Raw genomic sequence first — 130629 nt, 5'->3', positions numbered from 1 at the left:
ATATATATATATATATATATATATATATATATATATATATATATATACACATATATTTAAACATTTGATTTTAAAACTTTGAATTCCCAATTCTTTTCCTTCATCCATCGTCACCCACCCTTACTAAGAATATAAGCAAGTCAATATAGGCCGTACATGTGTAGCCATGCAAAACATTTCCATAGAGGATATATTGTGAAAGACTGACTATATTTCCCTCCATCCTATCCTGCCCCCTACTTGCTCTAGTCTCTACTTTGACCCTGTCCCTTTTCAAAAGTGTGTGCTTCCAACTTCCCTTCCCCCATAACCTGCCCTCCCCTCCATCATCTCCCTCTCATCCCCTTTCCCCTTACTCTCCTGTAGGCTGAGATACCCTATTTAGTGTGTATATCATTCTCTCCCTAAGTCAAATTCAATGAGACCAAGTTTGACTCATTCCCTTTTGCCTTCCTGTTCTTCCCCTCCATTGTAACAGTTTTCCCTTGCCTCTTCTATATGAAATAATTTACCCCATTCTGTCTCTCCCCATCTCCTCTCATTATATTCCTCGCTCACCTCTCAATTTCACCTTTCAAGTATCATCCCTTCCTATGAAATTGTTCCTATGCCCTCTGTCTATGTATACCTGTACATATATGTACACACACTCATATATGTATTCATATGCCCATATACCCTCTATATAGACATATATATGTATGTATACATTACTATTCCCTTCAATTATTCTCATATTGAGAAAAGTTTCATGAGTTACAATTATCATTTTTCCATGTAGGAATGTAAGTAGTTCAACTTTGATAAGTTTCTTATGATTTCTTCTCCCTGTTTACCTTCTCATGCTTCTCTTGCTTCTTGTATCTGAATGTCAAATTTTCTCTTCAATTATGGTTTTTTCATCAAGAATGTTTGAAAGTCCTCTATTTCATCAAATGACCATATTTTCCCCTGAAACATAATACTCAGTTTTGCTGGGTAGGTGACTCTTGGTTTTAATCCCAGCTCCTTTGACCTCTGGAATATCATATTCCAAGTCCTTCAATCCCTCAGTGTAGAAGCTTCCAGATCCTGTGTTATCCTTATTATGTTTCCACAATATTCAAACTGTTTCTTCTTGGCTGCTTGTAATATTTTCTCCTTGATCTGGGAACTCCAGAACCTGGCTATAATCTTCCTAGGAGTTTTCTTTTTGGAATCTTTTTCAGGAGGTGATCAGTGGATTCTTTCAACCTCTATTTTGCCCTCTGGTTCTAAAATATCAGGGCAATTTTCCTTGAGAATTTCTCGAAGGATGATTTCTAGGTTCTTTTTTTGATCACGGCTTTCAGGTAGTCCAATAATTTTTAAATTCTCTCTCCTGGATCTATTTTCCAGGTCAGTGTTTTTCCATTGAGATATTTCACGTTGCCTTCTATTTTTTCATTTGTTTGGATCTGTTTAATAGTATCTTTATTTCTCATAAAGTCACTAGCTTCCATTTGCTCCAATCTAATTCTGAATGAATCATTCTCTTCAGTGAGCTTTTGAGATTCTTTTTTCCATCTGGCAACTTTGGCTTTTTCAGGCATTCTTCTCCTCATTGGCTTTTTGAGCCTCCTTTGCCATTTGAGTTAGTCTATTTTTTAAGATGTTATTTTCTTCAGTCAGGTTGTTGCCTCTATTTTCATGATTTTCTTGCATCATTCTCATTTCTCTTCCCAATTTTTCCTCCACTTTTCTTATTTGGATTTCAAAATCCTTCTTAAGTTCCTCTATAAGCCTGTAACTAGTTCATATTTTTCTTGGAATCTTTTGGTGCAGGAGTTCTGACTTTGTTGTCTTCCTCCTGTTTCATGCTTTGATCCTTTTTGTCCCCAAAATAAGAGTATAAAGTCAGATTGCTGAGCTTGCTTTGCTTCCTTTGCTTGCTTATGTTGTCACTAAATTACTTGACTTTTGCACTTTTTGCAACAGTAGAACTCTGCTTGCAGTGAGGAGAGCTTTTTCCCAAATCACTGGAGTTTTCTCAGCTGCCAGAGCTTTTAGTTGGCTGTCCTCTCTGAAGCCTCCTCATGCTCTGGCTCACTGGTCACATACTCCAGGAACTCCACTCTAGACAGCAATCTAGATCCAAGCAAGAGTGATTACCCCTTAAACTGGTTGCTTGGTCCCCCTACAATTTTCAGGCCAGGAGCTCTGAAGCAGCCACACAGTGGTGGCCACTGTGCCTCAGCCACTTCTCTCTCTGGGGGGCAGATGCTGGACCACACTCCCAGACCCCCTATTCCCAAAGTCCACTGACCTCTCATTTTGTCTTTGGCATTTATGTTGATAATTCTGGAAAGTGCCACAGCTGCTGGTGATGTACTCTCCCAAAGTCCCTCCAACCAGAGCTGGTTGGGGTGCCCTGAGACTAAAACCTTAGGCTCATGCAGAGCTGGGTTCAGCTCCCAAAGTGCTGTGGTGGCCCCTTCCTGCTAGCCTGCTGGGCTGTCTTCAGTGGGAGGTTGGTTTCTCTCTGTCACTTTGTGGATTCTGTAGCTCTAAAGTTTGTTTAGAATATTTTTTACATGTATTGGAGGAGGTGGAAGCGGGAGCTTCTCAGAAGTCCTGTTTCTATTCCTCCACCTTGGCTCCACCCTCAAGGTTTCTGATCAAGGTGTACTTTCTTTAATTTGAGCTGGCCTGGTCAATTTCCTATTCCTCCTGAAGATGTGATGAACTTAAATAGAATGTTTCAGGAGGGTCTGTAGGGGCAGTCCTTACTTTCTTGCTCAGTCTCATAATAAGACCCTTCTCTTGGTGCATTTTGTATAGTTCATTAGTTGGAATACCATCTATTCTTCCAAAATCTACCCCTGCTCTCAATAGAGCAGTAAGCAATTCTTTTCTTGTCAGTCTCTTCTGACTTTGAATCTGCTGGCTATTTGCTCTTTTCTCTTGAGGAAATTTATCTTTTTCCCATTTTCCCAAGTCACTTGGCTGTTAAATCTTATCCAGCACCTCCAAAAGAGGGTGCCTTATTTCCCCAATTAGTTGAGTCAGAATTAGGTGCTTATAAGCAGGAGGAGCTATTTTCACTATGATATGTTTAATTTTCCATTCTTCTTACACTTGTTACCATGGCATCTAGCCTGTGCAAAGGCTGCATGCACATGCCTTTTACTAGTTTTTCACTTCTTTTTGAGAGCTAAACACTCAGCAACCTTCTCTTCTACCACCTGAAACCCTGAGCTTGCTCTTCTAAAGGAGAGCCCAAACACTGCCACACAGAAAGTTTCTCTTGCAAATCAGCTATGTCCCTTTCCATCTGAGCTTCCTCTTCCAGCAGCTTGTCTCAGCTTTTACATATAATACAGTAACCTGTTAGTAAACCCAGCCTCTTCTACACACTCCTTCCAGTTCTTTCCCTGGCTTTATTGGTATTCCTTCCAAACATCTTTCTAAATCTCTAGGCTCTCCCTTCTTTAGTCTCAGTTCCCAGTTTTCACAGAGTACTGTACTTTTAGCCCATTCCCTTGCTAGGGAAGGAATAAGGTAAATTCTCCCATCCTGGGATATCCATTTCTTTTTCTAAAGACCTTCTGCCTCCAAGTAGAATTCTGATATTTTGTGATCCTGTGCATGTCACACCAGTCTTAGCTTTCCTCTCCTTTTTTATCATAAACTATGGGATATAGTAATAACTTGCTCCTAAAATCTGCATAATTTCTACCTCAGTAACCATGTTCTTCCTGTTAGTGAGATTCAGTCTTTTCTTCTTCAGGCTAAAGATCCCCAGTTCCTTAAATTAATCTTCATGTATCTTGGATTTAAGGCCCTCCAAAATCCTCACTGCCCCCTCTGAACAATCTCTAACTTATCTTTGCATTTATTAAACATATCTACTGAACTCCTCTTAAGTTTGTGGGGGAGGGGGTGTATGTGTGTTTAGCTATCTACTAAGATCCAGCCATATTGATATTTTTATTCCTAAAACAAAGATGCCACTTGTAGTTTCAAAAATCTTATGTGACAAAAGTCTCCTTATACATGATGGGATGAACAATAATAATAATAATAATAACTAGAAGTTATATAGCACTTTAAGGTTTACAAAGTGTTTTATATATGTTACTTCATTTGATCCTCATAACAACTTTGTTAGGTAGGTCCTAAAACAAATTATTCTGTGTGATTAAGGATCAATTTTGCCTAATTAGGATCGGATTCGCTCCCATAAAATGACACGTGTTCACCAAAACTGATAATTAAAAGGAGTTTATTATAGGAAAAAGAATGGTAAAGAACATTTCTTACATATGCAATATAGTCAACACAGAAATGCTAATAAGCTTTGTAAGATTAAAAGTATTACTATAAGCATAGAAGAAAATGAAAGAGAAAACATCATTAATCAGGGGAGCACCAACTCTTCACTTTTTCACAATGGCTGGGGAATCCCGGGTTTCAGCCTATGAGTCCCAACTGGGGGGTCCCAGGCAGAGTGTCCTCTCCATGGGTGAGATCCCGAATTGGGTTTCTCACTAACCAACTTTTAAGGAGTTTAGACAAAGAAGGCTTTGTGCCAGTGAGTTGGAAAAGAGACAGTAAACTCAAAAGAAAAAGATAAGGACTCAAGGATTGCTGACTGAATATAGGATAAGCAGGGGAAGCAAGCTAAATCAGCAAGGATGTAAAACTGTCTGGTAGACATTCCAGTATCTGCAGCCAAGGTCTTTACTTACTTAATAAACTCTGGATGGATAGCCAGTCCTCCCAAAGTTTAAAGGAATTCAGGAATGGCTGGTTCCTGGGGTCTACAAGCACGTACAGATAGTGGGGTCATAACACGGCAGGGTCATAAAGGAAAAATGTATAGGCCATGGACAATATCATTAAAAGGGGTAGAAATTAACCCTTTATATCCCCATTTTACAAATGAAGAAGCTGAGGCTGAAGGATTAAGTGACTTGCCCAGGGTCACAAAACTAAAAATCATCTGAGGCAAGACTTCAACTCAAGTCTTTCTGATTCTAAATCCCATACTCGAATGACCTAGCTGCCTCTGCATAAGTCATAGCCATTATAAACTAGCTGACTAAAAAAGTTTTTTAATAGGACCTATTTATTTTAACTCTTGATTTGTTCAGAATTTAGCATTACAACTACAAAAAGTTTTTTTAATGAAAACATCCTGTTCAGAGTATTATAATAATTTCTCAGGGAAATAATATTGAAGAGTTTTGCATTAGGATTATAGACTAAATATTTGAAATTATCTTTTGTTCTATGAAAAGGAAATCCTTCATTTTAAACCAAGGAAGCTTGGCCAAGTCATTTAACCTCTTTTGGCCTATTTTCTTATCTGTAGGAAATTTAAACTAGATGAGCTCTAAAGGTCTAAATTGATCTCCTGCAATGTTTTATGTATGATAAAGCTGTGAGAGGTTTTAGCAAGGAGAATTCAAAAACTTTCCAGTAGGACATATCTCAGTCCAAAGATACTCTTTAATGCTGCTCCTCCTCTTCATATTTTTCAGCTTTATCTATTCTAGCAAGTCATCTTGGCCCCCACTGATGGTGTTCCCTTAACTGTAGGGGATGATCCCTTGTACCGCAGTTCTGTATGGTGAGATTAGCTTTTATACAGAAATATTTACTTCAAAAGGTACCATCATAAATATACAGTCATCCTCCTCCAACACATCAGACATAATCCTCCTCCTTGCCCCTGAACCACCCCAATCTCTGGGGAGGGAAAGGGGATTTGGCTTAGCTTGGTTTTGTATGGTCTCAAGTCCAAGTCATAACCTCATAAGAAAGATTGGGGGTAAACCTGAGTATGATGTGCATTTAAAAAGTAAAACCATTTAGGAACAGCTAAAAAGAGTAATTATTTTATACAAATGAGGTGCAAAAGAAAGAATAGATACAGAGGAATTAGATGGTAGTTCTGGTAACCTACTTTCATCAGGAATGGGTTAATTTTAATGACTGAGTCACCTGAACTACTTGGTCATTCTATTTGTTTGTAGTTTGTCACAGCCCTGAACAAAAATAAGGATGCTTTGTAATTTAATTTTAATGGTTGTCTTGGTAATATAGAAAACTATAGGGCAACTAGGTAGTACAGTGAATAGAGCACTGGGTCAGAAGCCAGGAAGACTTGAGTTCAAATCTGGCCTTACTGTGTGACCCTGGGCAAGTCACTTAGCCTCTGTTTGTTTCAGTTTCTTCATCTGCAAAATGGTGCTAGCACCAACCTTGCAGGGTTGTTATTCCACATTGTAAGAGTTAAGGGTGTGGGGCCCCTGCAATCTGGAAAATCTGCATAAAAAATTTTAACCTTCCAGAGAAGGTCTGAATTATTATGATGTTAAATGATAAAATATGTTGATATTATATAATACTACATATATTTGATATATTTCTGAGTTTCTAAACTTTTTTTTTGTTTTTTTTGTTTTTGCTTTTCTGGAGGACAATTGGGGATAAGTGACTTGTCCAAGGTCACATGGCTAGTAAGTGTTAAGTGTCTGAGGCTGGATTTAAACTCAATTCCTCCTGACTTCAGGGCCAGTGCTCTGTTCACTGCACCATCCAGCCACCCCTGAGTTTCTAAATATTTTCTGTGTCATCTGCTGGCCTTCAGCTTTTCCATTTAATGTTACTTGTCACAATACCAGGACCCATGTCCCCTCCACAGAACTATACCTGAATCCACTATCTAAATGCAAATAAACTTCATAGTTAAGCCAAATAGTTTTTACATTTTTGTTTTTACATCATCTACAATTCCCAATATATTTCCTCTTCCCCATGCTAGATAGCCACTGTCTATAATAGGCATAGTAACTAGACTTTTACTTTCATTGGTATAGGGAACTTCCAGGTAAGGACACACTCTCTCCCAATCCAAGTTGACAACTTCTTTTCAACTTAGTCTTAGAGATTTGCCTAGGGCCCATGGAGGTAAACTGATAATACCCCTTGGTTATATTCCTAGCAATGGAATCTCTGGATCAAAGGAATAAACATTTTAGTCATTTCACCTATACAATTCTAAATTATTTCCAAAATGGTTGTACAAAATTACAATTCCACTAACAATGTATTAGTGTCCCTACTTCCCATGACCATAAAACCATCCACTATTCCAATCTTTTGTCATTTTCCAAGTGTGAGCTAAAACCTCAGAGACTTGTCATTTGTATTTCTCTTTTTGTTAATGACTTGGGGGCACTCTTTCATAGTAATAGTTTGTAATCCTTCATTTGAAGAGAGTTTATTCATTTATCTCTCTTGTAGTAGTTTTTGTTCATATGTTTCTGTTCATTATTTATGTTTCTTGAATATCAGACCCATAGCAGGGATATTTGGTGAAAAGATTTTACCCAATCAACCATTTTCCTTCCTTTATCTGGTTGCATTAATTTTATTCATGCAATAGATTCTTATATGCAATAGGCTTCAGAAATCTCATTTTTCAGGTCTTCATGACTGCAAGCCCAGTGCTTCATCCACTAAGTCACCTAACTGCTCAAAATCCATAATATTATATTTGGAGTTTGCTGAGGTGAAAATTCTCTCCCCTTCCTATCTCTCTTCATCATTTTTCACCTCAGTGTTACTCCTCCACAGTTCATATTGTATTCTAGTCATCTGTTTCATTGATACCTATAGAGTACTCACTTTATCGTTAATAAACTCCCCTTTATTTTAGATCTCTTCACATCTTCTTGTACTAAGAATTATTAATACAGTACATGTTATAGTAAGTATATTAATATCAATAAGATCATAAACTCTTATACAATAAGAGTTAACAATAACTAACATTTATATGGCACTTTTAAAGTTTGAGAAGCACTCAATCAATAGAAATAGGGATTATAAAGCTTTTGTATTTTTCTACTAAATATAGCGGTCAATAAATACTTGTTGAGTTATATTCAGAAAACAGCAGAATGCTATGGAGTATATACTTTTCAAATTCATCTTTCTCAGTGATAATATAGTTAAAGTAGAGAGAGCACAACGAAGAAGATCTCTAGCAATTCACAAAACTGAATTATACTTTTGGTTCTGGTTTAGATTTGTAACCTAAAATGTGACATTAATAGGTCATGAAAACCCTATAATGTCGTTTCTCTCTTTTTAGTTTTCAACATTCACTTCTACAAGATTTTGAGTTCTAAATTTTCTCCCCTTCCCTCCCCAAGACAACAATGCAATATGATATAGGCTATATGCATACATTCATATTAAAGATAGCTTCACCTTAGTCATGTTGTGAAAAAGAATTAGAACCAATGGGAGAAATCACAAGAAAGGAGAAAAAAACAATAAAAAAACAAAGAGAGCAAATAGTATGTATTGATCTACATTCAGACTCCATAGTTCTCTTTGGATAGCATTTTCTGGATGTGCATAGCAATGAGTCTTTTGGAGTTGTCTTAGATCCTTACAATGCTGAGAAGAGTTAAGTCTATCAAAGTTAATTATCATACAATGTTGCTGTTACTACGTACAATACTCATGTTCCCTGTATTTAGAAAGAACACATGAAAGCTGTCTCTAAATAATAGAGGTTGTGCAGTGTTCAGACCATCATGACATATCCCAGCATTGGAACAGTGGCTAAATAAACTGGGAAACCCTAAGAGCTGTGGTTCAGTAACAAGAAGGAATCACCAAGGGAGCCCATTTCAAAGAGGGACTTTGAAGAGGAATCTGCAACCTTGGGACATTTGCTGCTACTGCTGTCAGTTAGAGCTACTTACCATTTCTTGGACTTTAAGGAAATAGACTTTGAGAAAAGAATTGTATTTCTGTAGTTCAATATGTTTTGTTGACACATATATTCTATTATTTTGGGGAATTGTTGAGTATGTGAAAAAGAGACTCTTGGAGAAGTCCTAATTGCTTAGGTTAGGAAATGAGTCTGAGATTTTTATTTTTAAAAAACAAGCTAATAAATGGATCAATTGAACAAAATCAAATTTTAGAACTATTCAGATCCTAAGCACAGATTGGAGAGTTTTAAATCTTGATCAGAAATATTTTCAATCAACTCTCAACCATCAGGCTAATGTATGAGTTTTGATTTGTGAAAAAGACTGAGGGAAAAGATTAAACTATAAGAAAAAAAATTCCTTATGAAAGATCTCAGGATTTCTGTTACTCATCAGCAAACACTGAGGATAAATGAGCTCAACAATTAGAAGTTGAAGAAAGAAAAGAGCAGGAAGCAATAAGAGACAAATGCACCTTCACTTCAGGTGAAGCAGTCCCTGGCTATGTTAATATTCATATGCTAGGTCCTGAAAGTTTACTGATTTAATTTCTCTCCCCAAAAAGTTAAGGAAAAATAATAGATTTTATTCCACCTACTCTGTATTTTGTAGGTACATAGTTGTTTGTGAGTTGTCTCCCCTGTTAGAATGTGAACTCCTTAAGGTTAGGGATCATTTTTTGCCTTTCTTTCCCCAATGCTTAGCATAATACCTTGTTCATGGTAAGTATTTAATAAATGCTTATTGACCAATTTACTATTCAGAATTGTAGAAGTCAATGATACAACAGTGAAATAGAAAATTTCATTTGCAAAATTATTGCTTGAAAAAACTATTTTACTTTTCTAACCAATAAACTTATATTATTGTGTGTGTGTGTGTATATATATATAGTATGTTTTAATATATAAGCCTGTGTATAATATTTATATGCAGTAAGACCAAGTCCAAGAAAGACAGATAACTTTTTTTTTTGCTTTTTGGAGGGCAATTGGGGTTAAGTTACTTGCCCAAGGTCACACAGCTAGGGGTTTTTTTGTTGTTGTTGTGTGTGTGTTAAGTATATGAGGCCTGATCCGAACCCAGGTCCTCCTGACTCCAGGGCCAGTGCTCTACTCCACTGCGCCACCTCACCGCCCCAAGACAGATAACTTAAACAAAGTTTTTTTAAGAATTAAATTAAGAAAATTTGGATGATAGATGATTTTAAATTAAAGAATAACGAAAAAGTTCTTTGTTGTATAGAACAGCTCTCAGTGATGAGAGAATAAGAAGGATACAGGGGAAAATGTAGATGATGCATAAACAAAATATGTCAATAAAAATTTCTTTTAAAAGTTAATAAAGAAATCATCCAGTTGGGAACTAGAGCTATTCTGAATTACAAACCTTTAAAAATAATTTGTATTCATATGAATTTACAACATAGAGTACAACATCAGAAAAAGAGACCAAAGACAGAGAGATGCAAAAGCAAAGGGGAAAAAAAGGAAATGATTCTGTTTTTATCTTGGACATTCACCCCTACCCTACAATAATACTTCACATTAATCTAGCATGCTTTATAGTTTTCAAAAGCACTTTCCTTCCAACAATATTATCATCCCTATTTTTTTAAATGAAGAAGCCAGTTTCAGGGCAGTTAATAACTCCTATGTGTACAGGTCAAAATATTTTCTTCACAACAGATTTGTAAGGCAGCTCCAGATGTGGAAACTGAGGCTCATGAAGTTGTGACTTTCCTAAAGTCACTTTAACGTCAAAGTGGCAAAAGCAAAATCACAATGCAGGCCTTCAGATTACAAGTCCAGTTCTCTTTCCAAACACTACACTGCCTCTCAATTCCTGCCTTGCAGAATTTGGTACCATCAAGTTTCTTTGTTTTTAACCTTTACTTTAACCCTGCAGACCTAAGTTGAGGTATCTATGGATCAACTCATCAGTCTGGGCCTGCCAGGTCAGAACAGGTTATGACCAGTAGATTCTGTCCACAACTCAATCACTCAATCACCTCACCACAGGTGAACTGTTCCCTTGGTTTACTGGATGGGGAAGATGTTATCTCAGTAGTTCAGCAGCAGGGCCCTGTGGCCTACGATGAACCAAAGTCCTGGGACAAGCAAAGTCGGAGAGAAATTACTGCTACTCCTTTCTCCCAGCCCAGATAAAACAACACCACAGCCTGGGAAACAACTGGATGTATTTTTACCCATACCATCTCCTCAGGTTCATAACTTTAGGCCAAGCAGATTTCATATTTATGGACAGTGGTGCCATATTCATTAATAGAGGCTGTCTGTCCTTATCCAATGAGACCCCAGACTCATGCTGCCAGATCCTAGACTAAGAGGCTAAGGCCATCTTGTGGTGCTGGCATTGCATTAGACTGACTGGGACTTTTTCCTCCATAAAAACCAGAAAGGAACACCAAGATGCAGAGAAAGGGGAAGATGAGCTGGAGCTGGTTGCTGGGATTGAGGGCAGAGCCCCTGGCATTCCTCTTTAAGCTGCTTCGTCGATGACAGGAAGGGGGTATCCCACCCCTCAAGCAACTGGATCTCTTGAGCTTCACCCACCCAATTTCCCTGGGCCTCCTCCTCATCCGCCCTCAACTTTTTCCTGACAGGTGTAACATTCGTACCAAAACTAGACAAATGTGGTTGCATTTGTCTGTCTTCCCAGTGTTATTTCATGAAGCTGTAGGCGCTGGGTTTGGAAGGGGTGGCTTTTGGTGGAGGAGGGTGTATTGAATCGCCATAAGATTTATTTGTCAACCTTTGGTATCCCTGCTGACTGCCAGATAGGGTGGGGAGAGGTGAAGAGTGAGAAATCCCCATTTAAGCAGTGTTGGCATCTGTGTGTCTGACAGTATAAGTCCCAGAGCTGCCTTTCTATTGATCATGTTTTCCCTGAAATGATTTACAACCAAGTAACTTCTTCCCTTCCTCCATCCCTCCACAAACTGACACAAGGACACACCCTAATCCAAAAACAATTAGGGCGTTGTTCCTGTTAAAAGTGAACTGTCAGAGCCTCCCACTTGACTCTCACTTCGTTTGCATCCTGACCCAGACAGTTGCCTTTGGGGATTAGAACAAAAAATTAGGCTTTCGCCGAGGGACTATATTTCCTTGGGTCACCTTTGCATTTGGACTACTTCCTGGAGCAGGGACAACTAATCTTGTAGACTGTAAGTTCGTTTTGAAGTGAAATTTGTAGTAGATTGAGGCAGATAGAACTTATCTGGATGTGCCTGGGGTAGGTCCCGGGACAAATGATGCCAAAGCTCCAGAATTGACTGCTTGGTCGGGCCTTCCAGATGTCTTTCAGCCCCGATAAAATGGGCGGTCCGGTAAACCTTGGGGAAGGCGAAATTGTGCTTGTAAACTTGCCCTCCCTTTCTGCTAATCCTTTCCAGTGACAAGGGTGTCGGGATGGGGTGAAGGTATGAAAAGGTGGGAGAACAACATTTATTTTTCGGGATAACAGGTTTTATCCGCATAAGTTCTCCGATTCCTACTAAGGAAAACCACCAGAGAGAAGAATTATCTTTACCTTATTTCCATTAATTCCACATTCTTCTTACATGTTCTTGGAATCCTTTCCCTAGCTCCTTTGGTGCTAGTCAGATAAAATTAACTAACAACTTAAGAGGTTTTGTTGAATTTTCTCCCTCTTCTACCCTGGGATTTTCTTGAGGAAAGAAGGAAGTTAGGGAAGTGGTATATGAAAGGGAGAGGGTATAAATTATTTTTTAGTAATTCCATTGGAATGTGCAGTTCCCTTGGGATCAGGTTTCTAAAGACATTTAAATGTTTAGAGACCTAAGGTCATCCTCTTCCAGGCCCAATTCATCATTTATTCCTTTCCCCTCCCAAAATAAAACCCCACCAGTTTTCTCTCCTGCTCCATCATTAGCACTACTGCATTCTAGATCCCACAGGTCTGAGGATCACTTTGCCTTGCTCACACCCTGAGTCTGGCCTGCAATTGGCAAGAGGCTAGATTAGAGCACTCTGTTGCAATGGAAATAAACAGTGCAACTTGAAGGTTAAGCCAGGACTGGTCTAGAAAAATCTGTGAACACCCAGGTCATGGAGAAAGAAAGGGAAAGTGTATTGTAGAAACCTAGGATATGAAAAGTAGCCAGTTTCAACCCACTAGAGAGACGTATAAACTAAGAAGCAGGAGGATTGACCAAATATTATCTATTCTTTCCTCCCCAAACTTGCCTATAAATGTTTAATTCATGGAAGAATGCACAGAGATCCAAGAGCTCTAGAGAGTTCCTTTCTGGGTTGCAAGGCAGAGTCTGCATGAATTCTTTCCCTCCCCTTAAAATCCCTCCTTGGAAACTTATACATTTAATGGGTTTTTTACATTACTTTCTTTCTATTCAAAACTAGAAATTTTACATTAAGTGGGGAGAGAGAGAAGGAGAATGGAAGAGTAAAATAACTCTTCAGCTACAGTTTCTTTGTCATATGTTTGGCACATTTTAAGGAATTAATAATTCTTTCTAGGTCATTTTTTCTCTCCCAGGAATCTATGCAGAGCCCCAGCTTCCCCCCTTCCCTTTACATCCCTGATGTAGAAAAGATTCTTGTCACAGCAGGGTCTCAAAGCCTACAAGTTTCTTCTAGAACTTTCTCTCTGGCCTCTAAGAATAAAGGCTCAGATTTGGGTAAGGTCTGAAGAGCACTTTTGGGGTGTGAGTGGCTGTTTCTTATGTTAGAAATGTCTTTACTCTCCTTGCCTTCCAGATTTGCTTGCTTCTCTAACCAAGTGTTTTGTTTTAAGGTGAAGGGGGGGGGGGGGGGAGGAAGAGGCCGGGATTGGGTGGAGTGGGGCGAGTGGGAAGAAAGCACTGTTTTCAGTAAGGGGCCCCAGGCCAAGGGAGAAAAGTGCTCTCTCCTGGCAGCCTGTTGCTGCCCCCTCCAGGATGAGGTCAGTCCAGCCCATTGGTCGACCCGCCCAGCTTCAGAGAGATTCCAACTCAATCTGAGACACAAATACAGCAGGCGCGCAGGCCTCCTGACCAAGCCTTCTCTGGAACAGCCAGTTGGAGAGTTCTTTGCACTATATCCCTGATTTCTCTCCCATTGCAGATCAGACGCAGATTTTTTTCGCCAAAATGCTGCTGTTGCTCCTGGGAATCATTGCGCTCCACGTAGCAGTGCTGGTACTCCTTTTCATCTCTACTATTGTTAGTGTGAGTACTGGCTCCCCAACCCCCACCTCTAAAGACAGGGCTCAGACTTGACAGATACTTCCTGTCAGAATTTGGAGACACCAGGAAAAAAGCTAATCCCCTCCAGTATTCCACTATTTAAGCTTAGCCCCTCTTGCCAATATTCTCCTCCCTGATAAGTACTAAGTTGTCATTTGGACATATTTTCAAAATGAAAAATCCTAGGATATTTTACAGGTCCTGTCTCCCTGCCTCCTTTCAGTCATAGAGAATAAATGAGCAATTTCAACTATGTATAAAAAATCTGAAATATGAAAGTTTGGTGACTTTTCAGACTTAAATTCAGTGCAGATCTGGAAGATCTTTTTTATATGGAAGATGAAGAAGGAAATGAGGCATTTGTGAAAGACTATTTTGATATTTTTCAAATGCTGGAGATTATTACTAGGTCACTTAAGACTTATAAAATGTTTTTTGCACAATTCTATGAGTTAGGTAGTACAAATACTACTACTCTTAATTTACAGATGAAAATGGTAGTTTCTAAATCTTCTTTCAGGATTTTGGTTTGAACTTGAAAGGAAAATTAGCTTTGCTAGGCTCAGTTCAAGGGCTACCAAGTTTGACTTCTATTAAACAAAGATAAAACCTTTGAAAGAAGTTTCCATTAATAAGAAACACAACAGCATTGATTCTTAGGAATTAAACACATTAGATTTTTTATTTTTAACTATGTAGAAAAATCTGAGCATGGCAAAATCCCTAAGCATTTTTTTTTATCTTTAATTCTGTAACTTCAAGTTATGACCAAGTAATTGTATTATTAATTCCTTCTAGGTCTTTTTTCCTCTCCTAGGAATCTGTGCAGGACCCCAGTTTTCCAGCTTCTGGGATTTAGGGGATGGAACAAACCGGGAAGAAGTAAAAGATAGGATGATGTTTTGTCCTCCAAAAAAGGAATGGTTTATATTTGATAACTGCCCTACTGTCCCTAATCTGCTAAAAAAAAATGTCTGCTTATTGAAACATAACAGTAGTTAGTATTTATTTTTCCAGCCAGGCTGACTTTCTCATATTTCTTTATCTCTTCTTCTTCAGTATCATATTTATTCATACAAGTTTTTGTTTGTTTGTTTGGGTTTTTTTTATTTGTTTTGTTTTGTTTTTTAGCAATGGATCATAGGACCTGGGCATGCAACTGATCTCTGGCAGAACTGTACCATTCAGTCTTCAGGCAATGTTCAGCACTGTTTCTCATCCTCTACAAATGGTAAGAATTTCTGATTTTTTTCATGGGCTTCTTCTAATGTGTCTTAACTTTTTTGAACCAAGCCTGTAAATACTTTTCTGAACTGAAACCAGTGCAAACTTCAGGTCAGGAGACTGTTTCTGGCATCTGAGAGACTGTACAAATGAGATTTAAAAGTGAAAGGATGATACTTAGCACCCACACAAAATAACTGGCCGTGTAACCTTGAGCAAGTTACTTAACCCCAATTGCTTTAAAAAAAAAAAAAAAGTGAAAGGACGAGAGGGCAGCAAAGAAGAAAGAGATGTCCCAAGTATCTTTGAAGCTTTTTATCCAGGAGGTGGGCAAACTACAGCCTGATGCTTTTAGCTTTTGGCTAAGAATGATTTTTTACATTTTTAAATACAATAAAACTTTAGCTCATGGACAGTACAAAAACAGTTTATGGCTTTAGTTTACTGACCCCTGCAATATGCAATTACTATTTAAGAGTCCTAACCACCTAAAAAATTTATTTTTTAATAAAATAAAGAGGATAGGGAATGGTTTTCATGTGCCTACAGAAGCAAGAAAATATAGAGAACCAAGGTTAACCTTCCCAGGAGTGACTGTTTGACACATTCTGGCCAAGGTAGATGCCAACCTGGACTGAGGTTTCCTCCCTGATTTTCATAGCTCTTAGAATCTTTGTCCATAGTGTGTAAGGAATCATAGAATCTCAGAGTTAGAAGTCTAAAACTTCCCAGGAAATTCTGCTAAGTTTTAGTCTTCCTGCTAAGTGGCTGGGGCATACCACCTTTGAAGTGAGAAAATAGTGTCAGGCTGTGGTTTGCCATCATCTTGCAATTTACACAACTACATTACACTTTAGTTCCTTAAGGTATTCTCCAACAAACATCTGAATGGTAAAATCAGCTCATTTTGACATGTTTTGTCGTGGTGGGGTAAAGTCTTTTTTGTGCTTACTTTGAAAAGCTGCATTTGCTTTCATATTCATGACCATATTTATAAGTACCAAACTATAGACAGCTTAGGGTTCTTGCTCAGGCCTGCTTCAGTGAAGGCAAGGCTTTCCTCATGGATGATTGGTAAAGGAATATGGTGTGACAAAACCTTTGTGGGCGCTCCATGCTACTGTAGGTGAGAAGAAATGTGAGTATGATGAGATTATTGCATTCCTGCCTAGGTTGAAATAAAGTATTCTGTAGTACATGTATTTTGTATTGAAAAGAAGAAAATACTGGTTCAAGGCAAATCTTGAAATTTATTGAGAAGAATAAATAGTTTTAAGAGACCCCAAAATGCTGCCTTTAAAGCTGTTGCATATTCTATTCTATATAGAAGTTATGGTTCAAGATACCTTTGGTTGTAGAGGGAGAGTTTTTAATATTTAGCTCAATAAGCCCCAAACTAACCAGTTAGTTAGTGCTAGGTTCCAATCTGTTACAACATTGTTCTGTTTATTTTATTTGTGAATTGCTTAATTTCACTGTGCCTCTCATGTACTTAAGATTTACTTCAAAGAATGATGAATAAAATTGACTTGAAATCCCTTGTAATCATAAAGTGCCAAAACAGTTATCTGGTGGTTCGCAAGAGTAATAGTGAGCTGAAATGGAATGAACAGACAAGAACTCAGGTGGGCAAGGAACACTTATCTGTCCTTCATCAAAGGAGAACCCCCTGCCAAAAAAGAAGAAACAAATCCCAGGAATCTCACCCTCTTTTTTTTTTTTTTTTGGCAGTCAAGGTTAAGTGACTTGCCCAAGGTCACATAGTAAGTATCTGAGGCCAGATTTAAACTCAGGTCCTGCTTACTCAAGGGCCAGTCCTTTATCCGCTGTGCCACCTAGCTGCCCCAATTTCCTTTTTTTTTTTTTTTAAAAAAAAGCTCCTATTGGCAGGAGCAGCCCTTGTCTTTACTCTTAGTATTGAGGGAATGTTAAGTTTAAAATGTCTTCAGTGTTATCCAACTGATTGGTCTTGAAGAAATGAAACACTTGTGAATAACTCAAGATTAGAAATGCCACCCTCTATAAATGGAAGCTGCTAAAAAAAATCAGCAAAGATGCTTCTCATTCTTCTGGGCTTGATACTGGCAAAATAGGTAAGTTTGGGTTCTTTAAAGACTAGAAGCTGCAAGCAGGACTTACCTTAGAAAAGGCATAGATTTTTCTGGAGCAAAGGCTGTGACTGACTGCTAAAATACTACCCTGTTTTTCATTAAAGACTAGGAGTGACCTTTGGTTGCTGGTCATTCTACTTGGATGCAAACTCTGGCAGATTCTACCATCCTAGAGCAGAAAGAGAATTTACAGGTCATCTTATTCATCCTCATTATTTTACAGATGAATAAACTAAGGCATAACGAGGTTAGGAAACTCACCCAAGGTCACAAAGATAGTAAGGGGCAAAACTGAGATTTAAACATAGGTTCTCTGACTCGAAATCCAATACTTTTTCTGTTATACCACATTGTTTTGCCTCCTGTGTATGTCTCCCAAGGCTCTGTCTTGGGCCTAGTTCTCTTTTCTTTCTATATTCCTTGGCAATGGAATCAACTTCTATAGGTTTAGTTATAGATGCAGGTAGTATTCTTCCTTAGTCTGTTTCTTGAGGTACTTGTCTGTGCCCTTTAGATATCTCAAACTGTATTATTTGATAGACATCTCAGACTCAACATGTCTAAAATAGCACTTATTGTCATTTCTCCAAAACTATACTCTCTTCCATATTTTCCTGCTACACTATTGAGGACATCATCACCCTCTTAGTATACTAGGTTTGCAACCTCAAGATCATCGTCAACTTTTTATTCCCACTGACTCCACATTTCCAATCAGTTGTCAAATCTTGTCATTTCTACTTGAACGTGCCTCCACTCACACAGCCACCACACTAGTTCAGGCCCTCATAACCTTTTGCCATGACTGTTCCAACAGCTTTCTAATTGGTTTCCCTGCCTTGTATCTCCTCACTCCTATGTATGTTCCACATAAATGCCAAAATGATTTTCTTAAAGCCCAGTTCTGATCATGTAACCCTCTCCCCTACTCAGCTAACCACAGTCATTCCCTATTAATTTCCAGGATCAAACATAAAATCTCTATATGACTTTAAAGTTCTTCAGAACTTTCCTATTGTCCTCACATTTTAATTTCCCTCTGTGTACACTATGATCCAGCAATACAAACTTATTTGATATTCCTTGCCTTCCCCTACTATATCAATTTCATCTACTCTGCATGTGTCTTATATGTACCTATTTACATACTGTCTCCTCCATTAGTATGTAAGCTCCTTGAGGGCAGGAACTGTTTTTGTTTTATCTTTCATTATATCCCTAGTGATAAGAACAGTGCCTGGCATTTAGAAAGAACTTAATAAATTTTTGTTGATGGATTGGTTGATTCATGGACCTGCCTATCCATTGTCTAAGAACCAACCTAGAGACGTTCAGAAAGGTTCATCACTAGGCTGCCGACCCGGGGGATGGAGAGAGGAAGAGAGGCAGAGATGGGAGCGGGTTTCATCCATAGGAATTTCTTGAACACCATCTACTAATTTAGTATCAGCTAATACATCAGCTGTATTGGTAGAGGGTGCATCCCCATCTAAACAATGACAAATACTTAAAAGTTATTGAATCTCATTTTTCTCTCAAATGTAATTTAAAATTGTAGAATGTGCAGGCTAGAAGGGAATTCATTTGGCATCTTGCTATTGTCAAGCTTGCTTATAAAATTCATTAAAGGAATTGAAATTGGGATCTATTTTAATTTAAAAAGGGACATAATTATTGTTCAGTGATTTCAGTCATGTCCAACTCTTTATAACCCCCTTTGGGGTTTTCTTGGCAAAGATACAAGAGAGATACAAAGATACAAGCCATTTCCTTCTTCAGCTCATTTCACAGATGAGGAAATGGAAGCAAACAGCGTTAAGTGACTTGTTTAGGGTCTGAGGCCAGGTTTGAACTCAGAAAGATGGAGTCCTCCTGACTCCAAGCTCAGCACTTTTTCTACTATACCACCTACCTGCCTAAGGGACATAATTACAGTTGCCAAATTGGGGCAGAAAATTTCAGCAATGAAAGTAATCATGATTATTTTCTGTCAGTTGACCTAAATTCTGTTTATCTGTTTATAAACACAAATCTTCTTCAGAGGGGAAGATGGTATAAAGGCAGTGGTATTTTGTTAATTGGTAAGTTACTTACCTATACTTTTATTCCACTATAAGGGCACTCTTATTTTCTTTATGTCATTAATTAATTTATAATAAGTGTTAAGGGCTTTGAAGTAGGCTCTAAATTAATTTTCTGGCTTCATTGGGAATTTGTGAATATGTTTTTTTTTTTCCCCACAGAATGTCAGAGTTAGAAGGGACCTGAAGGGCCCCTTCAAACTATCTAAACAGAAAATTTCTCTATAGCCTCTGTTACATGTAGTCATCAAGTCTCCACTTGATTTCCTCCAGGGAGAGGGATTCAGCTTCCTCCTGAGGCAGCCTATTTTAATTTTGGACAATTAAACTTGTTAGAAAGCTTTTTTCTTCCATCAAACCTAGATCTGCCTACTTCCTTATCTGTCTTTCTTATTGGGGACAAGCAGAAGATCATTTCCTCATCCATATGACTGCCCTTCCATATGAATGCCTATTTTGAATTTAATATGTTTATCTCTATTAAATACTCATATTATTTTGTTTGACCCATTATTTTCTCCTGTTAAGAAATCAATCAAAAATCATTTAATTGAGTTCTACTCTGCCAGATGTTATATTAGTTACTAGAGATACAAAAACAAAAAAGACTCTTTCTTCAAAAAGTTACTTTCTACCTCAGGGGATCAAACATATCAAAGAATGTTACATTTTAGCTGAACCTCGAAGAAGCTAGGGGTTCCAAGAGACAAAGGAGAGGAGTAAGAATTCCAGGTATGAGGAAAAGCTTTAAGTATACAAAGGCATGGAGGTGGGAGATAGGATGTTGTATACAGATGTCCAAGACACCTCAGTGGAAGGATTTGGAAAATGATGCTGCAAAGGAGACTGAGAAGGACCAAACAGGTAGGAAGAGTTCCATGATAGTATTTTTACATAAGCACAGAGAAAGGGAGCATCTATAAAGATATCAGTGTCAAACATTGTAGAGAAATCTAGAAGGATGTGAGCCAAAAGAATGGTCATTGAATTTGGCAAGAAAGTGATCATTTCTGGAAGAAAAAAAAAAGCAGCTTCACTTGAGAAGAATGAATGGAAGTTAGATTGCAAGAGGTTTAGAAGTAAGTGGAAGATCATTTTGAAACCCAAGTTATTTTTATTGTTCAGAAACTAAAGTGATGCTCACTGACATATAGTTTGCAGAATCTACTCTTTCCTTTTTTAAAAAATTCAGAGTTTTGTCCTTCTTTACTCCTCTAGCATTTCTGTTGTTCTGTATAATCTTTCCAAGGTTATTGGTGGTCGTTCGTGGTGCTTCAGAAATACCTTCTACCAATTCATTTAGTGTTCTAGGATGTTGTTCATATGGGCTCAATGACTTGAACTCATTATTTTGTTGTATTCTTACCAGCTCTCATTTGTTCTATGTCCCAGCTTTCTGTTAGCCATTTTTAATCTACCTTCCCAGTCTGAAGAGTATTTATTGGCAGTAAAAACAAACAATTAAAGGTTGAATAATTTCGCTTTCAAACAAAAGAAAATCATCTATTATCACCTTATCTACCCCCCCCAAGATCAGTCCTATTCCTTCTTTGATTTTCTGTTGCCCCAACATAGCTTTAAAAATTCTTTTTGCCATTGTGTATGTACAGGATTTGTTATTGTTATTAAGTGTATGTGTGTGTGTATGAGGGGATATGTGGACTGCATCACTTCTCATGTATCTGAAAATTCATACTTTGGCACCATGGGAAGGGCCCTCAAAAAGTATACATGACCAAAGGCTCCTGGTTCATCATTTGGTCCCACATTCTTGTGGTCTTATCCTTGACTTGGATGGATTTCTGAGAAAAAGGAGGAAAGCAGAATGGGTAACTTTGGGGTAGTTGTTATGTGGAGCTGTTGGAAGATCCAAATAGGGTCTGCAAACAAAGAAAAGAATTACAGGCATGAGGAGAGAATGATGGAAATGTTCAGATTGTAAGCTATAGAACATCTGGAACTATATTGTTAACCCATATTTCTTCAGGAAGAAGCCAGATTTCCTGGTTTGCTAGTCAATTCTTTCATTTCCTGTTTTCCATTGACCCTTCCCATATACTTAAACCAGCACTGAAAATTTCAATTTCCTCATTTAATTTTATGCTTATGCTTTTTAACTGGCTATTTGGTGTATGTATATGTACAATCATATATATATATGTATATATATATATATGCACACACACACACATAGAGACATATGTGTGTGTGGATGTGTGTATAACCAGTGAAAACTGTTTTAGTGTATTGACCAGTATGTATAAATTTGCTATATATTATAATATAAAATAGGTAATATTTCATTATATAACATAGAAAATATTTTCATATATGTGTGTGTGTGTATTGCGTAGAGAGAGGAAAACACCATATTCCTTTAAAGAAAGAGAAAATATGTTCCCCTCAGCTCAAGCTGGGAAAAATAGGGTGAGCTTGATATTTCTCAACTTATATGAGTTACAATTCAAACCGTCGACTCATTTTCTTTCCCTTTTTTATAGAAACAAAAACCAAGAGCCAGAAAGTTATGATGTGCAATCAAGTAACCATATTTTCTATTAGTCTGAGATGGAGGGCTCAACTACCATGTGTGTCATTTCTAATGAGGCTATCAGCCCTGAAGTGCTTGAAGTGCTTGGAGATTTGGTTCTGAGCATTCATGATCAAAGCTCATTCTGAGCACTCCAGATAAAATTTTTATAGGATGGGGCCAACCTTTTGTATTCATATTTCATTACCTTCCCTTTTCCATCTTCTGTACATCTCTTTTAAAAAGCAAGTTGGTTAATGACTTCCATGATGCAGTCTCACTGTTCTCTTTACATAGTTCCCTACTTTCTTTGTCCTTTGAGTTGTTTCTGTAGAGGTCTTCAGCATTTCATTCTTGAGAGCATTCTATCCATCTTGAACTCATTTCCTCTGAAGAACTTAAGACTGCCTCCATACTATGATGAGGCATAAAACAGAACTTTAGTGGAGGATCTCACAGTATTGATCTTCTTTTATGTATATGTCCTATCTTTCCCAATTAAACTATAAACTCCCTGACAACGGGATTTGGGTCTTATAAATGTTTTTTTAAGCTAATGGTGTTATTTTGAGTGCTGAACTCAGTCATGTGCAACTCTAGTAGAGGATTGATTAGCAGGATTTACAGGTAGTTTTGTTTCTTCAGTTGTAAAACAGTGAACTGAACTTTTTCTGCATTTCACATTGGATCACAAGTAAGTGAGTCTCAGAGAGATTAAACGATTTGCAGGGGTCACACAGCTAGTATTTGAACCATACCACAGACAACAAATTTAATATTATCCATTGGGGGGCAGCCAGGTAGCACAGCGAGTAAGAGCACCGGCTCCAGTGTCAGGATGACCTGGGGATCGAATCTGGGCTCAGACACTTAGCACCTACCCAGAAATAACTGGCTGTGTAACCTTGAGCAAGTTACTTAACCCCAATTGCTTAAAAAAAAACATTATCCACTGGGTTCTCTCTCCCTTGTATTGTATCAGTTCTTTTCAGCATTAAAATCTATAACAATAATAATATAGCACTTTAAGTTTTGCAAATTATTTAAAAACATTATCTCATTTTAATCTCACAACAACCCTGGAAATTAAGTGATATTATTGTCCCCCTTTACAGATATGGAAACTAAGGCACAGAGAGATTAAGTGACTTGCCTAGGCTCGTACACCTGGGAGGCCAGTTTTCTTGACTCCAGGTCAAGCACTGTATCCACCGAGTCACCTAGTTGCCTTGGTTTTAGTCTGTGCTTAATTTTATTAACGGTGACTGTGAAAATTTGAACCTAGTTGTCTCCTTTAAGAGAAAGAGTTCACAGCCTGAGAGAAAACAATCTTATAATTGATTTTAAACCTGCTAGTATAATCGTGGCTATTTTCCCATTCTGGGATTTTATTTACTATGTATACATGTGAAAACAGCAGGACTATGCATAATCAACTATGTGTCCCCACACACTGACCAAATAATAGAGAGCAGAGCTCTAGTTAATAACTGTATTCTTATCCTTTTATCTTCTCCATATTTCATCACAGTAGATTAAACCCAGTGCACTAAATTGTAAAAATTTTCTTGAATCCTAACAATCTTCCATTGTGTTAGCTAACTCTCCCAGTTTGGTGTCATCTGTAAATTTAATGAGCATACTGATAATGTCTTCATCCATGTCATTGATAAAAATGTTTAAAGCATAAGGTCAAAGTATACAGATCCATGGGGCACTCCAATGGAAGCCTGTCAGATTAACACTAGACCATTAAGAAGTCTGGGCATTCAATCAGTATCTGAATCCATCTAATTGTAGAAATGTTGACTATCATTTAATCCACATCTCTTCATCCTTTCTACAAGAGTAATAGGAGATACTTTATCAAATGCTTTGCTAATATTAGGGAGACCATATCTAGACCATTGCCTCAATATACCAATTTAGTTACTCTGTCACAAAAGGAAATAAGGTTAATGGAACATGACCTGTTTGCCCTTTTCTGATATTATGATGTCCCTCCCACTCTTCATGATCATTTTATATTTAATTTTTTTATCCTGAACTTTAACACCAGAAAAAGAACATGTGCACAGAACACAAAAAGAGAATTGTATGTGAAACTAACTTTTTGTTTCATACCACTTGCTTTTTTAGAAAATTAAAAGCATGTGATAATTTCTTCACATTACTTCCAGAACTGCCCTACTTATCTGTGCTTTCTTCTGACATTTGTTTGGTTCTCTTCTGTACATTTTTTTGGGTCTTTTTGGGGGGAGGAGGAGGGAAGGTAGAGAAATTGGGGTTAAGTGACTTGTCCAACATCACAGCTTGTAACAGCTAGTAAGTGTTAAGTGTCTGAAGCCAGATTTGAACTCAGGTCCTCCTAACTCCAGGACCAGTGGCTCTATTCACTGTGCCACCTGGCTGCCCTTCTTCTGTATATTTTTATAATATTTTAGAGGTCTTTTATGTTTTTAGCATCAGTATTATCCTCCAATTAAAACACAAGAAAAATACAAAAACTTGATAATAAATAAGCAGAGTTAAGGAAAACAAATTTACACAGTGACCATGTCCAAAAATTTAGGTTTTCCTTCACCTTGAGTCTATTGTCTTTCCATCTAACATGCTTCTAGGTCTTCTGGAAATGTGGTTAGTTGTTGCTTTTGAGTCTTTCAAAGTTGTTTTTCTTTACAGTGTTATTATCCTTGTATAAATTGCCCTCCTGGTTCTGCTACCTTCATTTTTCACCAGTTCAGAAATGCTGTCTTTCATTATATCTTCCAGCACATTGCATTCCATCGCATTTCTATGCTGCATTTTGGTCAGCCATTCCACCATTTGATGTGCAGCCCCTTAGATTCTAATTCTTTTACTTTCTTACTTTTTTCCTTTCAATCCCTTCTTTAGGATCAGGAAATTTGTTTTGCTTATCCTCTTTGATATTCTCTCTTTATCATCCTCTTAACATTCCTCCTCATCCTCCCCTGCTTGTTTCCTGTTGAATTTGATATATTTCTACCATACCCCTTATGTGTTTGTATGTTCACCTGACCTTTGTTTCAGGTAAGAGTAAGGTTTATCTGATGGTCACTCCTTCTACCCTATCCTCAGTGTTTGTATACTTTTCTTCTCAAGGACCCAAATTATGAAAAATTAATTCTACCCTTTTCTTACTCCTTTCTATGTCAGTATATTCTTTTCCTTTGCATCTTTTTCCTGTAACCATTTTCTTCTTTCTCTACTTCTAACCCTCAGAACAGAACCAGTTCACTCCCAGATCCTCTGTTTTTGTTAAGTCCCTCAATATACTTTGTATACATTAAGGTTCTGAAAGGAACACTTTTTTTTTTCTCTCCCTGTTAGAATGTTGGCACAGTATCATCATATAGCCCCTTCCAATTGCTCAAATAAATTTACCTTTCTAGATTTCTCTTTGTGAGTGTATTTTAAAGTTCCTACTCAGCTGTGGTTTTTTCATAAAAAATGGTTGAAAGTTCTTTTTTCCACTAGTCAGTTCCCCTACCTCTCCATTCCATAAGAGTATACTCATTTTTACATGGTAATTTATTATTGGCTGTTAGGCTGCATTTTTTGCCTATTGGAATATTATACTTAATGATTTATTCTCAATTTTAGTAGAAGTTGCCAGGTCTTGTATGATACTAATTACTTCTTTCTGTATGCTTACAGTATTTTTTTCTTTGATGTGGAAATTTGAATTTTAATTATATTAATCTTGTAATTTTTTCTTTGGATTTTTTTACATGATATTATCAGTATATTCTTTTGGTCTTCACTTTGCCCTGAAGAGACTGAGGCATTTTTCAGTTTTGATTCATTGAAATAGTGTCCAGGCTTTTTTATATCACATTTTCATTGGGTACAATGATTCCTAAATTATCTTTCCTTGAACTGTTTTCTACATCAGTTGATTTTTATGTCAGGTATCTTAATTTTCTTTTAGTTTTTGTTTTAATATTTCATGCTATTTTGTGGAGTTATTGATTTCTATTTGGTCTCGGTCTTTTCTAATTTTTAGTGAGTCTACTATTTGGGCAAGGTAATTTCTCTGCTAAGTTAATTATTCTTCCAGTTCTTTCTGTCAGAGCTTTCATTTCATTTTTTCCCCAGTTTTACATAGTCCTTGTAAACAATAATTGTTTTAAGTCATTATTTCCAGATACCCTCTCATTGTGGGGGATCTTTAGGCAATATGTTTTTATACTAGTTAGTATTTTCTTTGATTTACTTATCTCTCCAAATTTAGTTTCTGAATTAGGGTTTTGTGCCAGGGCCAGTCTTTGCATTCTACTGCATTTTGGGGTAGGGTGCTCAGCCCTGGTTGGTCTCACCCTGGGTTCCTACACTGACCTCAACCTTCCAGAGTTGTGTCACTCTTAATCTTTATGGTACAGAGCATTGTATTTTCACTGCCTTCTATGGCATCTCAAGACAGAGTGCAGGGGATCTTGAAGTCCTGGGTACCTGGGATATCTCAGTTTGAATGCTTCTGTGCCTTTCTGGCTACTGCCACTCCCTCTGACTTCCAGTATCGCCATTCTGTGTTTTGTTGACCACTCTAAGACTTTCTGACTCTTTCTACCTCTGGACATAGAGCTTTGCAGGTACATATGTCAGTCACTCATCACACGGGAAGTGTGCCTGAGCTAGTGCTGGTTTTGCTGGAAAATCCCTTTTCTATTACCCATAAGTAAAATGAAAGCCATGGGTTTGGCTTTATGTGCAGTTCTGGAGTGAAAGAAATCACTTATTGGAATTTTCTGTTGGATTTCTTGATCATTATTTAGTATGATACAAATTTTAGGGCTTGCTGCTGTGAGTTTATGGAAAACAGGAAGAATAATATTATTTAGATATCTGTCCTGGCTGGAAGTCCCTGATCTTTCACATATCACTGACAGTGACTCAACAATAATATCTACCAGTTTTTCTGCCCTTAAAGATATATTTCTTCTGGTTCCAATAACAAATTCATCAAGGGCAGCCAAGTTTTGTCTTTACTATCTCAGTAATGATTTGGGATGTCCACTCCCTATTAGCCATTTTTGTTCTTTTGATTCCAATGCAAAGGTGCAGAGAACAGAAGCAAAAAAGCAAGTGCAGATGCATACTCTCTGTCAGTTTTAACCATGTGTTCTACCACTATTCAGAGTGATACTCCTTCTTTGATCCTCCTTTTTCTTCTTGTATAATATCCCCCACTTCATCTTTGTTGTCATTGGCTTTTTTCACAAGCCTCAGCTTATTTTGACCTTTAGGACTCCTGACATTATTTTTATAGGATCATGTCACTCTTTTATATTCATTTTTTTAAAACAAGTTTTGATATCTTCTATTTTTATATTGCCTGAATACTCTCTAATAATCTCTATTCTTCTATTCCCCCTCTCTCATGGATAGCAAACTATTTTTTAAAGAGTGTATAGTTAACAAACAAAAAGAAGCAGAAGCAGTAACAACAGAAGGAAGAAGAAGGAGAAGGAAGGGAAATATGGTCAATCAATATAGCTAAAATTATGAAAATATATGCAGTGTTAACTCACTTTTTGATCCTATCCAAAAGACTTGGGGGTGCAATTTCTCCTATCGCTTTAGGGCTATTGCTTCTTTATAATTTTGCAATATTCACTATAATATTATTATGCTATTTATGACATGTTGCTATATATTTTATGTATATATGACCAAAAGTCATTCCCTTGTATATAAAAAATCAAAAGATACAAACATCTCAAAAGAATAATGGCAAACTGTTAATGACTATATAAAAGAATATTCCAAAATCACTAAAAGAAATGCAAATCAAAATAATTCTGAGTTTTCACCTCACACCCTTCATATTAGCAAAGATAACATAAGATTGTAATAGTTAATATTGGAAGGGTTGAGGAAAGATAGGTGCATTTGAGCTGTGAATTAGTACAATCATTTAGAAGGCAATTTAGATTATACAAATAAAGTGAATAAAATGCTCCTATCCTTTGTCCTAGAAATTTCAGTAGTAACGCAAGGAAGCCATTGATAAGAAATCTATGTATACCAAAATATTTATAAACAACATTTTAATGATAGTTTTATGATATGCTATCATAAACTGGAAACAGATGCCCATTGATTAGAGAATGGCAAAAACAAATTGTGCATATAATGGCATATTGCTGTTATGAGAAATGACAAATATGATGAATATGGAGAAACGTGAAAAAACGTACAAGAACCTTTTTAAAGTTTAAAGTAAGCACAGCTGAGAAAGCAATATACACAATTATCACAGTAATCAAAATAAAAAGAATAACAGCCACAAGATAATCAAAAGTAAATGCTTCAAAATCACAAAGAACAAGTATGGCTCTGAAGAATAGATATGAGAAGACACCCCAGCCCTTTGCAGAGGGGAGAGGTACACAAGTGTGGTACGTTGCACATATTTTCATACTTGTTTGATGCATTGATCAGTTTTACTAGGGGAAGGAATGTTCCTCTTTTTTTTTTTCATTTTTTCAATTAGAATATTATTTGTTATATAGGATGGCTCTTTGTGAAAGGTTAGGGAGTGATACTGGAGAAGTTTGGTGATATTAAAAAAAATAGCAATTTAAACAAATAATTTCCTAGATAAAGCCTTTTAAAATTGTCCCTTCATTTTTTAAAAAAAACTTTATTGATTTTGAATTTTAATACAAAAAGACAAAAAAAAAGAACATTTCCACATACACGGCACAACATAAAAAGATTTGATATAAAACCATGAATTTCCATTTCATACTTTTTTAAAACTATGTATTAAATACTACACATCATTTTCAAAACTACCCTACTTTTTTGTGCTTCCTTCTAAGTTTTCTTTTGTTCTTTGCTGTGCACTTATTTTTTTCCTCCCTTCCTTCCCATCCCACCCTAGAGAAAGCTACTATTAGACACAAAAAACATGTGTATATTCTTCTACTTATCAGTTCTTTCTCTAGATGTGGATAGCATCTTTCTTCTTAAGTCCTTTATATTTGATTTGAATATTTATAGTACTCAAAATGACTTAGCCATTCAAAGTTGTTAGAACAATATTGTTACCATGTACAATGTTTTCATGGTTTTCTGATCATGTCACTCTTCATTATTTCATGAAAAATTTTCCATATTTTTCTAAAATCAACCAGCTAATCATTTCTTATATCACAGCAGAATTCCACCACAGTCATATACCACAACTTGTTTAGCCATTCCCCAATTAACAGGAGTTTCCTCAATTTCCAGTTCTTTGTCACAACAAAGAGAGCTGCTATAAATATTTTAGAACATATAAATTCTTCTTTTTCCCTAATCACTTTGGGAAACAGACCTAATAGTGGTATTTCTGTGTATGCAGTTTTATAACACTCTGGAGATAATTCCAGATTGCTCTCCAAAGTGATTAGATCAATTTACAATTCTATCAGCAGTGAATTAGTGTCCCAATTTTTCTATATTCCCTCCAACAATTTGTTGTTTTCCCTTCTATCATTTTAGTCAATTTGATAGATATAAGATATCTCAATGTTGTATTAATTTGTATGTCTCTAATCAATAGGGATTTAGAACATTTTTTCACATAACTATATATAGTTTTGATTTCTTCATCAAAAAACTCCCTTTTCATGTTCTTTAACTATTTATCAATTTGGGAATAACTTGTAATCTTGTAAATTTTATAATGCCCTAATATATGATCAATTTTTGTAAAGATACCATGTACCACCAAGAAAAAGGCATATTAATTTCTATTCCCATTCAATTCTCTCCAGCTATGTGTGTGTGTGTATATATATACATATATATATAATTTCTAGCTTATCTAAGATTCTAATCACCTCCTTATTTATTTTTTGTTTAGATCTATCTAAATTATCTAATACTATTATAGTATTACTATTAATTTCCTCCCGTTATTCATCTAATGTTTCCTTTAAAAATTTAGATGCTATAGCATTTGGTGCCTGGCTATAGCTTTGAAAGGCATTTGATCTGTTTTTCTTTTATGGCATTTCTTTAATGTTAAGGTCATTTTTAATTTATTGTGAAATATGATGTAAAGTATTGGTTTAAATCTAAGTTCTTCCATACTGCTTTCCAGTTTACCCTAAGTTATTCACATTTTTATATTTGATTTTTAGAATTCTAATTCACATTAGAACGTGAAATCTGAGGGAAAGGGGCATGTCTTCACCTTTCTTTGAAGTCCCAGCCCTCTTAATTGATTTGCTTTGATTTTATAGTTCTATCAGTCAGATACCAATATCAGCTTCACATAGCCACATTTAGCCCAGTTTTTCTTCCTGCTGGTTCCCTAGTATATCCTGTTTATTCTTATAGCAATATTTATATTTTATAAACAGCAATAGGTCTTTCCCCTTTTCTTTTATCCACTGTTCCACCATATATTCAACATTACAAAACAAACAGGGGCCCACCTTTCCAGCAGAGTGTGCAGGTGCAGTCAGAGCTGGTAAATTCAAGAAGCTTAAGGTTGAGATAGGAATAAACAGGAGACACCAACAATAAAGAAATTTTATGAATCCAGAGATGTCCATGATCCAAGTCTAAGGAAAGAGACTACCAGCAAAATTGCAGATTAAGGTATGGCTTGTCCATAAGATAACATTCCTGGAAGGTAATTGTCCAAAGATATTTCCTGAAAAAGATGAAACACGTAATTAAAAAGGACATTATAAATGAAATGATAACTCTAGCAGAAAGGATTTGGATTGCAAATACGCAGCATAGTACAAAAGGTGAAGAATCTTGCATAAGTAACAAATTGAAAATTAGAATGAATCAAAGAGAAATCAGTGACTCTGTAAGACAGCAATAAACATTGAAATAAAATCCAAAGTGTGAATGAATAGAAGAAAAGGTATCTCCTGTCAAAAACTACTATCCTAGAAAACAGGTAAAGGAGAGACACTCTAATGATCATTATACTTTGTGAAAACCAAAACAACAAATCCTAGATGTCGTATTCCACAAAAACAAAAATGAAAACTATACAGAACTATTAGAAGCAGAGAACAAAGTGAAAATAGGGAAAAAAATCTACATATCGCTTTCCAAAAGAAACCTTAAAATCCAGAGCTTCCAAATGAAAGAAAAAATATTGCCAAAACAAAGTGCTTAAACAAGTAACAACAGTCAGAATCACACAAAGCTGGGAAGAATAAATTGGAGATGATCAAAAGAGAAAAGGTACTAGAATTATGAAAGACTGGGAAAAGCTTCCTATAGAAGATGAAATTTTATCTGGGACTTAAAAGAAGCCAGGAGGCAAAGATGAAGAGGGAGAGAATTCCAGGCCCATGAAAATGTAAAATGTCTGGGACATTTCAGTTCAAGTTGTAGAATAAGCACTCTGAGATGTGAAACTGGAGTTCAGCAGAAGGGTATTATCCGTCATCACCACAGAGATAATTATTGAATTCATGGGAATGAAATAATATAGAAGGAGAAAAGATAAGGATCCAAGACAGAAACCTGTGGGATATATATGGGTAAGAGGCGTAACCTGGATCCAGCAAAGGAGACTCACAGGTAGGAGAAGAACCAGAAGAGAATAGTATCATGAAAACCTAGAGAGAAGAGACTATCAATGAGAAAAGGGTGATTAATGGTGCCAAGGGCTGCAGAAAGGTAAAAAAAGTTGAAGACTGGGAAAAGGTCATTAGATCTGGCAATTAAGAGATCATTAGTAACTCTGGAAAGAACCATTTCAGTTGAATGATGAGGTCAGAAGTCAGACTGTAGAAAGTTAAGGGGGTGAAGTGGAAAGAGAAGTGGCAACACCTGTTGTATTCAGCCTTCTCAAGAGTTTAGCCACAAAAGAGAAGAGAGATTTGGGGTGATGGCCTACAGGGATGAATGGATCAGATGAGAGATTTTTGAGAATTAGGTGATATGAACATATTTGTAGGCAGTTAGGAAGCAGCCAGTTGACAACGAAAGAGTGAAGGTAAGTGAGAGATGATAGAAGGAGCAATCTATTGAAGAAGATGGTATCATTTGCTTATGTAGAAAGGTTTGCCCAGACAACAAGAAGGACTACATCATCATTTGAGATGAGGTAAAGGAGGAAATTATGATAAAGTGCATTTGGGAGTTGTGAGCTAAGGAGGAGTGGAAAAGATGAAACCCTTAATGGATAACCTCATTTTTTTTTCAGTGAAACATGAGACAAGGTTCTTAGCTGAGGGTAAGGGAAAGGGATCTATGTGAGGATTGAGGAGGGACAAAAAGGTTTAGAGAAGCCACATTAGTAAATAAATTAGGGAGGTATAAAATGATTATTTTATTGCAGTGAGGGCCAAGGTGAGATAACATGATAAAAACTGTAGTGAATTCAGTCACCATGGATATCTGCTTTTCTCTACCTTTCTTTAGCAACATATGAGTAGCAGCGATGGCAAAGTAATCCAGGGCTGAGGTTTGGCAGGGCCAGATTGCAAAAAGATAGGGGAGAAATGGATTCAACAGAAGAAGGTAGTATAAAATTGAACTGATTCACTAAGGGGTCCAGATGGGGAAGGGAAGAAAGTATATTCAGGGGTGATAATCTGGAAAGGAACTAAGGGAGTAGGGGATTTATAGTTCCAGGTTGTAAGGAAGAAGGAGAGGTCAAATGATAATAGGTTGTGATCAGATGAGAGAATTTCATTGTTCAAAATGGTCTAACTGAAGTGGAGTGAAGAAGATCATCAGAAATTAGCAAATTGAGAAACTAGGTGGTTAATATGTTTGAGGGTGTACTATTATGTATATTAAATCTCCTAGTATGGCAGCAGGAATTGGAAAAGAGGGATTACTGAGTGATGGAAGTAAAAGAAAAGCGTAGAAGTAACTAATGGGGAACAAGGAATATTGCAACTCCTCCGTGTTTAGTTGAGGGGAATGAAACCTGTGGTAGAAAGGGTAGAGCAACCAGTGTTGAAGATTGTGTCATCAGGAAGAAAACAAGTCTCAGTGAGAGCCAGAAGATGACAGGAGTGGGAAAGGAAAAGATTTAAGATGAAAGCAAGTTTATTACCTACCAAGCAAGTATTCTAGAGAGCACAGTGGAAGGGTGTGGCATTTGGGGGCCTGGGGGAGTTTGGGTTGAGAATGGGAATAAGGGTAGTATGATAGGAGTTGGAGAATGGAACAGTACCTGAAGTTTCAGGATCACTGGGATGGAAAGGGCATGACTATATGGGACTTAATTAATCATTGATGAATGAGTTCAGGTGAGTTATTAATATCATTAGGGGTTCATCATCAGGATAGAGTCCTCAGGGTGTTAATAGACAGTTCAGGTGAGGGGCCCAGAGAGGTTGAGGAGCTGATGGAATGACATCCTTCTTATGCATATAAGCAAGCCAGTCCAAGAGATAGACAGAAGGACCAATAAGACATGGCATCTCTCTGTCCATTGCAGACAGGAAGGGCTCACTGAAAGAGGGAAGAGACTAGCTTAGGAGTCCATCGCAGGATAGAATGGTGATTTTCTGATTCCCCTACTGGCAGGAAGAGGACAGGTCAGGATACTGACACACTATGGAATAGCATCCCTTTGTTCCCTGAAATCAAGAAGAGGCTAGCCTAGGGAACTGACATGTGAAGGAATCGCATCCCTCTCATCTCCTGCTGGCAAGAGTAGGCTAGCCCAGGAGACCTGAGTAGGATGGACAGGCATCTCTATGATGCCTTACTGTCAAGAAGAGACCAGCCCAAGATATTTCATGTAATGGATTCGTATTGCTCTGATCTGTCTCTGGCAGAAAGAGGCTGACCCAAAAGACTGACCCAAGATGGTGGAGGGTGTGTATGAGTGTGTGTGTGTGTGTGTGTGTGTGTGTGTGTGTGTGAATGTGTGGATCCCTACTGGCAGGATGAGGCTAGCCCAGGAGACAAGCACAGGAAGAATTGGTGTCTTTGATATCCTGCAGGCAAAAAGAGTTCCCTACAAGTGGGAAGAGGCAAGCCCAGGGGACCAGTGCCAGGTGAACTGGTATTTCTCTTATCCCCTGCTAACAGGAAGAAACTAACTCATGAGATAAGTATGAATGCATAAAAAACTCACTAACAAAAAGGCAGAAAAACATAAATATTAAATGCATCCTTTATTGACTATAATGTAATAGAAAGTATGTTCAATAAAGAGATGCTAAATGAAAGATTAAAAGCAATTAGATATTAAATAATTTTATTCTAAAGAATCCATGGGCTAAAGGACAAATCATAGAAACAACAGAAAATTTCATCCAATGATAGCAATGGGACAATATGACAGAATTTTGGGGATTCAATCAAAGTATATCTTTTGGGGAAATATTGTATCCAAGAAATTTCATCAAAAAAGAGAAAGAATAGATAAGTAATTGGTCATACTACTACAACAAACAACATAGAAAGCCAAAAAAAATTTTAAAACTCCAGAATAGCTATTCTTAACCTGAAAGTTTAAAAAAATGAAAGGGAAAAAAGCATTGAATTGATAAATAAAATGGAGGGGGGGACAATAATGAAGTAGTTGAACCATTTATTAAGCTGATTTTAAGAAGAGAGAAAAACCACTATCAAAAAATGGAGGGGGAGGAAGGATCATAACAAGTGAAGAAATAAAGAAAATTATAAATTATTTTCCCTAATTATATGCTAACAAAACTGACAGTTTAATGAAATGAATGAATCTCTACAAAATATAAGTACTGAGATTAACAGAACAAATAGAAAAATTTTAAAATCTACCTCCAAAAACTCCATTTTGAACAAGCTATAAAAAACTCCTACAGAATAAAAACCCCCAGAACAAGATGGATTCACAATATTTAATAATCATAATGACAGTAAGTGCTTTATAGCTAAGCAAAGGAAGGGAGCCACAAAACTTGCATTTATGTAGGAGTTTCAGATAAGAAAGGCAGGTTATAGTGGAATGGAAAGCTTTATGCAACCAAGAGGTACAAAGTAGGAAGACAATGGGTATGCTGTAGGACATGAGTTCAGATATGGAGGTTGGAGGATAACAATTCTTTCCTACTTTGTTGCTTAGTTTGAAAATAAGTCAAACTACAAGTATTTTTAAGCACCTACTATGAGCTAGGCACCATGCAAAGTACTAGGTATTGGAGTTATAAACACAATAAGTGAAATAATCCCTACTCACAAGGAGCTTACGTGGGGTTTATATGGCAAATACATATAAAAATGTATGTAGCATAAAAATATATATGCTATATGTGTGTGTATATACATATATAGTAGTTAAATGCAAGGTAGTTTGGAAGTCAGGACACTAGCAGTTGGGGGATCAGAGGAAGTTTCATTCAGAAGATGGTCCCTGCAGAATATCAGTTTATAGCCTCCCCAAGTTCACCTCTTGATTATGAATATATGGGGAGGAGAGCCCCAGAATAATGTTGAAGTTATTGGAAATTGGAATAATAGTGCCTTCCACAGAAATTGGGAAGTTTGGAAAAGCAAATGATCCAGCATGAAAGATGAGTTCAGTTTTAGACATGTTGAGTTTAAGATATCTTCAAGACAGGGGCAGCTAGGTAGTGCAATGAGTAAAGCGCTGGCCCCAGAGTCAGGAGGACCCAAGTTCAGTTCCAGCCTCAGACACTTAACACCCACACACACACACACACACACACACAAAAACTAGCCATGTAACCTTGGGCGAGTTACTTAACCCCAACTGCCCTCCAAAATGCAAAAAAAAAAAAGTCTTTAAAATATAAATTTTGAAATGTCCAATAGGTAATTGGGACTGAATATATAAATCTGAGAGATATCTGTGTAGAAATGACAGATAAACCCAAAGGAGTTGATGGTGCTACCAAGAAAAAGAGAAAAAGCAGTCAAAGAGGTAGCAGCTGAAAAAGGAAAGAATAATGTCAAGAAAACCCGGAGAGAAGAGAATACCCAAAAGAGAGGGTGACCAAATACAGCACAGGTCAAGAAATATTAAGATTGAGAAAATACTAATATTAGGTGATTAATAAATCATTGGGGGGCGGCCAGGTAGCACAGCAAGTAAGAGCATCAGCCCCAGTGTTGGGATGACCTGGGGATCGAATCCAGGCTCAGACACTTAGCACCCACCCAGAAACACCTGGCCGTGTAACCTTGAGCAAGTTACTTAACCCCAATTGCTTTAAAAAATAATAATAATTGGTAAATTTGGAAAGAGCACTTTCAGTTGAGTAATAAGTTTGGAAATCAGATTAAAGTGAGTAACAGTCAAAGAAATAGAGGCAGTGAATATATATAGACAGCTTTTTCAAGGAATTTGGCTAAGAAAGAGAAATATAGGGCGACACCTTGAGGGTCTAGTGAAGGTTGGTTTGTTTTAGGATAGGAGAGACTTAGGCATGTTTAAAGGTAGTAGAGAAGGAGTAGATTGGGAGAGGTTGAATATTTGAGAGAATGAAGAGATGATTGAGGATGCAGTCTGCTGGAGAAGACTAGAGAGGATGGGGTCAAGTGTACATGTAGAAGCATTGTTCTTGGTAAAGAGAAGAGCTGTCTCTTTTTCAGAGTTGGGGGGAAAGGAGAAACTGTCTTGGGCAGTAAGTGCTGAATTAAGATCATAAATGAAAAACTGGAAGTAAACTTAAAAACTAACTGGTTCAGCTACTTCTCAGATTTCCAGTGCAACCCATTCAATCCTTGCCCTTCCTTATTCTGCAAGGAAGATAGAGGAAAGGAGGAGAAATAGGGAAAGAAGATATACATGTTGCCACCCCTGACACAACTTCCTCTCCTTTGTTATTATGGTTTTCCATATTCTTATTTGAGGGAGCTCAACTCAAGTAAGCAGTCAGTTAATCTAGAAGCTTTTGTTAAATGTTTACCATGTGCCAGAGACTGCATAGCTCTGAGATTACAAAAAAGGCAAAAACAAATCCTGCCCTTGAAGAGCTCATGAAGGAGCATCACTTAAAAAATAGCTACCTACATGCTACATAGAGTATACAAAGAAGATAGTCTTAGAGGAAAGACTCAAGTGGCTGAGGGGATTGAGGAGAGGATTCCTGGGAAAAGTAGCATTTGAGCTTTGTCTTGAAGGAAGCAAGTGATGTCAGGAGGTGATGATTTTTAAGCATGGGGAGCAACTGACAGCCAGTACAAAGGCATGGAGATAGGAGTGTTGGGTGGAAAAACAGCAAATAAGATTGATTGTATGATTTCTGGAGAGGAGTGAAGTATGACAAGGTGGAAAGGTAGGAAGGTTCCAGGTTTGAAAAGCCCTTTCATGTCAGAGGACTTTATGTTTGTTCCTGGAGATAAAAGGGAGCCATTAGAATTTATTCAGTAGGGGTCTGGCACGTTCAGACTTACTTTTTAAGGAAAATCACTTTGATAACCATGTGGAGGATATATTGGAGTAGAGAAAGAACTGAAGCAAAGGAGACCAATTAGAAGGCTGTTTTAGTAGCCTACACAAAACATGATAGGGGCCTAAACTAGGGCGGTGGCTGTATGAGTAAAGAGAATGGACTGATATAGGAAAAATGTTGTATACTATGAGAGTGAAGAGTGGAGAATAAGACCAAGGTTGATATGATACAAGAATGATACAGGGTGCCTGGGAGAATGGTGGTGTCCATCGTAATAATAGGGAAATTCAAAAGAAGGGATAGTTTAGGGGAAAAAGAATGAGTTCTATTTTGGACATGTCAAGTTAGAGATTCTTGACATCCAGTTTTAAATAACCAATAAGCATTCCCCTTAAATGAAAGTGGCTTGCTGTATTACATTCTTGTATGTACATGTTGCCCATGACATAAATTTCCATGTTTTACCCATGGGATGTTCAGTTGTCTATACAATGGAATTAACATTAAGTTTCTGGATTCTTTAATATGAAAGTCTTTCCTATATTTTTATGTAAGCAAAGGAAACAAAATGGGGAACAGGAAAGGTTGCGTTAGCAAATGTTTAACATCTAGTTCCCAAGAAAAGGATACATTTTTAAATTTAATCTACGTTATTTTTTCTCTTTCACTTTCTTAAGCCTAGACAATTAACAACAAAAAATAAATAAATAAATAAAACTCCAATTTGTAGCATTACTGATTTCCAAAGTATAAATACTGACCCTAAAAGTTTAACAACCGTCTCTCCAAATTGATTCAAACTGGCTCCATCACACCTCTAAGGATAAATAACCTCCTATTTTCCTTCTCTTCTTCTCCTTTTTTCCTTCTTCCTTTTTTTCTTGCATTCTTTTCTTCCTTCCTTTCCTCCTTCCCCTTCTCCTATACTATACAAGGTACTTTGAGGGAAAAGGTAAGAATGCATTAACACCAGGACTTGGATGTTAGGTTGAAATAAGGCACTTGTAAGTCAATGAACATTTTAAGAAAGGAGTTTATTTTATCCTAACACAAGAATAATAATCAACAAAAACACTGTGGCATTTAGCTTCTCTGGGCACATACCCCTTTGCTCTATCTGGAAACATGTCTGGTCCAACATGTCTGGCAACTAGCTTGGTCAATAGGCATCTACCAACTCTGAGAGGCCTAGACCCTAAGAGACTAAAATTTTTATGCCCCTGTATCAGGGGTTGGGAACCTGTGGCCTCGAGGCCACATGTAGCCCTCTAGGTCTTCAAGTGTGGCCCTTTGAAGCCAAACTTCACAAACAAATCTACTTAATAAAAGGATTTGTTCTGTAAAATTTATATTCAGTGAAAAGGCCATACCTGAGGACCTAGAAAACCACATGTGACCTCAAGGCCACAGGTTCCCCACCCCTGCCCTAGAATATCAGGAAACTGTGTTAGGAGAGCTGAGACAAATTAGGCCCCAACAGTGGCTTTGTCTTCTTTCAACATAAAATCTTTTTGTGGGAGCAAAAAAGCTGTGCCAAGCAAATTCTGGTCCTCTCACACTATTTTGAGTTTCCTTTTTTAAACCCTTGCCTTGCAGATCTTGCCCCTTGGCCTTCTTTTTCTGTTTTCCTTCACTCTTAGACATACCAATTCTTGCAGGTAATAGAGAATATAGATTATTGCCCCATGGTATTGTCTCTTTGCATCCTCCTTTTTTCATATGTATAAGTTTTTCTATTTTACCAATTATTTCTATTGTTATGGGCCACAAAATCTGCTTTTACAATTTTTATTTTAGGAATCCACAGGGTCCTTTGCCTCATCAGGAATTAATTCATTTCCTTTTGTCTTATAGTATTTATTCGTAAATTATCAAATGAGGTAACATTTGAGGTAAAGCTTTTAGCACAATGCCTGGCACATAATGGGCTATGAATAAATGCTTGTTCTCTCCCCCCTTCCCTAGATATCTGAATTCATTAAAAGATCTATAGGTCATTTCCTTTTTGTTACTATTATCTTCCCTGTTGCTTTATCTGCTTGTGCTTAAGGTCTTTAACTTCCTCTGTGATATTTGGTAATGTCAGCCTTTTTACATATATTCTACTTTCATGCTCTTTATGCTGTGATGATGTTTCTCTGGGGGCTGGATCTCAAAACTGTCTCTGCCTCCTCCCGTGTTTAGCAATTCACATTTCACCAGCCTTAATCTCTGCCCCAAGTGACTTCTGGGGGACAGAATTAGCCATAACTACATATCAGTCCCCATTTTTTCCATGCCTAATGGATCCATACACATGTCAGCACCTTGCCCCAGGTCCCTACATTCTTCATTCTGTGAGTGAGCACCATTGCATCATAGAACACTGCCACACTGTCATCCCAGCCAGGACGGGCTTCTGACTTTTGGCTGTCAGTAGTCTAGAAGGAGGCAGGGGTAGAGTTGAATCCTGTTGACAGTCCTTGGCTTGTATAGCTTTGCCAGAACATAGTGAGCCCTGATGGAGTGGGTGCTAAGTGAGCCTGTTAGGGATTACAAATTGGCCTTCTTTGCTGTTAGTTCATGAGGTTATCTTGTTCAGTTTCTTGATGTTTCAGACCCAGAGATAACTGTAATTGCTTATCTCTTGCTTATTCTATTTTGGAGAGGTTCAAGAGTTCAAGATGATTGGAAAAATTGTCTAGTCCTCCATCTTGTTGGTCACATCACTAGAAAGACATTGAATGTGGTCCCATTTGTAAATTGCTTTTTTGATGACAAGCTTACCTAAATACAGAGAGAAGTACTACAATTAAGATTCACTATGTAGTGAATTTGGCCATGGCAATCAAAGAAAAATACAAAAATGGTCCTCAGTTTCCCCCTCCCCCCTTTCACCTTATCCTTTTGCAGTGATATTAGAAGATTGGCAAAATAGTAGTGATAAGAATAGTTAAGAATCATACAGATTTTAGTCTACATATAAACATTAATTTAACTATTGATGCTCTAAATGTGTGATACTTGTCCAGTGACCAATGGATGACTATATTGTTGGAACAATTGAAACTTATTAATCTTGGCATTCACACTAGAAATGGAAGCAAAACACAAAAGGAAGTTGAAGCTAAAAGAGAGGTTAGCTAATAGGTTACTTGGAGATGAAAATTGGCAGAATGGGTTAAGCAGCAAGAAATATATTATGGGGTTGCCATACTTGCATGGTGCTGTAAACATGAACGACCTTCAGAAAGAAGCAGGATCGACTGAGCAAGGCTTAAGCCACCCCCAACAAGCACAACAAGGCAGAAATCCCATGGCAGGGGCAGAGCCCTTCGAGGCTGAGACTGAAGCAGCCAGGGCAGAGACAGAGGAAGAAGTCTATGAGACAGAGGCTGCGGAACAAACCAAAGCCGCCAAGGGCACCGAAGCCTCCGAGGCAGCCGAGGTAACCAAAGACGATGCCTACTGGGGGAGCAGAGCGTCTGGCAGCAGTGCCTACGGGAGCGGTGCAAACAAGCCTGAAGACTTAGAGCCTGGAGGCGTCGATCCTGACGAGGAACTCTTAGTGGTCTTAAGGGCTCTAAGTTACTTTTTTTTTTTTTTAAGCAATTGGGGTTAAGTAACTTGCTCAAGGTTACACGGCCAGGTGTTTCTGGGTGGGTGCTAAGTGTCTGAGCCCGGGATTCGATCTCCAAGTCTTCTCAACACTGGAGCCGGTGTTCTTTACTCGCTGTTCTACCTGGCCGCCCCTGCTCTAAGTTACTTTTGATGGAATTGATGCAGTATTAGAGATCAATTACCATTCCGGTAAATGAAGACAGTGTTGGTGATGAGAGATGATGTGATGAAAAAGTCTTCAGTAGTAAGTGACTACTGCTATTGCTGCTTCCAACACCATCTCTCCGTAGGAGACTTCTCTTGAATGCTGTGGATAATTTACTTAGTTCACTTACCTAGGTGGTAGTACTCTCCAGGAATTTACACATTGAAAATGAGGCACTAGAGGCACCAGAGCTAAATCACTGTTTGGGAGGCTCTGAAGGAAAATAGTTCCTTTCAGAGAAGAGACTGAGCTCATTTTGGTCCTCTACTTCTATGGAATCTACAAAACTTTCAGAAGAGGGTGGAATTGTGGTGGAATTTGTGCTCAGTTGGTACTAGCCCAACACACAAAAAGGATTTAATCTGAGCTCTAAAAGAGAATACGGCTGCCCCCAGACAAATGAAAGACATCTCACATTTTGTTCCTGGAGTTCCATCCCAGTAAAGCCTTTCTATTTCTAATCCTTATTCAATTTTAAGAAATATCTCTTAATGACCTACTCTTAGCTGAGTAGGACTGGGCATTCAAAGATGGACTTCTCAAAGACTCTGCTCCTAGTCAATGACATTACCAACCTTCATCCCAGAGGACTATATTGCCTACCTTCTGACAAGAGGTAGGGCTCAATATGAATTATGAGACATTTTGACCAAGAGACCAAAGTGGACATTTTGCTCAATTAGGTATATTGGTTTTCAGGGATTTGTTTTTTTTCTTTTCAGAGGTAGAAAGGGGGAAATGGGTCAGAAAAGAATTTTTGTTCATTGATAAAAATAAAATAAAACTGTCAAAATTTAAAAAAAAAGAAATATATTATGGGATACTTTATCATCCCAAATTGCAGTGCTTATGATTAGTGTTTATTTTAAAAAGTTTCCACATTGACATTATAGCTTATGTAAATCAATATATATTTTAAAGTTTGAAGATGTAGAATAATTCTATAAGGAACTCAATAAGATCCTCCAAATTAAATAAACATATATATATATATATATATAATCCGTTCTATGCAAATGTGGGGATAGAGGAAGATGGTAAAATGTATATTATAATGTATAATCATTTCATATTATAATACATGTGTGTATATCTACACATATATTTGTATGTATATACACACACACATATATATATATACATACATATCTATATCTATAGGTTTAGGATAAAGAAATGAAAGAGACCAAAAGCTCTACATAGTGACCTCAGACCTATATGTTATAAATAACCAATATAACCAATGTGCCTGAATCAGCTGTCAGTGTACATTCAGACCATCAACAAAGAGGAGAGAGAAAAATAAAAACAAGTTAGACAGCCCAAAATAGGAAGATATTATTTGCAATTAAAATAAATCCAATCTGACCTGTTTAAACAAGCTATTGCATTAAACAAGCAAAATAGGGAAATAGATAAAAGAACAGATATTGATATTGACAACTACTATTTGCTAATGATATTTAAGTAATATAAAGCAAATATAACATCACAGAATGTCTGAAAGCCACCTTAGAAAACCTTGAAATTTGTACTAAATGGAGAGATGTAGCAGCTAAGAGCAACAAGAATATAAATTAGCTTAGCACTTCTCTCCAAAAAAAGTGTTTTCCATATAAGTGTGAAGATAGTTTAAGTTTTCTTGAAAAATGTAACAGAAGATATACTTTTATTTGACAACTCTGCTTATACATAAAGTGAGGCATAGGAAGAATAGGAAGACTATACTCCATGTATGTAGGGATTTATTCTTTGAAATTGTATCCACAGAGCCTAGCACAGTACCTGGCACATAGTGGGCACTTAATTGATTTATTGATTTGTCATACTAAGGAGTATGTACAGCACATAGTAAAAACAGAAGAGGAATTCTCTAAAGATAGTGAGCTTCTCTAGATACTCTAGATTAGCTGTAGATGATATTGTATTGATTGTATCAAGCCCCAAACCATGGAGAGCCTCCTAAATGAGCTCCATATCACTCAGAAGAGTATAACCATCCAAAGATTAATGTTATATTTTTGTATGTTACTTATTTTAATTTTTTCAATTAACAAGCATTTTCTCTCATACCCTCCTTACCTGCCCCTACCTTTAAAAAAAGGCATTTACTCAAGTGGCATAGCAAGAACAGTAGTTACAAAGCATTTCCCCCCCAAAAAAAACTTTACTTTCTTCCAAAAGAATATGTAAAGATTCATAGAATCAGGAGAGAAATTGGGTGCAAACTTAAAGATAATAGTAGTGAGAAACGTGTTTAGGGAACAGATGTGACCAAATCACCTTACAAGTCTGGAATACTCAATATTCTATCTTTCTCTGGAGAATCCTCATGAAGTTCACTGAAGAACATAGCATTTCCACTGGATGAGTGACTCACCTACCCAGTCAAATCACTTAGTCATTAGGCTCTTCACAGGGCCTGGAATTTCTGCTGGACAGGTTGGTGTTGCTCATAGATGAATTTTTGCAATTTTCTAACCCCTGTAGTGTTCCTGTGCTGCTGTATGCATTATATTGCACTTTCTGGAGCTCTTTCTTTTTGTATTCCTCTTTCAGCCTAGGACAGCAAACCTTAACCTAAAATTAGCATAATTCTTTCCAATTTGACTTCCTTAGACCTTGACTCTGGTGTTTATCAACTCTATATAAGAGGTAAGAGAAGTCTAGAGAACAAAGATCTCCTGTTTGACAATTTTTACCAGGGCTGAGCAATTTTCTTTTATGAAGGACCCTACGCTTACTTATGGTGAAGAGCCATTACCTTTCCAATATTCTAGGTGACTGAGAACAAAGGTGTGGAGTCTTTGCCCCAGAACACATTGTTTTTGTTGTTCTTTTCAGATGGAGTTGAGGTACTCAACTTGAAGACCCCTTACTAGACATGTAATATACTAACTTTTAAAAGATTTTATGTTTCTGTCTTTGCCCCTCCCAACTTTCAGTCTGAAGGGAGCACACCTTTACTTTCAAATCTACAAAATTTGGCAATTTTGCCCATACTTGCAATTATTTTTCTGTTGAACTTTTTTCCCTTTGTCTTAACGTGATTTTCAGAACAATTGATTGGTCTTCCTATAGAATAACTCAAATCTGGTCTCAAAGATGTCTGAAAAAATTCTGGATATGTACTTCACTACCATTTGAATTCAAAGCTTGAGACAATTATATAAATAGGTTATATATTTGTGGGACAGCGTGTCCCAGGTTTATGGGGGAAATATTTTATGCTTACTATTTTTACTATGCCATCTTAGCAACTACCTTTGTTAAGAGTTTACTGACTGCCTATTTAGTGGAAAGTATTGTGGTATGGGCTTGTGAACTAATGAGTAAGGAATACAGACCCACAGAGTTTGTAGCAAACATCCTATGTAAATAAGGACAAGTTAGAGAAGTAGTCCAGAGGGGGTGCTATGTAATATATGTAATAATTTATACAATATAGCACTTTAAGGTTTACAAAGTGCTTTACTCTTACTTGATCTTCACAACAACCCTCTAGAACAACTATTATGTTTATGTTATAGATAAGGGAAACTGAGGCTAAAAGATGTTTAATGACATCTAGAAAGTGTCTGAGGCAGGATTTGAACTCAGCGACCCCATACATATATAAAATAGCTGTTAATAATGAACACTGATTCATTAGATATCCTCCAAAGGCTGTATCTCTGACAAGTGTATTAAGAATTTTTATTTTAAAAATTCATTAGCAAAATTATGACCTAAGAAGAATAAGCATATCATATTGCTATATGGGGTCATAAAATTTAGACCTAGGACCTTAGAGATCATCTAACCCAGTGCCATCATTTCACAGTTAAGAAAAATGAAGCAAAGAGATAATTTTCTCTAGTGAAGAAAACTATTGTATCCCCCAAATCTCTTCCTGGTTGAATGAATTATCTTCAGTGATTTCTTTGGCTACCAAGAAAAAACTAATCTAGGGTGCAAATGTGTAGTTCAGGACCAATGTAACCTTTTAAGGCTGATAGAACAAGCTGATGTTTACACAGTTAATTTTTTTTTTCTGTGTACCCTTCTACCCAGGATGAAATTGGGGAAACTATAAGCTGATTTTCCTCACCTTATAGCTTCAGTGGAAAGCTTAAGGATTTTATTCAAAATAACAAGAATACAAATAAAATGTAGAAATTCTGTCCTTACTACTATCTGTGCCTTTTGAAACTGAAAACCCACTATAAGAGCTGTGACACACACTTAGACATGACTAAGCCATTGTCTCTCTGCCTCATTTTTCTTAACTGTAAAATGATGGGATTGGACTTATATGGTCTTTAAGGTCCCAGCTCTAAATTCTGTGACCCTAAGACATAGTCTATCTCTGACTTTTTTTTAGAAAACAGTGATATCCAACATCAACGATAAATATTACCCTCCAGATTCCCTTTATATGGAAGATTATCATTGACTTCAAATATATTTTTTCATATTACCACCACTCCCCCATAACCATTCCTATACCTTAATATACACACATATTTTACATACATAGAAATGTATACATTTACATATGTATATGTGTGTATATAAATTTTCCTTGGCATAATAGTGAGTTCCTCTTTACTAAAGTTTTCAAGTAGAGACCAGATGACCCCCTTGTTGTAGATGAATATTATAGAAGGAATTCAGGTATCCATTGACCTTGACTTGATTGACCTTGATTCTATAAAACTGCTCACCTATCTGTAGCATGTAGAGATGTAGTATATACATTTTTAAATTCCCTCAAAAATGCAGAATCCCATAAAATGCAAACATTAAGAGAAAAAGAAAGAATAGTATACAATGTTACAATGTCTAAGTTATTCTTAATTGTTCTTATGTATTCTAACTAGAACCAACCTTTTGTTTATAACCAACAGCACATTTCTTTGTAGACTTTGTAGACATTATTACAGTAACTACAGATACAATAACTACTGTATCCTTTCTTAAAATGCTCTATATGTTAGCTGTAATGATTTATTTGAAAAAAGGGTATTTTAATTACATCATACAATCTCATCTGGTAAATATAGAATTATAGTCTTCCAGAGCAAAAAGAGACTATGGGGATTAGCTTTCTAAATATTCTTTACAAATAGGAACTGAGATCCAGAAGGTGAAGAGAGTAGTTTGCTAAGGTCATAATAGCTAATAAAATCAGGATTAGAACCCAAGGCTCCTGATTTCTAGTCAACTATGCTTTTCATTTACACATATAATCTCAAACTATGACTCTAGTTTGGAATTTTCATTCAATGAACTGGAAAAGACTAATTGCTTTCCCTCTTTTTTTTTTTTTACTGTTCTCAGGATTTTTTTTTTTTACTATCTTAAAGCACCACTGTGGGGAAGGGGAAGGAGAGTATACCTCGACTCTGAAGGAAAAGAGGTTGTGGCATAAAGACACTTTTCATAATAAATTAAGAAGATACACTGCTGGGGGCGGCCAGGTAGCACAGCGAGTAAGAGCACCGGCTCCAGTGTTGAGAAGACCTGGAGATCGAATCCTGGGCTCAGACACTTAGCACCCACCCAGAAACACCTGGCTGTGTAACCTTGAGCAAGTTACTTAACCCCAATGGCTTAGGGGCGGCCAGGTGGCTCAGCGAGTAAGAGCACCGGCTCCAGTGTCGGGATGACCTGGATCAAATCTGGGCTCAGATACTCAGCACCACACCCAGAAATAACTGGCCGTGTAACCTTGAGCAAGTCACTTAACCCTGATTGCTTTAAAAAAAAAAAAGATACACTGTTTATTCCATTAATTGGCAAACCTTCTTCATTTATTTAAAAGTCCATAAATCAGGAACAAAAATACAGCTAAATTGTAGTCATATTCTACCTAAACACTTTAAGTCTTATTTGAAAACTAAACAATTTTTTCAAAATGTTTTAGTTATGATAACTCTATTTTTGTTTTCTATTAGAGAAAATTCTAGCAAATTTTCTTTGGGAAAGGGACTAATAATGGAGTGGCTTTCCCCACATGCTGCTGCTGTTTGTATTTTTTTCCCTCCATTAAGAAGAAACCAGATTTGTCTCTTTTGTTCCCCTTCAACTTTTAACAAATTAATGCATCCAAACTAATTATTTATATGTTTAAATATACATAAATTAAATATAGTAATAGCCAAAAGATGTTTGCCTATTTTGTTCACTGTCCTTCATTCAGGAAGAGAACCATGACATCAGAAATGTGATGCCATGTCTTGAAAATGAATTAGTTTAAAAAAAAATAAAATAAAGAAATACCTTGAGCAAGTTACTTAACCCCAATTGCTTTTAAATAAAAAAAAATGAATTAGATTGAAGTGAGGGATGGCTGTGCAAAGTCACCAGCCTCACTCTCTGCTCTTTAGCCATCTGGATCCAGTGGCAAGATCAGGATGACTGGAGATGGCCCTGGATGCAGTGGGAGGCCTTGGCCTTTTTAAGATAAGGTCTTTCCCATCTCTCAGTTTATCTGAGGCAATGCCTATTTAGTGATTAAGGCTAGCTAAGAAATGAGGCAAAGAATGTCCTCTTTAGTAAAAAAAAAAAAAAAAGTAATAAATCTGGGGGGGGGGGGGGGGAGAGGTGAGACTCTCAGGGTTTCTGGCCAGAACAGAAGCAATTGTTATTTACGTTCACTCTGAGCCATCAGAGACCAAACAATGACCAAGTGAGGCTTGACCTGGGAACTATTTTGACCAAGCATTGAGAACCAGAGTGATTTGGGTTTAAGGCATGATCCTTAAAAGAAATCTAGACCCTAGACCACAAGGTATCTTGCAAGGTTTCAGCAATGAAAATGTATATTCCTTTGGGCAGAGCACCCACCCTTGCTGTCCCTTATCCCAATGTAGAACCATATATTGGAGTCAGAAGATCTGGGGTCAAATCTTGGCCCTGCTTCATCCTTTCTGTATGACACTAAGTAGGTCATTTTATTTCTTTGGACCTCATCTGAGATCTTTTGAAAAGCTAAGAGAAGAATGCATATCTTATCAGGACAAATATGAGAAATAGGTCATGTTGATCTCTCCCTATTCTTTTCAGAAAAGTGCTGCATTTTAATTCAACAAACAGCTATTAAGTACCTGTGTAAGACACCAACCTAGGCACTCTGCTAGGATTTTGTTTTAATGGGCTGCATATTAAATATTAACTTTTAATTTTTATGACTTCTGAAGACATTTCAGAAGTTGGTGTTGGATTTCTTTTTTCATCTATATCCATTTTAGGACTACCTGATCAAATAAATATTTATTAAGCATCTACTGTATACAAAGTTCTGTGTTAGGTTAAAAATAGAAATCATTGAAATTTAACAAACATTTACAAAGCATATACTGTGTAAAGGTGCTTGTGCTAGTCTCTGAGGGAGGTAGAATTTAAATAAGGCAATGGTCCCTATTCTAATCAAATTTATAGCCTAAGAGGGCAGTATGATACATAACCAAACAACTCTTATATATATATATATATCTTTACATGATAAGTGAATACTAGGGATATATAGACAAAATATCTTGTGAGGAGGAATTCATTACCTGCTACAAGAAATCAGGAAATGCCCCCTTGTGCAAGGTAGCATTTGAATTAGGCTTTAGAGATGAGTAGGAAATCAATAGGTAGAGGAAGGTGAAGACATTACAGGCAGACAAAATGAGCAAAACAAATACAAAGCTAATGTTAGATTCAATTGAGACTTGATTCCAGACCTCAACGAGTTTACTGTTTAATTGGGCAGACAAGAAATAAGCACTTGAAAAATAAGATAAAGAATTTAAATAAAAGTTTAAGAAAAACCATAAAAAAGAAAGACATAAGGCAATTATATATAACACCTGACTGTCATAGAACAAACTTCATCTGTCCTTTCCCTCATTTTCATTCCCCTTGACTTCCCCTTTATCCAATGTGTTCTGTTCAGTATCTGCCCATTTCTTCTATTGTGCATTCAGGAATGACTGCTCCATAAACTTTCTTTGATCTTTAGCCTCTGCCTTTCTCACTCCTTCCATCTTCTGACAGTCACTGAAACATATCTCCCTGATAATACTGCTGCACGATCATTCATATCTGTTCTCATTGCTGAGGGAGTTCAATTCCCTTTGCTTCTCACTTCCACTTCCAGTCTCTTTTACTACCACCATCACTCAGCAATTTCTTCTCCTGAGTTTCTTTCAGTCCAAATTTAACACACTGTCTAAATTCTGATAGCTGTTATTTATCAACCCTCAAAATATTTTCTCCCAAAAAGTTCAGTGCCTAGTTTATAGTCTTCCTCCCCACCCCAGCTCCTTTTCTCATTCTGTGAGACAACATACGTAATGGTATTCTCTCAAATATTCTAACTTCCCAGTTCACCATTCTTCTCAACTCTTATGACCTGTTCATCCATTCTGCCTCACCTAAGGGTAGGAATGATCATACCAATGACCTTGCCATCACCATAAGTGTTACACTTTCATGTTCAAGAACTCTAAATTTTCATGATCATAATTTTATCTTTCTAACTAACCCTATGTCTCTCTTCCCCTAAGCATTCTCTTTATTCTTACTGTTTAATCACTCCATCTCTCAATACTATTAAGAGCTCTGGCTCTCTCCTTCTTTTTCAGTGTTCACTCCTTAGTGCACTAGTTCAATTCTGCAGTATTCTCTAATCTTGAATCCCTTGATTCCTTGTCCTGTCACCACACCTGACTAGACAAACCCCAATCCTGGATTATTCCTGTTATTTTGCTTCCTTACTCTTACTTATTAGCTACTGAATGGTACTGGAGGGAATCATGAAACTGTGCTGACTGGATCCATTACAATTTAAGTTAGCTAATCTCAAATGGGCCTTCACTATAGCAAAATAATCCTGCTACTTCTCCCTAAGAGATTCCCTATTACATTCTTCTTTCAAACTTTTTCTTGTCTCTTCAAGCTTTCCATGCCACTCCATGCCTTACCCACTTGACTGTCTCATCTATCTCACCTCATCCTTCACCAGAAAAATTGAAACCATGTGCTGGAAGCTCCTTCTCTGTCTTAGTTTCTTACCTTGGTTCTTCTCAGTCTCTTTTGTTGAATCTTATAAATGTAACTCCCACGAACAGTGAGTGTAACCTAAGGTTATATCCTAGACCTTCTCTTTTCTCTATATTTTCTCTTAGTGATCTCATGGGCTCAACTATCATATCTATGCAAATGATTCCTAGATATATTTGTCCAATCTTCTTTTCTCTCCAGAGCTCCAAATCCAGAATCACCAACTGCATATCCCACAGGAGTCTTAAACTCAACCTAACCAAAACATAACTTTTTTATCTTTTTCTTCCATCTTTTCCCCCTTCTAAACTTGCCTGTTTCTCAGAGGCACCAACTTGATAGGTAAAGTGAATCACCGAATCACTAGGTCAACCTCACCCAGGTTCACAAGGTCAGTATGATGTCTACCTTCCTCAACTCCTATCATGCACCCCATATATCCAGTCAGTTGCCAAATGTTCTAATTTATTTCTCTATGGCATCTTTCCTAAAAGTCTCCTTCTCTCTATTCACACAGCCACCATCCTCTTTGTAGTAGCCTTCTAAATGGAGCCCTGTTTCTCTCTCCCCAGTCCAATACAAAAGCCAAAATTGGTTTTTCTAAGGTATAAATCACACTCTACTCTGTAAACCCAGTCACACCCTATTGCTTCCAGGATTAAATATAAAGACCTTTGTTTGGCCTTCAAAGCTTTTTATAACCTGGCACCTTCTAGTCATCTCATATTCTAACTTCCTACATCCAGTCATGCTGGCCCACGTGCTGTTGCTTGCACTCAGCACCCCATATCTGTGCCTTTGTACTGGCTGTTCTCTTTTCCTGAAATACTCTCCTTCCCAACCTCTAAGTCTTAGCATCCCTGGCTTCTTTTAATATCCATCTTTTCTAAGACTTTGCTGCTTTTCGTCCCTATAAGGTTACTTTCCATCTACTCTATATTTATCATACGTGTACTGATTTATGTATTTTGTCTCCCCTATTAGACTAGAGCTCCTTTATGGTAGGGACTGGTTTTTTTTTCTTTTTTTTGTATTCCTAGAACTTAGCTATGTGTTTATTTTATTCTGGCACATGGTAAGCACTTAATAAATGCTTGTTAACTGATTATGTTTTCTATGTTCTGACAAGAGAGTGTGTAATAAATTTTAGGATTATTTCTCTTAAAAGTAGCTAAAATATAAAAAATGTATAGCAGTTACAGAGCTAAGATAGTTTTCTGAAGAATTTTATTTGTAACCTTATCAGGTTCTCAACAGGTAACCTCAACAGGTTTTCCTGTTGGAAATAAGATTTCTTACCAAAAAATTTTCTAAGACAGCTTATTTCTTGAGCTGTTTGTGTCAGTGTTTGTGACTACCCTGCTAGTTTCTGTTTTATTTCTCTTATGGTGTGTACAATTACCTCCTTCAAATCCCTTTGGTCCTTTTTCAATCAGAAAGTCAAAGTATGAACTATTTTCCCAATTGTTTCTACCCTTTCTTTTCCTCCAGAATGGCTGCAATCCGTTCAAGCCACCATGATCCTTTCCATTATATTCAGTGTCCTTTCCTTGTTCCTGTTCTTCTGCCAGCTTTTTACTCTTACCAAAGGTGGACGCTTTTACATCACTGGAATCTTCCAGATCTTCTCTGGTAAGTCATTTCCATAGCAAGATGGGTGGAATAGTAGGAAGAAGGTTGAAGGGTCAGAAGAGAAGACATAGGACATACAGACACCCATTGATTTTTGGAATGTGTTGAATATCATTGATACAATGATCTTTGGAATGTGAGAGTGGAGGAATGCCCTGTTTATTTCGTCAGAAAGTGAAAACAGAATCTGGGGAGGAGGTTCTAAGACAGGCAGACTTAGAAAAAGTAGCTCTTTTAAGCCTGGGCATTATAGTACTTCATTGATCACTGCCCTATTCTAAGTAATTAGCTGCTTACTCCTTAGAACTGAGGAAACTGAAGATTTATTTGTATTTACCTCAACTGGCCCTTATTTCATAGAATCTGTTCTTGTGTAAAATCTGATCTGTGGAGCCAGGCATGACATATTAATTGTATTAATCCTAGGTATCCTCCAGGCATGACATATTAATTGTATTAATCCTAGGTATCCTTGCATAATATTGTACATTATTATACATATTATACATAATATTATGCAAGGACACCTAGGGAACTGGGATCACTTCTGCATAGAATAAGGAATACCCCCCACACACCCCAAAATGGACTCTGGAGTGGAACAGAAGTGGTAGGTATCCAGAGAAAAGTAATTAGGATAGTGAGTCAACTGGAGACCATGCCATCAAATGAAAAAAACTAGTATTTTTATTCTATAGAAAAAAAGAACTGAGAAGGAACATGATAACTATCTTTTTAAAAAAAACTTTGAATAACTTTCATGTAGAAGAGTTATTTGACTTAAAACAATCATATTCATTCACCAGTTAGATAACAAGCATTTATTAAACACTATGTGTTAGACACTGTGCTAAGCTTGAAGAATACCAGAAAAAGAGCAAAAGATAGTCCCTGCTCTCAGGAAGTTCACCTTCCTATACAAGCAAGATACATACTTAATAATAATAATAATAATGATAATGACAATAATAGCTAGCATTTATGTAGTTATTAATGTTTGTAAAGCACTTTATAAAAATAATCTTATTTTGTCCTCACATAAGGTAGGTGCTATGTTTTGCCCCAGTCTTACATATGAATAAACTGAGTCACCCAGGTTAAGTGGTTTGCTCAGGCTCACACAACTAATAAGTGACTGAGACAGAATTTGAACCTATATTCAATTCCATAAATATTTATTAAGCACCTACTATGTGCCAGGCATTGTGCCAAACACAGGGGATACAAAAAGATACTGGGGCATACAAAAGACAATCTCTATTCTCAAGGAGCTTAGAATCTAATGGAGAAGATAACATGCAAACAAATATATACAAAGCAAGCTATGAACTGAATAAACAGAAAATAATTAAAAGAGACACTGGAATTAAGAGATGTTAAAGGAGTCTTCATGTAGAAAGTGGGACTTTGGTTGGGACTTAAAAGAAGCCAGGGAAGTCAGTAGTCATATTGGAGGAAGAAGAGAATTTCAGGCATAGGGTACAACCAGAGAAAATGCTAAACTGATAAATGAAGTGTCTTGTTCGTGGAACAGCCAGGAGGCCAGTGTCACTGGATGAAAGAGTATGCCAGGGGGTAAAAAACATAGGAGGGGAATAGGTCCTGAAGGGCTTTGGATGCCAAACAGAGCGTTTTGTATTTGCTCCTGAAAGCGAAAGAAGCCACTGGAGTTTGGGGGGTGAGGGAACAGTGACGTGATCAGATCTGCATTTTAGGAAAAAAACTTACTGTCTGAATGGAGGATGGATTGAAATAGACAGTAGGAACAGACTTGAAGCAATCAGACCCACCAGCCATCTATTGCAGTAATATAGGTGTAAGGTAATAAGGACCTACACTAGAGTGGTGGCAGTGTCAAAGGAGAGAAAGAGGTGTTGTAAAGGCGAAATCAATAGTTTGGATAATAGGGAGGATCATAAGAGAGAGTAAGGAGTCCAGGATGATTATTAGGTTGGGGTCCTGAGTGACTGGGAGGATGCTGTTGCCCTTTACAGTAATAGGGAAGGGGAGGAGAAGGGTGGAGAAGGTTTCAGAGGAAAAATAATAAATTCTGTTTTGGACATATTAAGTTTACGTTGTCTACTAGACATCCAATTTAAGATGTCTGAAAGACAGTTGGAGATATGACATTGGAGGTCAGCAGAGATAATGGGACAGGAAAGGTAGGTTTAAGCTTAAAGATGTTAATTAAATCTATGGAAGCTAATGAGATCACCAAGTGAAGTAATATAGGGAAGAAGAGGACCCAGTATAGAGCCCTGAGGGACACCTCTGGTTAGAGGGAATAATCTAGAGGAGGATCCAGAAAAGGAGACGGAGAAGGAGCAGTCAGATAGGTAAGAGGAAAACCAGGAAGGAGCGGTGTCCCAAAAACCTGGAAAGAAGAGAGTACAAAGGAGAAAAGAGATCAACACTGGCAGTTACGATAAAGAAGTCAGGGAGAATGAGGACTGACAAAACACCATTGGCTTTATTAACTAAGAGATAATGAGTCACTTTGAAGAGAACAGTTTCGGTGAAATGGCAAGGTCAGAAGCTAGATTGTAAAAAGATTAAGAAGAGAGTGAGAAGAGAAAAGTGGAGGAACCGATTGTGGACAGACTTTTCTAGGAATTTAGCTACAAAAGGAAGAAGAGAAATAGGATGATATCAGGGATGGAAGGATCAAGTAAGGGTTTATTTTTTGGTTTTATTTTTTTTTCAGGATAAGAGATATAGATATTGGAATATTTCTAGGCAGTAGGAAATGAGACAGTAGAGAAGGAGAGATTGAAACTGAGAGAGTAGGGATAACAGAGGAAGCCGTCTGTTGGAGGAGATGAGATGAAATGCAATTGCTTGAACAAGTAGAAAGGTTAGCCTTGGTAAAGAGTAAGGCCACTTAATAATGTGAAAAAGGTGAAGGAGGAAAAAGTGGCAAAAGGCACCTGAGTGATAGAAGATAAGAAAGAGGGGAGAAGAAGGAACTCAATATGAATGGCCTCAATTTTTCCTGTAAAATATGAGGGAAGGCTCTCAGCTGAGAGAGTAGGAGGAAGGAGAACCATGGGAGATTTGAGGAGGGATGAAAAGGTTGAAAAGATAGCTTAAGGAATGAAGAGCTGCTGTGGAAAGTAGGATAGCGTGTTGATAAAGGGAGGTATAGTATGTTTGCTGAGCAGCAACAAGGGTCCATTTGAGGTTATCTAACATGAATTTGTAGTGGACCCAGTCAAAATGATTGAATGATTTTCTCTACCTTTATTCAGCAGCACAGGTATAGGCAAAAAGTCAACAAATAGTGGGAGTGATCTGAGGCTTAGCTGAGTATAATCAGCAATATAATAAAGAGACGAGGGGTTCAAGAAAAGAGGACAGTGTCAAGTTGAATTGGTTCATCAAGAAGTTAAGATGGGAAAAAGAGGGGAGAGTGACAAGGGAGATGGCCTGGGAGAGATCAAGAAGGATGAAGGATGAAAAAAAAAGCCAGTAACTTAGAATATATATGTAAATATTCTACTATATAATATATACTTATATTCTGAAGTAGTAACATTAGAATAATAGATTTAGAGCCAGAAAGGACCTTAGAGGCAATTCAATGCCCTGCTTTTACAGGTGAGGAAACTAAGGCTCTGTTAGAATAAGTGACTTGCCCAAATTCACTGTTAAATGACACTGTCTGAGTATCATTTGGAATTTGAGCCTAGGCCCTATACATCCAAACCTAGTGCCCATTCCACTGTATCATAGCTTGCTCTTCCTAGCCCCGAAGGCAAAACTCGAAACAATGCATAGAACTTAGCTAACATTAAAAGTAGAATTATCCTATGATAGTCAGGCAAATAAGTGTTAGAATAAACAGATTTCATTCATTCATTCACTCAATACAGAGACCAAGAGATAGAAACTGAATACACAAAAACTAAATAGTCCCTGACCTCAAGAAATTTATATTCTACTAGGGTGAAAAAACATGTCCCAGATAACAAATATAAAATATGTATAAACCATGATCCAGGGCTTAAGGCCCTTAGTTCAAGTAGACATAATCAGATCTTGCAGGCTACCCCAAGAAGGTCATCTTCTCTATGCCTTCTCTTGAAGTTTATACTAGGAAATCTCCAAACACAAGCTTAGGGATAGCTTGTGTTTAGCTTTCCTCAAATGTTTGTAACAAAGGATACCCATCTTTTCTGCAAGCACTCAAGCTACTTGAGTTTAAATATATGCTCAGAAAATCCTGTTTGAAAAGATGATGCCTCATAATTGCCTATTAGATGATATTCAGTACAGAAGACTATTAACTATTACTGTTAATCATTCCATTACATATTTAATTGTTTTTCTCATATTTAGGATATTAGAATGCTAAGTGTAACTATCAGCTTCCATTCTCACTCCCCAATAACCATGTTGTACATTTCCTAATAGAATATAAGCTCCTTAAGGGAAGAGATTGTTTTGTTTTTAACTTTCTAACCCCACTACCTAGTATACTGAGTGATCAGACAGTCTATCCAGGTCATTATTCTAGTATTTGGCCAGTAGGCTCCTAGTGGCATTTAACAAATAGTCCAGAGATTACAAACCTTGCTTACATAGTCTGAATTGTAGTGACCTTATTTGTTCTAGTTCTGGCTCAATGTCAAGCATTTATACCAACTGCAATCTTACAGAACATGACAGCAGAAAAGCTTTATTTGGCAGCAGAGAGACAAATATTAAGGTAGTAGATCATCAAGAATCGGACTTTGTCACATTCCTAGGCAACAATGTGTTGACTAGGGATTTGTGCTCTTTATAACTTTGTTATAGATTCAAGAAGTGTGTTAATTCTAAAGGGATTGCTATTTCAAGCCCCAGAGAGTAAATTCCTGTGGTTCTCAGGCTTGCTTTAAGAGACCAATAAGAACTTATAATCAAGAGAAAAAAATTTTAAATGAAATAAAATGTCTGAGGAAGCAAATTGAAAAGAGAATAACTTAGAAGAGAAAATGGTAACATTTACCCAAGTAACAAACTCCCTGAAAACTAGAATAAACCAAACAAAAATTGGTGACTATGAGACATCAAGAAATAGTCGAGCAGGGGGCGGCCAGGTAGCACAGCGAGTAAGAGCACTGGCTCCAGTGTCAGAATGACCTGGAGATCGAATCCCGGGCTCAGACACTTAGCACCCACCCAGAAACACCTGGCCGTGTAACCTTGAGCAAGTTACATAACCCCAATTGCTTAGGGGCGGCCAGGTGGCTCAGCAAGTAAGAGCACTGGCTCCAGTGTTGGGACGACCTGGAGATCGAATCCTGGGCTCAGACACTCAGCACCACACCCAGAAATAACTGGCCATGTAACCTTGAGCAAGTTACTTAACCCTGATTGCTTAATTTAAAAAAAAAATAGTCAAGCAAAATCCAAGGATTGAAAAGATAGAAGAAAATGTAAGATATCTGATATAAAAAACAGCTGACCTAGGAAACAGTTTGGGAGATAATTTGAACTCCCTGAAAACCATTGTTAAAGAAAACCAGGACACTGTATTTCAAGATAATACAAATAAAAACTGCCCAGGTCTATTCAAAATAGGAGACAGAATTGCTTGGTTGATTGTTGTCCTTTGTTCTCAAAGAGAATCAAAATGATATCACTGTGTTAGAGTCAGGTCTGACTGTGATTGATTAGACCAATACAAGTTCAGAATGCTCTACCACAGGTCAGGTACAAATAGCCCATGTGAACATTTGGGGTGGGTTCTCTAAAATTTCACATCTCACATTTCTTTTGAGCTTCTTCAGTTCTGCTTTGCTCATAGAGATGAGGGTATGTCTTGTTGAGCAGCCCTGTGCCAGTGTCTCCCATGTGACACAAACTATCCCAAAGTTCTTGAGAGACCTTGAGAGTATACAAGGGTATCACTTTTTCTGACCACCATATGAATGCTTGCACTATGTGAGTTCTCCATAAAATAGTCTTTTTGGCATTTGAACAACATGGTCAGCCCATCAGAATTGCACTCTCTGCAGTAGAGTTTGAATGCTTGGCAGTTTAGTTCAAGAAAGGACCTGGCATCTTATCCTGCCAGGCGATCTTCAGAATCTTCCTAAGACGATTCAAATGGGTGTCATGATGACTGAGTGGTCTAAGGCACCAGACTCAAGATTGCTCCTTTCCTAACGGAAGGCAAAATAAAGATTAAAGACTCCATCCAATCACCTCCTAAAACAGACCCCAAAAGGAAATGCCTTAGGATTGTTAAAAACTGCAAACATCCAAAATGGGTTCAAATACCAAACATCCACAATCAGGATCATAGAAGACCTCATAGCTTCTACTTTAAATATGAGGAGATCTTGGAATACAATATTCCAAAAGATAAAAGATACAGGTTTACAATCGAAAAAAAATTACCCTGCAAAGATGAGTATAGTCCCAGTGGATTTGAGGGAAGTATAGAACTTTAATGGAATAGAGAACTTTCAAGCATTTCTTAAGAAAAGACCAGAACTGAATAGAAACTTTGAGATGCAAACAAGACTCCAGAGAAAATTTATTCACTGTACTAGGAAAAAAGAAACACGTGTCCCTTGAAACCTTAATATCCTAAAGGTATATTATTTAGCACCTAAGGGAACTAAAGTATAGGACCAGAGTGTGAAGTGGTTTGTTCTGAAGGTTTCAATAGGGAACATAAAAAGAAATGTAAAAGCAATACATTAGTGTAGAAAGTAAGGAGAAAGATGTAGAAGTTGCTATTTCTTATAATTGGGGTATATGAAAAGAGGATACAAATATGAGGAGGGTGGCAATGGGTATCAGATGAAACTCACTCTTAACTGAAATGGATAAAGGAGGGTTGTACACACACATACACATAAAACGTTTCTTTAGAATACATCAAACTCAGGGGCGGCCAGGTAGCACAGCGAGTAAGAGCACCGGCTCCAGTGTCAGGATGACCTGGGGATCCTGGCTCAGACACTTAGCATCCACCCAGAAACACCTGGCCGTGTAACCTTAAGCAAGTTACTTAACCCCAATTGCTTAGGGGCGGCCAGGTGGCTCAGCAAGTAAGAGCACCAGCTCCAGTGTCGGGATGACCTGGGAATCAAATCTGGGCTAGATACTTAGCACAACACCCAGAAATAACTGGCTGTGTAACCTTGAGCAAGTTACTTAACCCCGATTGCTTTAAAAAAAATAATACATCAAACTCCACAGGGAAATAATTGAGGATGAGAGAGAGGGAAGGATAGTACTGGAGAAGCAGTAGCCACAAGCAAAACAAATTTCCTGATCTTGAAAGGAGGATTAAAAGAGAAAAGAGATAGAATCCAAGGGGATGCCCATCAACCTGGCCATGGTTAAATAAATTTTGGTATATCTATGAATCTATCTTCTGTCTACCTACCTACCTACTTATTTATATCTTGGAAATGTAAATAGACAATTTGGGAATAGAATTAAACAAGAGGAAAACAGCCTCGGTTACCTTTCAGAAGTTGCAGAACTTCATTAATGTCCACAAACTTCTCCTAGAAGCAAAGGCCCATCTTTTTAATTTCAGTATTACACTAGTATTGTTATTTGCCTGTGAGTTATGGAGCAACATACTTCCAAATAATTATTTCAAATAAAGCTCTTACTGGGCATAAGCTTGCTTTAAAATCTAACAAGAAAATGTGAAGAAATAAAATAAAATTCTTTTTTTTCCCAAAGAAATGTGTTATCAAAAAAGATGGGTCAGTCACGTGGTGAGAGCAAGGGATAATCTGTGTATTCTACTGGCATCATTAGGATGATCGTAGCAGAAAGTGAGAAAAGCTCCCAGGACAATTGTCAGGCATGGATGGGTCATGATCTGCATTATTGGAGAAAACATCCACAGTGATGATGTCATAGATCCTTCTGAATAGATAAACACTTATGAAACTCACTTAACTCCTTCTTCTGGTCTTAAAACTATCCAAGCTGACTATTATAATTAAATTGAGTTTTCTTCATTTGTGAAGTTCTGCCAGCTCCAGAAACTAGACATAAATAGAAGATGGCTTTTCTAAACTTACGCATATTCACCAAAAAATTTCTATTTCTATATGTGTTGCCTGGGGATTCAATCTGGTGTTTCCCATAGACTAATACAGCTAGGATATGTAGATGCCGTCATATTTTTCAAAAGGAACTGATTGGTAGGAGCGACTAGGTAGTGCAGTGAGTAAAAGCACCAGCCCCAGAGTTGGGAGGACCCGGGATTGGTTCCGGCCTCAGATACACAAAATAACTGGCCAGCTGTGTAACCTTGGGCAAGTTACTTAACCCCAATTGCTTTAAAAAAAAAAAGGAACTGATTGGGGTGCAATGAATAGAACACTAGCCATAGGGTCAGGAGGACCTGAGTTCAAATCTGGCCTCAAAACACTTGACACTTACTAGCTTTGTGACCTTGGGCAAGTCACTTAACCCTAATTGCCTTGCCTTCCCCCCCACCAAAAAAAGGAACTGATTGATATATTTCTTCCTAACTTAAACCCTGTCTGTATTATCAGCTTTCAACCTAGCTTTAGCTTATTATAATTATTATTACCTAGATTTATCCCTTATTATCACATCCTTTCGGTCACTTCCCCTACTCCTTTCTGTAAGTAGATCATTGTTCAGGTGACAAATTCACATTTTCTTAAAGAGAAGATCCCCTCTCAATAGAAGGAATTTCGTTTTTCTGGGAGTGGTAACTTGAGAGTAAGGAGGCTAACAGGATAAAAATACTTGAGGACCAGTGGTCTTAATAATAGTCAGTATGGTCCCAGCAGATTAGAACTATGGCTCCTTTGAACTACATTACATCATTAGTAGTTGTTTCAAGTTGTATCAAGGCTTAGTCAACTTTCAGTAGGTAAGAAGTACAGTAGCAGCTTGTGATTCTAATTCTAGATTTCTAAGAGAGTTGCCTAGCCATCTCAAAGGGGGCCAATGGAGTAGGAGTTTTCCTCCCTAACTAGAAAAAGAAAACTGTCTGGACCTTATTAATTCAGCATATTCCAACTTCTGCACTTTGCTTAAACAAAGTGGCAGTGTACAAATAGCTCAAATAGTATTGAGGTTAAATGTAGGTGGTCCTAGGAGCCATCTGGGAAATTTAGAATGAAAGTAATCTCAGTGGCATGTTGAATATATAATGGGATCTCTGGTAGAAACTCAAAGACCTTGTTTTCAGCAGTGAACAGAGTAGACTTTGTGCAGGCATAAGTGAGGGCTGTTGACATCAGTGGATTTTTTACCCTCTACTTCAGCAGAGATGTGACTGACATGATTGGGATTCTGGTCTGGAGAGGCTGCTATACTAGGACTCAAAGTGGAGTCTTCTCTCCCTTCACTAGAGAATGCTTATGCTGAGAGAGGAGAGGATCCTTCACCTTCTAGTTTGTCATGCATCCATTCATCCTTATCTAAGTTTCAGAGAATCACCTCAGTCCTTTAGACATCAGTGGAAGACAAGTGGACAATGCTGCTACTGATTAGAAAATTTACTCATGCATTTATTGCATAGACATTTCAGACTCTTTCATTTCCTTTGAATACTCAGTTCTATTTTTCTTTCTCTGCCTTCTTTCTCATTCCTTTTTCCTCTAGTTCACTCATTTATTTTCTTTCTTCTCCCCTTTCTTCATTACCATAGGTATTGGAATCTTTGAGTCTCAGAATTGGAAGGGATCTCAAAGGTCATCTGGTACAACTTGGCTGTGCTGTAATTCCCTCTACGACATTTCAACTGTGATCATTAGAAAGATATTGCTTATATTGAGCAAAATTTGCCTCTGCAACTTCCAACCTTTGCTCCTAGTTTACTCCTTCAAAGCCAAGAAAGACAAATTTAATCTTCTTCCACGTGGTAGCATTTGAAATACTTGAGATAGCTATCATCTGCTCCTCTGCCCTTTCTTTTCCCAGGGTAACCATCCCTAGGTTTCTTTAAATTATCCTAGTATGCCATGATTTCTCTTCAATTGTTATTCTCCTTGGGGAAAATTTTGTCACTGCCCTTCCCAAAGTGTGATCCCTATAACTAAACTCAGTAATCCAGATGTGAATTGATCAGGATATTAACAATGAGATTACCACATCAGTCTTTCTGGACACTTTTCTTGGAGTCAGGACCTGTGATTTCATCAATTAATATTGAAAATATGACAAGGGACTCTAATAAGGATAAAGGACATTTTCTTTATGTTAGGACATTTTCTTCATCTGGTGTTGATTTGATATGGATAAAAGAGAGAGGTTGGTTGTTTTGTTTTGGTTTGGTTTTTTTTCTGAATTTCATTTCTTATAGACTCTGTAGGGCCATGAACTCTGCTTCAAAGGAATGTGTGGCAATGACTTATATTGGCAAACAACTGTAAATGTGTATGCAATATCTTCTGATGATAAAACTCTAAATCTTTTTTGCTTTTCTGATTTTATACAACTTTGTTGACTAAAATACATTGAAATAAGTATTAGAATAACTCATTGATATTTTGCTTTTTTTTTTTCTTTTTGGAGGGCAATTGGGGTTAAGTGACTTGCCCAAAGTCACACAGCAAGTAAGTGTGTCAAGTGTCTGAGGCTGGATTTGAACTTAGGTCCTCCTCATGCCAGGGTCGGTGCTCTATTCACTGCACTACCTAGCCACCCCTTGATATTTTACTTTTTTTATTGGAGTTAGAAAAGATAGTGGATAATAAAGATAGCTCTCCTGGTCACAATATCGTCTTTCTAAGAATTTAATAGAAGGCACTCTTTACATTATTTTTGTCACTGGCTTTCCCTAAAATTAGAGAAATCTAAAGGCTGAATGTACAAAAGGAAGAGAGAGAATAATTATGGGATATATATTGAAAGCACTTAGAGAATAGGAGCTATGTTTTCTTTAATTTTTGTAGTTTTGTGTTAATTTTGTGGAGTAGACCTGCAGATTTCACTGCTATTGGGAACTACCAATGAGGAAACTATAAATCAGCATCTATTCTGAAACTTATGTCTTAAAGAGTTGTCTGGAACACTGAGGGGTTAAGTGACTTATGCAGAATTGCACGACTAATGGATATCAGAGATCGCACTTGAACTCAGATCTTTCCAACTTCTATTTCTCATTTTACTTAGTATCTTCCATGATATTTGATAGATGCTCAATGAGTATTTAAGGACTTAACTCAGTCCATCTTTCCCTAAGGTTAGTGTGTACTCTTAAGTTGACTCTTTTTCATATCATGTGACTCTACCTTTTGCAGGCCTGTGTGTGATGAGTGCAGCATCAATCTACACAGTGAAACACACGGAGTGGCAACACAACATGGATTATGCTTTTGGCTTTGCTTATATCTTGGCCTGGATCTCTCTTCCCTTGGCTCTCACCAGTGGAGTAATCTATGTCATCTTGCGAAAACGTGAATGAAGCTTCACCCAAGCTGCTTGTAGGAAGTTCTGGATATCCCTGTGGAAGGGAAAAGGAAAACAATGAAACAAAGAGAAATAACAAAAAAATCCAAACCAAACCACAAAAATGGAGGGAGGTTACTATGTTGATATGTATATAATATCTATGGTTTTTTTAAAAACCTATTTATAACACTTTCTAGATGTATGTACATAGCATTGTTTGCTTTTGTCTTGACAGTATGCCTTGAGTTAAACCCTAAAGAAGTGCCTAAGAAAGTTCAAATACTAACAGTGTAATCAAAATTCTATTTTGTCTCAGTTTTCCTTGAAAAACTGATCATCTGATCAGAAAAAAATATCACCTGATATTTTTCCTTCTGCCTTTCACTCCATCCCCTATTGCCTTCACCTGAAACTGAATACATCCCACACATCTGTACCACTTTCCCTCATTTAGAAAATGATATATGCCCATCTAATCCCAAATGGGCATAAACCACAAGTTCCTTTATGCTGTATGATTTAAATATACACTGGTTAAATCTCCAGTGTATGCATTTCCAGGGACATGTTGTCTCCTTCAAAACTAGAACCCATGCAGAAAGACAGCTAGCAACTTTGAAGTATTTCTTCCTTTCATGTTGGCAAATCAGTGATCAACTAAGCCACATCTATAAAATGGTGCTATGTATTTACCATTCCTTTACCATTGCTAGTCATTTAACCTACTCACTGGAAAACTCAGTTAACAGTTTTACAAAATAAGGTAAAATAGAGAATTGAATAATTCTGTGTAATATAAATTGCTTTTGTACTAGGGCTGCTATTCTTTCTTCTTTTTAAATAAAATCTTCATAATACTCCCTCCTCCTTTTTCTTATGACAAGCCTCTAGACTCTCCGGGGCCATGAACACTCAGGGCTCATTTGGGTGCAGCCTCTTTTCTCTGCTTCAAAGGAATGTCTGGCAATGACTTGTATTGGCAAACAACTGTAAATGTGTATGCAGTGCCTTCTGATGCTCAGACGCCAAACTTTTTTGCCTTTCTGATTTTATACATTTGTTGACTAAAATGCATTGAAATAAACATCAGAATAACTCATTGATATTTCTTTTTTTTAGCAAAGATAGTAGATAAAAACACATTGTGAAGAGGGAGGTGGGCTGGAGGGGGGTGTTATTGGAGTTATGGAGTATTCTGAAAGGTAGGTCTGTTTCTGTCATGTTAGAACATGCCTCAGAGGGCCAGAGTCAGACTGTGGTTCTATACCTTTCTACTCCTCAGAGAGACCACTAAAGACATCTAATAATTTGCTATTCTTTGGAAAGGGCTGAGATCTAGAGCTAAAAATTCATTATGCAAGGCTAAATGAATGTAATCCATTCTCACGAATTATAGGACCTATACATCCTAAATTATGTCAACAATGAGTTCATCTGTAGGTAATTTCAAAATATAAATTGCATTATTATTTAGAAGGAATTGTAAGATTTCATGAAAATATAAATTAAAAGCATCTGAGACTAAATTTCTGTGGGTTGCAACACATTAATTGGGGTGACCCAGATATAATTCCAAGAAGCTTCCAGGGGTGAAAGAAAAGAGTTGTTAATCTCTTTCTAGTTTTGGTTCTTCCCTTTTGACCTAGGGATCAGGGAAAATGAGAAGAAACCCCTTCCCAGGCCACAGCAGTACCCCACACTTTTTTCATTCCTTTTGTTTTGTCAAATCTTCATGAAGGAGTCCTACTGCATATGGTCTATACTACTTCTGCTACAATCTCTATTCCTAGGAAGGATTATAAATAGAAGTTTTTAAGATCTTAAAAAGCAATCCAGGAAGAGTTGAATGAGCAAACAACTGATTTATCATTGAAGACAAAACAAGACATTTACCTGCAGCCAGAGTAATTGAAAGGGTGCTTTGAGTCTTCTATATTTAGGTTCAGTTCCAAGTTCTGCTTTTTTATAAGCAATCCCCTCTCTACCCTTTACATAACTTCTTTTCCACCTGTGTCCACAGTCTTCTGTGAAAATACTCACATTTAAGCATTTTTATTATTTAAATGATTAATAGATCTCTCTCTTTCTCAACTAAATGGCAAATTTCTCAAAGAAAGGTACTAGATCTTATATTTCATATTTCCTATTCTACACCTGACATGGTACTGAGAACATTAAAGCTTGTCAATAAATTGAGTTCTATAGTAGTTGAGAATTTCACTGACATGGTGACATATTACTCTTGTATTTAAAGGTAGGACTAGATGACCTCTAAGACCCCTTCCAAACAAAAGACTTCACACAGTAAAAACCCTTGAGAATTCATGCACAGGAAGCAGTCAGAGGATATATGAGTGCTATTGGCTCTCTAGAATATATGCAGATCTGAACAACTGGCTCAGCTGATGCAATGTCTCCATGCAGAGCATATGGAAAATTTGTTTCTAGGAGAATCATGGTAACGTGATTTAGATCTTAAGAAAAATTGTACAGTATATATAGATGATCCATAACTAGTTCTGATTGACTAACAATGTGATGAAGGGGAGGAGTTCTAACTGGCTTCAGAAACATTCAGAAAGTCCTATCAGTTTCTGCTTCCTTCCTCTTTGCCTCTTTTTAGTTGGTTTCATGATTCTATTGCTCACAGAGTCTAGTGAGGTGGTATCCTATAGCCGGGGTGAGGGGTGGAAGAGTCATTGGGATCTTTTCTGCTCCAAGGCTATATGGCCCCTGAGAGGTATGCCTGGGTCTTTGGCCTTTTCTTTGTTCTTTTTTCATTCTGGGTAGAGAAAGTGGAACTTCATAGCCCAGTGATTGTGGAGTGTCATTATGAGGGTTCACCAGCATCTCATTCTTCCAGAGCTTGAGCTCCACTGTAGGCATTGCAGTAAGCCCAGCATTGATAACCCAAGGAGCAATCTTCAGGCGTGACCTTCAGGATTCTGACCCAACAGGACTCATCCAGTGGTCATGCTGTATCTGGACATGAATTTGGTGGGCTATGTAGGGAAAGGAAAAGGAATATTCATTTATATAGCACCTACTATATGCCGGGCACTTTGCTAAGCACTTTTTTACAAATATTATCTCATTTGATCTTCACAACAACTTTGTGAGGAAGGTGCTGCTATTATCCGCATTTTATAGTTAGGAAAACAGGCAAACAGAGGTTAAACGACTTGCCCATGATCACACAGCTAATAAGTATAGGAACCAAACTAAGTTTTGATCCTGCTTCCCTAGAGACCAAGATGTTATGGAGGAGAGTATATCCTAGAAGTGTTGAGGGAAAGTATATGTTGGTTTTGCTATAATTTTGAAGTAAATATACCTTTGTAAAAGTTACTTGATGTTCTGCAGTTAAATGGAACTAGGTCGCTAGTCATTATACCCCTAACAATGGGGCAACATAGTCAATGAGGACTTGGGTCAATGGCATAAAAGAAGAGAGACATCCCCAAGGTACTTGAAAACCCCAAGGGAGGAGATGTAGCAGGCCTGACCCTGAGAAAGTGGGGTTAGTATATACACAATACAGGTACATGCTCTGAAGGGTGATGGAGGAGAAGGTAAGCCCCCAAAAAGCAGGCCTACCCTAATATTCCATTCACTTGACTGAGTCATTCACAATGCTGAGTATTCCCCAAGTTATTGCTTTGACAGTATCTAGCTTGTGTCTTCTCTTTATGATAAGCATTGGCTCAGTCACTTACTGGGAAATGGGTCAGGAAAACTCAGCACATAAATCTTATAATAGGCCCTTCTCTCTTAAATGCTAACACTCCTGTCACTTTAAGTAGGATTTTAGGACTAATACTGGAGAGGCTTTTGTTCTTCCCTATTACTCTGATTTTATCTCAGGTGACTGTCAGCCACTAGTTAGTAATACCTTATTCAGTTAAATCAAGTACATAATGGAGAACCATGAAACCAGAGAATGTCAGAGTTGGAAGGATCCTTAGAGATCTAGTGCAAGCATTTCATCTTACACATGAGGAAACTGAGAACCACAGAGAGATAACTTTCCTATTGTCCTTCCTATGGATCATCAATGACAGATCCAAAGCTCTATCCCAGATGTTTTTATTCCTACTAAGATGCTCCACCACCAGGGGTGTTCCAGTTAATATTTAATATGTTAATATGAATATATGCTTAAAAGTGTTTTTAATAAAGATAAAAATATAATTTTTAAAACATTAACACAGTTTAACTTCTTATATGTAAATCTTAAGACATGGCAGTCCTTAAAAATGACCTCAAAAAATCTAAGTATGTTTTATATTGTATATGCAATATACAATTTCCTTTAGATATTAGCTCTTTAAAAAGAAGCACCATAGGTAGTCTTGCCTCTGACCCATAATGAGTGACTCTTGACTATAGCCAACCAACCTATCTGAACTTCAGATAAAATCAGAATAGTAAAACCTTTAATACCCACTTCATCAAGTTGATCAAATGATATAATATATATCCTGTAAATCTAAAAAGCCCTATATAAATGTTATTTATCATGTATTGTGTGTAAAATATAATAACATGATATAATATATGCTATTGCATAGTATATGATATTAATAAATATTGTTACAAAATATATTTATATTATATTGATATATAATATGTATTATACATAATATATAATATTTTTCTATTTTATTATCAAGTCTTTATCCATGGCTACTATAGACCATTTTCACCATTTTTAGACTTCTTGAGCTATTTCAACTTATACTCAGAGTTAAGATCTCGTTAAGACCTTTCAGTTATACTTCAGTACTGTTTTCAAATATCTCACAACTTCTCTTAGTCATCTTTTTCTAATATATACTGCTTTGTTCTCAACTCTCTGGCCTCTAGAATCTAAGCCTTATATTCTACAGTCAACTATCTTTCCTCTAATGCTATTTTTATTTTTTTAGTTTAATATTTTATTTTCCCCCAGTTACATAACATTCATTTTTAAAACTTTGAGTTCCAAATTCTCTCTTTTTCTCCCTCCCCACCTCTCCTCATTGAGAGGACAAGCAATTCGATGTAGATTATACATGTGTAGTCATGTAAAACACTTCCATAATAGTCATGTTGTGAAAAACTATATTTCCTTCCATCCTATTCCCCTCACCCCATTTACTCTATTCTCTCTCTCTTTTCACTCTGTCCCTCCTCAAAACTGTTTTGCTTTTGGGGCAGTGAGGTAGCGCAGTGAATAGAGAGCACTGACCTGAGTGCTCTGACTCTCTGACAGGAGAACTGACAGGAGAACCCGAGTTCAAATCTGGCCTCAGACATTTTGACACACTTACTACTTACTTAATGTGTGTTTGTATGGTTCTATCTGCATTCTGAATTCACTTCTCTATCTGCAGGTAGGTAGCATGCTTCTTATAAGTCTTCTGTAATTGTAACTGGTCATTTTGTTGATCAGAGTTTCCAAGTCTTTCAGATTTGATTGTCATTATTGTTATTGTGTAAATTGTTCTCCTGGTTCTGCTCTCTTCATTTTTCATCAGTTCATCTCCTTCATCATTTTTTACAGCACAAAAGTACTCCATCACATACATATACCAAACCTTTCATCAAATGATGGGCCCTTAGTTTCTCATTTTTTTGCCACCATAAAAAAGTAGCTATCCATATTCTTGTACATATGGGTTCCTTTTCCTCCTCCTTTGATGTCTTTGGGGTATATACCTAGTAAATTGTACTAGATCAAAGTGTATGCATAGTTTAATAGCTTTGGGGGAATAGTTATAAAATTGCTTTCCAGAATGACTCCATACTGCTTTTCTACACTCCACAATGCATTATTGTACTTGATTTTCCACAAGCCCTCCAGCATTTATCATTTTCCTTTTTGGTTAGCTTTGTCAATGAGGTAGAGGTACGGTTTTAATTTGCATTTCTCTAATAATTAGTGATGTGTAGCATTTTCCATATAGCTATCAATAGTTTAAATTTCTTCCTCTGAAAACTGCCTATTCATATTCTTTGACCATTTATCAATTGGGAAATGGCTCTCATTTTTATAAAATTTGAGACCTTCATCAGAGATACTAATTGCAAAAGTTTCCCCCCTAAATTCCTGCTTCTAATTAAATTTGACCTGAATTGGTTTTATTTAGGCAAAAACTTTTAAATTTTATGTATTCAAAATTGTTTATTTTACCTTCTGTGAATCTCTCTACGTCTTTTTTGGTCATAAATTCTGCCCTACTAGTTCCAAATTGCTTTACTTAGGGCTGCCTCCTTCCATAGAAAGCATATATTCCCTTGCTTTTTTTTAAGGGAATATTCTTATTCCCTCTGAACAAGTCAGAAACAAAATAAAATGGTTTTAATTAAACACATTTCTTCCAGTAGAATAATCTTAAACCATCACAAGTGCCTCCTAAAGATGCCCCTTTTGCACCCCTTACTCAAATCACTTCACTCCTCTGAGCCTCAGTTTCTTCATCTGTAGAAAAAGTATACTTCAATGAGAGAATCTTTAATCCTTCCTGTTCCAGTATTTTATAATTCTTTGAGTTACCTTCTCATCAATATTCTTTTTTTTTCATTTGTTTTAGTCTTTTTCTATAATTCTCTGGCAAATAGCATCTACTCCCTGACAATTTCACTGCTATAAAATTTAAAATCTTAATTGCTTCTATGATATTTGTTTTTCTTTCTGAAAATATTTAAGGAATGGTTAAATATTAGGAATAAGCAAAAGTGACATTTTCAAAGAGAAATTCTCAACTATGTTGGAGAGGGTGTTTGGCATCTACCAACTACAGAGGTCAGGGATAGGCAAGAGCATGGAAGGAGAACAAGTAAGCTTTGCTTTGTTTCTCCTCTTCCTCCTACTCTACCCACTGCTCTGCTGACTCTTAGGAAAAAGAAGAGTGCTTTTGTCTAAGACTTGGATTTCAATATGTGACTCATGGTGCAAATGCTACTTGCTTAAGATTTTTAGCAAAAACAACTTTTTTTCTAATTAGCTAAAAGGCATAAACAAGTAAGCCAATAGGCTTTAACCACCTGCTCAATGTTATGCTTGTATATAACTGACTCCTGCTGTATGAATAGGCTAATATTAATAATTATAATTGAAGCAGAATGTATTTAATACTATAACTATGAAATGGAGTTTATTAATAATAATTATAGAATGCAACCCCCAAATGCTGATTTTTAATTATTGAAAAATTAGAAATATTTTCCAAGTTTTTTTAGAAAGTCCAGGACAGGGGCGGCCAGGTAGCACAGCGAGTAAGAGCACTGGCTCCAGTGTTGAGAAGACCTCAAGATCGAATCCCGGGCTCAGACACTTAGCACCCACCCAGAAACACCTGGCCGTGTAACCTTGAGCAAGTTACTTAACCCCAATTGCTTAGGGGCAGCCAGGTGGCTCAGCGAGTAAGAGCACTGACTCCAGTGTTGGGATGACCTGGATCAAATCCGGGCTCAGATACTCAGCACCACACCCAGAAATAACTGGCCGTGTAACCTTGAGCAAGTTACTTAACCCTGATTGCTTAAAAAAAAAAAAAAAAAAGAAAGAAAGAAAGAAAGTCCAGGACTGAAAAGGAGTAATGTTAGATGAAGATTTTCCTTAAAGAATCACCTATGTTGATTTATGATACTGATTACTGGCACTATGCTGATGGGTCATGATGCTATGGCCATAACAACTCATTACTTTATGCACTTTGTGCACTAAATACGGGGGGTGGGGGGGGAGGATGATATTCTTTGTTTTTTCTTTTTTTAAGTTAATTTATTTATTTTTAGTTTTCAGCATCCACTTCCATAAGTTTTCAATTTTCTTCCCCTTCCTCCCATCCTTCCTTCCTAAGATAGCCTGCAATCTGATATAGACTCCACATATACATTCCTATTAAACATATTTTCTCATTAGTCATGTTATATAGAAGAATCAGAATGACTAGGAGGAGAAAGAAAAAAAAAGAGAAAATAGTCTGCTTTGCTCTGTATTCAGACTCTATAGTTCTTTCTCGGGATGTGGATGACATTTTCCATCATGAGTCCTTTGAAACTGTTTTAGATGCTTGCATTGCTGAGAAGGGCTAGGTCTATCAAAGTCAATCTTTGCACACTGTGGCTGTTACTGTATACAATGTTCTCCTGATTCTGCTCACTTCACTCAGCATCAGTTCATATAAGTCTTTCCAGGTTTTTCTGAAGTTCACCTGTTCATCATATCTTTTTTTAAAATTTTTTGGTCCCTATTAATTTGTTTACTTTTGGTTAACAAGATTCATTTCCACAATTCCTTGAGTTTCAAACTTTCTCTCCCTCCCCCCCATTCCCCTGCCATGGTGGCATACAATCAAGTGTAGTATCTGCAAATACTTTCACATTAGGCATTAGTCAGGTTATAAGGAAGGATTGAATCAGATGGAATGAACAATGGGAAAGAGGAAACAAAACCAGACAAGAAAAAGAAAAAGAGCAGGTAGTTTGCTTCAATCTGGGTTAAAACTCTGTTCTTTCTCTGGATGTAGACATCTCTCTCCATCATGAGTCTTTTGGGATTGACTTATAACCCTGGATTGCTGAGAAGAGTCCAGCCTATCAAAGCTGGTCATCACAAATACATTGTGTCTGTAATTGTGTACAAATTTCTCCTTGCTCTACTCTTCTCACTCAGCATCAGTTCATATAAGCCTCTCCAGGTAAATATGAAGTCTATCTGTTCCTCGTTTCTTATAGCACAATAGTATTCCATAACATGCATATACCACAACTTGTTCAGCCATTCCAAATTAATGGGCACCCCTTTAATTTCCAATTCTTTGCCACCACAAAAAGAGCTGCTATAAATATTTTTGTACATATGGGTCTTCTTCCCACTTCTATGATCACTTTGGGATACAACCCTAGAAGTGGTATTGCTGGGTCAAAACGTATGAAATTATTTACAGCCTTTTGGGCATAATTCCAGACTGATTTCCAAAATGGTTGGATCAGTTCACAACTCCACCAGCAATGCATTAGTGATCCAATTTGTCCACATCTTCTCCAGCATTTGTCATTTTTCTGTTTTGTCATCTTAGCCAATCTGACTGGTGAGATGTGGTACACCAGAGTTGTTTTGATTTGCACTTCTCTAACCAATAGTGATTTCAAGTATTTTTCTATGTTTATAAATATCTTTAATTTCTTCCTCTGAAAACTGCCTGTTCATTTCCTTTGACCATTTATCAATTGGGGATTCAAATCACTTGTATTCTTATAGATTTGACTCAATTCTCTGTATATTTTAGAAATGAGTCCTTTATCAGTGACATAGGTTGTAAAAATTCTTTCCCAATTTTCCACTTCCCTCCTAATCCTAGTTACATTGGCTTTGTTTGTACAGAAGCTTTTCAATTTAATGTAATCAAAATTATCCATTTTGCTTTTTATAATGCTCTCTAATTTTTGTTTGGTCATAAAGCCTTCCCCTCTCTACAAATCTGACAGCTAAACTATTCCTTGCTTTCCCAGATTGCTTAGAGTATCAGCCTTTATAGCTAGATCATGCACCCATTTAGACTTGACTTTGGTATATGGTGTTAGATAATGGTCTATGCCCAGTTTCTGCCATACTATATTCCAGTTTCCCCAGCAGTTTTTGTCAAATAGTGAGTTCTTATCCCAAAAGCTGAGGTCTTTGAGTTTATCAAACAGTGATTACTATAGTCATTGACTGCTGAGTCTCGAGTTCCCGATCTATTCCACTGATCCACTACTCTATTTCTCATCCAGTACCAAGTAGTTTTGAGGACTGCTGCTTTATACTACAGATTAAAATCTGTTATAGGTAGTCCACCATCCTTAACATTTCTTTTCATTAATTCCCTTGATATTCTGGACCTTTTGTTCTTCCAAATGAATTTTGTTACTATTTTTTCTAGCTCTATAAGGTAGATTTTTGGTACATTGATTGGTATGGCACTAAATATATAATTTAATTTAGGTAAAATTATCATTTTTATTATATTAGCTTGACCCAGTCACGAGCAATTGATGTCTTTCCAATTAGTTAGATCTGACTTTATTTGTGTGATATGTGTTTTGTAGTTGTGTTTATATAGGTCTTGGGTTTGTTTTGGCAGGTAGATCCCCAAATATTTTGTAACGTCTACAGTAATGTTAAATGAGATTTCTCTTTCTATCTCTTGCTTTTGATTTTCATTAGAAATATACAGGAATGCTGAGGATTTATGTGGGTTTGTCTCAAGTAGTTTTTTACTTGATCCTCTAGGATTCTCTAAGTATATCATCGTATCATCTGCAAAGAGTGATTGTTTTGTCTCTTCTTTGCCTAATTTGTATCTTTGATTTTTTTTTCTTCTCTAATTGCTACTGCTAACATTTCTAGTACCAGATTTAATAAGAGGAGTGATAGTGGACATCCTTGTTTCACCCCTGATCTTATTGGAAATGCCTCTAGCTTCTCCCCATTACATGTAATACTTGCTGATGACTTTAAATAGATGCTACTATTATTTTAAGGAAGGCTCCATTTATTCCTTTACTTTCTAGTGTTTTTAATAGGAATGGATGTTGTATTTTGTCAAAAGCCTTTTCTACATCTATTGAGATAATCACATGGTTTTTGCTAGTTTTATTTTTAATATGATCAATTATACTGATGGTTTTCCTAATATTAAACCATCCTTGCATTTCTTGAATAAATCCTACCTGATCAAAGTGTATTATTCTTGTGATAAGTTGCTGTAGTCTTTTTGCTAACATTTTATTTAAAATTTTTGCATCTATATTCGTCAGGGAAATTGGTCTATAATTTTCTTTCTCTGTTTTATCTCTTCCTGATTTAAGTATCAGTACCATATTTGTGTCATAAAAATAATTTGGTAGGACTCCTTCTTCACTAATTTTCCCAAATAGTTTCTAGAGTGTGGGAATCAATTGTTCTTTAAATGTTTGATGGAATTCACTAGTAAATCCATCTGGCCCTGGAGATTTTTTCCTAGGGAGTTCAGAAGATTTGTTTGATTTCTTTTACTGAGATGGGGTTATTTAAGTAATTTACTTCCTCTTCAGTTAATCTGGGTAACTTATATTTTTGTAAATATTCATCCATTTCATGAAGATTGTCAAATTTATGTCCATATAATTTGGCAAAATAATTCCTAATTATTGTTTTAATTTCCTCTTCATTGGTGGTAGATTCACCCTTTTCATTTTTGATACTCATAAATTGGTTTCCTTCTTTCTTTTTTTATCATATTGACTAAGGGTCTATCAATTTTATTGATTTTTTCATAAAAGCAGCTCTTAGTTTTATTTATTAATTCAATACTTTTCTTGATTTCAATTTTACTAATCTCTCCTTTGGTTTTCAGTATTTCTAATTTAGTATTTAATTGGGGATTTTCAATTTGTTCTTTTCCTAGCTTTTTCAATTGCATGCCCATTTCATTGACCTCCCTTTTCTCGAATTTATTCATGTATGCACTCAGTGATATAAAACTTTTCCTAAGAATGGCCGTTGCTGCATCCCACAAATTTTGGCATGTCTTCTCATTGTTGTCATTCTCTTGAATGAAGTTATTGATTGTTTCTATGATTTCTTGTTTGATCCATTCATTCTTTAGGATTAAATTGTTTAGTTTCCAATTAGTTTTTAGTCTGTCTTTCCATGTCCCTTTATTGCATATGATTTTTATTGCATCATGATCTGAGAATGATGCATTTACTATTTCTGCCTTTCTGCACTGAATTGTGAGGTTTTTATGTCCTAATACATGGTCGATTTTTGTGTATGTGCCATGTACCACTGAGAAGAAGGTATATTCCTTTTAATCCCCATTCAGTTTTCTCCAGAGATCATTCATACCTACCCTCTCTAAAATTCTATTCACCTCCTTAACTTCTTTCTTGTTTATTTTGAGGTTGGATTTATCAAGTTCAGAGAGGGGGAGATTAAGGTCCCCCACTAGTATAGCTTTGCTATCCATTTCTTCCTCTAATTCCCTTACCTTCTCCTTTAGGAATTTGTATTCTATACCACTTGGAGCATATATGTTAAGTAATGCTATTGCTTCATTCTCAGTGGTGCCTTTTAGCAGGATATAATTTCCTTCCTTATCTCTTTTAATTAATCAATTTTTGCTTTTGCTTTATCTGAGATAAGGATTGCTACCCCTGCTTTTTTTTTTTACGTTAGCTGAGGCATGATATATTTTACTCCAGCCTTTTACCTTTACCCTGTGTGTATCCCTCAGTTTCAGATGTGTTTCTTGTAAACAGCATATTGTAGTATTATGATTTTTAATCCATTCTGCTATCTCCCTCCATTTTATGGGACAGTTCATTCCATTCACATTCACAGTTATGATTATTATCTGTTTCTTTCCCTCCATCCTATTCTCTCCCCTGTTTATGCTTTTATTTTTCCTCCCCTTCTCCTTTCCCCTCCTTAATAGATTTTCTTTTGACCACCGCCCCCTCAGTATTCCCTTATCAGTCCCCCTCCCTTTTCCTCCCCTTCCCCCTTACTTCTTCCTTCCCTTCTAACCAACCCCCCTCTTTAGTATCTTTTCCCCCCACCTACAGCCTGTAGGATATTTTTATAATTAACGAAGTATGTTATTTCTTCTTCGCACCAAGAGTTATGGGAACAGATCTCATGCCAAGCTCCTCTCCCTCCCCTCTTTCCCTCTATTATGATACGCTTTGCATCTCTTCTCCACAGAGTCCTATGCTTAACTGGTTGTGTTATTCCCTCCTTGCACCAGAACCAATGGGGGAAAAGCTCATATAATACTCATATCCCTCCCTCCTTTCCCTCTGCTATATTGTTTTTATGCTTCTTTGTGTGGCATAATTTACCCTTTTCCACTTCATTCATTCCTCTTCTTCCATTGCAGTCCCTTTGTAGCCCTTAATAAGTTTTTTTTTATCACCATTTTGTGTAATTTATACTCATACCCTCTACTTGTCTATAAACAGTTTTCTCTTATTAAATAACAGGGTGTGTGTGTGTGTGTGTGTGTGTGTGTGTGTATGTTTTCCTTGTTTACCTTTCTATGTCTCTCTTGTGTCTCATATTTGGAGTTTTAATTTTCTATTGAGTTCTGGCTTTTTCATCAGGAAGGTCTGGAAGTGAGTTATATCATTGAATGACCATCTCTGCCTGGAAGAATATTTTCAGTCTCACTGGGTAGGTGATCCTTGGTTGTAACCCGAGCTCTTTTGCCTTGTGAAAAATTATATTATAGAGCACCGGCCCTGGAGTCAGGAGGATGTGAGTTCAAATCTGACCTCAAACACTTAACACAAAAAAAAAACTAGCCATGTGACCTTGGACAAGTCACTTAACCCCAATTGCCCTAACTTCCCCCCTCCAAAAAGCAAAAAAAATAAAAAGAATACTATTCAATATACTAATACAATAATACTATCGATTAAAATACAACATTTTAATAAGTCATGATTTCTACACTCATGACATTTAATTCTAATCAACCCTCTCAAACTCTATCTGACCCCTGATCTGTGGTTCTTCTCCCATGATATCCCACCTAGAGATTATTGAGTTCCTACTTCAGTTTTGTCTTCTCTCCCTAATAGGCTACACCCTTCAGAAGACCCTTTAAACTTTTCTTCCCTTTGAATGGCAGAGGTCACTTTATTTGGTTAAGGTAGAAGATCTAGGGATTAGAGACAATTCACAATTCCCTAAGATTGCTGCCTCGGGCCTCTCCCACAGTGAGATGTAGATGATGAGAATTTGTCCTTCAACTGGAAAACTATATCTTATGGCTAAGGTCTATGCCTTAGTTTTAGTAAAAGGAATTTAGTAAAAGGGACTGCAGCCCCAGGAATGGTTGGATCTGCATGTGCCAAAAATATTTTATGCCAAATTATAGCTGTTGTGAGCATCATTTTTTCTGTAGTCTGTTAATAGTGATGCCAAACTGTAATGGAAATGGGAATTTGATGATCTCTTCTGCCCCTTAATAGACCTAGAGGAGTTTGAAGAACTCCTCTGCTTTGAAAGTAAACTCTGCCCCCTAATAGGCTAAATATAGTCACATGGAGCCTTTGGTGGGAGGAGTTTGCTTAAGGGAAGCAGAACCCACAGGAAGCTGGTAGCCAGAGCCAGAGAGATGGTGGGCGAGAGAGGTGCTCAGGCAAAGAGAGAGAGAGAGATTTGTGAGTAAATATTGATTTTGTATTGGTTTGTGGGAAGGCTGAAGGATGCTGTGGCTCTCAGCATTATTATCACGGTCTTGATTGTGATCATGGGTGCTGCAAATATTATATTGGTGCTACATAAACATAGAAAAAGAATTGTGGTCAGACATGAAAAATACATTTGACTCAATGCCTCAATAATACCATCTAGTTGGCACTGAAATAGGCTAGCTTGAATGATGAGGGCAATAATTTCATTCAGAGATCCTATCTGGGGAATAATATCCATTCTAAGATACTTTCACCAAATATAGACATAGGCAAGGTTAACACCCAAATCCAACAGTTTTTAAATTAATACTGGAACTGATAACCTACACATTAGTATAGGTTTGAGCTATCAACTATATGGTAAGAAAACAAATATCCTGGCACATGGCAAAAATCCAGCCATAGTAAGCTGCTCTAGCCATTCTTTTTAAAATTCTGAATGATGTGAATGAAGTTGCCACATGAGTATGGTTACATTTTAACATAAGAAAATGTGTCCTTATTTACTGAGATGCATGAAGAGAATACTCCCTACTCAGTTCCAGGTTGAAAATCAAAGGATTTTTGTGATGACAGAGAACTACTTTTATCTAGGTATTCCTATGGTTCATACAGCAGGTCTTGAGGAAATACTGAATATGACATCTTATTTGGACCTAAGTAGATTTGTGGAATCTAGAACCCTACATTAGATGCAGTGAACACCATTAAGATTTTTAAGCCCTGTATCTCTATTCATTTTAGAATGATGTGGTCCCCAAGAGCACCCTCAGACTCTTGGATAAAACAATTTTAAAGAACAGTAAGAGATGGCAATACCTCCTTCAAAAACCCAAAATCAAACCCCTACCTCACCTACTGTAGGGATAGGGGTAGGGGAGCAAGTTTGCTGTAGGTGGTTGTAACTATTAATGTTAGACAGGTGGTTCATGGAGTGAGGTTACTTGCTTCAGTGGACCTGGGTCAACTTTCTCACCATTTTCTCAAGTAATACAATGAAAAATAGAATTAAGCAGGACTCTGACCAGAGGACCTTGTCACTTATTTGAAGAGCTCTATTGAGGAGGGATTTGGAAATGAGAGGGCATGTGAATCACACATCTGGTCTTAATAGCAGGTCCTGTCAGTCGGCCTCAAAGATCCAAATTGAGTGGAGGAAAGGCCACAGTATTTTAACTCTAGCAGATAGATAGTCCTATTGACTCCAAATTGGAGCAAAGTTAGGTTTAAAATATATCCTTAGGCAAATTTTACAAACTATGGCTAATAGATAAGCCAGATGAGAATAAGGTGTATTCTGTCATTTCTGTGACCTCAGTCTCAAATTTTTCTTTTTATATAAAGAGGATTCTTTACCTGGTTTGCAGACTAGTGTTTTATCCATAGAGCCAGGTTTTATGGTATTCCCTTGAATGCAGACAGGAAATCTGATCCTAAAAACAGTCACTGTTGTGGGAGCTTGAGACCTAATGAAATGCTCTCCCATGTTCTTTGCCACTGTAAGCATCATTGGAGTAAGGTTATTACCCAAAGGTATCAGTCATCCTAAACATATTAGTCAAAAGCTATGAAAGTTCCAGAGACTACAGGTTAGTGTTCTAAGACTAAAGAAGACACTTCAAATTGGCCTGGTAATTCTAGACAGAAAGAATCTTACTAATGTGAGGGTTTTTTTTAAAGAATATCTGTTCTTTTAAGAAGAAATATACTACTTCAGAATTAGCTAGAGTGGCAAAATTGTGAAATATCCAATAGTGTGCCAGCATCTAGCCCAGTAAGACTATCAGGGTATTACAGCAATGCAGTGTTTTTTGGGTCTGGGGTCCCAGGCAAAGAGTCTATATTATAAAAGTTAAATATCAGCCAGAGGTATGGCAATCTCACGAGAAAACTAATGGTATGGGATGCAATCAGATGGAATATCAACATTCACTGAGCACATTATCAGAGTGCTTTATGTAACCTCACTGCTCAGTTTAGAAAAAGACCCGGATTCAAGGATTTACTGAAAACTGGTACTTAGGAAGCTAGTCCAAACAAGAAATTTTTATTACTGTGCAGTGCAACAAGTAGATTTTTTTAAAAAGCATACAAATGCACTATATGGCAACACAAACAAGCATATGGACACACACACAGGATCACTCATGTGAGGAAGGAAGATATAAACCATAGCAATTATTTCAGTGAGATCTGCACAGAGAAATTTTGTACCTTAAAGACAGACTTCATTAAGAATAGGTAATCAGGGGCGGCCAGGTGGCTCAGTGAGTAAGAGCACTGGCTCCAGTGTCGGGATGACCTGGGGATCAAATCCAGGCGCAGATACTTAGCACCACACCCAGAAATAACTGGCCGTGTAACCTTGAGCAAGTTACTTAACCCCAATTTCTTAAAAAAAAAAAAAAAAGAATAGGTAATCAAGGGGAGGCTAGGTGGCACAGCGAATAGAGCACTGGCCCTGGAGTTAGGAGGACCTGAGTTCAAATCAAGCCTCAGACACTTGACACACTTACTAGCCATGTGACCTTGGGCAAGTCACTTAACCCCAATTGCCCTCCAAAAAGCCAAAAAAAAAAAAAAGAATAGGTAATCAATGCCAGATATGGACAGAGGGGCATTCCTATCAGAACCAGAAGTAGTGGGGAAATTCTCAGAGTCACTTATCAATACAGGACTTAGATAAGGGAACTTCCTAATTGAAACCAGAAATTGGATGATATTTGAGTTAGTAACTAAAGAAATCCCAGAGCTAGGTATTGGTGTATAGCCCTGTTATGGCAAGCAAAGAAGTACTTAGCACCTTGTTTCAGATATTTAATTATTTAGCACCTTGTTTCAGTTCAAGTTTCTTTTGAGCCCTGCCATTTTGAGCCTTATATCAAGTCTTTGTTAAGAAACAGAACTTGTGAAACCCCACAGTGGGAGGAACTTGCTGATGCAACAGGAAGGGGCAGAACGGGGAGGAGCTAATAAGGAGAAGCCCAAGCTGGGAAAGGGAAGAATTGAGAAGGGGAAATTTGTGGTGGCCAGGCACTCTGTCTGTTCTGTCTGTGTTGATACTTTGTACAGAAGCCCTGGGACCTTACTGGAAGCCCTGAAAGAGGATTTTCTTATTGTCTGTTTACAGAAGTCCTGGAGGAGGGTTTCATAAGTCCTGGGACCATGTTGATGATTTGTGTTGAGTTCTCAGACCTTGTATGTGGGTCTGTGCTGATTTCATAGGCAGATAGTGAATAGTGCCAGCACTGTTCATGAATGTTATTGTCGTTCTGTTAAGCGTTGTCTTCTCAGAAACAAAAACTGTGAAGGGCTTGAGGTGGACTAGACACTGTGAGCTTCAATATGGAACTGGACGAGGAGCTGAGAGCTGTCTACATGTGAATCCAGGTGATGATTGGGTAGATTCAGGCAGGAGCTGGACCCATGGAAGAGGAGCCATGGAATTTGGGAACCAGCCTAGAGTCAAGATGAAAAGACCTCTCCTTGGTACTTAATGCTGACTGAGAAGATTATGATTTACTGTGGCCTAGGGTGGGAGAACTTTGTACTCCAGAAATTAAGATAATGTGACCTAGGGGTGGAGAACTTTGACCTTTGTACTTTGTGTCCCTTAAGGAGGCTTGCTCCTTAAGGATTATTAAGTTAAGGACTAACTGAATGATCTCTTTTGCTTAAAACTACGTGGCCCTTTGGTGAAAACCACATAACACTTCAGTGATAAATTAGTGATAAATTGTTATGTTATAACATTGTGAATGCTGTAATTTGGTTTCCATGAATGTTTTGTCTTAGTTTATTGCTGAATAAATAGAGGGTTCACCACACTATGTGATCAGAACCTTAAAGCTGTTCATAGCAGCAGTCCTACAGAAAGCTGCTTGTGCTTGGCTTTACAAGCCCTTTCAGGCAGGAAGGAGCCTCATCCAATCAAGAGACATGCATGTTTACATTTGTCACAAGATCAGAATGAGTCAGGGCAATGAAAAAATAATAGGATGTCTGTCGTTACTTATATGTTTATGGTCATTAGGGCCACTTAGATTAAGTGACTCTATATTGGAGTCCTATCATTTATAATCACAATATCAATATATTTCAAAAAAAACAGTTATCACAAGAAATAAGACAAGGGGACAGCTAGGTGGCTCAGTGGATAAAGCACAAGCTCTGGACTCAGGAGAACCTGAGTTCAAATGTGACCTCAGGTACTTACTAGGTTTTGTGATCCTGGGCAAGTCATTTAACCCAGTTTGCCTCCAAAACATTTTTTAGGGGCAACTAGGTGATGCAGTGAATAAAGCACCAGCCTGGGAGTCAAGAGGACCTGAGTTCAAATCCAGGCCTAAGACATTTACTAGCTCTGTGACCATGACCAAATCACTTAACCCCAATTACTTTGCCTTCCCCCCTCTAAAATAAAAAAAAAAAAATTTTTTTAAATGTGTAAGACTGCACACTAAATGCATATAAATGAAAGATGATACATTTCTTTTTTACTGCTTTAGCAAGGCATAATTATTTTTTAATCTTTTAATGGAGAAACAAGTTTCCTTTTTACAGGGTCATCAATACTTAATTCTTCCTATTGTCTTTATATCAGATATTGATTGTATATATGTAGATGGATTCTAAATTTATGTTGTCTATTATTTTCCTTATTACTGTTATTAATTCAGAAGAAAATTTATGATTGGAATCATTGTAATGTAGTGACATGGGGTATTTTTTTAAATTAGCTGAATAAATTCAAAGTATGTAAACTGTACTAATCATAATAAAGCAGGTCTATGAAGCTTCCATAATTCTATAGACAATGAATAAAATGTCCACTGGCAAAAGTACTGTGTTTTAATGTAAAGATTACTTCCTCTGGAGTCAGAGGACCTGACAACTATGCAGATGTATTTCCAGGGTAAATTCACAAAATATAATAAATGCTCTTCATTAAATGCAAAATCAAAGTATTTATTTGGATTAGAATACCAGGAGGTAATATTTAACAAGATATTGATCATCATCACTCCAGGGAGCACCAACAACTTAGGTATTCTTATTTATTAGACCTCCATACAAACAAGTTTCTTTAGACTAGTTCCTCCCTCTATCCACTCAAGATACTACTGAGCACTGTGTTTCACTCCCTGCTCTGCCTCTCACACACTGCACTGTCTCTCCCCCCCCCCAACATTCTATTTCAATTAAAAGTCCATTGGGCAAACTTCCCACTCTTAACTCCTCCATGTGACCCAGATTCCATGTGACTCAGGGCCCATGTGACTTAGGCTGTATCACAGCCCCAGAGCCCAAAGCAGTTCACACAGCCCTATTAATGGACAGGGAAGAAGATCTTTATATTCCATTAAGATTACATTTGATGGGGCGGCCAGGTAGCGCAACAAGTAAGAGCACCGTCCCCAGAGTCGTGATAACCTGGGATCGAATCCGGGCTCAGACATTTAGCACCCACCCAGAAACACCTGGCTGTATAACCTTGAGCAAGTTACTTAACCCCAATTGCTTTAAAAAAAAAAAAAAAGATTACGTTTGACCCCAAGATCTTTCATGTCCATTACATAAATCAATGGGACTTTAGGGGTAACTTGCATCAACATAACTTCCATAACAATATAGAAAGATAGCACAAAATAAACATATAAAACAATATGGTTGGGTAGGGCTTAAGCTCAAGCACCCCATCATTCCTCCCTCAAACAAATGGGACCCAAAATCCCCCCAGGGTAAGGGGTGAAGGTCTAATCTTCTAAAACTACTTCCTCTTGAGATTGGACATAGAGCTGTCCCAGTCTCTAGAGGTCCTGTTCAAAGGGTCAGTTCCTTAACTGGTATCAGGAGGTTGGTCAATGTCAGGTCCAGGAGTGACATATCATAGTCTCAGACAGTGTGTGACATTTAGTTTAAGCAGTCAGTCTTTTGCAAGTGGAGGGCACTAAAGCTGGAAGAGACAAATCTGACAAATAGGTGTTATAGGAATGTAAATTTTTAAGATCTTCTCTGCCCCTATGTTAAGTGCATCTGGAGCCTGTTGTGGGAAGCTTATTTTTCAGGAATGCCCACACCTTGGTCCTTTGTGATTAGGCAGTGGGTCAAGAGGGTTGTTTCATTCTCTGAGCCAGGAGAAGACTATATAAGCCCTGATGTGAGACTTTGTTTTGGGGCTCACTTTGAGAAGTGTTGTGTGATTACTCTGGGTTTGAAAAAACCTAGATGTTGATGCTTCCCTCTCTGGTAACTGTGATTTGGTATGGATGTAATGGTTGGACAGTTTGGAAGCCTGTCTGCTTGATCTCTTTCTCTGTCTTGTAACTTCTGTCTGTATACTCTGAAGTTCGGGGTGCTGACCTTTTCCCCCTAAACTAGGTAAATGATATATGTTTGATTGATTAAAGTAAGCTTGTTAACCCATTTTGAGTTGCTTTCCTTTAAAAAACAGATCTAAGGACCTGTGTTGGCAGCCACCCTGGGAATGCTGGGGTGCTTGCCGCTACAACAGGTTAAGTGAACAAAACAAAAACCAAAAAGAATAAGGAGACAATAACCAGAAGCAGTGTTTCTGGTGTCCATGAACCCACTATCATAGTCTATTCATAGTAAAATATATGAGTTAAGGACACAATTTGGTAATCATCTTCTCCTCAATAAACAACAATTACAGTATTATCTTTCTCATGTGCTATAATCTCCACAGCCTTAGGAACATCATCTGGCTTCTGTTTTACACATACTTTAGCTCCCAATTTTATTCTGTCAGTAGAACTAAATCTTTCAGTTCCTCTGATAGCTATTTCAGAAGAAGGGTCAGTTTTCACAAAGGGTATTATTGCACAATGAATAATGAACTAGTCTATCATTTAAACAAAACTGTATAGGTTCTTCACCTAAATTTTGAAATGTCACAATAATTTCTACTAAATAATTAGAATCTAGTACTCCAGCCAACACATGTATTCCTCAGACTGCTAATCCTGATTTAGGTAATATCCATCCAAAATGGTTTTTAGGGATTCTTGTTACTTATTCCACTAGAGACTTTCCTTATTTCTTCCCTATCCAACAAAAAGTCTTTCAAGCAATGTAAATCACATCCTGCTGAACTCAGGTGTTCCTGAATATGCTACTGGGACAATTTACTTCGCAGTCCAATACTCAATATTTGGTATCTTATGTGTTTCCCTGTTTTCTAATTTGCAGATTTGGGGTCATCATTCTGGCTAGAGGTATACTTTGTCCCAATGGTCTATTATTCAAATTACATAAAGCAGTGAACAAATTATCTTTCCAATGTTGATAAGAACTATTAGAACTTAACTTCCTTAACTGATCTTTCAATGATACACTCATTCTTTCAATTAACCCAGATGCTTCTTAATAATATGGAATATGATATATTCATTCTATATTGTTTAATATGCAATATTTCTTCATTTCATTACCTTTGAAATGTGACCCATTGTCACTTTGAGTCTGCATTGGGGTACCATAATACAGACTTGGATATCTAGAGTTCTACAGCTATTTGTCTTATAGAAACAAGCCGCTAGTATGCCTGAATGGGTGTCAAAACAAGTACTTATACATTTGCATCCCCTATCTTGGAGTAGAGGTCCAACATAATCTATTTGCCAAATGTGTGCTGCTTGCTATCTCTCCAGTTACTACCCAAGGAAATTTCTTTCCTTTTCCAGTTGGCATATATGACATTTCTCTGCTACCAGTTTTGACAATGAGTGTGAAATAATAATGCTTTGATCTTGTGCCCACTGGGGTGTGGCCTGGATCTCTAAATGACCAGCTGTTTGATGGACCTATTTTGCTAGTATTGGACCATCAGTTGGTTTCAGAGTAGGAACAATATGCTCAGTAGCAATCTTTGCTAGTCAGTAACCATGTGCATTGTACTCACATTCTGGCATGGTGAGGGTTATGTGAGCATCTACATGAAAAATTGACAAATTAGTAACCAAAGATATGTCCCATATATCTTCCCATAATTCTTTGCCCAGACTTGGTTGCCATAAATTTCCCAATTTTGATTTTTCCACATGGGCATCCATATAGCTAACCCATTAGCTAAATCAATAAATATATGACATTGTCCTCCTTGTTCTGTTTTAGTAGCTTGGTGTATTGCCACAAGTTCAGCATATTGACTACTTCCACTTGTCCCAGTATTTTCCAAAGTTTGCCTAGTACATGGGTTACAGGCTATCACTTTCCAATGCCTTTTATGGCCCAAATATTTTGCTGTCCCATCAATAAACCATGTATGTTTATTTTGTTCTTCAGTTCATCTATCATATCCCTTATTCCATTTTACCAAGGATGGTACCAGCTGTTGCTCTGGCTCAGGGGATTTATCATTTCCCTCAGTAGATAACTATTGTTTAGATAGATAGATGGATGGATGGATGGATGGATGGATGGATGGATAGGTAGGTAGGTAGATAGCTAGATTGATATATATAGATATATACAGTGTATATATATAGAGAGAGAGAGATCTATACTCTAGCACAGATAAGTAAGTGTGCTATAGATTCATACAAAGCAGAAACTCCACTTTTGGTTGTTTTAGATCTGTTTTAAATGTACCATTTCCATTTAAATATACTAGATTCTTGTGCATGTCCAATTTTGTGGGAAGCTAGGGTACTCATTACCAAGGTCATAATTGGACTTCCAGGCCTTAATATTACTTCATGACCCAGAGTCAATTGTTCAGTCTTTACCAAAGCTAATGACTGCTTTTCAAAATGGGGTATATTGAACTGCTGATGAAGGGAGTTTCCTAGCCTAAAATCCTAAGAGTACATTTTGGCTTTGCTATTTTTGCCATAAACTCCAATTTGCATATTCATCTGGTACAGTCACTTGGAATTCCACTGGATTACTTTACATAGGACATAAATCTAGAGCCAACTGTATAGCAGCCTTGGCTTCTTCAAAAGCTTTACTCTGCTCAAGTCCTCAAATCAAAATCATATTTCTTCCTAGTAACCTTATATAAGGGTTTCAGAATCTGCCTTAATTGTGGTATGTAATGTCACCAATATCCAAACAATCCTATAAAATTTTGGCTCTCTTTCTTATTTGTAGGAATAGGAAAATCTTGAATTTTTGGTTGGGCTTCTGAGAGAATCTCTCGCCACCCCTTATTCCTTCTATTCTCTGCCTAAAAATTTTATTGTTTGAGCTGGTCCTTGAACCTTTGCAGGGTTAACTTTCCACCCTTTGCTTTTCATATGCTCAATTAATAGCATCAAATTTTTTCCACTTCTTTTTATATTTTTTCCCTGTAGGGGCAGCTAGGTGGTGCAGTGAGTAAAGTGCAGGCCTTGGAGTCAGGAGGACCTGAGTTAGGATGTGGCCTCAGACACTTACACACACACACACACACACACACAATTAGCCGTGTAACCTTGGGCAAGTTACTTAACCCCAGTTGCCCTCCAAAAGGCAAAAAAGCAAAACAAAACATTTTTTCCCTGTATCATCATATCTGTGTAGTGCATAAGCTATATACTAGGCAGTTCTAATTCATCCAAATGTTTGGCCACAATCCTATGACAAATAGTAGGGCTATGCAGATACCCTTGTGGCAAATGGGTAAAAGTATATTGCCTGCCTTGCCAAGTGAAAGCAAATTGGTCCCATTGTTTATAATCCATAGGGATAGTAAAGAAAGCATTGGTTAAATCAATAACTGTATACCAAGTCCCATCATATTTCTGGATCCTTTATATTAAGGTAACAGTATCTGAAACAGCAGCACACAAGGGGGAGTCACTTTATTCAATTGTCTATAATCCACTCTCATTCTCTGCTTCCCATCCTGACTTTTATACTGGCCAGACAGGATTATTCCACTGAGTGGTTGCAAGAACTAACACTCCTGCATCAACACATTCCTTTATAGTATTGGTAATTTCATCTTGTCCACCTGGCACGCTTGTTGTTGTGTTTGTCCTTCATTTTTGAGAGGACCATGGCATCAAGGAAAAGATGAAATGGCTGGCAGTTGACTTTGATTTGAGTGAGGAAGAGCTGTGCAAGGTCACTACCCTCACTTTCTCTTCCAGAGTCATCTAGATCCAGTGACCAGATATTCATCATGATGACTGGAGAGGACCCAGGATGCAATGGGAGATCCTGGCCCTTTTAGGCTAAGGCTTTTTCAGACCTTAGAGTGAGGTAACGCCCATTTAATGAATAGGTCACTTTAAGAAATGAGTCATATTGGCCCCTTTAATTAGGAAAAAAAAAAAAGAAAAAAGTCAAGGCGGAAGGGGAAGATTCTCAGCGTTGCTGTTCCAAAGAGAAACAGTTACCACTGACATTCACTCTAAGCCAGGAGGACCCAAAATACAGTCATTAAGTGGAACTTGGGCAGGGACCAGAGTGAACCAGGTTTAATTTTTGTTTTGAAAGAAGAAAAAAAGAAAAGAAAGGAAAAAAGAAAGAAAAATAAATCTAGCCAGTAAACCCCAAGTTGGACGGCTTCTGGCCATCAATTTTACCTTCTGTTGTAGAGAAGGAAAGGGAGAGGGAAGAAATGATGAGCCAGTTAGTTGGGTTACTTAGTGCATCCTCTGCCTCTCCCTCTCACACAATACTTCTTTAAAGTAATTACTTGAGGGTGGCTAGATAGCACAGTGAATAGAGCAGCAGACCTGGAGTCAGGAGGACCTGAGTTCAAATCCGACCTTAGAGACTTAACACTTACTAGCTGTGTGACCTTGGGCAAGTCCCTTAAGCCTAATTGCCCTACCTTCTGGTGGGGTGCTTGGGATCTATATTTGTAATCAATTTGTAAAACCAGTTTGTAAAAATCACACTTCCCCACCCCACCCCCCAGCTTCAGAGCGATAACTCTGCCCAGCAACAACTCATGAATTGCTTATCCCAACTTGGAACAATAACAAGCTATTCCTGTGTGGTTTTAAAGGGGTTTTAATCAAAGCCCAACAGAAGGATGAGTAGACAGTGGGAAAAGCAAGAAAGTTTAAGCATGAAAGGAGCATGGGTAAGAAGTTAAGATAGGTATAAGTTATTTGCTATTGAAAAGTGTGAACATAAGTTTTAAGATCTTTAAAAGTTGGGAAATCTCCTCTTCATTCCACTCTGGCCAAGTGGAGTGAGGAGAAGGCGATAAGAAAGGGAGGGAATCTTTTCCCTCAGAACTAAGAGGGAGTCAGACCAACATTTAACTATTTCCTGCCTCACCTAAAAGAGGAAAGTTTTGTGTATCAGAATGCAACTGAAAGGCAAATTAATTCATTCTGGTCATTTTTGAAAAGTGTCACTCCTAATTTCATGCTAAAGATAAGTCAGAATTCATTTTACTATTTGGCATTTAGGCAAATTGTAATATTTTCTAAGATTTGATATGAAAAGTGAGGTTTTTGGGTTCTCTAGAACTGGGATAAGGGAGTAGGCACCACTCCCCCCGCCTTGCTAGAGAGGTCAAAGCTATCACTTTCAAAGAAGTTTTAAGGAGCGGGCACATAAAATTTATTGGAGTAAAAGTTAGAACAGCTAAAAACATTTGAGCACATTTTGTTAAAGCCTCTCTCACCAGATCAGATAAGGAACGAGAGTGCTGAAGAATAGTAGGGAATTTGAGTTACCCTCCCCCACTTGAAAAAGAAAAAGAGGGGTGGGGAGGCATAGCAACTATATCGAGGGCCCCCCCTGGCAATGGCCCTGGGCCCCTGGGTACCCTGAAGTCCATACTGGGCATGCAGATAACTGCTCTCCTTTCAAACCCCTGGGTCCACAACCAGGCTCTGCAATTGTGGGGAGAGGAGAAAAGCCTTTGCACTTGGTAAGCCTAATTTTCTATCAATAATTTTTGTATGTGATGAATTGGAAATGCAATTAATGTCATAATGTCATTGTTTTATTATGGTATTTCTAAACTGTAAAATCCTCTTATTCTGTAAAAATTGAGTGACCATTGTGAGCCAGAAATGGTTTTAGATAAAGCAGTTTTCGATATGAATTTTGTTGAAACTAAAAGATGGAGAAAAAGTTGTATAAAATCAGCTATGTTACTTTATCAGTTCTGCTAACCCTATCTTATAATGTTTATTTCACGTGAATTGGATTTTTTATGTTATAATATCTGATGATTTAAAGCTGTTACATTTGGGATACAAACATGTAGTAATAATACTGCTGATATTTACTGTGATAGCTGATTGTTCATTAAATTTTTGGCTATTCTGGAAATATACAGTGATATAAAGTTATAGTTTCCACATTACTAATGATGAAATGAATGATTCCCTGTACAGTGAATTGTAAAGGCATTTTGCAGAATTCTTATTGAGCAAATGAGAAATCCTGATAAAAAGGAAGGAAAAACATAGGGATGTCGTTTTCAAGTTTGCTTCATCTAAGGATGTGTTTATGTTAATTTGAAGGTTTATGGATCACCACATTCACCATCTATGTGAGATTCCAGAAGGTAATTGATTTCAGGTGATAAGTTGATTGGTTGTATGGCATCAAGAGAATTTTAATTCTATGTAACTTCAAAAACTGGAGTTTTAAGGTCATCAAATTGGTCATTCATTTCTTTTTATTTCAAAGTACAAATTTAAGAACATGATAATTGTTTATGATATCATTACTGGTAAACATCTGTACTACCGTATCTATGTTGTATGAGAAGCAGTTTCTCTTAGAGTTTTGGAGTATTGTAATTTGGAAAATCATAAGCTTCCAAGTCTGTCTTTGTTTAAAAGGAAATTTCAGTTAAGATTGTTTAAAATTGTAAGATTGTTAACTAAGTTATTTTGGCTACTGTTTTAATGCTAAAACCTAAAACTGTGAAAACTTTGTTCTGACTAGTTCTGCCCATTCAGAACAGTCCTCCTGCATGTATGAGTATTGGCTAAGCAGGGGCATCATTATTAGCCATTCCCCCATTCACTCCTGCATTTATGATGTTGTAAAACTGCCAAATCCCCTGGAAACTATCTTTATTAGGCAAGGTCAGTTTTAGTCATGTAGTTTTTAAATGAACCTAACTTGCTAAGAAGTTGCAAGGATGAGAAAGGATTTTTATTAATTGGCTTTTAGATTTCAGAAGGAAAGATAGTAAATGGAATTCCTTACATTTGTGAGACCTGATAAATTTTTATTGCTTATTGCAGCTACAAGAGAATAGAAATAATTATAACTTCCTCTAAGCTGTGATTGGTGAAGCTTGTTGTTTAAGGTAAAAGGCATTTGGGACCATAACTAAATTTTATTCTGAGTTTGAATTTGGATATAGTTATCTGCATTAAATCAGTATCTGAGAGAAAACACCACAAGCTACTCAGAGGGAATGTGATCCTGTATTGTAGACAGGTGAAAGTCTACATTTGGTAAAGGCCAGAGGGACAATCTTAGCCTCTGTCTGGGATAGGATCCCTCCTGGCTCAGTTTACCCATGGGGTTCCATTGAAAAGGCATGTTCCCAACCTACTGCATGGTTGGATATCTGTAACTAACCTAAATTTAAACAGAGTCCAGGATTTTATCCTGTCATATTTGGAATGTCACAGGTCCCTGTTATTTCCTTCTATAGCAGGTTTCTATGATCAGCCAGGGATACCCATTTCCTTCCCTAGAAGCTTCCTATCTACAAACAGAGGTTTCATATTTTGCTATCCCATCCTCTTCATCGCCAAATATAATTCCAAAACAATACCTATAAGAATGGCTATGACTATGCAGATGTATTTCCAGGGTAAATTCACAAAATATAATAAATGTTCTTCATTAAATGCAAAACCAAAGTATTTATTTGGATTAGAATACCAGGAGGTAAACAAGGTATTCATCATCACTCCAGGGAGCACCAACATCTTAGGTATTCTTATTTGTTAGATCTCCCTACAAACAAGTTTCCTAAGACAGTTCCTCCCTCTGCCCAAACAAGCTGATTCTCTCTCTGAGTACTGTGTCACTCTCACTCCCTGCTCTGCCTCTCACACACTGTACTGTCTCTCTCCCCTATTTCAGTTAAAATTCCACTGGGCAAGATTCTCCCACTCTTAACTCCATTTGACCCAATCTCCATGTGACTCAAACTCCATGTGACTCAGTCTGTATCACGGCCCCAGAACTCAAAGCAGGTCACACAGCATTATTAATGGACAGGGAAGATCTTTCTATTCCATTAACATTACTTCACTCTTTGAGTCTCTGTTTTCTTAGCCATAAGATGAAAGGGTTGGACTAGATGGTTTCTGAGATGCCTTCTGGGAACCATCTGGATCATGATGATACTGGAGCCATCTACCTTTACATCTATGATTATAAGCTGAGGTCAACACCCACAAAAGTATACATGACCCTAGAACGATGATGTTTTGAATGAAATGTTTCCCTTTTCTCACTCTTTCATTGGTTTCTTCCATTGTCTCTCTCCCAGTCTTAGTCTTTGTGGATGAATGTTGGTAGAACTGATGCATCTATGATGTGTCTATGTGTCATAAAAAGAGCTATGGACTTGCAGACAAAATCTTGGTTCAAACACTAGAGGTGTATCTTAATTACTATCTTTATATTATCCTAAAAAAGTTAACTCCTATAAGGCTCAGTTTCCTCACTACAAAGCTAAAGTTATAGGGCACCCTCCTAATAGCTTCGGGAAATGCAAAAATCCCAGCTATTTGGGACAAAGCTCCCTCCATTCTGGAAACAAAGTTCTACCATCGCAAAGAGCTCAAACATCAAGTAATTGATTGGCAATATGAGCAAGCCGAGGAAGTACAAACAGACCATAGAATCCTTTTTTGGGGACAAGAAGAATCAAGGCATGGAGCAGGAGGAAGACAGCAAAGCCAGAAATCCTGCATTAAAAGCTTCTAAGAAAAATATGAATTGGTTACAGGCCATGGAGGAGCTCAACAAGGATTTTGAAACTCAAGTAAGAGAAGTGAAGGAAAAATTGGGAAGAGAAATGAGAATTATGCAAGAAAATCAGGGAAAGTGAGTCAATAGCCTGCTAAAGGAGACCCAAAAATACATTGGAGAAAATAACACCTTAAAAAATAGACTAATTTAAATGGCAAAAGAGGCTCAAAAAACCAATAAGAAGAAGAATGCCTTAAAAAAGCCGAAATTGCCAGATGGAAAAGGAATTTCAAAAACTCACTGAAGAGAATAACTCCTTCAAAACTAGATTGGAGCAAATGGAAGCTAATGACTTTGTGAGAAATGAAGATACTATAAAACAGATCCAAACAAATGAAAAAATAGAAGGCAATGTGAAATATCTCATTGGAAAAACCACTGGAAAATAGATCCAGGAGAGAGAATTTAAAAATTATTGGACTACCTGAAAGCCATGATCAAAAAAAGAGCCTAGATACCACCTTTCAAGAAAATATCAAGAAAAATTGCCCTGATATTCTAGAAACAGAGGACAAAATAGAAATTGAAAGAATTCACTGATCACCTCTTGAAAAAAAATTCCAAAAAGAAAACTCCTAGGAATATTATAGCCAAATTCCAGAGTTCCCAAGTCAATGAGAAAATACTGCAAGCAGTCAGGAAGAAACAATTTGAGTATTGTGGAAACACAATCAGGATAATGCAAGACCTAGCAGCTTCTACATTAAGGGACCAAAGTGCTTGGAATATGATATTCCAGAGGTCAAAGGAGCTAGGACTAAAACCAATTATCACCTACCCAGCAAAACTGAGTATAATGCTGCAGGGGAAAATATGGTCATTCAATGAAATAGAGAATTTTCAAGTATTCTTGATGAAAAAACCAGAGCTGAACAGAAAAGTTGATTTTCAAATACAAGAATCAAGATAAGCATGAGAAGGTAAACAGGAAAAAGAAATCATATGTAACTTATTAAAGTTGAACTATTTACATTCATACATGGAAAAATAATAATTGTAACTCATAAAACTTTTCTCAATATGAGGATAGTTGAAAGGAATATATATATATGTGTGTGTGTATATATATATGTATAGGAGAGTGTATGTGTATATAAATGTATATGCATGTGGGCATTTGTAGGTTATGTGTACATAGACAGAGGGCACAGGATGAGTTGAATATGAAGGGATGATATCTAAAAATTAAAATTAAGAGGTGAGAGAGAAATTTATTGGAAGAAGGAGAAAGGGAGAGATAAATTAGGGTAAATTATCTCATATAAAAGAGGCAAGAGAAAAACTGTTACAGCGGAGGGGAAGAGCAGGAAGGTGAAAGGGAATGGGACAACCTTATTCTCATTGAACTTGGCTTAAGGAGGGAATAACATACACACTCAATTAGGTATCTTACCCTACAGGAAAATTGGGGGAAGGGGATGAGAGGGGGGATGATAGAAGGGAGGGAAGATTGGGGAAGAAGGTAGTTAGAAGCAAACACTTTTGAAAAGGGATAGGGTCAAAGGAGAAAATAGAATAAGTGGAGAGCAGGATAGGATGGAGGGAAATATAGTTAGTCTTTCACAATATAACCACCATGGAAATGATTTGGGTAGCTACACAAGTAGAATGTATATTGAATTGCTTATATTCCCAGTGGGGGTGGGTGAGGAGGTAAGAAGGAAAAAATCTGGAACTCAAAATTTTAAAAACAAATATTTTTTTAATTTGTTTTTTACATGCAACTTAGAAATAAGATATACAGGCACTGGGGTATAGAGATACATCTTGCCCTACTAGAAAGTTAGAGGGGTGATAGGGGAGGATATAAGAGAGAATAGATTGGGAGAAGGGGTATTCAGTAGGCTTGCTATTTTGGGATGGGGGTAGTGGAAAGACAGGGAGAACATATTGTAACTCAAAATCTTGTGGAAATCAATGTTGAAAATTAAAAATGAATAAATTTTTTAAAATTTTAAAAAATAAAAAAATTAAAGTTATAAAATTTGTAAGATCATGGGGTTGTGAAGATCAAATAAAATCATAAGTATGAAAGCACTTTGCAAATTTGTAGCAGCAAGCACCCCAAGCGTCCTCAGGGTTTGCAGCTACCACAGGTTCTTGGATCTGCTTTGTTAAAGGAAAGCAACTCAAAATGGGTTAACAAGCTTACTTTAATCAGTCAGACATATATCGTTTACCTTGTTCAGGGGAAAAAGGTCAGCACCCCGAACTTCAAAGCATACAGGCAGAATTATCAAGACAGAAACAGATCAAGTAGACAGATTTCCAAACTGTCCAACCATTACATCCATACTAAATCAACATCTGGGTTTCCACATCTGGGTTTTTCAAAGCCGGGGGACTCTCAACAATGGCTTCCCAGAATTCAGATCAAATCACAGAACACTTCTCAAAGTGAGTCCCAAAACAAAGCTACACATCAGGGCTTATATAGCCTTCTCATGGCTCAGAGAATGTAACAACCTTATTGACTCACTGGCCAATCAAAAAGTATCTACTGAAAAACAAGCCTCCCTCCCCAGGCTTCTGGTGCACTTTAGCCTAGGGGCAGGGAAGATCTTCCAAATTTGCATTCCCATTACAAAATTGTAAAGTGCTATACAAATATAAGATAGTATTATCATTATGAGGCTAAATCTTTTCCTTATTGAGCTTAACTCTGACCCGTGACACTTATTAGCTATGTATGTGACCCTGGGCAAGTCACTTAACCCTGTTTATCTCAGTTATTCATCTGTAAAATAAGTTAAAGAAGAAAATGTAGGGACAGCTAGGTAGTGCAGTCAGTAGAGGACTGGCCCTGGAGTTAGGAGGACCTGAGTTCAAATCCAGACTCAGACACTTAACACTTACTAGCCGTGTGACCTTGGGCAAGTCACTTAACCCCAATTGCCCTGCCCTCCCCCCTCCAAAAAGAAAAAGCAAAAACAAACAAACAAAAAAATAGAACAAAATGCAAACCAATCCAGTATTTTGGGCAAGAAACTCCCAAATGGATCCACAAAGATCTGGACACGACTGCAATGACTCTGCTGCAACAAAATATGCAGGTTAAATTGAAGGTAACCTCTGTGGAGAGGCACTATTAGAGTGTATACTGGGGAGGAGAAGGGGATCAGGAAAGGCATTTTAAAAAGGTGGAATTTGAACAGGAACCAGAAGCAAGCCTTGGAAGCCAGGAAATAAAGGTGTACTAGGAGAGAAGTCTGGCATAGAGAACAGTCAGTGAAACTTCATGGAACTTGGAGATGGAGTGACATATTTAAAAGACAGCATAAAGCCTGGACAATGCCCTGGGTAATCCTATGTATGAAGAAAACCTCTACTCAAAGCATATCAGCAGGATATTGGACAGCCTATTAGATGACTATGAAAACAGGTTTAGATCAGGATTTGGAGGTGCTGTCACTAAAGTGAAAACTGATATTTATGTGACAAGCTTTGGTACTGTATCTGATACACAATACACAATGGATGTTGTCTTCCATCAGACATGGACTGATAAGAAACTGAAGTTCAGGGGGCCATCTAAGATTCCAAGTTTGAATAACTTGATGGTCAGTAAAATCTGAACACATGATACTGTTTTTAGGAATGGAAAAAAATCTATAGCTCACAACATGACAATCCCAAACAAGATTTTCCATATCATGCAGAATGGAACTATTCTCTACACAATAAAACTTACCTTTATTAGATATAATCATCTTACCAAAAATTCCACTTGACCGTTAGGGAATTTAGAAAAAAAGATTTTTATTTCACAACATTTCTGACAGGTGACTTGGCCTTTAGTCCCTTGTGATAAAGAGCTCCTTTCTAGGCACAAGCACACTTTAAAACAGTTACAAAAGTCCTTTTATAATTCATCCAGATTCAAATTTCCTGCCTTGCTCTCCACTGGTTAGCATTCTAGGGTTCACTACCCCTAATTGCATTTTCTCATTTCCACATTTCAATTTCCCCCTCTCTTCTCATATACTTTATTCTTTACACTTTTAGTCTCCTCTCCATTTGTCTGCATCAGATAGCATGAGAAAGGATTTTCCTCAATTGCTAAGAGAACTGACAAAAGCAGTGAGCTTGAAGTTTTAAACCCAGGATATCAAAGATAAAAGTCCCATTATCTAAAACTGGATCTGGATTAATGGGTCTAATCTTCATACTTTGTGAATGACACCTGACCTGGCAGTTCTTTTTATATACAGGAAAAGGTATATACATAAAAAGTAGATGTGCTGCTTTTCAGGTGGCCAACATCTCCCACTCCCCCCATAAGCAGTTTTATCTCTGACATTAGCCACCAGTATGACTTTCAATCATGTTTTCATATAATTTCTCAGGAAATAAAATTCAATCATACCTTATACTACCATCAACGCTGACTGCCCCATGAGACTGGCTAACTTTTCTATAGATGGGCATGCTTGTCCACTGAAGTTTGTGTGTGTGTCCCAAAATTGTGTGCAACAGAGATCCTTAACCAGATAATACACAGAGGATTCTCAAGGTAGGAAGCAGAAAAGAATGGTTTATTGTGATCTCGAGAAAGGGAAACTCTCCCTTCTGACAAATAGTCAGGGAGGAGAAGCAATTTACAAAAGGAAATGGCAAAGTTATAAAACCCTAACACGGAATTCTCCCCCAGCCCCACCCCCCACCCTTTTCTTCCATTTGCTGGAAGTCAGGTACACAATTTAAGCACGGCAATCTAAATCAAGTACCGGAACAAGGAAATAGTAGACCAACCAATGTACTAGATTTTAGAGTATAGTCTGACAAGTTTTCACTTCTTTCCTTCAATCTCTCCTCTTATTTTCACTCCCTGAAAACTCCTCACACCATTGCTAATAAGCCCCTTCTACAATCTCATCTTCCTCAGTTCCTAGACCCTCAGGGCTAGGCCTGTCCTCTTGGTCAATTGGGGTCCACCCTTGTCCTTTTAATGTCATCAGTTGTATAGTCCCTTCAGCTGTCCCATCTAGCCTTATCATTTTGGACAAAGTGTTCCTGACTATTCTAGTAATCAATTGTATCATGCAGGGGAGGCATATTGGAAGTAGTGATGGGATGCTTAGGATCTATGTTTGTAATATCAGTCTGTAATATTAGTTTGTAACATCAGTTTGTAAAATCAATTTGTAAAACCAATCTATAAAATCACATTCCATCCCCACCACAGCCTTGGAGCATTAACTCTGCCCATTCCCCCTGCCAGCACTCTGCCCAGCAACAACTCATGAACTGTTTATTTCTGCTTGGAACAATAACAAGCTATACCTATAGATCTTTCACTAAACCATCTATAAACATTTTAGCTTAGGCAAATGTTATCTCCCCTTAGTAAAGTGCCTAGCTGCTGCACCCATGAATCCTTGAATGTCCTATCTATAGGTTAACTCCTTAGTCAATTATCCACATACTGAGTCTCCGTTAGCCTTGGTTCCCAACATCCATCTTGTCAAACATGACACTGATGGGTGGCAGACTAGGCACTTCTCAGTCAGCCCTTGACAGCTACCTGACTTAGTGACATTTCAGGCCTAAAACCACACCTCCAGGTAGCCCCGCCTTGGGTAATTCCCTGTGAATTATGGGCAATAGTCTACACAGTTGACATTAAAAGTGTTCCTTTAAGCACTGACCACTCCTTAACTCCTCCCTAATCCCACCCTTACTCACCTCGTTAGCATAATTGACATCTGATTTATTGTCTAGACTCCTTAAAAACTATGCCTATGTCTTCTTTAAGTTTGCAGGTTCTCTAAGAACTCTCGCCCACTGTACAGCGTAAAAATAAACTTTTACAATCTTGACTCCAAGACTGCTTGGGCCTACTGAATTCTTTCCAGACTGAATCAAAGACATTCTGGTCGTTAACAAGGATCAGAGTTCCTATATAACCTATTGCCATCCCCCATCAGTAGGATGATGCTACTTAGGACTATCACTAAAAACCAAAGGACCTGTTTCCACCAGCTTCTCCCAAACCAACACCACCAAGCAGTGTCAAAGGGAGAGAGATTCAGCTTTCCACATACTCCCCCCTTTTGCTGCTAAGAGATAATCTAGAACTAACCTATGTTGAAGGACCATTTCTCAAGTTTGGGTGGCCGGATCAGCCAGGAGGTTTATAGCCCATGCTGTTTGATTGGTAATGACTTCCACCAATAATTGATTGCCACCAGTAACCTAATTAATCTGTTAAGTATATAGATGAGTGTCCTGTACCCCCAGCTCTCATCTTGTGCCCAAGTGGCTGGTCCATATGTCTGAATTATTCTTTCCGGGAGACAAGTGTCACCCCAGCTGTTGGCATCACCCATATCACTCAGGGTAGTATCAAGTACCTCTCTTTGTCTTCCTCAAATCTTCATACAGCCTTATACCCAACTGATCTCCATCCTGGTCTAGTAGGAAGAAAAACTTTGGCCTGACCATTCCTAAATAGCAATGCCAGCCCAGTTGACAGGTAGGTGACTGTAAGCAGTTAGCACACAAATACAATAATTACCCCTTAAAGTGGGCTGTTCCCCTGAATATATGATCAAGTCATTTCCCCTAAAAGGAAAGTAGATGAGTAGTTCTTCATTTCCTAAAGGTCCAGAAAAATAACTAACACTACTATTTTTAAACCAGGAACACTTCCATAACCCAGAACCTGAGGTCCATTCACATTTAGATATCCTTCTAGAGTCAGTGAGATTGCAAGTACTCCAGAACTAGTCAAACCCTTTTACCCAGTGTGTTCCATTTAACCAGTACCACACAAACCAAGGCTTTGTGATGTTGGGGCCCCCAGGCCTCTCATTGTGGGAGGAATTACACTGTTGCCAGACCCTTTTGTCACCCTCCATTCTCAGGACCATAAACTTCATTCTCAACCACATGATACAATTTACAGGTTTGTTCAGGATTTCAGCCCCATATGTCCACTTACATTGGCTGATTCCAATCGGCTCCCCATTCCCTGCTGCTTCAGGAAATATTCCACTTCTTCCTCACTCAATAATTTTCTCTGATGCTTCTCTGTTAATCTCCAGAAACCAGTCCCATTATGGATTAAAGAGAGGTTACTTAAAAGCCACTCAGGTCTCAAAGGTACCAGGCCCCAGGGCCATTGCTCAAGCTGTGGTTCCCCACAAATCCAACAATTCATCACATTAAAGACCTGGGCTACTGCACCTAGTAGCTGTTCAAAAATGTTTTCAGAATTCTCTCTGAGTACCCAGGGAATGGGAGCTAGCTAGACAAAAGGTATACTGACCAGGAGCAGAGTTAAGGTAAATCCCATGGTTTTACACTCTTGTTATAAGTAAAAGAATTATGAAAAAGGAGTAGAGACACAAACAAGGATTATAAGCAGAAAAGGAGTTACTATAGGTAAGGGTTCAGGGCTTATGAGCTCAACCTGTAAGCTGTGTTGTGTATGTTGTGTCCACCCACGTTCTTTAGTCCCGACTGCCCAATCTGAAGTCAACAGGATCTGGAAAGGTCCTTCCCAAGATAGGGTAAGCTTTTCCTCTTTCCACACCTAGATCAATACCCAATCTCCAGGCTGGTATTGATGCACCAGAACCCCAGTGGTGGAGTTTGAACAATCAAGCCTTTGCTCTGTAAAGCATGGAGATGTTTTACCAAAGCATATACATAATTTCTAAGAAATTTGTCTTTGCATTCCAATATAGGATCCCAGTTGTTTTTTTTTTTCATTCCCCCCAGTGTATGGATGTCCATACAGAATTTCATAAGGAGATAGTCCAATGTCTCTCCTAGGCTTAGTTCTAATCCTGACAAGGGCTAGTGGGAAGTAATAATAGTAATTTGTAATTTATTAATAATATATTTATTATTATTATATATTCTATATAACATTATATTATATATAATTATATATAATTTATAATTTAATTTATAATTGAAATTTATAAATTATAAATTACAACTTAGTCCATGGTAGTTGGGTTTCAATTGTCAATTGAGTGAGTTGTCTCTTTATTTCCTGATTCATCCTTTCCACCTTGCCAGAAGAGGAAGGGTGCCAAGGAGTGTGGAGCTCTCAGGTAATTTCTAAGGTCTGGGCCAGAGATTTAAGGACCCTGGTAGTGACATGTGTCCCCTGGTTCGAGTCTATCCTCTCCACCATCCCATATCTAGGAATGATTTACTCAAGCAGGATTTGGCTGACTGCCTGCACAGTTGCCCATGGCACAGGAAATGCCTCCACCCAAGAGGTTAGGTGATCTACTATGGCCAGAAAGTATTTTTGGCAACCTACTGGAGGCAGTTCTGTAAAATCTGCCTGTATACTCTGGAATGGCCTAATTCCAGGGGGCTTTCTCCTAGCCAGAGCCTGGAGCTGGGAGAACTTATTTGTCTTCAACAAACAAGTCTGCCAATTGCTGTGCTAAGGTATACAGGCCTGGAGACACAAACCAGGTCAAAACTGTGTCACACATGTTCTGGACATCCCAGTGACTACCCTGGTGTAAGTGTCGCAGTACTTGCCTCATACTTGCTTTGGTCAAGACCTCTTGACCATCAGGGAGGAACCAGTGTCTGCATTTATCCTCTTGTGCCCCAAGAATTTGGGCCTTCTGTTTCTCTTCCTCAGAAAAGGAGGGGAGGGGAGACTGGGAGGAAATGAAGAGATCAAGACCTGATCCTTCCTCTCTGGCCCTCTTAGCTTCCTTATCTGCAAGGCAGTTTCCTCTGGCCTCAAAGGATTGTCCCAACTGATGGACATTAACATGTATAATAGCAATGGCTTCAGGTAATAATAGGTTTTCCAAGACTTTCCTTATTAAGGTAATATGGACCAGTTCCTTTCTTCTGCTATTGATCATTCCCTGTTTTTCCCATATCTTCCCAAATACATGTGCCACTCCCCAAGCATATTTTGAATCTGTATAAATGTTCCCTTCCCTTCTTTCCAGTAACTTTAGTGCCTGATTTAGTGCATGAAGTCCACACATCTGGGCAGACCAGGGTTTGGGTAGCCCCCTGCCTCAGAGATCCTCTATCTCCATCTATACCCATTTTTCCATTTCCTTTCAACCACTCCAGAGGAACCATCTATGAACAGATTTACCCCTCCAAGACAGGGGATTCTTGGGGATTTTCCCATGCCTTGGTTTGGAGATCAATTATGTCTAGGCAGTAATGTTCAGACCCTGAACTTGATTCCAAGCTAGCAGTGAGGAAAGAGGCATGGTTCAGGTTATTATCTTGGGCTAATACCAAATCATCCTTTTCCAGTAAAATAGCCTCAAATTTCAAGATCAGGGAGACAGTGAGCCATCTGCCTGCTTTCTGATTGAGTATCTCCCTCACCTGGTGTGGAACACTGACTATAAAGCTCCCCCCAAAGGTCAACTTCTGACTCTCCTCAACTAGGATGCTACAGCATGAACACAAGTGGGCCATCCCAGAGCAACACAGTCCAGTATCTTGGAGAGAAAGTGATGGGGTACCTGGGGTCTAGGTCGGACCAACTTGTGGAGCCAGTCTGTGAAGTTGTGATTTGTCCTTTCCTGCCCTTGAGATCTGCCCCTTCCCCCTCTCCCACATTCCACCTAGGCAACACCCTTAGACCCCTTTTGTTCTTACTTAATCTCTTGATTAAGTAATCAAGGCCAGGCCTGGCCCACACCCTCCTTTATCCTTGCCTTTTGTCTCATTAATGACCTGGCCCAAATCTTATCTAAACTATCTATTCACATGCTCCTCTGGTTCAGCTCTGACCTTTGTCTATGCATTGAGGCCCCTCCCATCTGGTCAGCCCTGACAATGGCAGCCCTACCCTTTAAAGGTAAAAGCATGTACCCCTCTCACTTGCAGGTCCCCTAAAGGACTCTTGCCCGCTTCTCATGGAAGTGTAACAATAAACTTCTACAACTCTCACTCCAGTCAAGCCTGAGACCTTGAATTCTTTCCAGACAATATTGCAGGTTTTCTGGTCTTGAATAAGATCAGAATATCTGCTGAACCTTTTGGGATCCCCTCCCCCATCAGAAGGCTACTGGTCTTCTCTGCCCTCCTCTTATTTGTGCCAGAACCCCAAAGGCTACTTACTCCCTTTTCTACATTTACAAAAAGATGGAAGGGCTTCTCTAGGGAAGGGAGAGCCAGTACTAGAGGGGAAGTGAGGGCCTCTTTTAACTGAGTAAAGCTCTTTGTACTGTTCTCATACCACACTATATGGTCGGGTTCCTCCTTCAATAAGTGTTGATACAGAGGTTTGGTCAGGATGGCATAGAAGTCAGTTCAGTTCCTACAGTATCCCACCAATCCCAAGAATTCCCACAACTTCCTTTTTGTTTTGGGAAGTGGAGTCTAGAGGATTCCTGCCATTCAGTCAGGATCCAATCTCTTTTTCCCTTCACTAATGAGATGCCCTAAGTATTTAACTTCCCTATCCACAAACTGTAGTTTTCCCTTTGATACTCGGAGTCCTTTTTCCCCTAAATAATTTAGTAGTTGTATGGAGGCTTGGCTAACCTCCTCTCTCTTACTCCCTATTACCAACAAGTCATCCACATGCTGTAGAACCTGAGTACCAGGTGGGGTCTTAAATCTTCCAAGACTGTTTCTAATATTTACCCAAATAAGTTTGGTGATTCTGCATACCCCTGGGGGTGTACACACCACCTGTATTGTTGTTTCCTACCAGTTTTGGGGTCTTCCCATTCAAAGGTGAAAATATCCCTACTTTCTTGATCTAGAGGGCAGGCCCAGAATGTGTCCTTCAAATCTATTACACTAAACCTTTGACTGGATTCATGAATCCTTCCCGTGATGGTATAGGGATCTGGAACCATGGGGTGAGAAGGGAGTACTATCTTATTAATTTCTCTCAAGTCCTGCACTAATCTATACATATCTAAGCCATCCCCCTTCTTTACTGGCAAAATGGGTGAATTGAAGGGAGAAATATGGGATTCCAGGAGTTTTCCTTCTACCAGACCCTGAATGATAGGTTGGAGTCCCCTCCTTTCCTCAAGAGAAATTGGGTATTGTTTGACCCTCACTGTTACCGTGGAATCCTTCAGACTTATTTTAATAGGAGTCACATTAACTTTACCCCCATTGTGAGGACCTGCCCAAACCTCAAGATTGATCCTGCTTTCCTCTTCCTCTTTTAACAAGGACAGCCTAAGAGGCCCAAGGGTATTAGTTGGATGGATAATTTGGTAAGTAAATCCCATACTGAAAGGTTTATCCCTGGATCATGGAGTTGTCTATTCAGGGTGGTATTCAAACCCAAGTACCTCTGTGAGAGGGACGGGGAAAGTTTCTCCCTTAATGCCAGAAATTAATAATTTTTCGTTTGACAATTTAGTCCCCTTTGGGAGCTGAGTTTTAGATGATCTAATAGCTCTGGTATCAGCCAGAAAAATAAGTTCCTCCCAGTTGTCTCCCACCTTTAAATTTATCAAGGACTCTGGGTTGTCTCTGTAAACCCCTGATACTCCTAGTCTTCAATCTCTATAAGAGAGAGGATCTTTTGTTCTCCTTTCCTTTGTCCTGCTTTATGTGTCCCTCCTGGCTGCATTCAAAACAAGTCAGAGAAGTACAGGAGATTCTCCCCCTCCTTCCATTTTCCCCTTAAGTTCCAGGCCTGGACACAAACCCCATGGACCACCATCCTCTCCCCCTTCTGTTCCCTCAATTTCCCTGGGAATTTGTCGCTTGCACTACCTGAAGCATCATTTTATGCTGTTCCTGGAGTAGTCTACTGGTGTTCTTGTCCTGTTCATCCCCTCAGGCAACATACACCTTCTGGGCTATCCTCAATAATTCCTCCATTGGTTTATTCTGCCACTTTTCAATTTTCTGTAACTTTTTATTAATGTTTGGCCAAGCATTAACAAAATATAGCTTTAACCATGCTTGGGAGATAGGATCATCTAAATTTAGACCAGAGAATTTTCTGATGTTTTCTTTCAATCTATTAACAAAGGCAGATGGAGCCTCATCTTTCTCCTCCTGTATTTCCTGTACTTTGTTTAAATTCTGGTTCTTAGGCACTGCATTCCAAATTCCCTGGATCACCATATTTCTAAGATCTTGTAGGTGCCCTCTATGTATGGGGTTATTGTGATCCCAATTGGGTTCTCAGAGAGGAAATTTTTCCTCCCTTCTCCTACCCCCTTGAGATATAGGCTGGGATTCATCCCAAGCCTGCATAGTGGCCCGCCTAATTTCTCCCCTCTCTTCCCCAGTAAATAATATGTCCAAGATTTATAATTATTCCCCCCAAGTATACAAATTGGATCCTAACAACTTATTAACCTGATCAGCGACCCCCAAAGGGTCCTCAATTAGCTGCTTCATTTCTTAAAAGTTCTAATTTCAGGGTGGCTAGGTGGCACAGTGAATAGAGCACCAGCCCTGGAGTTAGGAGGACCTGAGATCAAATTCGGCCTCAGACACAACACAAAAGAACTAGCTGTGTGACCTTAGGCAAGTCACTTAACCCCAATTGCCTTCCAAAAAGCAAAAAAACAGTTCTAAGTTCAGTGCTGCTTAAAGGGGCATTCATATAATCCATCCCCTGAGCTAGTAGGACTTTCTGAAGAGGGAAAGCTTTAGTCTTCAGTCTTCAGTCCCAGAGAGAGGAAAACTCTCTTGATTTTTTATTAACTGTTTCAAGTCCCTCAGGAGAGGGGTGCGTATGGGTGTGCCTGACCCAGCCAAGTCAATGAAGTCCTCACCTCTTTCAGATTCCCTTTCAGAGGGTGCTGAGAGTAGGAAAGGAGGAGTTGAAGCTGGGCCAGGAAGTCCCTGTCCTCATGATGAAGGAAGTAGAAGTACTTTGATGAAGGCCGGGGTAGAGAAAGAAGGAGGTCCCAGGGATGGGGCCTCGGTTCTTGTTCTTCTGATTCCCCTTTGGGTTCCTCCCCCTTCTTCTATTTTAGAGCAAATTGTCCTACTGCCTGTAGCCAGAAGGTTGCATATTCACTTTCCTCCAGGTCAAAAGGCTCCTTAGAATTCACATACAAATTTAGTTGTTGGCACACCCAGTCTTCAGAGGAGCCATATTTTGGCCAAGATACACCTCCTCCAAGTGGGAAGCTGACCCAAATGAGGCAACAGTATTTTATCATCTTCCTTTTGTCTTTTCCCTTGTATTTTGGTAGATTATACCGATTAGCAAGTCTATCTCTAAGAGGACTATCCTCTGGAATGTCAGGAAGGTATTTTGGACAGGCCATTTTAGATTTCTCTTTACCTGTAGTTTTAATCTTATCAGGACCTATTAGGCCTATCTAAGTCTTTCCCAGACAGGAGAAATCTTACAGACTCGAACTGCTTAGACTGTCTCCCACCCCTGGCAAGAGAACTCTTACAGACTCAAACCATGTAGACTGTCTCCTACCCCTGGAACACCCAGGGACTTGCTTACCTGGGTTTGTGTACACAAACTTGAGTGATCCCCTGCCAGCAGTCTTCTCTAGCAAAACTGGAATTTCTGCTTCCTCTGGGTCCTCTTTTCAGGTTGTTACCCTATCAGAGTCAGATCTCACAGACAAGTTCCAAGGACCCCCAAGAAACCTGGGTTGGCACCTGGTCCTTGTTAAGGGTCTGTGGGACCCTCTCATGAAAGGGAGAATCCCAGACAAGCCCCCAAAACTGTATGCACCCCAAAGCTGTGTGCAACAGAGATCCTTACCCAAATAATACACAGAGGCTTCTCAAGGTAGGAAGCAGAAAAGAATGGTTTATTATGATCTCAAGAAAGAGTAACTCCCTCCCCCCTTCTGACAAATAGTCAGGGACAAGAAACAATTTACAAAAGGAAATGGAGAAGTTATAAAGCCCTAACATGGAATTCTCCCCCATTCCCCCTTCTGACCCTTTTCTTCCATTGGCTGGAAGTCAGGTGCACAATCTAAGCACGGCAGTCTACCTCAAGTACTGGAACAAGGAAACAGTAGACTACCCAATGTACATTTGAGAAAGCACTTCTGTCCTTATTTGGCATATCTTATGCTGAGGTGTCACTGAGGAAAGGGGTGACTCCCTACTGCTCTGAGTTTTGAGTCTTTGTAAATCATGTGATTTCTGGTGAAGAGGAATTTGAGCCTGTTTCCCATAAAAAGCCTTACTAGATTTTAGAGTATAGTCTGAGAAGTTTTCACTTCTTTCACTCATTTGGGAGCTATGCTTACCCCAAAAGTGAGATCATCCATTCGTGGAAAAAGGGCCCTCTTTATTCTGTAGAAGTTCCTTAAGAATCCTCAGACCTCCTATAGTATGATCTGATTGGACAGACTATGTCTAGTGAGATAATAAAATCCAATACAGGTGAATATGTAATCATGGCAGTTTATTTATACTTGCAAAGAAAGATGGGATATTTCATGATACAGATATTTACTCACTGCATTATGACAGTCATTCTATGTAAAGTGTCTTTCTGGATTAATAAGGAGTCTGTTCCTGCTAGAACTCTTTTTGCAATTACCACTATTTTAACCATGACTACCACTTCAAGTATTATAATATATGATTGGATTTTGTTTTCACAGAAATTATATAATAACAGAAATTATGTGACACTTGATTTGAAGCCATACTGATGGCTAATGTCAGAGAAAAAAACTGCTTGTAGAGAACAGTGAGGAAGGCTAGCACCTGAAAATCAGCATATCTAAGTAGGCCTCTTCCTATATATCAAAAGGAGTCATTCACAAAGATGAGGCCCATGAACACAGACTCAGTATTAGCTAATGGGACTTTTGTTATTGATATCCTGGGCTAGAATCTTCAAACTAAGGCTTTTGCCAAATCTATTAGCAACTGAGGAGAAACTTTTTCTCATGCTATATGTAGGAGATAATTGGGGAGGTTACTAAAAATATTCTGGCTTGGTGGCTCCTTTTATAAAAAATAAAGTATATGAGGATGAGGAAGGGGGAATTGAAATGTGGAAGTGAGAGGAAGTGGTCAAGGGATGCGATTTAATGAACCCCAAAATGCTAACCACTGGGATTCAAGGAGTGAAATTTGAATCTAGATGAATTATAAAAAGTCGGTGTAATTAGCTTAACTTGGAAGTTGAGCTTTTTCACTAGGGGTAAAAGGTCAAATTACTCATCTGAAATGATGTGAAATAAAAATCTTTTTTTCCTAAGTTCACTCACAGTCAGGTAAAATTCTTGGTTATTTTTAACAGTATCAGTGCTAAACATTCTTTGCCAAAAGTGTCTTATGCAACTTCCATGGATTAGTTCATAGCTGTGTGTTTTGCCTTTGTCTTCTCTGTCCTTGTTGAGTTTACAACTGTCAATTATTTTACCAACCTTCAGAACCAGAGAAGAATGCAAAAGGTGCTGTAATGGGAATGGGAATTTGAAGATCTTCCTTGCCCTTTAATAAGCCAAGGGAATTTGAAGACTTTCCCTGCTTTGAAAATAAACCCTGCCCCCTAATAGGCTGAATGTAGTCACATTGAGCCTGTGGTGGGAGGAGTTTGCTAAAGGGTGAAGCAGAGCCCACAGGAAGCTGGGAGTCAGAGCCAGAGAGACAGTGGGAGAGAGGATGCTCAGGCAAGGAATTACTCAGGTTTGTAAGTAGATATTGATCTTATATTGGTTTGTGGGAAGGTTCAAGGATGCTGTGACTCTCTGTGTTGTTATGGCTCATTAACTTCTTTGCTACCATGATGGAATTGGCTTACTAGTTTTGGGATTTGGTTTTCTGGTGTCCGAATAAATGTTTTGGTTCTGTCCTCTATATGGACAGTCTGCTATATTTTGTGATGGAGCACCACATGGGAATATTTATGATGATTGTGGGTGCTGTAAATATTGCATTGGCACTTCAGGTGTCCAGGACAGTGCTGCCCTCAGTCAAAATGGTGCCAGTGGAGGATGAGATTGTTTTGATCAAAGATGAATATCCTCATTCCTATTATATTATATCCTTATTCCTATTATAATTTTAAGAAGCAAATGAACTCTCTGATTCTGTCAAAACTTCAGTCACCTGAGGTAAAGAAAGTTCTCACAAGAGCATCTAACTCACAATTGATGCCTGACATGCCACTGACACTACTGCCGCCACCACCACCACCACCACCACTAGCCATTGGTGGCACAAGTAAAATAGACCAGCATTACAGAATTCTCTTTCCTGGAGCATTTGCAGGATTCAACTACTGGACTGTTTACCTTTCTAAAGACACTATGGAAGTAAATAGTAGTATTGAATAGTTGTCAGAAAAAAATCATCTGAACAGGTAGTATCTGATGAGGTACAGGCTCTGGGAACCCCCTTGAACTAGCACAGGCTCACTCTGTGTTATATGATTCTGACCCACTTGTCTAGTACACAGAAACTGAGGCTCCTTAAGAGTCTACCCAATATAGTGAACTTTTAATAAACTTTGCTTTTCTTTGGCTGAGAGAAGGCTTGAGTCAAATTCATTCAGCAGGACCTGGTGGGTTGATATTTTGGTATCTCAAGCACCCCTAACCCTATATCTCATCATTTTATGGCGACCCTCTTCATTTTTATAGTTCCTTGACCAGGAATCAAACCTGTGTTAGATCATTCTCTGGTCTTCCCCCTTCATGGAGGCAAGATGGGCTCTGATATATAGAAAGGTTGAAGTAGGAATCTAGGGATGGTCTAGAGGAGGAGATTGGAGAGGGTGTTCAGGAGGAGTCAGATGAGGTCAGAATCCAGTAATGAGTTTGGGGAGGGTCTTCAGGAGGAGTCAATGAGGTCAGACTCTAGTAAATGAGTGATTAAGGGTGGGAAGTTGCTGGAGGCTACCTGGAGAGGACAGACAATGGTGGGCTAGTCCAGTTCTAGGGTGGAACAGATTTGGATATAGATATTTTGGGAGGATCAAGGGTGGGGACAAGCTGGATAACGAGGGCCAAGCTAGTAACAAAGTTTTGGGCACAGCCACATGAAACTCTTATGGTCCCATGCAAATGCCCTATGTAGAAAGATTCAAAAAGAGCTCAAGGAGGTTCCCAGAGCCAATTCCTCAAGGATTCTAGGAGAGCTCAAGCAGGTTCCCAGAGCCTATACCTTATCATATTTAATGTTATCTATAATTTATATTAAACATGGCATAGAGACTCAAGCTTTTAAAATTGTATAAAATTTGGAAACATAATTTAGATAGCATAAAGTAATTATGTACTAAGTAATATTGCTAGCAAAATGTAAAGGATGGAAAAAATAACCTTTCTAGTAGAAATGTGATTTTCTGAAAGATTAGAACGTCACTTAAGTGTAGATATAAGAGATTTAAAACAATTTTTTTGGTCTATCATTGATGACTAATTTTCCCTGTTAATGAAAATGTTAACACCTCTTGGCCTGTCTTTTAAAAGAACAAAATTATAAATATGCCCTAAATATTTATCAATAGGTAAAGATCAGCATGGAGGTGACCTTTTGTAATAGTAATGGAATTTAAAGATCCCCCTGTATTGGTTTGGTTTTCGGGTTGAGTGTTAAAACCCAGAACTTGTGAATCCCATTTGTGGGATGGACTTGTTGATGTGAAAAGAGAGGGCTGAACTGGGAGGAGATGGTGCTGTGGATTTAAAGAGAGGCCCAAGCAGAGAGAAGCCCTGAGCAAGGAGAGGCCGAAGAAATTTTGGGAGCAGCATTGTGGAGGATTGCTGAGAGCCAGTAGGAGCTGCCCAGGACTTTTGAGAGCTGCCACCTAGAGCTGCCAAGGACTGAGGAGACACGGCTGTGATACTGGTATTTTGTCTGTCTCTTTTGATGTTGTTTTGCCAGATTTGTCTGCTGGTGAAGGACAGTGCTGTTGTTGCAGAGGTCCTGGAACCTTGCTGTTGATTCAGAAGCCCTGAAGAAGGATTTTCTTGTTGTATGTTTACAGAAATCCTGGAAGAGGGTCTTGCTGATGTTTTCAGGGGTCCTGAGACTGTTCTGCAGGCAGAGAGTGAATTGATGAGGACACTGGCAATGTATATTGTGGCTTTGTTAAGCTTTGTCTCCCCAGGAACAGAGATTTCTGAGAACTTGCTGTAATGGGAATGTAAATTTTTAATATCTTCCTGCCCCTGGGCTAAAGTGCACCTGGAGCCTGGAGTGGGAGGCTTGTTTTTCAGTAGATACTTCTTGATTGGCCAGTGAGTCAATAAGGTTGTTACATTCTCTGAGCCAGGAGAAGGCTATATAAGCCCTGATGTGTAGCTTTGTTTTGGGGCTCACTTTGAGAAGTGTTCTGTGTTTTGATCAGATAAAACTCTGGGAATATTTCCCCTTTTGAGAAGGTGCTTGGTGTTAACTGATGATAATTGTAATTCAGTTGTGATCCAGGGGTGGGAAACTTTTGACTTTTTTGTGCTCTGTGACTTGACCAAATGAATGTACTTTGTTTATGATTGGAAACTAATCTCCATTTGAAAAGAGGGACTTTGTGATTGACTAAATTAATGTACTTTCCAGGGGTGGTGTAGTACTTGGAAATTATTGAATTACACTTGGTGAATGCTTGTATTTTGATTTTCTCTATTCTGTGAATGCTTTGCCTTAATTTGTCACTGAATAAAATGGAGAGTAGCTATGCTGGTATTCTGAACCTTGGAAGTTGCCTTTGCTTGGCATTACACCTTTATATTGGCTAAGAATGGCTTTTACCCGCATTGTGAAATCAGCATTCAGTCTGACCATTATCTTTTTTTAACTTTGCTGTGCTCTTTTACCTCAATAAAGTATGGTATTTGTATATGAATTATGCATCCAAAATAAAATAGGTATGCATATGTACATAGTTTAAGTGCTATTCAAAAAATAATGCAACTGTATACCATTAGATTGTCCTTAAGAAAATGTGCTCCACACTATGCCCTACATTTATTGAGGTTGTAAGTGATTAAAATGAAAACATTAAAACCTTATATTTTATAAATCCTTTCCTTATGTGTCCTTATTTGTGAATTTTAGATGACTATATATATATATATATGAGTATAAGGAGACTTCTGCTAGCCAGAATATAATACAAAAACCAGAGTTTGGGTTTTTACTTTTGTTGTTGTTGTTACTAGTAGTTACACTTCATAAACCTGGGAGAGTAGAGGCCAATTACCTTTCCTTCTTTGGTTCTTCCTCAGATTCATTTGCATGCCAATCTGAATATGACCTTAAGGGCTAGCTGGAATTCATAGCTCCAGGCTAAAACAAAGAAATAACCAACCCCTAGATTCCTTGTTTATTTGGTTTTCTGACAGTCCCCATTAGCTGCCAAAATGATTTTCCTAAAGTTCATATGTGATCTTATCACTCACCTACTCAATAAACTTCAGTGACTCCCTATCCCAGGGTCACAGGCAAAATTCTCTATTTGGAGTTCATAATGCACTCCTCCCCCTGCCCGATCCAGTGACAGTGATCTCCTCGCTAGTCCTGGAACAAGACACTATCTCTTCACTCTGTACATTTTCACTGGCTATCCCTCATGCACGGAATGCTCTCACTCTGATGGGGTCCTTGGAATCGATGTCTGTAAAATCAATTTGTAAACTCAATATGTAATATCAATTTGTAACATCAGTTTGTAAAACCAGTCTGTAAAATCATATTTCCCCCTCCCCAGCCTGAGAGCATTAACTCTGCCCCTTCTTCCTGCCAGCACTCTGCCCAGCAATAACCCATGAATTGTTTATCTCTGCTTGGAACAATAACAAGCTATACCTATGGATCCTTCACTAAACCATCTATAAAAATTCTAGCTTAGGCAAATATTATCTCCCCCTAGTATAGTGGCCAGCTCTCCCTATGAATTCTTCAAAGCACTATCTATAGACTAACTCCTTAGCCAATTATCCACATACTGAGTCTCCGTTAGCCTTGGTTCCCAACATCCATCTTGTCAAACATGACACTGATGGGTGGCAGACTAGGCACTTCTCAGTCAGCCCTTGACTGCTAGCTGACAGTGACGTTTCAGGCCAAAAACCACACCTCCCGGTAGCCCCCCCTTGGGATATTTCCTAGTGAATTATGGGCAATAGCCTACACAGTTGACATTAAAAGTGTTCCTTTAAGCACTGACCACTCCTTAACTCCTCCCTAATCCCACCCTTACTCACCTAGTTAGCATAATTGACACTTAATTTACTACCCAAACTCCTTAAAAACTATGCCTATGTCTTCTTTAAGTTTGCAGGTCCCTTAAGGACCCTTGCCCACTGTAAAGCCTAACAATAAACTTTTACAATTCTGACTCCAAGTCTGCTTGAACCTACTGAATTCTTTCCAGACTGAATTGCAGGCATTCTGGTCATTGGTAAGGGTCAGAGTTCCTGTATAATCTATTGCCAACCCCCCATCACTTCCTCTATGTGTCCTGGTTTCCTTCAAATCCCACCTGAAATCTTGTAATGGCAAGCAAAGGTACTTTGCTCCTTGTTTCAGTTATTCAAGTACTCAGTTCCTTGTTTCAGCTATTCAAGTGCCTTTGAGCCTCACCTTTGATTGTGTCGAATCTTTGTTGGAAACATGATCACATGCAGCTCAAGGTGGGAGGAACTTGCCAGAAGAGCATATAAAAGCAGGAGCACAAGCTGGGACTAAGCAGAACTGAGAGGGAGAACACTTGTGGTGTCAGCACTCTGTCAGTCTGTTCTGTGTTGATTTGTGTTTGTGTTACTTTGTCAGAAAGAAGTATTCTATCTGTTGATTGTATTACTTTGTCAGATAGAAAGATTCTCTCTGTTGTGTTACTTTGTCAGACAGAAGCACTCTGTCTGTTGTCTTGTGATTGTGTTACTTTGTCAGACAGAAGCACTCTTTTGACTTGTGTTGATTTCATAGGCAGAAAGTGAATAGTGATGATAGTGCCAGCAACGTGTGTGAATATTGTTGTAACTCTGCTAAGCTTAATGTATGTAAATATTGTTGTGGCTGTTAAGCTTTGTCTTCCCAGAAACAGAAACTGCAAAGGGCTTGAAGTGAACTTCGAGTTAGAACAGGAGTTGGAGCAGGAGCTGAGAGCTGCCTGCCTGTGAATCCAGGTGACAATTGGGTGAATTCAGGCAAAAGCTAGGAGCATGGAAGAGAAGCCAAGGAGTTTGGAAGTCAGCCTCTAGTCAAGATGAAAGGACCTTTACTTGGGTATATGTGACCTCGGAGTGGGAGACCTTTGAACTTTGTACTCCTTATGGATGATTACTCCTTAAGGATGGTTAAGGATTGGAAGCCAGCTTTTAATCAAGATGAAAGAAAACTTTAGATGTGTATTTTATATTGATTGATTAAGAGTTTGACTTACTGAATGATATCTTTTGTTTAAGACTATGTTGAAGAGGAGTCTAAGGAGAATCTTGATGGGACTAAGGTCAGACTCCTGGAAGCAAGAGAATGGGATTAAGGGTGGGAAGTACAGTAGCTGAAGGCTACAGACAATGGAGGACTAGGCTAGGTTAAGGATAACAGAGATTCAGTCATGGTGATAATGGAAGGCTTATGGCCTCAGGCCAATGCCAGTTCCAGTGGGAAGATTCAAGGAATTCAAAGGGGTTCCCAGAGACTATATCCCATCAGTCAGACAGGCAACCACCTTCAGAGGGGTTAATAATCAGCTTTATTCTAGTCCTCTTCTCAAAGGATTGCTGATAATGGGAGCATTGACTCCTACAGCATTTCCTAATCACCCTTCTTGCAGGGGCCAGCAAGAAAGTGGGGCAACTACCCCTAGGTTTCAATGGAGTCAGTCAAGACAGGCACAACTTGTGCACTCCCCTAAATCCCCTCAAGCCTCAATGGGGGCTGGTTGAGGCAGGCACATGCATTCTTCTATGCATTTACCAGTAGTTTCCCCCTCACTTTCCACTGTCCACTTGTTTTAGAATGCAACAGACAAAGCATCTTGCCAACATTAAGCTTACAAATTAACTTTAGTAACATTGTCATTCTGCACAAGAGTAGTGAATGTCACCCCTGTATCTCATGATGCAGTTGCAATAGGACTGTCTGAGATTCTAGGAATTACTATCTAGAATCCTTGGGGTTATTCTGGGAATTATTATCTAAAACCTGGAAACTAGACATTGCCATGACCATGGATCCTTAGAAACTAAACTAAAAGCGATAACAAAATCCTCCTTACATATGGTTTGCTTCTGTGGATTCAAGTTTTTGTATCCTACCAATCTGCTTTCATACTTATTTCCCTCTTAAACCATTCAAGAGATGTTCTGCTATGCCATACTCTTGAAAATCCATAGGGTGCTCCTCATCAAATCATTTTCCTTTGTCTTACAATACAGGGTGTTCCAAAAGTCTTTAGTGCAATGGATTTATTCATAGATGCCTGGACTTTATTACATCATTTGAAGGTCATCTTCCCTTTTGTTAATTATATTTTCCCTCTTGGTTTAAATTTTGTGCTCAAGGTTTTTAACTAACTTTTCTTCTTCCTTAGATCTTCAGTAACTTTAGTCTTTTTCATAATTATTCTCTTATTAATTAATTTTTAGTTTTCATCATTCATTTCCACAAGATTTTGAGTTACAAATTTTCTCCCCATCTTTCCTCTACCCCCACCCCCAAGATAGTGAGCCTACTGAATACCCCTTCCCCCAATCTGCTCTCTCTTATATCCTCCTCCATCCTCTGCCCCCCAGCTTATTAGTAGGGCAAGATGGATTTCTATACCCCAGGGCCTGTATATTTTATTTCCCAGTTGCATGTAAAAAACAATTTTTTTAATCATTTGTTTTTAAAACTTTGATTTCCAGATGCCTTCCCTTCTTCCCTCCTCACCCACCCCCACTGGGAAAATCAGCAATTCAATATAGGTTGCACATGTGTAGTTATACAAAACGTTTCCATAGTAACTATATTATGAGAGACTATTTTCCTCCATCCTATCCCGCCCCCTCCCACTTAATTCTATTTTCTACTTTGACCCTGTCCCTTTTCAAGTGTTTGCTTCTAACTACCCTCTCTGCCAATCTACCCTCCCTTCTATCATCTCCCCTCTTGTCCCACCCCCAACTTTCCTTTAGGGTACGATACCCAATTGAGTGTGTATGTTATTCCCTTCTTAAGCCAAATTCAATGAGAATAAGGTTGACCCATTCCCTTTCACTTCTTGCTCTTCTCTTCCATTGTACCAGTTTTCTCTTGTCTCTTTTTTATGAGATAATTTACTCTATTCTATCTCTCCCTTTCTCCTTCTCCCATTGTATTCCTCTCTCACTTCTTAATTTTATTTTCTAGATATCATCCCTTTCTATTCAACTGATCCTGTGCCCTCTATGTATAAATGTACACATACACTCACATGTATTTATATACACATATACCCTCCTATACATATACATATACATATATTCCCTTCAACTATCCTCATACTGAGAAAAGTTTCATGAGTTACAATTATTGTTTTTCCATGTAGGAATGTAAATAGTTCAATTTTAATAAGTTCTTTATGATTTCTTTTTCCTGTTTACCTTCTCATGCTTCTCTTGCTTCTTGTATTTGAAAGTCAAATTTTCTGTCCAGCTCTGGTTTTTTTATCCAGAATACTTGAAAGTACTCTATTTCAATGAATGACCACATCTTCCCCTGAAGCATTATACTCAATTTTGCTGAGTAGGTGATTCTTGGTTTTAATCCTAGCTCCTCTGACCTCCAGAATATCATATTCCAAGCCCTTTTATCCTTTAACTTAGAAGCTGCTATATCTTGTGTTATCCTGGTTGTGTTTCCACAATACTCAAATTGTTTCTTCCTGACCCCTTGTAATATTTTCTCCTTGACCTGGGAAATCTGGAATTTGGCTCTTTCCTGAGGACTGGGCTCAAAGCCTTCCCTGACTCCTTCCATATGGGCAATGCATATGTTTCCCCAGTCTCAGTCTGTCTCAAGTGATTTCTTGGGGGACTTACCTAACCTCAGTTCCCTATGCTTCAGGCCTGATGGATCCACACACATCCTGGCATCCTACCCTTGTTCCCCTTTGTCTCCCATTTGCGGGTGAGTGCTGTTATAGCACAAAGGACTGCCACCATGGTTTTCACAGTGCATGGTGAGAAGTATGTATCTGATTTTTTTTCTTGCAAGCTCATGGGTCATCTTGCATAGTCCTGCTAGAGTGTAGAGGCTTGTTAGGAAGTGGTGCTCAATGAGAAATTAGGAATTAAGTATTAGCATGCCTTCTCTAATTTTAGTTCATTGAGTTGCTTCCCTGAGTTCCAGTCCCAAAGTCCATTGGTATGGAACTCTTTCACTGGTGGAAATGAATGCCCTGCATGATGGGCAGGAAGTTGGTGAGAGCAGAAAGGATAAAAGCATTGCTCTCTTTCAGCCTTCAATTTTGAGTCTTTGACTTTTCTCTGAGTTTTTTTGAGTTGCTTAAGGTTTCTTCAAAACTCCTTGGGTTGGGGCCGTTAGGTGATGCAGTAAATAGAGCACCAGCCCTGGAGTCAGGAGGACCAGAGTTTAAATCTGGCCTCAGACACTTGACATAATTACTAGCTGTGTGACTTTGGGCAAGTCACTTAACCCTGATTGCCTTCAAAATAAATAAATACAGAAAAAACTCCTTGGGTTTCAGGTGCTCCTGGCTTCCAATTTCAAGAGAGATGGTTGCTGCCAATCCCACCTCAAGTTATTGAAGAAAAACACTGGGAAGAAACTGACAAGAGAGAAAGGACCTGGCAGTTTCCATCATGTTCTTATCCACAAGTTGCTACACTACAGAGTTTGCGGAATTAGGTGAGATCTAAGACTCTCTTGGTTGAGTTACCTCACTCCCAATAAGAGAACTCTGATTAGACAATATTATTATTATTATTAATTAATAAATATTATCCTTTATATACATATATCTAATTTCTGTCCACTTTGATTTGGGTAAATGGGTTTCTTGGCTACCCCCTATGTGTGTTCATTCCAGGAAAGGGTATTTTATAAAAAGGGGATGAAACCGTTGATACAAATCTAGGTGTCCTGATTTCCCCCCATTAAAAATGGTGATCAAAATTTAGATTGAACCTAAAAACCATATCCACTAAACTAATAGTATTTAAAGGAGTATACACACACACACACAAACATACACATATATACATGCATATATTCATTGTCCATCTCTATAAAGGTAGAGAAAATAGATTGTCCTGCAAAAATACAGGGGGTTGTCTCTCAGTCATTACTGGCAAGATTCTTGCCAGAGTCCTCCTTTCATAGACTGATCCTTCACCTGGAAGATGGTCATCTACCCAAGAGCCAGTGAAGCTTCTTTAGAAAGGGCTGAGAAACAGCTGATATGGTGTTTACTGCCCAACAACTCCAGGAGAAATGCCAGGAGCAGAACAGAGGCCTGTACACATTTGTAGATCTGACCAAGGTCTTTGATACTGTTACACATGAGGGCTTATGGAAAATTATGTCAAAATTTGGTTGCCAGGAGAAGTTCATCAGCATAGTACATCAATTTCATGATGGCATGTTTGCCCAGGTTCTAGATAATGGACAATGCTCTCACACCTTCTTAGTCACCAATGAAGTGAAACAAAGCTGTGTGCTTGCTCCCATGCTTTTCAGCATGATGTTTTCAGCCATGTTGTAAAATGCTTCCAATGATGATGAACATGGCATAAAGGGCAGCTAATGCACTGATAGTAAATTCTTCCATTTGAAAAGGCTACAAGTCAAGACCAAAGTGGAAGGAGTGTTGGTGCATGATTTTCTGTTTGTAGATGGTTGTGCACTCAATGTAGCCTCTGAAGCTGAGATGCAACAAAATAAGGATGGATTCTTTGTTGCTTGTGCCAATTTTGGCCTAACAGTTAACACCAAGAAAACAAAAAAAGGTGCTCCATCAGCCACCACCACACCATCCATTACAGCAAATGGAGAAGTTTTGAATGCTGTGGTTAAGTTCACTTACCTTGGTAGTGTACTTTCCAGGGATGTATATATTGATAATGAGGTTGATGCACACAATTCCAGAGCTAGTTCAGTGTTTGGGAGGCTCTGAAGGAAGGTGTGGGAGAGAAGAGGTATTAGACTGACTACCAAAGTGAAGGTCTACAGTGCCTTTGTGCTAACCTTATTGCTGTAGGCCTGTGAAACCTGGACAATGTACTAGTGCCATGCCAGGAAACTGAATAGCTTCTATTTGAATTGTCTTAGGAAGATTCTTAAGATCATCTGGCAGGATAAGGTACCAGACACTGAGATTCTCACTCGAACTAAACTGCCAAGCATTCAAATTCTGCTTCAGAGACTACAACTCCAATGGTCTGGCCACATTGTTTGAATGCAAAACATGTGCTTGCCAAAAAGACTATTTTATGGAGAACTCATACAGGGCAAAGGTTCGCATGATGGTCAGAAGAAGCAATACAAGGACAAGGTCTCTCGCAAGAACTTTAGCATTAATTGTGTGACATGGGAGACACTGGCACAGGACTGCTCAGCATGGCATGCCCACATCAGAGAAGGTGCAGTGCTCTATGAGCAAAGCAGAATTGAAACAGGTCAAAGGAAACACAGGATGTACAAATTTAGAGAATCCACCCCAAATATTCACACAGACAGTTTTGTGCCCAACCTGTAGTAGAACATTCCAAGCTCATAATTGGTCTGATCAGCCACAGTCAGATACATTGAAACTTAACTTTAACATAGTAACGTCATTTTGGTCCTCTTCAAGAATGAAAGACAACAACCAGCCACATATATATGTATATGTATGCACACACAAACACACACACGCATACACACAGATATACATGCATATATTTTTTTCATATATTTATATTATATATATACATACATAATTTTAGCCTGGTACCCTCCCTCACTCTGATGAGAGCAGAATAGCTAAACTTCTGAACCCAGCCTCTTGCTTTCCCTCCTGTCAGGAATTAAAGTCTCTCTTGGAGAAGGGTGGGAGAATAAGAGGCTAGAGATATATTCTGCTTTATTTTGAGCCACACAATGAAGCTCCCATGCTGCATGGCAGGGACAGCCTTCATTCACCATACCTTATTAGGTTTCATAGTATCTTAGAACATAGAAGAGAACTGAAATTGTTTTATCTTTTGAACATAATTCTGATTTTGGAGAATTTTGAGAGGTCAGGAAGACTTAAGAAAGTGTCTAGTTCTCCATGCTGGTCACATGACCCAGAAGTCTCTGTACTCACTGTCTTATTTTGTTTTTGTATTTGTATCACTTGTACTTAGCACTGAGTCTGGTACAAAATAAGTGCTTAATAGATGTGTTCTCTCTGGCTCTGTCTGTCTCTCTGTCTCTCTCTCCCTACCTACTTATCTATTACCCCAGGGGATGGAATATCAGAGTTTCATTTAAGTGAATGAGCTTTCCAGGATAGAGTAAACTTGACCCTAATTGTGCCATTTCTCTCCTTTGTGGAGAGATGTATGAAAAACACTGATAAGGAGGTCAAAGTATAATACATACCTTCCTAGATGGCCACTTACTTGGAAGAAATAGCAGATGGAACACATTCATAGGATTTTATGGTACAGCTGAGGTGAGTGGAATTTGATGATGAATGATTGGCAGGGCAATGGTTGGGATAGTTCTGCAGGGGTCTTTCTTCAGAGAATAATTAGACAACCTTGAAATCTTATCCCATGCACTCATCCAACCCCATTCTGGACTACATTCTCTCCCGAGACCTAGTAAAACCACTATATTCACCCAATATTTATCAGATGGAACTGAGCCAGGCTTCCCCCACATCAGTCTAAGCCCTCAAGTTCCCTAATAGTACACTGTGATCCTGAGATTCTTTTCTATTTAATATCCAGTCCTTCAAAAATACAAAAACCATGCAACTTCTTGAACTTCAACCACACTGGAGGTATTGGCTGTCTAGTCATGACTGCCCTCCCTCCCTTACACTTTGTACATCTAGACCCCACTCTAACTAAGAGAGTGAAAAAAAAAACCTCATGAAAGCACCTGTAAAACTTTTTGCAGAGGGGAAGAATAAAAGAATAAATCAACTTCATTTAAAAAAAATTGATAGGTGAATTCCCTACCAGGCATCATACCATTGGGCTCCAAGCCAGGAAAAGCTGGATTGAAATCTTGCCTTCTACCACAATCTGTCACTTAAACTCTCTGTGCTCTAGGCAACTCACCAAGTTTATACATTGCAAAGAAGATGCTGACCTGCCTTGGTAGAGGAAGTGTCTTCATATAACAATGAAATCAAAAAGTCTAGTCCCTATCCCTATTCCTATAGCTAGCATTTTTTACAATTAAATAATATTGGTGACTAAATCCAGAAGACTAGTGATGACTCACACTTCAAATCTCTTGGCAGAATCAGACGTATTTTCAGACAAGGATATCCCATCGATTTGTGTTACATTGAATATAAATTCACCTGTTACATAATTTTTTTTTTTCTGGAGATGTTTATGAGAACAAATAATAATGATGTTAAAGAAAAGCGCATCAGTGAAAAATAATTTAAATTACAGAAAAAAAAAACAAAAGGAAATCCAGAAAGAAAAACATAAACATTAGCTAGTATGTTAAGATTTGCAAATCACTTGAAAAATATGATCTCGTTTTATCCTCGCAACAGTCCTGGGGGGTAAGTGTTATTTTATATATATTTTTTTACAAGTGAGGAAACTGAGGTAGACTTTCGGAGGGTTACTCAGCTAATATCTAAGTTGCATTTGAATTAAGGTCTTCCTATCTCTAGGCCTAGTACTCTATCCACTGCACCATTTAGCTGCCCTAGACAAAGCAGAATGCTGGAGCTACCATGTAATATATGCTTTTAAGCTGTGACATGATCCAACCATTCCTGAGAGCAATTTGGAACTATGCCCAATGGACTATAAAACTGTGCATAATCCAGCAATGCCACTGCTAGTTCTCTATCCCAAAGAGAGTTTTTTTAAAAAAGGGGAAAGGGACCTATTTGTACCAAAAAATATTTATAGCAGTTCTTTTTATGGTGGCAAAGAATGGGAAATTGAGAGGATGCCCATCAATTGGGGAATGGCTGAACAATGTGTGGTATATAATTGTGATGGAATGGTATTGTGATATATGAAATAATGAGCAGGGTATCTAAAAAAACTTGGACTTATATGAATTGGTAAAAAGTGAGGTAAGCAGAACCAGGAGCACATTGTACACAGAACAATGAAGAATTGTCAATAACTTAATTATTTTCAAGGACTCAGAAGTATGCTATTCATCTCCAGAGAAAGAACTGATATTGTCTGAATACAGACCGAAGCATGCTATTTTTACTTTGTTTTTTGATTGAATCTTCTTATACAAAATGACAAATATGGAAATGTTTTACATGAATACACATTTATAGCCTATATAGGATTGCTTACCATCTCAGGGAGGGATAGGGGAGGGAGAAAAGGAGAGATAGAATTTGGAACTCAAAACTTCTTTTACAATGTTAAAAAATTGTTTTAGCATGTAATTGGGGAAAATTATAAAAAACAATTTAAGAGATCCATTCTTGTTTTCTACTCTTTCTATATGGAAATGTGTTTGTTGGTGATTTATAATAATAAAAAATATAACACATATAGGAAAGACATGACCAAGGAAGAGAGTTTTATTCCAAGAAAGTGGAAAATAGTGGGAATGGAAGAGGGGGGAGAGAAAGGGTGTCTTGGGACAAAAAAAGTGCAATATTTGGGTGGATAGTTAAATAGGATGTGAAATTAAACCATGGTTTAAGGTCAACAGTAGATATAGTGAGCTAAGTGGGATAGTTTGCACACACTCTGTCACTAATCAAATTCTCTCCCCTTAAGACTGCAAGCTCCTTGAAATGAGCAGTTGTTTGCTTTTATTTGGGCATTTCTTTCTATAGCTAGTGCTTAGCACAATACCTGGAACATAGTAGGTAATTAATAAATGCTTGCTGACTTGTATAACTTGGGTAGAACCCTAGGGTAATAGCTCCAAAGCAGGCATAAGAACCAAATGAAATACTATTTTCCAAATTAAATACAGGAAATTTACAAATCCAGGTACAGAAGTCATGTAATTTCATTACTCAATATTGTTGCTTTCCACAAGTTTTCTTAGGAATGTTACTGTGTCTTGGAGAATTCCCAGATAAAGATAGTCAAACTTATCGACAGAATATGTGACTTCAAAGGCACTGCAAAAAGAAAGTTATCATAGAAACCATGCCTCAGAAAACTAAATAGATACACTGACATTGTTTGAGATCAAAATGAATCTATTTTTATAGATAAAATAGTGAGTTTTAAAGTTTTACAAGGGAGACTTAAAATCAGGATAAGACTGATGGACAAGATGGAGGTCTAATTCAACAACTGTGATCAAGCACTATTTTTTGTGGGGGATCCAGGAATATTTTTTCAGCAGAGGATTAGTTTCTGGCAGTCACCATCTTGAGAGTAGGGATGTAAATATACATACAAATATACCTTAGGCCTCAGAGATACTTAGGGAAACCAGCACAAAATGAAACTGCATTGCTCTTAGCCTTGTCCTCCCTATTTCTACATCCTACCCATTACTGCTTCATTCTTGTCATCCCTATCATCTACACCCTGCCAGGCATTGTGTTTTAAAGCTGAAACAAATTTGTATTTGCCACAGAATAGAGATGATAAGAAAACACTTCCCAAGGCAACCATATACCCCTACATATAAATATGATGCCCATTTATTATTGCTCCCAGTGATGAAAAGGGGTATGGAGGCATATCTTAAACTATTAAGAAACGTCTTCTTTGGCCTAAAACCCTTTCCAGGCATTTCCCTTTAGGAAAATAGAAAGAATAAAAACTAAGACCTACCTTTGAGATGGAGTAATTCTTTGTTTACATAGGATCATTGTCTTCTCACACACCAGTAGTTGGCATTATACCTAACCTGGGAACAATGTCTTCTCTTTTGAAATCCAAAGTTAAGATGCAGACCACTGGAAGGAACTTTTAAGGAGAAATAGTCCAGGAAGGAACTGAATGATGACTATTGTGGAATGTTAACCCCAAACTGAATGTTAACATATTCCCTGCCCCAGTTAGAGATTCTGTTGCCTGAATTCTTCTTAGGTCCAAGTCCCATGATAGGACTATGTTAGTTTGGACATCTTTCTCTAAGCTAGAAATGGATTGGATATAGGTTAATGACTATTCAATAAAATAGAAGCCTTAAGCCTGAGTGCATTATTACTCAATTTTCTTTTGATTGTATACACTCCAGCCTTTTAAAAATCTTATGTCCCTATGCCAAAACACTGGCTAATGTCCAACATAAGGAAAAATAATTAGGTTTAATTATTAGGGTTTTATTACACAGTTATTATAAAGGCTAAATGATATTTCGTTTCATGTAAAATGTTCTTAAATATTACTAATAGTTTTAATAAGTGATATATTTCCACCACAACCTATGTTTAAAGATAATACACAAATATGGAGGTTGGGATAGATGGCCAGATACACTAGAGGCCCTACCTATGTGTTACAATTGGTTCACTGGAGGCTAGAAGATGCTAATTAGGATAATGAAAAGGAGAATTTGAATTATCCAACACAAGATAATTGCACATTATTGCAATGCACATAAATTGGCCTAAAAGCAACCAGTGACAGAGCTCTTGGTTTTTAAGAATCATGCAATTAAAGCACAGGACAACTTCTAGATCTGGGAACAGTACAAGTTAAAATGGACATGTTAATGGGGGCAGGTACCAATAGTCCCCAGGCAGAAACCTGTAGGACCATTAGAAAGGTAGATGGCATCTGTCAGCCTCCAGTGGACCACAGAACCAAACAAAATCATCATACCTCTTGATGCTACCATTCCCAATTTCATTAATGTAGTGAAACAGGTAGCCCAGACCAAGATAAGTGGTATAGGGTAACTGACCACATCAACACTTTTTTTTTTCTATTCCTGAAACTAGTCAGGAGCAGATTGCTTTCACCTGAGACTTCTATACCAAAAGGGAAAGCTGAGATGTCATCATTGAAGGTGCCACATCAGTACCCCAACCTGGAGAACTGTCATACCACCACCCTTATCCAGATGCAGATTTGGAGTCCCACAACACCCTATCCCCATCTTCAATCAGCTGTAAATGTCCTTTAATACATCTCTTTTAGACATACAAGTCTTGTGCATGGATTTTTTTTCTTACCCTCTTTAACTCAGACATAGTGTTACCTTATAATATGGTAGAGACATTTGCCCCCAAATAAAGTAAATTAAATGGATAAAAGAAACTGATCAACTCTCATTTTCAACCTATTCAAACTCAGAAAGTCTTCACTTCAATTGCTATAGTGAATGGTCCTAATTTTTTAGTAAGGTGGTATGGTTATAAGGCAGTAAGACTAAATTCTTTGCATGTATGACTTCTAAACTAGCTTTGAAGGCAACTTCCACTAGAGTACAAAATGTATTAAGCAACATCAAGCATCATCACTAGAATATAAGATTCATTTGGGTATGTTTGGTATGTTTGTCTAAACAATTAAATTAAGTATGATGCTCCCATTTACACAGTATGATCTTCCTGCCGTGTTAATACATAAGGTTGTGCAGAAAGGCCCATGTCTCCCTTCTCCCCTTTCATAAGTGGGCTGAGACTGCATACATAATAGAGATAATGAAAAATATATAAACATGATACATAGTCGGTGAGGAGGGGCAAAACTAAATCACTGGATTATAAGTGAAGACCTGGAAGGGATCTCAGAAGACATCTAGTAGAATCCCCTTGTTTTAATGATGAGGAAATAGAGGCCCAGAGAAATTAAGTGACTTGTCCAATAAATGTCACAAGTAGTAAGCATCAGATGCAGAACGTGATCTAGGTCCTCTGAGTCCAGTTAGTGCTTTTGTACTCATTAGTTCTCTTTGAACCCTCTGAAAGATGAAAGTTGAATGATTAAAAGGTACATGCATTCATATTATCCCATCTTCTCAAATGAATCATTTCACAGCTATTCCCATTCAGTTACAAAAATGCATTTAAAGTTTTTCATTCCTTCTCAAAATGACAAAGTATCTAGGGTTTTTGATTTCTCCCTTCTTTATCATATAATGCTTAACTCAGTCAAAGTGCTTCTTTACTATTCTATCTTCTAAATATCACTATGTTGGAAAGAAGTGAGGTAGAAAAGGTAGATATTATCCCTATTTTTTTTTTTTTACAGATTAACATGGAGATTAAATAACATGCTTCAAGGGTCACAAAATTATAAATCCCCAGAGATACATGTCCACAGAGATAGAAATACTGACACATAAAGCAAATATACACACATTTAAAAAATACACTTACATGCTTCAAATACACTCAGATATATATACAGGTATACTTTGTTAACCTGAACCTCATTATACGCTCATGTACAGGGAGCTATTTAATGTAACATTTAATAACAGTTCATCTTACAGAATCTGATAGTCTTTAGCTGTGGACTTTGAGTATGTTTCCCTGAGTATTTCATGTTTACTATATGTCATACATGTATTTACATATGTTATATAGACCTTGTATTACTATACATTCTCCAGATTTTGTGTATTAATAACTAATGTGTGTTGAATTTGCCTTTGCTTTTAAGAAATCTTTTACTTTCACCCCATTCCAAATGCAAAAAGTTTTGCTAAACTGAAAATCCTAAAAAGTAGACTGAATAACTAGAGACTTTCATGTGTCCTGGTTTTTTTTTTTTTTTTTTTTTTTTTTTTTTTTTTTTTTTCGGGAGGGGAAAAAAATTTTGAGAAAAAAAAGTAATCTTTTGCTAACTAAGCTGAAAGGTAATTTTTTTTTGTTTTTTTTTTTTTTTTTTTTTTTTGTGATTGCTGTGTTTTCACGTGAGGGAACAAATTTTGAGAGAAACAACAGTAAGTTCTCTTCAGCTAAGCTGTGGGAAATTTTCTTTGAACTTTTTTTTTTTTTGCCTTTTTGAAGGGCAATTGGGGTTAAGTAACTTGTCCAAGGTTACACAGCTAGTTTTTGTGTGTGGGTGTTAAGTGTCTGAGGCCGGAACCAAACTTGGGTCCTCCTGAGTTTGGGGCTGGAGCTTTACTCACTGCACCACCTAGCTGACCCTCCTTTCAACTTTTAAACTCATTTAACTCTAACCCTAGGAACTCTACATTGTGTTGAAACCTATTTTGAGTATACTAAACATTTTATCATAAAAATGTTTCCCATTTCAAAATTAAATTTTAAATTCTCAAGTATCATTTTATGACCCACTGTAGCCAGTCTTGTTTTCATAAAAGCACATCCCTTGTTTTCAGTGGGTAAACAGAATATATTCAATTAACTTCTCAAGGGCATATCTATTTCATAAATTGAAGTATGCCTGCAAAATACACAAATAGTTATACAGCACATTCTGATACTCTTAATTAGTAGGTGGGAAGACAGTTCACTGTATGAATAAATTACATAAATAAGTGGAAATGGGGACTTAGATGAGAGGAAGTTGGCAGGCAGGTGAAAGAGAGGATGAAGAAAGCAAGTAGTTAACAAATTAATGACAAGATACTGATCAGATCAACAAAATGCCATTTTAAATTCCACTGTTGAGCAAAACTAGCTTCCTGAGATTCTTAAGGCCCTGAGGAGTCCTGGAACTTGATTAAAACAGCCAGTTCATACTACCCAATAAATAAAAACTGCAGGATTCTTGGAGAAGTGGTAAAAACAAAAGGTGGCCGGCCACTCCATAAGTAATGATTGATCAGAATTTCGTGGCACAGTGACAAAGACAAAAGCAAAGGGAAATTTTCTTTCTGCAGTTCTTTGGCTGAGGTGCTCCTACAAATCTGAAATCCAATCCCTACATAGAAATCCTGACAGATATAAACTTTACATAAAAGCAACCTGTTACTTTCTAATATTACAAAGTGATATTTTTCTCAATTCTTTGAGGAATATAATGAAAGTAGTATCATACTGACTTTGTAAATGAGAAAACTGGGGCTCATAGAGTCTAAAAATTGTCCCCAAGGTCACAATAAGGATCAGGGCTAGGACTTCAACTCAGGCCTTCAATCTTAGTACCGTTCTTTTGAGATCACCTCCAATTTATTCTGTATATATCATTTGTACATAGTTGTGTCTTCCCCATTAGACTGTGATCTCCTTGAAAGGAGGTGTATTTCCTTTGTGTCCCTAGCGTTGCATACATAGAAGGTGCTTTGTCAACTAGTCAACCAAGACTGAGAAAAATCTATCTCTGTATTGTTCAAAGCTCTTTTATAAAATAAAGTTCTTTCACAAAATTTGTGAGCTACAAGACTTTACAGGTCATCTAGTTTGACCTCTGACCAAGAATTCTCTTGACCAAGAGGTCATCTAGCATCTTCTCAAGTGCTCTAGAGAATAAATTGCTATACTTAAGGGAGTCCTACACTCTTGGAAGTTTTTCTTTAGAAGTACAAATCTGCCTTCCTACAACTTCTACTTTTTGGTCATACAGAACAAGTTTAATCATCTTTTCTAATAGTCCTGTAGGTGGCCATAATGCCCTATCAAGTTTTCTTTTCTCTAGGTCAAACATTCCAGTTCTATCAACATATTTTTGTATGGCATGGTCTCTACTCCTCTCGCCATCCTGATCATCTTCTGGAGAATAAGCAGCATGGATAACGCTTTCCTAAACTGTAGCATCCAGAATTAAATACAGTACATGATTCATTCTGACCAAGGGATATCACAGAAGGACTACACATTCTGAACACTATGGATCTCTTAATATTTGCTTACAATATCATAAATATTTTTGGTCATCATGTTACACTAATGTTTCTTTGAGTACAGGCCACCAACCCTTCTCCCCCTCCCCCACCAAAAAAAAAAAAAACTTGAATAAAAAATTTTAGCTAGTGGTGCATCATCTTGTATTGATGATCCCGAGCACAGAACTTTATCTGTTAGTTTTTAATATTTCAAAGAACATATCTTTAAATATGATCCAACATTCTAAGTCTGTAAAGATTTTTAAATCCTGATTCTCACATTTGATATATTAGCTATACTTGAGCTTCATAGTCAGCTACAAATTCGACTGATCTGAACTGATGAAAATATTTATCATGGATCCCTCAAGATACTTAAGTTATGAGTTTGAGACTGCCAAATGCTATGCTCAATCTAAGTATACCAGGGCTAAAACGTTTTCCAACCAAACTAGCAGTAAAAGTCAAATGGAAAGGTTTGTCATGGCTAGTTGATTTAAAAAAACAAAATTCATGCTGGCTTTCAGTGATCAGTATTTCTTTTGTGAAATGCTCAAAAATCATTCTTTTCATGATATATTCAAGATTTTGTCAGGAAAACAAAATTTGTTGTTGGTAGCATGTTAACCAGACTCACTCAGCTCATTCTGGAGTTTATCATTATTATAAGGATGGATCATACTACACTTTTGTATTCTGTTACCTGCCCACATTTCCATTTTCACTTTTATTCACATATTCACCAATTCAGATTGGTCAATGGCTCTGTTCAGTCTACTTAGTGTCTTTGTTTTTTTTGCTTTTTGGAGGGCAATTGGGGTTAAGTGACTTGTCCAAAGTCACACAGTTAGTTTTTGTGTTAAGTGTCTGAGGCCAGATTTGAACTTAGGTCCTACTGACTCCAGGGCTGGTGCTCTATTCACTGTGCCACCTAGTCTCCCCTACTTAGTGTCTTTTAAACAATTCCCTCTTCCTTTCACTGCTCCTCTTTAGAATATCACTCTTGAAAGTTCTTGGGGAATATGGCAGAGTAGAAACAGGCCTTCCGTGGGGCTTCTGCTTCCACCTCCTCCAATTCATGTAAAAAATGACTCTAAACAAACTTTGGAGCTACAGAGCCCACAAAATGACAGAGAGAAGCTAACTTCCTGCTGAAGACAGGCAGGCTGGCAGGAAGAGGTCAGCACAGTCCTCTGGGAACCAAGCCCAGCCCCAAGGGAGCCCAAGGTTTTAGCCTCAAGGAGGCCACAATCAGCCGCCAGCTGGGGGGACTTCAGATCACCAGCAGCTGTGGTGGTTTGCAGAATTATCAACCCATAAATGCTAAGGACAAAGTGAGAGGTCAGTGCAGTGTGGACTTTGTGAACCGGGAATTCGGGAGTACAGTAAGGCCTTTACCCCCTGGAGGGAGAAGCAGCTGAGGTGCTGCAGCTGTGCAGCTGCCACCACGTGGCTGCTTCAGAGCTCCTGGCCTGCAGATTGTAGGGGGACCAAGTGACCAGTCTGAGGGGTAATTGTGCTTGCTTTAACCTGCTTGGATCTGGATCACTGTCTAGGTTGGTGGTCCTGGGATGTGTGACCAGTTTGCTACAGCCAGTGGAAGCTTCAGGAAGGGCACCCAACTAATAGCTCTAGCAGCTGAGAAAACCCCAGCAACTGGGACAAAGCTCCCTTCTCTGGTAGCAGAGTTCTACTGTGGAAAAAAGATCAAAAGTCAAGTAACTGAATGGCAACATGAGCAAGCAAAGGAAGTAAAGCAAGCACAGCAATCTGACTTTACACTCCTATTTGGAGGAAAAACGGATCAAAGCATGGAACAGGAGAAAGACAGCAAAGTCAGAACTCCTGCATGAGAAGCTTCCAAGAAAAGAATAAGCTGCTTACAGGCCATAGAGGAACTTAAGAAGGATTTTGAAAACCAAATAAGAAAAGTGGAGCAAAAATTGAGAAATGAGAATGATGCAAGAAAATTATAAAATGAAAGTCAACAACCTGACTGAACAAAATAACACCTTAAAAAATAGACATTCAAATGGCAAAAGAGGCTCAAAAAGGCAATGAAGAGAATTACGCCTTAAAAAGCTGAATTTGCCAGACAGAAAATGAATCTCAAAAGTTCACTGAAGAGAAACATTCCTTCAGAATTAGATTGGAGCAAATGGAAGCTAGTGACTTTATGAGAAATCAAGATACTATTAAACAGACTTAAACAAATGAAAAAATAGAAGGCAATGTGAAATATCTCATTGGAAAAACCACTGACCTGGAAAATAGATCCAGGAGAGATAATTTTAAAAAGTATTGGACTACCTAAAAGCCATGATCAACAAAAGAACCTAGAAATCATCCTTCAAGAAATTCTCAAGGAAAATTGCCCTGATGTTTTAGAACCAGAGGGCAAAATAGAGGTTGAAAGAATTCACTGATCACCTCCTAAAAAAGATCTCAAAAAGAAAACTCCTAGGAATATTATAGCCAGGTTCTGGAGTTCCCAGATCAAGAAGAAAATATTACAAGCAGCCAGGAAGAAACAATTTTAATATTGTGGAAACACAATCAGGATAACACAGGATCTGGCAGATTCTACACT

The 130629-nt window shown here is 37.9% G+C and overlaps 1 protein-coding gene and 1 pseudogene across 4 annotated transcripts; both read left to right on the top strand.

The window, feature by feature from the left end:
* The first annotated feature begins 11779 nt into the window (after positions 1 to 11779).
* On the top strand, positions 11780 to 117144 carry PMP22 (peripheral myelin protein 22). Of its 4 annotated transcripts, none has more exons than XM_069076691.1 (5): positions 11780 to 11949; positions 13868 to 13971; positions 15121 to 15220; positions 51621 to 51761; positions 63008 to 64257. In XM_069076691.1, exons 2-5 carry the CDS (start codon positions 13894 to 13896, stop codon positions 63169 to 63171), a joined length of 483 nt encoding a protein of 160 aa, XP_068932792.1. In that variant the 5' UTR covers positions 11780 to 11949; positions 13868 to 13893; the 3' UTR covers positions 63172 to 64257. The 4 variants fall into 4 exon arrangements, with proteins under 4 accessions (XP_068932792.1, XP_068932791.1, XP_068932790.1 ...); XM_069076689.1 differs by lacking the exons at positions 11780 to 11949; positions 63008 to 64257 and adding exons at positions 13308 to 13443; positions 116875 to 117144; XM_069076688.1 differs by lacking the exon at positions 11780 to 11949 and adding an exon at positions 13425 to 13443.
* LOC138152735 (gamma-aminobutyric acid receptor subunit alpha-6-like) lies at positions 92143 to 108529 on the top strand (annotated as a pseudogene).
* Positions 117145 to 130629: the final 13485 nt, after the last annotated feature.

This window comes from Petaurus breviceps, unplaced genomic scaffold (genome assembly GCF_028583685.1).
Source record: "Petaurus breviceps papuanus isolate PSGF00001 unplaced genomic scaffold, PetGlider_PUasm1.0 90925, whole genome shotgun sequence".
In the NCBI taxonomy this organism is placed as follows: Eukaryota; Metazoa; Chordata; class Mammalia; order Diprotodontia; family Petauridae; genus Petaurus; species Petaurus breviceps.
This window is presented reverse-complemented; position numbering and strand designations above follow the sequence as displayed.

Excerpts from the sequence above, each read along its gene's own strand:
- PMP22 (XM_069076689.1), top strand. The coding sequence starts at position 13,308 with ATGCAGAGCCCCAGCTTCCCCCCTTCCCTTTACATCCCTGATGTAGAA. Across the intron at positions 15,221-51,620 it reads TTTCTCATCCTCTACAAATG|AATGGCTGCAATCCGTTCAA; the intron begins GTAAGAATTTCT and ends CTTTTCCTCCAG. Across the intron at positions 51,762-116,874 it reads AATCTTCCAGATCTTCTCTG|GTGCTCCTGGCTTCCAATTT; the intron begins GTAAGTCATTTC and ends CTTGGGTTTCAG.